Source organism: Sturnus vulgaris, chromosome 29 (genome assembly GCF_052056855.1).
Source record: "Sturnus vulgaris isolate bStuVul1 chromosome 29, bStuVul1.hap1, whole genome shotgun sequence".
NCBI classification, from domain to species: domain Eukaryota; kingdom Metazoa; phylum Chordata; class Aves; order Passeriformes; family Sturnidae; genus Sturnus; species Sturnus vulgaris.
The window spans coordinates 6576333-6704410 of record NC_142271.1 but is presented as its reverse complement, the minus strand read 5'-3'; the positions used below and the strand labels follow the sequence as shown (position 1 = coordinate 6704410).

The following is a 128078-nucleotide window of genomic DNA, read 5'->3' as shown; positions in this document are numbered from 1 at the left end:
TAAAAAAAAAAAAAAAGCACCTTCAAAATAGCCTGTAGGGGAGTTTTAGAAAACTACCGATGAAACAGAGGAAAATCATTGCTAAATTAAACCTGAATCAGGCTACTTGTACTTAAAGCAATCAGGCAGACGGATGAACAGTCACATAAATGAGCAGTGGGCTGTGACCACAGCAAGGTCCAGAGAGAAGTGCAAGTTGCTGGGGGTGGTGAGGAAGACAACAAGTCCCACACCCTAGAGACAGGCTTTGACGTGCCTAGAAACTTCCCCCCGCTTTCCTGCTCTCCAAATTCAGGCCCTGACTGCGAGCACCCAACACTCGGTGACCCCGAGCTCCAGCTCTACAAGCAAGAAAGGAGGAGGGAGAAGAGGAAGGAATCCGAGTGACACCAGGGTTCAGCTCCCTCCCCTAAGGCCCAGCAAGAGAGGAAACCTTGCCCAGCTTGCCAACCTGGCACCTACGTTGGACGACTGCAATTACACAGGATGAATCTGTGCCTTTGCTCCTCTCCACACATCAAATACAAGGAAGCCATCACAACTCATTTGTTCTACAGTTACTCCGTGTACAACACCAGCAGCTCTAAAAATAACTGCTGCTCACATCATCTGACAGGGGAATTCATTTAAAGCAAGAAAACATGAAGGAAAAAGGATTCATTATAATATAAGCGACTATTTTTGGCAGGGTCTGGAAACAGAAATGCACCTGCAGCTCTCACAAAACCGGGCAGGAACAGAATGTGAAATCCAAAAACGAGCCTTCAGTTACATGGCACTGTGCAGAAAAGTAAGTCCTTACCATCTATTCTTAGCAGCCTTTCTGCTGACGGAACTGCCCAACTTCCTGTTCCTGCTTTCCCTTCAGAGAAAATGCAAAGGACTGAAGTGGAAAGTGGACACAGGAACAAGTCAAGCAGTCCATGTTCCCACCTGGCAAAAGAATCCAAAACCATCAGAAAAACGGCACATTTTGAGCAGCTTTCGGTTGAGACATTCATTGCTGGGAGACCAAGTGAACCTGCCTTTAATCCCTTGCAAGGATCAAGGGCCACTAAACCCTAATTCAGTCACTGTACTGGATTTTTTTCTTGGCAGGACAGTCTGCTTGCATTTTATTCCTTATTCCTAGGGGTAAATCTCTACCCCTCCTTAGGTAACTAAAGGATGTCCTCTTTGAATAAGGTGCTAAAAACAGCAGCCTCTGGTGTCTGGTGGACTTCGAGCTGACCAGCTTTTTCTCAAAAGTCAAATAACTAATTTAAATATGCGGAGGGGGATGCTAATTTTCAAGACAAAAAGTCCTCCTTGCATCAAAGCTGGGATCAGACAATAACAGAGAGGACTACTCTGCAGGGCCAGAGGAAACCGGAGAAGACTTATGAAAGGCTAGAGTGCTGAAGTACAGATTAAAGAAACACTGATAAAAAGTAAAAATCCAAAGTAATATCTTCTTGATCAATGTCAAGACCTTTGCAGCACCAACTGCACTGATTTATTACAGTATCAGAATTCATTCAGCCTCGGGGGGGTGCGTAAACACGACAGACATTTTCTTTGCTCTTTCATCAACTGCTGCAGTGAAGTCCGTTCACAGCATTGATTTCTGTCAAATATTTCGTTACTAGCCGGTTATCTGACAGCAAATTTCAACAAGAGGCACAGGAAAGGAGACTGGTGACCACACAATCCTGCAGCAAAGGTAACTGCTTCCAGAAAAAATCGTACGATCCTGAAATTTCAGGCCAGTGGGATAGAGTGAATATCCTGATATTTCAATTCCAAAGCTTACCTTAATGTCTCGAGCTCCGGGGCTTGGAGGGGGGGGTCGGTTCGGAAGGGCCGCCTCCGGAGGAGGGGATCCCGGGGGGAGTCAGGGGCCCGGGAGGGGGGCGAGGCGGAGGGAGAGGAAAAAGAGGAAGATGAGGAGGAGGAAGAAGGGGGAGAGGGTTTGAGAGGAGGGGAAGCCCAAATCCGTGCTGTGTGCGGAGCTCCGACAGCACGCTGCAGCCCGCAGCTCACTGTGAGCACGGGCAGAGGAGGCGATTTCTGGGCATTCAATCACCCTGAGGCGGGCCCGGCACCGCCCCTGCAGCACCGTCCCCGGCACAGCTCGGTACCGCTCCGGGATCACCCGGCCCCGCCCGGTCCCCGTCCCCGGGAGCTCCGTGCCCCGCCTCGCCAAGCCCCGGCTCCGCCCCGAGCCTGCCCGGGCTGCGCCGGGACCATCGCTGGCGGCCCCGCCCCTCTTCCCCGGGCCGAAGCGGGCTGAAGGAGATGTCCGCACGATTGGAAACGCCGCCGAAAATCGCACCCGTGGGATCGGTGTCGGCGTCGTGCGCAGGCATCCCACTAGAGCGAGCGGGCTCCTTGCTGTGCCACCCTCCTTTTGCAGCCAGAGTTAGAAGGTCGGGGAGCGACACCCGAGCCGCCATCTTGGGAGAGGCAGGCGCGCAGTACCGCGCTCTGCCCACAGGGTGGCGCTTGGGAGACAGGCAAGGGATGGAATCAAGGAGTGTCCCAATCCTTGAGAAAATCCCCCTGAATGAACGCCCCAAAAAACCCCGACCAGAACTGACAAACCTCCTGCCTCTGTATGAGTGCAAAGGGTGTGCAAGGAGTGTGCAAATAGTGTGCATTAGCAATCGATCGGCAGGCATGGCAATCGACCGCCGATCTAATCGATCGGCAGGCATTGGCAATCGATCGCCGAGCTAATCGATCGGCAGGCATTGGCAATCGATCGCCGATCTAATCGATCGGCAGGCATTGGCAATCGATCGCCGATCTAATCGATCGGCAGGCGCGATCAATCGATCGCCGATCTAATCGATCGGCAGGCATTAGCAATCGAACGCCGATCTAATCGATCGGCAGGCGCGATCAATCGATCGCCGATCTAATCGATCGGCAGGCATTGGCAATCGATCGCCGATCTAATCGATCGGCAGGCATTGGCAATCGATCGCCGATCTAATCGATCGGCAGGCGCGATCAATCGATCGCCGATCTAATCGATCGGCAGGCATTAGCAATCGAACGCCGATCTAATCGATCGGCAGGCGCGATCAATCGATCGCCGATCTAATCGATCGGCAGGCATTAGCAATCGAACGCCGATCTAATCGATCGGGCAGGCGCGATCAATCGATCGCCGATCTAATCGATCGGCAGGCGCGATCAATCGATCGCCGATATAATCGATCGGTAGTTGTGATCAATTGATCGCCGATCTAATCCATAGGCACGCATTAGCTATCGATCGCCGATCTGATTTTTCCCGCCATTTTTCATGGATTTTTTCCCCCATTTCTTACTGATTTTTCCCCAATTTTTCATGCATTTTTTCCCGCAATTTTCGTGGATTTTTTCCCATATTTTCCCCATTTCTCACTGATTTTTTTCCCCCATTTCTCAATGATTTGTTTCCCCAATTTATCAAAGATTTTTTTCCCCATTTCACCATGATGTTTCCCCCATTTCTCACTGATTTTTTCCCCCATTTCTCACTGATTTTTTCCCCCCATTTTTCCATGGATATTTCCCGATTTTTCCCCCCATTGCTCACTGATTTTTGCCCCCATTTCTCTCTGAATTTTCCCCCATTTTCCATTCATTTTTCCCCCATTAATCACTGATTTTTTCCCCCATTTCTCTCTGAATTTTTCCTTCCATTTTTCATGCATTTTTCCGCCCATTAATCACTGATTTTCTCCCCATTTATCACTGATTATTGCCCCCATTTTTCACTTATTTTTTCCCCACAGCATCGGCCACCACAGCACGAGCGACAACAGCTCACTCTGTTCCTGCCATTGCCCATGGATTGTTTCCCTGTTTTCCATGGATTTTTTCCCCATTTCTCACTGATTCCCCCCCCCCCCCCCCCCCCCATTTCTCACTGAATATTCCCCCATTTTTCATCGACTTTTCCCCCATTTCTCACTGATTTTTTCCCCATTTCTCAATTATTTTTTCCCCCACTTTTCCCCGTTTCTCACTGATTTATTCCCCCATTTTTCATGGATTTTTTTCCCCCATTTCTCACTGATTTTTTTCCCCATTTTTCAAAGATTCCCCCCGTTTTTCACTGATTTTTCTCCATTTCTCACTGATTTTCCCACCATTTTTCATGTGGTTTTTTCCATTTCTCACTGATGTTTTACCCCATTCTTATTACCATTCTCATAGCTCTATTTTATATTTATACATATTCTTATATTTGCATTATTTCTGTTATACACTAGATTTTTCATAGATATTTGCTACTTATATTTCATTATATTTTACATGTATACCAATCTATTTCTATTCTTTATATTTTATTTTTATATTAGCTATAAAAACCGTGCCTCTACCCAAATAAAAAGCATTTAAACATTCCTTTTAGACTATATTTAGGTATTTTTTATGGTTCTGTTTTTCATGCATTCTACACCCACCCCTCCCTCTCAATGTTCTGGCACCCACCATGACCCCCCCCCCCCCCCCCCCCCCCACGCCCGACTCACCTGCTCCTCCAGCGCAGCCCGGCTCCCTTTCCCAGGGACCTTGGGGTGCCCCAAACCACGTCGGAGCCCCCAGTCTCCACACCCTCCCCCTCCGTAGGGAACGGGAATGGGATGGGGAGCACACAGGACAAGAAAGGAACACAAAAGACACACTGGACAGAGAGAAGAAAAGGGCTGGAAGCTGGATATGAGGATGAAAGTGGAGCAGCAACAAACCTCAGGACTCTTGACTAGAGAGTGTGGCTGCTGAACGTCTCAAAAAAAAACCCCAGCTCCAACACAACATGCTGTGCTCACGGCTCGGCCTGGGACTCATCAGTGAACATCTCTCTCTTGCCAGGGCCATAAAGCCCCCGAGAAAACACGAGGTGAGGTTGATGTGCTCCGGCTTTGCTCCTGCTCAGCCCTAACCCCAGCCCCTGCTGCCAGCGAGCACCCTGATCTCTGAACCTCTTCTCAGCTTGTTTGTACGCTTCCAAATTCCTTCCTCTTCTTCAAGCTTCATCTGTTTCCTGGCATTGGGAGAATGACAAGTGTTTAGCACAGCGCAATGAATACAACAGTCTCATTTTCAGAAGACACAACTGAACGAGAACCGACAGCAGCACTGCTTCGAGACAATCTGTGCACACGTTTCCCTTCCAGCAATCTGAGTGTTCTTTTGTGTCACGCCTGAAATCCTGAAATGGTTTTTTGAGAAAAATTATCCATAACTAGAAAACAATCAAACCAAATAAATAGAACCCCTATGATATAATAACAGCCCATATACTACAACACTCCAATTCTAATATTAATAAGAAAACAGAAATTAGCTACACAGCATTACCTCAAACAAACACTACATACTGGCAAGAATCAAAGCCACCACAAAATAATTCAAAAACTACCCTATGCCGTATGCTACAGGCTAGAACGCCATCGCAAACCTTATCAAGGTATCCTTTAAAAACAACGCCCCACCAAAAACAAAAACAACACAAAACGCCATTCAAGAACTCCCTTATCAACACCTGAATGAAAAAACATGGCATTAGATAAATAGACCATAGCCCTTATCATACACCATCTACAAACAAAATAAAGCTATACCATACATCCTCGAAAACCACCTTCAAAGCACGACATTAGAAAAAAAAAACTTTCCAGAATTAAAAGCTGTATCTAACAAAAGCCGTCTGATAAAATTAACAACCAAGCCCCCACCATCAGAGCTGCCCCTACTAAACTCCCCATCGTACATATGAAAAATCAGTTTTAAAAACCTACTTCAATTCATTCTGCCTCAAATACAAAGCCATCCAGAAAGTTACCTTCACTCAAAAACAAAAGCGCACGTAGTAAATAACATTAAAAATAAATCAGCACACTACACACCACAAGCATAAAATATTGAATTAAAACCAAAAATACCCCTATTCATTAAAGAGCCCAGCCGCAAGCTATATTTAACTTCGTGCAAACGTACACATATCATTAAAATAGATTTCTTTCAGAATACAACTGATGATCTAAAATAGTAAAATGTCCGAGAACGATATTATAATAGGATATCCTCGATCATCCTCCCGCAAATTCTCTCCACTGTATTGTCAGACACACACCAGAAAAAAAAATCCAGTTTTTACTTTTTTCAGCTAACTTCTCATTTATTAGCTGAGAGGAATGTTGAATTTGTCTTTACAAATGAGCTGTGGATCAGCCTGTAGATAAGGCTAGCACTGAGAGATAAAAGAAACAATGGATGGATTCACTGATTGATGAATGGAAAGAGATATTTGCCTTTACAAACAAACTGCAGGGCTGCTGATAAATGAAATGGATATCGAAAGATGAAAGAAGCAACGGGGGGAAACTATGAATTCAATAAGAATTAAAAATTAAAAGGGAGGGTTATACATTAGAGGGGAATTTCAGGTATCAGGCGTTCCGGGAAGTCTGTGCCTCTCAAGTACCTCAGCCAATGGGAAAAGAGAGAGGGAAATGCGGCCGGGAAAATAGGATAAAAAGGAGGCTGCGTCCTCCAAAAATTTGAGAGATCCCAGGGGAATGTCCCATGGCCTCTCCCTTTATTCGAATAAAGCAAAAAGGACTCCTCTGTTTCCTTTTTGGACATAAACCGCTGGTGTTTGTGGATTAATTTTCCTGACATTTAGCAACATATTGTTAAAAAAAAAAAAAAAAAAAAAAAAAAAAAAAGTGATCCAGAAGAGGGCAACATTGACAGCCATTCAAGACAGGATGAACAAATGCTTTCACATTGACAGAGGATGCTGCGATGTTCTGAGAACAGAAGATAGAATAAAATAAAGGAAGGTGATGTTACAAGACAGAAAAGGGTAAAATAAAAGGAGTACCTGAGACTGGGGGGCGGGGGGGAAGAAAATGGGGAAATATTAATTGCTACACACTAGGTACAAATGCTTTTTACAAGTAATTTATGAGAAGCAAGCTAAAAGCGTCTTACTGCTGCTAGTGATATCATGCTCCAAGCTCTGCTAATAATTCCTATTTCTAGCAATAGTTAAATTGAACTCACTACATTCCAACTATTTTTCTGCTTGTTTAGATGGCAGATCCGTTTGGAACACACCCTCGTATAGCAAATTCTATGCCCAGGTAGGGACCTCTCAGTTCTTCCATAAAACATTTTCTTCTGCATTATGGCAAGCCTTTGTTTTAGCTTGACAGCTTTCTTGAAACTTAAATTTACGCATGTATCCAAAGACATTTGCAATTCCAGAAATTGGTAGGCACATAATATGGAAAGTAAATAACATTCTCGAGAGGGAGTTGCTTTGTTACTGAGGGGATGAAAAGCAAGGCTAGAGCTAGTAGAACTACCCAAGAAATTGGACTTAACGCAGCTTTTACAAGGCTCAAAGTAGCCATACCGAGATGTTTGAGCTAAAAGCCCCAGTTACCAGACTTACAGGCCTAATAGTTATCACCACACCACATTCCCTGGTTGCAGTATTTTTAACAGCAGTGCAGAACGCTACTGAAAATTATTTTTAGGTTGAATTGTTCTCTCCCCTCACTGCCTGTGTAGCTGTTAGAGGCTTCCAGGAGGCTGGGGAAGCAGACTGCTGGTTTCACTTCCAGACACGTCACTTCCATGGTCTGCTGGAGGGCACTTTGAAGCCCGTGTCCTTTTCTTGCTCTATTGTATTTGACAACTTTCCTCCCCCACGTCTGTTTTTTAGCGGGCAGCATTTTTGGAGGGCCAGTCAAAGACCTCAGGCTCCGAGAGAATTCGTCTGCTTTGCTCTGTTTATGTGTGCAACAGATGGGAGCAGCAACTAAGTCAAGTAGTAACTTCTGAGCTGCCCAGTTATCAGTAAACCAAAATATTCTTTTGTGACTCTCGCCAGACGAACATATCATCCTATCCGAGTCACACACTGCCCCTCTGGCATTTTCCAGTCAGACAAAGAATTCCTGGCCCCTTCCTTGCATGAACCTCAGCTCTCCACCTTGTTCCAGAAAGAGTTCTAGATCCAAGGCCCAGTGAGCCGGCTACCCTTTGCTGCCCTGAGCAGTATGGAAACAGCCAAGCCCCAGCCCTGCAGCCCTGCCTAACTCGCCTTTGCCTCCCAAACCTGAACCTTTTCCTTGGCTGTGGCATCCTCACTCGTGCAATCCTGAAGACAAAAATCTGATTTGGCAGGTGAGGCCGTTTCTAACGCAAAAGCTTCACCAAGGTTTCTCTTCCAACTTCAGCCTTAAACAGTCCTGTCCTCCTCAGACAGCCCCCACCTCCAGCCTTTAGCTGTAAATACTTACTGTTTTATAGCTAATGCTTGCCACCCCTCAAAATTAAGTCTTTTGATATGCATTTACATCCCTCCCTAACCATGTCCTCATCACCCTTCCCAAACTCAGCCTCATCTCCTGGCCTAGAACCTCTCCCTAGGTGAGGGACTGTCCTCGGGTAGGAGTGCTGACAGACCTGTGCATGAGCCCAGCTGCATAGCCCGTGCTAATCCCAGCCCAGCTCTAGCCTTTAAACCCACTGGGGCTTTGGTACTGGAGGCCCAGTTACAGTAACCCCTGTGGCCGTTCCGCTTCCAGGCCATCTGTGAGTTGTGATCCCCCACCCTACACCACTTTGGTGAGAAATGCATTCCTTTCTTACAATAAAGTTTTCATTTTATGTCTAAATTAAAGCATTCCGAGAAAACGTGTAGCAATTCTATCAAGACAGACATGACAGGCACCAACATTAGTCTTTCATTACACACTTTTCATGCCTTCTCTCCACAGATTTCTTTGAGGCAACTCTGTCTCCTTTTCTCACAGGCAGCTCCACACAGCCCCGACTCCTCCTCTCCTCTGTACGACTGGCTAAACCCCAGCCTGTCCCTTCCCCAGCCACCTGAGCCTGTCTGTCCCACACACAGCATCCTCTCACCTTGTCCATCCCTTGCACGGCCACGTGTCCCTTCCTCCTCGCAGCACAGCAGGCTCCAGCCCACACTGCAGCAGGCTCTGCACCTCCAGCTGGAGCTGTGCTTAGTGAAACTGGCAGCCAGCTGACCCACGCTTTTATAACAACCAGCCTCACTGGGCAGGCAAGGCTGTTTCCACTCCTTGCTAATCAGTACAGCTGTAACTCGTTGGCAACTAGTGCCTTCTGCACTATCCTTACAAACTATTCTCCTACAGAAATGGACCGGAATTCCGGGGGGATTTTCCGGGGATTCCGGGGGGATTTTCTCGGGAATTCCGGGGGGATTTTGTCGGGGATTCCGGGGGGATTTTATCGGGGATTCCTGGGGGATATTCCCGGGGATTCCGGGGGGATTTTATCGGGGATTCTGGGCATATTTTCTCGCGGATTCCGGGGGGATTTTCTCAGGGATTCCGGGGAGATTTTATCGGGGATTCCGGGGGGATTTTTCCCGGGAAATCCGGGGGGATTTTCCCCGCGATTCCAGGGGGATTTTCCAGGGGATTCCGGGCATATTTTCTCGGGGATTCCTGGGGGATTTTCCAAGGGATTCCATGGGGATTATCCAGGGGATTCCAGGGGGATTTTATCGGGGATACCTGGGGGATTTTCCAGGGGATTCCTGGGGGATTTTCCCGGGGATTCCGGGGGGATTTTCACTGGGATTCCGGGGCGATTTTCTCAGGGAATTCCGGGAGGATTTTCAGGAGTATTCCGGGGGGATTTTCCCGAGTATTCCGGGGGGATTTTTTCGGGGAGTCCGGGGGGATTTTCCCGGGGATTCCGAGGGGATATTCCCGGGGAATTCCGGGGGGATTTTCTCCGGGATTCCGGGGGGATTTTCCAGGGGTTTCAGCGAGGAATTTCCCGGGGAATTCCCGGTGGATTTTCCAGGGGATTCCGGGTGGATTTTCTCGGGGATTCCGGGGGGATTTTCCCGAGTATTCCGGGGGGAATTTTTCGGGGAGTCCGGAGGGATTTTCCCGGGGTATCCGGGGTGATTTTACGAGGAATTCCGGGGGGATTTTCCCGAGTGTTCCGGGGGGATTTCCTCGGGGATTACGGGATGATTTTCTCGGGCAATTCCGGGGGATGTTCTCGGGTATTCCGGGGCCATTATCTCGGTGATTCCGGGGAGATTTTCTCGGGGATTCCGAGATTATTTTCCCGGGGAATTCATGGGGATTTTCCCGGGGATTCCGGGGGGATATTCGCGGGGATTCCGGGGGATTTTCTCGGAGATTCCGGGGGGGGGATTTTCATGGGGATTCCGGGGTATTTTCTCCTGGATTCCGGGGAATTTTCCGTGGATTCCTGGGGGATTTTGCCGAGTATTTCGGGAGAATTTTCTCGGGGATTCCGGGGTGATTTTCCTGGGAAATTCCGGGGGATTTTCTCGGGGATTCCCGGGGGATTTTCCCGAGTATTCCGGGGGATTTTTTCGGGGAGTCCGGAGGGATTTTCCCGGGGATTCCAGGGGGATTTTACGAGGAATTCCGGGGGATTTTCTCGGGGATTCCGGGGTGATTTTCCCGGGAAATTCCGGGGGATTTTCTCGGGGATTCCGGGGGGATTTTCCCGAGTATTCCGGGGGGATTTTTTCGGGGAGTCCGGAGGGATTTTCCCGGGGATTCCAGGGGGATTTTACGAGGAATTCCGGGGGATTTTCCCGGGGATTCCGGGGGGATATTCCCGCGGAATTCCGGGGGATTTTCCCGGGGATTCCGGGGGGATTTTCTCGGCGATACCGGGGGGATATTCTCGGGGATTCCGGGATGATTTTCCCGGGGAATTCCAGGGGATTATTCCGGCGATTCCGGGGGGATTTTCTCGGGGATTCCGGGGGGATTTTCCAGGAGATGCCGGGGGGATTATCCCGGGGAATTCTAGGGGATTTTCTCGGGGATTCCGGGGGGATTTTCCCGGGAATTCCGGGGGGATTTTCCAGGGGATTTCGTGGGGATTATGCCGGGGAGTCTGGGGCTATTTTCGCGGGGATTCCGGGAGGTTTTTCTCGGGGATTCCGGGGAGATTTTCCCGCGGAATTCCGGGGGGATTTTCTCGGGGAGTCCGGGGAGATTTGCCCGGGGATTCCGGGGGGATTTTCCGGGGGATTTTCTCGGGGATTCCGGCTGGATTTTCCAGGGGATTCCGGGCATATTTTCTCGGGGATTCCGGGGGGATTATCCCGGGGATTCCGGGGGGATTTTCCCGGGGTTTCCGGGGCGATTTCCTCGGGGATTCCGGAGGGATTTTCCCAGGGAATTCCTGGAAGAATTTCTCGGGTTTTCCGGGGCGATTTTCCCGGGGAATCCGGGGGGATTTTCTCGGGGATTCCGGGGGGATTTTCCCGAGTATTCCGGGGGGATTTTCACGTGGATTCCGGGGGGATTTTCTCGAGGATTTCGGGAGGATTTTGTCGGGGATTTCCGGGGGATTTTCTCGTGGATTCCGGGGGGATTTTCCCGAGTATTTCGGGGGGGGGTTTCTCGGGGATTCCGTGGGGATTTCCCCGGGGATTCCGGGGGGATTTTCCCGAGTATTCCGGGAGGATTTTGTCGGGGATTTCCGGGGGATTTTCTCGTGGATTCCGGGACGATTTTCCCGAGGAATTCCGGGGGGATTTTCTCGGGGATTCCGGGGGGATTTTCCCGGGGAATTCCGGGGGGATTTTCCCGGGGATTCCGGGGGGATTTTCCAGGGGATTCCGGGGGGATTTTCTCGGGGATTCCGGGGGGATTTTCTGGGGATTCTGGGGGAATTTTCCAGGGGATTCGGGGCCGATTTTCGCGGGGATTCTGGGGGGATTTTCCCTGGGATTGCGGGGGGATTTTCCCTGGTAATTCCAGGGGATTTTCCCGGGGATCTCGGGGTGAGTATCCCGGGGATTCGGGGGGCATTTTCCGGGGATTCCGGGGGGATTTTGTCGGGGATTCCGGGGGGATTTTCCAGGGGATTCCGGGCATATTTTCCCGAGTATTACGGGCGAATTTTCTCGGGGATTCCGGGGAGATTTTCTTGGGGATTCCGGGGGGGCTTTCACGGGGATTTCTGGGGGATTTTCGCCTGGATTCCGGGGGGATTTTCTCGCGGATTCCGGGGGGATTTTCCCGGGGATTCCGGGAGGAATTTCTCGGGGAGTCCGGGGGGATTTTCCAGGGGAACTCCGGGGGATTTTCTCGGGGATTCCGGGGGGATTTTCCATCGGACTCCGGGTTGATTTTCCCGGGGACTCCGGGGGATTTTCTCGGGGATTCCGGGGGGATTTTCCCGGGGATTTTCTCTCGGATTTTTTTCCCCAATTTTTCAAGCATTTTTTCCCGCAATTTTCGTGGATTTTTCCCAAATTTTCCCCATTTCTCACTGATTTTTTTCCCCATTTCTCAATGATTTTTGCCCCAATTTATCAAAGATTTTTTTCCCCATTTCTCACTGATGTTTTTCCCCATTTTCCCCCCATTTCTCACTGATTTTTATCCCCCATTTTTCAATGATTTTTCCCCATTTCTCTCTGATTTTTTCCCCATTTCACCATGATGTTTTCCCCATTTCTCACTGATTTTTCCGTTGATTTTTCATGGATTTTTCCACCCATTTTTCGTGGATTTTTTTCCCCATTTTTCCCCATTTCTCACTGATTTTTTCCCCCATTTATCACTCCTTTTTCCCCATTTTTCCCCATTTCTCACTGATTTTTTCCGCCATTTTTCATGGATGTTTCCCCCAATTTTCATGGATATTTCCTGATTTTCCCCCCCATTTCTCACTGATATTTGCCCCCATTTCTCTCTGAATTATTCCCCCCATTTTTCATGCATTTTCCCGCCCATTAATCACTGATTTTTTCCCCATTTCTCACCGACTTTTCCCCCCATTTCTCACTGATTTTTATCCCCCACTTCTGACTGATTTTTCCCAATTTTTCGTTGATCTTTTTCCCCATTCCTCACCGATTTTTCCCCCATTTCTCTCTGATTTTTCCATCATTTTTCATGGTTTTTCCCCCCCATTTCTCACTGATTTTACCCCATTTCTCACTGATTTTTTTAATGTTTGTATTTCTATTTCTATTTATGTTTATATTTATATTTATTGTTATTGTCTTGCATGTTTATGTTTATGTTTATGTTTATGTTTATGTTTATGTCTATATCTATGCAGGTTTACGTTTGTGCATGTTTATGTCTATGTTTATATTTATGCATCTTTATTTTTATGCCGGCGAACGCGGGCAGGCGTTTTATGTAGACGCCTATCCGCCGGGGTCCTAGAGAACCCGCCATCTTGAGCGTGTCCGCACTCTCAAAATGGCGGCTCGGGCGGCACCCCGCCTGACCTTCCCAAAATGGCGGCAGAAAGGGCGGGAAAAAATCAGGACCCCGGTGTGTAGGCATAAGATGCCTGATTAAATGGCCGACGCCGATCCGCTCGCCGCCAATTTTCCCGGACGTTTCAGAGCGTGCCGACAACGGTCGCGCGGTCCGCGGTGCCGCGGGCGTGAGGGCGCCGGCGGGCGCGGGCAGGCGTTTTATGTAGACGCCTATCCGCCGGGGGTCCTAGAGAGGCCGCCATCTTGAGCGTGTCCGCACTCTCAAAATGGCGGCTCGGGCGGCACCCCGCCTGACCTTCCCAAAATGGCGGCAGAAAGGGCGGGAAAAAATCAGGACCCCGGTGTGTAGGCATAAGATGCCTGATTACATCGCCGACGCCGATCCGCTCGCCGCCAATTTTCCCGGACGTTTCAGAGCGTGCCGACAACGGCCGCGCGGTCCGCGGTGCCGCGGGCGTGAGGGCGCCGGCGGGCGCGGGCAGGCGTTTTATGTAGACGCCTATCCGCCGGGGTCCTAGAGAGGCCGCCATCTTGAGCGTGTCCGCACTCTCAAAATGGCGGCTCGGGCGGCACCCCGCCTGACCTTCCCAAAATGGCGGCAGAAAGGGCGGGAAAAAATCAGGACCCCGGTGTGTAGGCATAAGATGCCTGATTACATCGCCGACGCCGATCCGCTCGCCGCCAATTTTCCCGGATATTTCAGAGTGTGCCGACAACGGCCGCGCGGTCCGCGGTGCCGCGGGCGTGAGGGCGCCGGCGGGCGCGGGCAGGCGTTTTATGTAAACGCCTATCCGCCGGGGTCCTAGAGAGGCCGCCATCTTGAGCGTGTCCGCACTCTCAAAATGGCGGCTCGGGCGGCACCCCGCCTGACCTTCCCAAAATGGCGGCAGAAAGGGCGGGAAAAAATCAGGACCCCGGTGTGTAGGCATAAGATGCCTGATTAAATCGCCGACGCCGATCCACTCGCCGCCAATTTTCCCGGACGTGTCAGAGTGTGCCGACAACGGCCGCGCGGTCCGCGGTGCCGCGGGCGTGAGGGCGCCGGCGGGTGCGGGCAGGCGTTTTATGTAGACGCCTATCCGCCGGGGTCCTAGAGAGGCCGCCATCTTGAGCGCTGCCGCAGGGCTGGGTCCCGGCCCGCGGGCCCTTCCGCCATCCTGAGAGGGGCACGGTGCAGTACCCGCCCGTGTCCACACGGCGGCAGCACTGCCGCCCAACTCAGCCCGGCACTGCCGCCCTGTCAGGGACAGACAGAGAAGGGAGAGAGTTCCAAGCACCAGAGTCCCCACCCGTCATAAAATCCTCTCAATGAACGCCCCAAAAAAACCCCGACCCAAACTAAAAATGCCCTGCCTCTGACCAAATGAAAAAAAAACCCCTTTTATATATAGAAATCATCTATTTTTTAATATTTAATTTATAGTCATAATCTAGACATATTTCATATATTCAATTTAATTGCTATTCTATTTATCATATATACAATATTATTTTATTATTCATTATATACATAGATTTATATTACTAATGTTATTTCTATTTTATCTATATTTGTAGGTTCATAGTTTTTAATATTATTTCTTTAAAAGCTCTGCCTCTAACCAAATAGAAACAAAAAACTCGATTATTTTAAATTCTATTTGAATATATTTTTCTATTTAGTTTTCATATTTATATCTGTAGATTTATATGTCTATATTGTGTATCCTATATTTATATACTATTTAATGTAGTTTTTACTAGTATATTAATATACTATATGCTATTTACATTCTATTATAACATACTATTTAATATAACATATTAAAATCGATAAATTATTTCTATTACATACTACATACATGTATTTTATATTTATATTTATTTCTATAGATTTATACTTACATATATATATGCATATATAGTTATAATAATTTTATGTCAGTATCTATTTTTGCATATTTGTATATTTTTGCCTATATTATTTATATTCTTTATTAAAAACCCTCCTCTAACCAAATAAAAAACAATAAAAAATTCCTTTTAAAGTCTAAATATTTATATATTTCTATTTTCATAACAAAATATAATGTAATGTAATATATTTATATATTGGTTTCTTATATTTGCTTCTATATTTTTATTCTTTATCTTTTCTTTTCTATTTACAGTATCTATAAAAAAACCCTACCTCTATCCAAACACAAACCAATAAAACATTCCTTTTAGACTATATTTAGCTGTTTTTTAAGGTTCTGTTTTTCATGCATTCTACACCCACCCCTCCCTCTCAATGTTCTGGCACCCACCATGACCCCCCCCCATGCCCGACTCACCTGCTCCTCCAGCGCAGCCCGGCTCCCTTTCCCAGGGACCTTGGGGTGCCCCAAACCACGTCGGAGCCCCCCTCAGCCTTTTTTCCTCACCCCAAAGAAGGCACAGAACGACTCCAACTGCCCTGGACAGCAGCAGGGCACTTGACTGCAACCCCTCCCATGTGTCCATCCCACAGAAAGTGACTCTGCTGACACCAGAAAAGGGAGGGCAGTCCCCACAAGGGTTGAAGTTCCTCCCCAGCCCTGCAGACACAGGGGACAAGGGGCAGAAAGGAGGAGGGGCAGCAGAGAGGACAAGGGAAGAAAATCAACATCAAGGTGCACGATGAAATGGAACCCCCCCTAAAAAAAAAAAAAGAAGAAGAAAAATGAAAACGAAAAACAACCAAAAAACGAAAAGAAACCCCTGGCATGCTGGATGGGCAGCACAAGAGGGAGGGATTAAAAATGAACAGGGACAGTGTCCTGGTTTTGGGCAAATTTGGGGGAAAACCTCCAGAAGGAGCCCCCAGACAGCAAACCCCACGACTCCTCCCCCCCACCCCACCGGGTTCGGGAAGAATTTCCTCGGAGAAGAGTGGGAGAAAAAAACCTCTTTATTTAACAAGCAAGACACTCCCCAGCACAGGGAAAAAAGACAACGCCAGCTGACAAAAAACTCTTTCACCGTTCTGAAGGGATGACGAGTTCAGTCTCTCTGGCGAGTGGTCGCTCAGTTATCAGTCTCTGGCGCTTGGGAATGGCTGCTGCAGGTGACAGAGTGTAGACTCCCGGTGTTTCTTGGGGTTTCCCAGGTCCCCGTCCGGAACAGGTTCAGATGGTATCCAGGAGAGGGAGGGGACGGGGTGGAAGAGAAAACAGTCCAGGGAAAAAGTTGGACTGCCTAGCTGAACTAACTAATGAGAAAAAAGCAAGGGCAAAGCGAAGGAAAGAAAAAGAGGCAGAAGCAAGCAAGCAGGCAAGCAAGCAGGCAAGCAGGCAAGCAAGCAAGCAGGCAAGCAAGCAAACCGAGCTAAAACCTCTCCTAAACATAGACCATGGGGGAGGTGAGCCGGCTGATAACAAGACAAAACAAAGCTTCACTCTCAGAGTCAGTCCTGGAAGCACAGGACATAATACCAAACATAATCAGGACACATGATTGGAGATAGAAACACCATAACATCACCCTAGGACAGACAGTGACCGGGACACAAGGATCCCACGGGAAACAACGGCACAGGGAGCACCACAGAGGCACAGAGAAGGACGGAGAAAAGACAGAGAGTGCCAAACACACAGCAAGGACTGAGGGGTACCATGACAAAGAGGGAACCCAGGAGCCAGAGAGGAAGCGAGCACAGCCCGTGCGGGGCGGGCAAAGACGGGCAAGGAGCAGCACAGGCACGGAGACAGAGAGGCACGGCCAGCAGGACAGAGGCTCACCAGGAGAGGGGCACAGGAAGGGAGGAGCACCGGGCAGCGCTCCTTTAGGACAAGAATATTCACACACACAAGCAATTCCCTCATTTGCACCTCATTCTTATTTCACACCCCCCCCCCCCCCCCCCCCCCCCAATAAAAAATTCAGCTCATAGCACAGGCAGCTCTGGCTTTTCCCTGCACAGTATTTCTACCAAGGCCCTGGGCACAGCACACGGTAGCGAGTCACCTGAATCAATCCTGATTTACATTTCAAAGCTTCTCCTTCTGGCACTGCACCTTCTCAGACCCGGGCTGCCATGTTCCACTCCCCTCATGGCCACATTCAAGAACAACTGTTGCCATTCTGCAGAGAATTCCCAATACGGCTCACGTATTATCAGTGGGCAGAAAACTCTTTGGGCTTCAGTTCCACCTCTCACCTGTTCCACGTGGAGGGAGGACAGGCATTTGTCACACATCACAGCAGCAGTGATGGATCAAGGTTTTTTTTTTTTGATTGAATAAAAGGGTAAGAAAAAACAAACCAGGTCTCATACAAATGTCTTGAAACACCATTAAAGCTTTTTAAACCCAAGGAGACCATCGTGATTCCTGACTTCAGTCTTCTATCCATACTGGTTTTGGCATCATGAAATCAATCAGAGTCTTTTAAGAAATACTAAATCATCATGACTAAACCCCGGGCTCCTGGTCATTTGCACTTACAGCCCCTTGTAGGAAGCTCTCCAGCCTTTTTTTCCCATCCTACGTTGGACAGAGGATGGCTGTGAACCGCACGCCTCCGCACAAACAGTCCTGCCGGTTCCTCAAAAAGTTTAAAATGCCTGTGATAAAAATGATAGAAAGTAATACTGCCTCTCAGACTGTGCAAGAAATGGGAAGTTGGACTTTCAATGTCCCACTGAGAGATGCCGAATAAAAGCTTCCCCATGAGCTCGCACAGAGTAGTAACATTTCTTGGACGAAACTAAACTAAGATTTTTTTTTTGACCAAACAAGATAGGTCTGTATGAGAACAGCTCAGGAGGCTTTCAGGGCTCGCAGTGATGCTGGCAGAGCACAGAACGTTAAAGATGAAGTCTTAACTCCCTGAATTAATGCCCTGTGGTAGCCAAATCTTTTTGCAAAGACACATAAGACTTGCTTCTCCTTGTTTCCGAGTTCCCAAGCCGTCCTGTAATTCGTCACCTGCACTAGTGCAGACCAATCTGCCGTGGGCAAGGAACAGATCCGGCTCCTGAGCTCCAAGCCACGTGTCCCCGATGGAAACCCAAGTCAGGAATACAAAAACACCTGTGGAAGAAAGACGAGAGAAAAATCAGAAGACACAGATATTCTTCTATTCCCACACAGAAATACCGAGCCAAGCTGTTTACCTCTGGGACTCTGTTTTCAAACAGCTCCCCAACTCTGTTCCTAGATGGAAAACGTGGAGTGGCTTTGCCCATGCAAAGCCAATGAGCCTCCTCACAAGAAGGAACAAACCAGTTTCCTGCTAAATCAGACACCTGGAAATCTCACCTGTCACATGCTGTCATGGACCAGCAAGAGGGATCAGCATCCAGGCCCACGTGGACTTGTTCATTCCTGGCTTCTAATGCAGCAGGGACAACAGCACTGAAGGGAAATGATCACGTCTTCATTTAAAGAGAACCCAACTTCTTCATCAAAGCCATCACTGTCCTCGAGCAGGACATCCACCATATCCAGGACATCTAATAAGTGAAGAAAAACATCAAAGCAAGAATCCAGACTAACAGGAAAAACAACAGACGTAGAATGCAACACTCCAGGAATACAAGGCATCTTTTTAATTCTTTTTAATTAAAAAAAAAAAATTAAAAAAAAGGATGAAAGCCACATTTGTCACACAATACAACGTTAAGTGCAACCCCTAAATTACAGCTGAACCTTCACTCTGCCTTTCAATGCTGCTGTCCAGCACGGAGCAGCTGTGGCTGCTCCTGGATCCCTGGATGTGTCCAAAGCCAGGCTGGACACTGGGGCTTGGAGCAGCCCGGGCTACTGAAAGGTGTCCCTGTTCATGGCAGGGCTGGAACTGGATGAGATTTAAGGAGCCTTGCCGGCCAAACCATTCTGGGATTCCATGACTCTGTCAACAGTCCCAGGCAGAAGGGCTAGATTTCCATTTGAGTTCAAAAACGCTGCTGCAAGAGCATGAAGAGAGATTTCAAATACCGTTCAAGTGGCACAGCCACGGCAGAAATTACTTTCAGAGGTAAAGCGGCAACTTGGCAATTCCACTTCGACTTCTGATACCAAGAACACGTGGAGAGCTGAATCCTGGAGGGCCCTTACTTAACAGGATTGCCAGAGTTATCCATCCCCAGTTTGCTGATTAGGGCTAGAAAGTGTATCCCCAAGTCATGGAGTTGGGATGTTGACAGGTTACCACATACCATCAATGTGAGAGACGGGGATGCTGATGTTATCAGAGTCCTGTTTAAACAGAGCCACCTGGAGCGTGCTGGCTGCCTGAACCAGGTCTGCTGCCTTGTCAGTGTAGGGACAGGGGTTGGTCACCAGCTTCAGCAGGATCTGTCAGCAAAGGTGGGGAGAAAGGTAAGTGCACCTGCTGGCTGGCAAGTGCAGGGGAACCACACGGTACTGAGAACGACCACGTGCTGAAAGCTGGGCAGCTTTTATGAGGACAACTTCCATAGCACTTCTGCAGGATTCTGTCTACAGTTCCTGCTCTACAGGCCACACTGATGGAAAAACAAAAACCCACCACAACTTGGCACCTAGATTGCGACCACACACCGAGTACCTGGGCAGACCACAGCGGAGGCAAAGCACTGGGCATTCAACATCCTGAAGAGTAAACAGCAAGTGTCACCTTTCCTTGTCAAGGACCACCATCTACTGAGCTCTGATAATGTCGGCACCTAAAGAGGAGATCAAAGCTACCCACACCTACACCACTCTACCCTTACACCAACAATGCTGTAATAACAGCTGATCTTTTTGGATTTCATTTTCCTACAAATCATTTGGCTGCCCTCCCACTGAACACAAGAAGGATGCCACCTCCGTATAAAGAATCCCAAACAAGGCTTTTCTCAGAATTCATTCGCTGGTCTTTGACAGGTTTCTCAACAATAGCAACAAGACCTCCAGTTTCCACTAACACTATTCTTTGCATTTTTTTATCCAGCTGATTTGAACACCGTTACCTTTTCCAAAAACTGAATCACTGCTTCCTTCTGGTCTTCTTTTGTATTATCCAAGTGCTCCAGCCAAATTGAAAGCTCCTTCCACGTGTACTCAAAAGCTCCACTGTCACGTAAAACCTGTCCAGGAAACAAAGGAGGAGGTGTGTAAATAAACCTCAAAACACCTAAAATACAAAACCCCGAGGGATGCAGATCTTTTTCTATAGTTACCTTCATGCTTCCTTCTTTTAGGAACGAAAAGAAGAGCAGGTTGATGAGGAGTCGTATCTGCCGCTCTCCTCACCCTCAGTTCAAGAGGCTCATTGGGGGACTTCAGCTGCATAGTGGACAATAAAAATCCTACTTCTGTAATTTTTGGAAAGCAGGTTATACTGCTTTCAGAGGGCCGTACAGCTTTCTATCATCACAGGCAGTTAAAAAAAAAAAAAAAAAGCACCTTCAAAATAGCCTGTAGGGGAGTTTTAGAAAACTACCGATGAAACAGAGGAAAATCATTGCTAAATTAAACCTGAATCAGGCTACTTGTACTTAAAGCAATCAGGCAGACGGATGAACAGTCACATAAATGAGCAGTGGGCTGTGACCACAGCAAGGTCCAGAGAGAAGTGCAAGTTGCTGGGGGTGGTGAGGAAGACCAACAAGTCCCACACCCTAGAGACAGGCTTTGACGTGCCTAGAAACTTCCCCCCGCTTTCCTGCTCTCCAAATTCAGGCCCTGACTGCGAGCACCCAAACTCGGTGACCCCGAGCTCCAGCTCTACAAGCAAGAAAGGAGGAGGGAGAAGAGGAAGGAATCCGAGTGACACCAGGGTTCAGCTCCCTCCCCCTAAGGCCCAGCAAGAGAGGAAACCTTGCCCAGCTTGCCAACCCTGGCACCTACGTTGGACGACTGCAATTACACAGGATGAATCTGTGCCTTTGCTCCTCTCCACACATCAAATACAAGGAAGCCATCACAACTCATTTGTTCTACAGTTACTCCGTGTACAACACCAGCAGCTCTAAAAATAACTGCTGCTCACATCAATCTGACAGGGGAATTCATTTAAAGCAAGAAAACATGAAGGAAAAAGGATTCATTATAATATAAGCGACTATTTTTGGCAGGGTCTGGAAACAGAAATGCACCTGCAGCTCTCACAAAACCGGGCAGGAACAGAATGTGAAATCCAAAAACGAGCCTTCAGTTACATGGCACTGTGCAGAAAAGTAAGTCCTTACCATCTATTCTTAGCAGCCTTTCTGCTGACGGAACTGCCCCAACTTCCCTGTTCCTGCTTTCCCTTCAGAGAAAATGCAAAGGACTGAAGTGGAAAGTGGACACAGGAACAAGTCAAGCAGTCCATGTTCCCACCTGGCAAAAGAATCCAAAACCATCAGAAAAACGGCACATTTTGAGCAGCTTTCGGTTGAGACATTCATTGCTGGGAGACCAAGTGAACCTGCCTTTAATCCCTTGCAAGGATCAAGGGCCACTAAACCCTAATTCAGTCACTGTAACTGGATTTTTTTCTTGGCAGGACAGTCTGCTTGCATTTATTCCTTATTCCTAGGGGTAAATCTCTACCCCTCCTTAGGTAACTAAAGGATGTCCTCTTTGAATAAGGTGCTAAAAACAGCAGCCTCTGGTGTCTGGTGGACTTCGAGCTGACCAGCTTTTTCTCAAAAGTCAAATAACTAATTTAAATATGCGGAGGGGGATGCTAATTTTCAAGACAAAAAGTCCTCCTTGCATCAAAGCTGGGATCAGACAATAACAGAGAGGACTACTCTGCAGGGCCAGAGGAAACCGGAGAAGACTTATGAAAGGCTAGAGTGCTGAAGTACAGATTAAAGAAACACTGATAAAAAGTAAAAATCCAAAGTAATATCTTCTTGATCAATGTCAAGACCTTTGCAGGCACCAACTGCACTGATTTATTACAGTATCAGAATTCATTCAGCCTCGGGGGGGTGCGTAAACACGACAGACATTTTCTTTGCTCTTTCATCAACTGCTGCAGTGAAGTCCGTTCACAGCATTGATTTCTGTCAAATATTTCGTTACTAGCCGGTTATCTGACAGCAAATTTCAACAAGAGGCACAGGAAAGGAGACTGGTGACCACACAATCCTGCAGCAAAGGTAACTGCTTCCAGAAAAAATCGTACGATCCTGAAATTTCAGGCCAGTGGGATAGAGTGAATATCCTGATATTTCAATTCCAAAGCTTACCTTAATGGTCTCGAGCTCCGGGGCTTGGAGGGGGGGTCGGTTCGGAAGGGCCGCCTCCGGAGGAGGGGATCCCGGGGGGAGTCAGGGGCCCGGGGAGGGGGGCGAGGCGGAGGGAGAGGAAAAAGAGGAAGATGAGGAGGAGGAAGAAGGGGGAGAGGGTTTGAGAGGAGGGGAAGCCCAAATCCGTGCTGTGTGCGGAGCTCCGACAGCACGCTGCAGCCCGCAGCTCACTGTGAGCACGGGGCAGAGGAGGCGATTTCTGGGCATTCAATCACCCTGAGGCGGGCCCGGCACCGCCCCTGCAGCACCGTCCCCGGCACAGCTCGGTACCGCTCCGGGATCACCCGGCCCCGCCCGGTCCCGTCCCCGGGAGCTCCGTGCCCCGCCTCGCCAAGCCCCGGCTCCGCCCCGAGCCTGCCCGGGCTGCGCCGGGACCATCGCTGGCGGCCCCGCCCCTCTTCCCCGGGCCGAAGCGGGCTGAAGGAGATGTCCGCACGATTGGAAACGCCGCCGAAAATCGCACCCGTGGGATCGGTGTCGGCGTCGTGCGCAGGCATCCCACTAGAGCGAGCGGGCTCCTTGCTGTGCCACCCTCCTTTTGCAGCCAGAGTTAGAAGGTCGGGGAGCGACACCCGAGCCGCCATCTTGGGAGAGGCAGGCGCGCAGTACCGCGCTCTGCCCACAGGGTGGCGCTTGGGAGACAGGCAAGGGATGGAATCAAGGAGTGTCCCAATCCTTGAGGAAATCCCCCTGAATGAACGCCCCAAAAAACCCCGACCAGAACTGACAAACCTCCTGCCTCTGTATGAGTGCAAAGGGTGTGCAAGGAGTGTGCAAATAGTGTGCATTAGCAATCGATCGGCAGGCATTGGCAATCGACCGCCGATCTAATCGATCGGCAGGCATTGGCAATCGATCGCCGAGCTAATCGATCGGCAGGCATTGGCAATCGATCGCCGATCTAATCGATCGGCAGGCATTAGCAATCGATCGCCGATCTAATCGATCGGCAGGCATTGGCAATCGATCGCCGATCTAATCGATCGGCAGGCGCGATCAATCGATCGCCGATCTAATCGATCGGCAGGCATTGGCAATCGATCGCCGATCTAATCGATCGGCAGGCGCGATCAATCGATCGCCGATCTAATCGATCGGCAGGCATTGGCAAACGATCGCCGATATAATCGATCGGCAGGCGCGATCAATCGATCGCCGATCTAATCGATCGGCAGGCATTAGCAATCGAACGCCGATATAATCGATCGGCAGGCATTGGCAATCGAACGCCGATCTAATCGATCGGCAGGCGCGATCAATCGATCGCCGATCTAATCGATCGGCAGGCATTGGCAATCGATCGCCGATCTAATCGATCGGCAGGCGCGATCAATCGATCGCCGATCTAATCGATCGGCAGGCATTAGCAATCGAACGCCGATCTAATCGATCGGCAGGCGCGATCCATCGATCGCCGATATAATCGATCGGCAGGCATTAGCAATCGAACGCCGATCTAATCGATCGGCAGGCGCGATCAATCGATCGCCGATCTAATCGATCGGCAGGCGCGATCAATCGATCGCCGATATAATCGATCGGTAGTTGTGATCAATTGATCGCCGATCTAATCCATAGGCACGCATTAGCTATCGATCGCCGATCTGATTTTTCCCGCCATTTTTCATGGATTTTTTCCCCCATTTCTTACTGATTTTTCCCCAATTTTTCATGCATTTTTTCCCGCAATTTTCGTGGATTTTTTCCCATATTTTCCCCATTTCTCACTGATTTTTTTCCCCCATTTCTCAATGATTTGTTTCCCCAATTTATCAAAGATTTTTTTTCCCCATTTCACCATGATGTTTCCCCCATTTCTCACTGATTTTTTCCCCCATTTCTCACTGATTTTTTCCCCCCATTTTTCCATGGATATTTCCCGATTTTTCCCCCCATTGCTCACTGATTTTTGCCCCCATTTCTCTCTGAATTTTCCCCCCATTTTCCATTCATTTTTCCCCCCATTAATCACTGATTTTTTCCCCCATTTCTCTCTGAATTTTTCCTTCCATTTTTCATGCATTTTTCCGCCCATTAATCACTGATTTTCTCCCCATTTATCACTGATTATTGCCCCCATTTTTCACTTATTTTTTCCCCACAGCATCGGCCACCACAGCACGAGCGACAACAGCTCACTCTGTTCCTGCCATTGCCCATGGATTGTTTCCCTGTTTTCCATGGATTTTTTCCCCATTTCTCACTGATTCCCCCCCCCCCCCCCCCCCATTTCTCACTGAATATTCCCCCATTTTTCATCGACTTTTCCCCCATTTCTCACTGATTTTTTCCCCATTTCTCAATTATTTTTTCCCCCACTTTTCCCCGTTTCTCACTGATTTATTCCCCCATTTTTCATGGATTTTTTTTCCCCCATTTCTCACTGATTTTTTTCCCCATTTTTCAAAGATTCCCCCCCGTTTTTCACTGATTTTTCTCCATTTCTCACTGATTTTCCCACCATTTTTCATGTGGTTTTTTTCCATTTCTCACTGATGTTTTACCCCATTCTTATTACCATTCTCATAGCTCTATTTTATATTTATACATATTCTTATATTTGCATTATTTCTGTTATACACTAGATTTTTCATAGATATTTGCTACTTATATTTCATTATATTTTACATGTATACCAATCTATTTCTATTCTTTATATTTTATTTTTATATTAGCTATAAAAACCGTGCCTCTACCCAAATAAAAAGCATTTAAACATTCCTTTTAGACTATATTTAGGTATTTTTTATGGTTCTGTTTTTCATGCATTCTACACCCACCCCTCCCTCTCAATGTTCTGGCACCCACCATGACCCCCCCCCCCCCCCCCCCCCACGCCCGACTCACCTGCTCCTCCAGCGCAGCCCGGCTCCCTTTCCCAGGGACCTTGGGGTGCCCCAAACCACGTCGGAGCCCCCAGTCTCCACACCCTCCCCCTCCGTAGGGAACGGGAATGGGATGGGGAGCACACAGGACAAGAAAGGAACACAAAAGACACACTGGACAGAGAGAAGAAAAGGGCTGGAAGCTGGATATGAGGATGAAAGTGGAGCAGCAACAAACCTCAGGACTCTTGACTAGAGAGTGTGGCTGCTGAACGTCTCAAAAAAAAACCCCAGCTCCAACACAACATGCTGTGCTCACGGCTCGGCCTGGGACTCATCAGTGAACATCTCTCTCTTGCCAGGGCCATAAAGCCCCCGAGAAAACACGAGGTGAGGTTGATGTGCTCCGGCTTTGCTCCTGCTCAGCCCTAACCCCAGCCCCTGCTGCCAGCGAGCACCCTGATCTCTGAACCTCTTCTCAGCTTGTTTGTACGCTTCCAAATTCCTTCCTCTTTCTTCAAGCTTCATCTGTTTCCTGGCATTGGGAGAATGACAAGTGTTTAGCACAGCGCAATGAATACAACAGTCTCATTTTCAGAAGACACAACTGAACGAGAACCGACAGCAGCACTGCTTCGAGACAATCTGGGCACACGTTTCCCTTCCAGCAATCTGAGTGTTCTTTTGTGTCACGCCTGAAATCCTGAAAATGGTTTTTTGAGAAAAATTATCCATAACTAGAAAACAATCAAACCAAATAAATAGAACCCCTATGATATAATAACAGCCCATATACTACAACACTCCAATTCTAATATTAATAAGAAAACAGAAATTAGCTACACAGCATTACCTCAAACAAACACTACATACTGGCAAGAATCAAAGCCACCACAAAATAATTCAAAAACTACCCTATGCCGTATGCTACAGGCTAGAACGCCATCGGCAAACCTTATCAAGGTATCCTTTAAAAACAACGCCCCACCAAAAACAAAAACAACACAAAACGCCATTCAAGAACTCCCTTATCAACACCTGAATGAAAAAACATGGCATTAGATAAATAGACCATAGCCCTTATCATACACCATCTACAAACAAAATAAAGCTATACCATACATCCTCGAAAACCACCTTCAAAGCACGACATTAGAAAAAAAAAACTTTCCAGAATTAAAAGCTGTATCTAACAAAAGCCGTCTGATAAAATTAACAACCAAGCCCCCACCATCAGAGCTGCCCCTACTAAACTCCCCATCGTACATATGAAAAATCAGTTTTAAAAACCTACTTCAATTCATTCTGCCTCAAATACAAAGCCATCCAGAAAGTTACCTTCACTCAAAAACAAAAGCGCACGTAGTAAATAACATTAAAAAATAAATCAGCACACTACACACCACAAGCATAAAATATTGAATTAAAACCAAAAATACCCCTATTCATTAAAGAGCCCAGCCGCAAGCTATATTTAACTTCGTGCAAACGTACACATATCATTAAAATAGATTTCTTTCAGAATACAACTGATGATCTAAAATAGTAAAATGTCCGAGAACGATATTATAATAGGATATCCTCGATCATCCTCCCGCAAATTCTCTCCACTGTATTGTCAGACACACACCAGAAAAAAAATCCAGTTTTTACTTTTTTCAGCTAACTTCTCATTTATTAGCTGAGAGGAATGTTGAATTTGTCTTTACAAATGAGCTGTGGATCAGCCTGTAGATAAGGCTAGCACTGAGAGATAAAAGAAACAATGGGATGGATTCCACTGATTGATGAATGGAAAGAGATAGTTGCCTTTACAAACAAACTGCAGGGGTGCTGATAAATGAAATTGGATATCGAAAGATGAAAGAAGCAACGGGGGGAAACTATGAATTCAATAAGAATTAAAAATTAAAAGGGAGGGTTATACATTAGAGGGGAATTTCAGGTATCAGGCGTTCCGGGAAGTCTGTGCCTCTCAAGTACCTCAGCCAATGGGAAAAGAGAGAGGGAAATGCGGCCGGGAAAATAGGATAAAAAGGAGGCTGCGTCCTCCAAAAATTTGAGAGATCCCAGGGGAATGTCCCATGGCCTCTCCCTTTATTCGAATAAAGCAAAAAGGACTCCTCTGTTTCCTTTTTGGACATAAACCGCTGGTGTTTGTGGATTAATTTTCCTGACATTTAGCAACATATTGTTAAAAAAAAAAAAAAAAAAAAAAAAAAAAAAGTGATCCAGAAGAGGGCAACATTGACAGCCATTCCAAGACAGGATGAACAAATGCTTTCACATTGACAGAGGATGCTGCGATGTTCTGAGAACAGAAGATAGAATAAAATAAAGGAAGGTGATGTTACAAGACAGAAAAGGGTAAAATAAAAGGAGTACCTGAGACTGGGGGGCGGGGGGGAAGAAAATGGGGAAATATTAATTGCTACACACTAGGTACAAATGCTTTTTACAAGTAATTTATGAGAAGCAAGCTAAAAGCGTCTTACTGCTGCTAGTGATATCATGCTCCAAGCTCTGCTAATAATTCCTATTTCTAGCAATAGTTAAATTGAACTCACTACATTCCAACTATTTTTCTGCTTGTTTAGATGGCAGATCCGTTTGGAACACACCCTCGTATAGCAAATTCTATGCCCAGGTAGGGACCTCTCAGTTCTTCCATAAAACATTTTCTTCTGCATTATGGCAAGCCTTTGTTTTAGCTTGACAGCTTTCTTGAAACTTAAATTTACGCATGTATCCAAAGACATTTGCAATTCCAGAAATTGGTAGGCACATAATATGGAAAGTAAATAACATTCTCGAGAGGGAGTTGCTTTGTTACTGAGGGGATGAAAAGCAAGGCTAGAGCTAGTAGAACTACCCAAGAAATTGGACTTAACGCAGCTTTTACAAGGCTCAAAGTAGCCATACCGAGATGTTTGAGCTAAAAGCCCCAGTTACCAGACTTACAGGCCTAATAGTTATCACCACACCACATTCCCTGGTTGCAGTATTTTTAACAGCAGTGCAGAACGCTACTGAAAATTATTTTTAGGTTGAATTGTTCTCTCCCCTCACTGCCTGTGTAGCTGTTAGAGGCTTCCAGGAGGCTGGGGAAGCAGACTGCTGGTTTCACTTCCAGACACGTCACTTCCATGGTCTGCTGGAGGGCACTTTGAAGCCCGTGTCCTTTTCTTGCTCTATTGTATTTGACAACTTTCCTCCCCCACGTCTGTTTTTTAGCGGGCAGCATTTTTGGAGGGCCAGTCAAAGACCTCAGGCTCCGAGAGAATTCGTCTGCTTTGCTCTGTTTATGTGTGCAACAGATGGGAGCAGCAACTAAGTCAAGTAGTAACTTCTGAGCTGCCCAGTTATCAGTAAACCAAAATATTCTTTTGTGACTCTCGCCAGACGAACATATCATCCTATCCGAGTCACACACTGCCCCTCTGGCATTTTCCAGTCAGACAAAGAATTCCTGGCCCCTTCCTTGCATGAACCTCAGCTCTCCACCTTGTTCCAGAAAGAGTTCTAGATCCAAGGCCCAGTGAGCCAGCTACCCTTTGCTGCCCTGAGCAGTATGGAAACAGCCAAGCCCCAGCCCTGCAGCCCTGCCTAACTCGCCTTTGCCTCCCAAACCTGAACCTTTTCCTTGGCTGTGGCATCCTCACTCGTGCAATCCTGAAGACAAAAATCTGATTTGGCAGGTGAGGCCGTTTCTAACGCAAAAGCTTCACCAAGGTTTCTCTTCCAACTTCAGCCTTAAACAGTCCTGTCCTCCTCAGACAGCCCCCACCTCCAGCCTTTAGCTGTAAATACTTACTGTTTTATAGCTAATGCTTGCCACCCCTCAAAATTAAGTCTTTTGATATGCATTTACATCCCTCCCTAACCATGTCCTCATCACCCTTCCCAAACTCAGCCTCATCTCCAGGCCTAGAACCTCTCCCTAGGTGAGGGACTGTCCTCGGGTAGGAGTGCTGACAGACCTGTGCATGAGCCCAGCTGCATAGCCCGTGCTAATCCCAGCCCAGCTCTAGCCTTTAAACCCACTGGGGCTTTGGTACTGGAGGCCCAGTTACAGTAACCCCTGTGGCCGTTCCGCTTCCAGGCCATCTGTGAGTTGTGATCCCCCACCCTACACCACTTTGGTGAGAAATGCATTCCTTTCTTACAATAAAGTTTTCATTTTATGTCTAAATTAAAGCATTCCGAGAAAACGTGTAGCAATTCTATCAAGACAGACATGACAGGCACCAACATTAGTCTTTCATTACACACTTTTCATGCCTTCTCTCCACAGATTTCTTTGAGGCAACTCTGTCTCCTTTTCTCACAGGCAGCTCCACACAGCCCCGACTCCTCCTCTCCTCTGTACGACTGGCTAAACCCCAGCCTGTCCCTTCCCCAGCCACCTGAGCCTGTCTGTCCCACACACAGCATCCTCTCACCTTGTCCATCCCTTGCACGGCCACGTGTCCCTTCCTCCTCGCAGCACAGCCAGCAGGCTCCAGCCCACACTGCAGCAGGCTCTGCACCTCCAGCTGGAGCTGTGCTTAGTGAAACTGGCAGCCAGCTGACCCACGCTTTTATAACAACCAGCCTCACTGGGCAGGCAAGGCTGTTTCCACTCCTTGCTAATCAGTACAGCTGTAACTCGTTGGCAACTAGTGCCTTCTGCACTATCCTTACAAACTATTCTCCTACAGAAATGGACCGGAATTCCGGGGGGATTTTCCGGGGATTCCGGGGGGATTTTCTCGGGAATTCCGGGGGGATTTTGTCGGGGATTCCGGGGGGATTTTATCGGGGATTCCTGGGGGATATTCCCGGGGATTCCGGGGGGATTTTATCGGGGATTCTGGGCATATTTTCTCGCGGATTCCGGGGGGATTTTCTCAGGGATTCCGGGGAGATTTTATCGGGGATTCCGGGGGGATTTTTCCCGGGAAATCCGGGGGGATTTTCCCCGCGATTCCAGGGGGATTTTCCAGGGGATTCCGGGCATATTTTCTCGGGGATTCCTGGGGGATTTTCCAAGGGATTCCATGGGGATTATCCAGGGGATTCCAGGGGGATTTTATCGGGGATACCTGGGGGATTTTCCAGGGGATTCCTGGGGGATTTTCCCGGGGATTCCGGGGGGATTTTCACTGGGATTCCGGGGCGATTTTCTCAGGGAATTCCGGGAGGATTTTCAGGAGTATTCCGGGGGGATTTTCCCGAGTATTCCGGGGGGATTTTTTCGGGGAGTCCGGGGGGATTTTCCCGGGGATTCCGAGGGGATATTCCCGGGGAATTCCGGGGGGATTTTCTCCGGGATTCCGGGGGGATTTTCCAGGGGTTTCAGCGAGGAATTTCCCGGGGAATTCCCGGTGGATTTTCCAGGGGATTCCGGGTGGATTTTCTCGGGGATTCCGGGGGGATTTTCCCGAGTATTCCGGGGGGAATTTTTCGGGGAGTCCGGAGGGATTTTCCCGGGGTATCCGGGGTGATTTTACGAGGAATTCCGGGGGGATTTTCCCGAGTGTTCCGGGGGGATTTCCTCGGGGATTACGGGATGATTTTCTCGGGCAATTCCGGGGGATGTTCTCGGGTATTCCGGGGCCATTATCTCGGTGATTCCGGGGAGATTTTCTCGGGGATTCCGAGATTATTTTCCCGGGGAATTCATGGGGATTTTCCCGGGGATTCCGGGGGGATATTCGCGGGGATTCCGGGGGATTTTCTCGGAGATTCCGGGGGGGGGATTTTCATGGGGATTCCGGGGTATTTTCTCCTGGATTCCGGGGAATTTTCCGTGGATTCCTGGGGGATTTTGCCGAGTATTTCGGGAGAATTTTCTCGGGGATTCCGGGGTGATTTTCCTGGGAAATTCCGGGGGATTTTCTCGGGGATTCCCGGGGGATTTTCCCGAGTATTCCGGGGGATTTTTTCGGGGAGTCCGGAGGGATTTTCCCGGGGATTCCAGGGGGATTTTACGAGGAATTCCGGGGGATTTTCTCGGGGATTCCGGGGTGATTTTCCCGGGAAATTCCGGGGGATTTTCTCGGGGATTCCGGGGGGATTTTCCCGAGTATTCCGGGGGGATTTTTTCGGGGAGTCCGGAGGGATTTTCCCGGGGATTCCAGGGGGATTTTACGAGGAATTCCGGGGGATTTTCCCGGGGATTCCGGGGGGATATTCCCGCGGAATTCCGGGGGATTTTCCCGGGGATTCCGGGGGGATTTTCTCGGCGATACCGGGGGGATATTCTCGGGGATTCCGGGATGATTTTCCCGGGGAATTCCAGGGGATTATTCCGGCGATTCCGGGGGGATTTTCTCGGGGATTCCGGGGGGATTTTCCAGGAGATGCCGGGGGGATTATCCCGGGGAATTCTAGGGGATTTTCTCGGGGATTCCGGGGGGATTTTCCCGGGAATTCCGGGGGGATTTTCCAGGGGATTTCGTGGGGATTATGCCGGGGAGTCTGGGGCTATTTTCGCGGGGATTCCGGGAGGTTTTTCTCGGGGATTCCGGGGAGATTTTCCCGCGGAATTCCGGGGGGATTTTCTCGGGGAGTCCGGGGAGATTTGCCCGGGGATTCCGGGGGGATTTTCCGGGGGATTTTCTCGGGGATTCCGGCTGGATTTTCCAGGGGATTCCGGGCATATTTTCTCGGGGATTCCGGGGGGATTATCCCGGGGATTCCGGGGGGATTTTCCCGGGGTTTCCGGGGCGATTTCCTCGGGGATTCCGGAGGGATTTTCCCAGGGAATTCCTGGAAGAATTTCTCGGGTTTTCCGGGGCGATTTTCCCGGGGAATCCGGGGGGATTTTCTCGGGGATTCCGGGGGGATTTTCCCGAGTATTCCGGGGGGATTTTCACGTGGATTCCGGGGGGATTTTCTCGAGGATTTCGGGAGGATTTTGTCGGGGATTTCCGGGGGATTTTCTCGTGGATTCCGGGGGGATTTTCCCGAGTATTTCGGGGGGGGGTTTCTCGGGGATTCCGTGGGGATTTCCCCGGGGATTCCGGGGGGATTTTCCCGAGTATTCCGGGAGGATTTTGTCGGGGATTTCCGGGGGATTTTCTCGTGGATTCCGGGACGATTTTCCCGAGGAATTCCGGGGGGATTTTCTCGGGGATTCCGGGGGGATTTTCCCGGGGAATTCCGGGGGGATTTTCCCGGGGATTCCGGGGGGATTTTCCAGGGGATTCCGGGGGGATTTTCTCGGGGATTCCGGGGGGATTTTCTGGGGATTCTGGGGGAATTTTCCAGGGGATTCGGGGCCGATTTTCGCGGGGATTCTGGGGGGATTTTCCCTGGGATTGCGGGGGGATTTTCCCTGGTAATTCCAGGGGATTTTCCCGGGGATCTCGGGGTGAGTATCCCGGGGATTCGGGGGGCATTTTCCGGGGATTCCGGGGGGATTTTGTCGGGGATTCCGGGGGGATTTTCCAGGGGATTCCGGGCATATTTTCCCGAGTATTACGGGCGAATTTTCTCGGGGATTCCGGGGAGATTTTCTTGGGGATTCCGGGGGGGCTTTCACGGGGATTTCTGGGGGATTTTCGCCTGGATTCCGGGGGGATTTTCTCGCGGATTCCGGGGGGATTTTCCCGGGGATTCCGGGAGGAATTTCTCGGGGAGTCCGGGGGGATTTTCCAGGGGAACTCCGGGGGATTTTCTCGGGGATTCCGGGGGGATTTTCCATCGGACTCCGGGTTGATTTTCCCGGGGACTCCGGGGGATTTTCTCGGGGATTCCGGGGGGATTTTCCCGGGGATTTTCTCTCGGATTTTTTTCCCCAATTTTTCAAGCATTTTTTCCCGCAATTTTCGTGGATTTTTCCCAAATTTTCCCCATTTCTCACTGATTTTTTTCCCCATTTCTCAATGATTTTTGCCCCAATTTATCAAAGATTTTTTTCCCCATTTCTCACTGATGTTTTTCCCCATTTTCCCCCCATTTCTCACTGATTTTTATCCCCCATTTTTCAATGATTTTTCCCCATTTCTCTCTGATTTTTTCCCCATTTCACCATGATGTTTTCCCCATTTCTCACTGATTTTTCCGTTGATTTTTCATGGATTTTTCCACCCATTTTTCGTGGATTTTTTTCCCCATTTTTCCCCATTTCTCACTGATTTTTTCCCCCATTTATCACTCCTTTTTCCCCATTTTTCCCCATTTCTCACTGATTTTTTCCGCCATTTTTCATGGATGTTTCCCCCAATTTTCATGGATATTTCCTGATTTTCCCCCCCATTTCTCACTGATATTTGCCCCCATTTCTCTCTGAATTATTCCCCCCATTTTTCATGCATTTTCCCGCCCATTAATCACTGATTTTTTCCCCATTTCTCACCGACTTTTCCCCCCATTTCTCACTGATTTTTATCCCCCACTTCTGACTGATTTTTCCCAATTTTTCGTTGATCTTTTTCCCCATTCCTCACCGATTTTTCCCCCATTTCTCTCTGATTTTTCCATCATTTTTCATGGTTTTTCCCCCCCATTTCTCACTGATTTTACCCCATTTCTCACTGATTTTTTTAATGTTTGTATTTCTATTTCTATTTATGTTTATATTTATATTTATTGTTATTGTCTTGCATGTTTATGTTTATGTTTATGTTTATGTTTATGTTTATGTCTATATCTATGCAGGTTTACGTTTGTGCATGTTTATGTCTATGTTTATATTTATGCATCTTTATTTTTATGCCGGCGAACGCGGGCAGGCGTTTTATGTAGACGCCTATCCGCCGGGGTCCTAGAGAACCCGCCATCTTGAGCGTGTCCGCACTCTCAAAATGGCGGCTCGGGCGGCACCCCGCCTGACCTTCCCAAAATGGCGGCAGAAAGGGCGGGAAAAAATCAGGACCCCGGTGTGTAGGCATAAGATGCCTGATTAAATGGCCGACGCCGATCCGCTCGCCGCCAATTTTCCCGGACGTTTCAGAGCGTGCCGACAACGGCCGCGCGGTCCGCGGTGCCGCGGGCGTGAGGGCGCCGGCGGGCGCGGGCAGGCGTTTTATGTAAACGCCTATCCGCCGGGGTCCTAGAGAGGCCGCCATCTTGAGCGTGTCCGCACTCTCAAAATGGCGGCTCGGGCGGCACCCCGCCTGACCTTCCCAAAATGGCGGCAGAAAGGGCGGGAAAAAATCAGGACCCCGGTGTGTAGGCATAAGATGCCTGATTACATCGCCGACGCCGATCCGCTCGCCGCCAATTTTCCCGGATATTTCAGAGCGTGCCGACAACGGCCGCGCGGTCCGCGGTGCCGCGGGCGTGAGGGCGCCGGCGGGCGCGGGCAGGCGTTTTATGTAGACGCCTATCCGCCGGGGTCCTAGAGAACCCGCCATCTTGAGCGTGTCCGCACTCTCAAAATGGCGGCTCGGGCGGCACCCCGCCTGACCTTCCCAAAATGGCGGCAGAAAGGGCGGGAAAAAATCAGGACCCCGGTGTGTAGGCATAAGATGCCTGATTAAATCGCCGACGCCGATCCACTCGCCGCCAATTTTCCCGGACGTGTCAGAGTGTGCCGACAACGGCCGCGCGGTCCGCGGTGCCGCGGGCGTGAGGGCGCCGGCGGGCGCGGGCAGGCGTTTTATGTAAACGCCTATCCGCCGGGGTCCTAGAGAGGCCGCCATCTTGAGCGCTGCCGCAGGGCTGGGTCCCGGCCCGCGGGCCCTTCCGCCATCCTGAGAGGGGCACGGTGCAGTACCCGCCCGTGTCCACACGGCGGCAGCACTGCCGCCCAACTCAGCCCGGCACTGCCGCCCTGTCAGGGACAGACAGAGAAGGGAGAGAGTTCCAAGCACCAGAGTCCCCACCCGTCATAAAATCCTCTCAATGAACGCCCCAAAAAAACCCCGACCCAAACTAAAAATGCCCTGCCTCTGACCAAATGAAAAAAAAACCCCTTTTATATATAGAAATCATCTATTTTTTAATATTTAATTTATAGTCATAATCTAGACATATTTCATATATTCAATTTAATTGCTATTCTATTTATCATATATACAATATTATTTTATTATTCATTATATACATAGATTTATATTACTAATGTTATTTCTATTTTATCTATATCCATCTATATTTGTAGGTTCATAGTTTTTAATATTATTTCTTTAAAAGCTCTGCCTCTAACCAAATAGAAACAAAAAACTCGATTATTTTAAATTCTATTTGAATATATTTTTCTATTTAGTTTTCATATTTATATCTGTAGATTTATATGTCTATATTGTGTATCCTATATTTATATACTATTTAATGTAGTTTTTACTAGTATATTAATATACTATATGCTATTTACATTCTATTATAACATACTATTTAATATAACATATTAAAATCGATAAATTATTTCTATTACATACTACATACATGTATTTTATATTTATATTTATTTCTATAGATTTATACTTACATATATATATGCATATATAGTTATAATAATTTTATGTCAGTATCTATTTTTGCATATTTGTATATTTTTGCCTATATTATTTATATTCTTTATTAAAAACCCTCCTCTAACCAAATAAAAAACAATAAAAAATTCCTTTTAAAGTCTAAATATTTATATATTTCTATTTTCATAACAAAATATAATGTAATGTAATATATTTATATATTGGTTTCTTATATTTGCTTCTATATTTTTATTCTTTATCTTTTCTTTTCTATTTACAGTATCTATAAAAAAACCCTACCTCTATCCAAACACAAACCAATAAAACATTCCTTTTAGACTATATTTAGCTGTTTTTTAAGGTTCTGTTTTTCATGCATTCTACACCCACCCCTCCCTCTCAATGTTCTGGCACCCACCATGACCCCCCCCCATGCCCGACTCACCTGCTCCTCCAGCGCAGCCCGGCTCCCTTTCCCAGGGACCTTGGGGTGCCCCAAACCACGTCGGAGCCCCCCTCAGCCTTTTTTCCTCACCCCAAAGAAGGCACAGAACGACTCCAACTGCCCTGGACAGCAGCAGGGCACTTGACTGCAACCCCTCCCATGTGTCCATCCCACAGAAAGTGACTCTGCTGACACCAGAAAAGGGAGGGCAGTCCCCACAAGGGTTGAAGTTCCTCCCCAGCCCTGCAGACACAGGGGACAAGGGGCAGAAAGGAGGAGGGGCAGCAGAGAGGACAAGGGAAGAAAATCAACATCAAGGTGCACGATGAAATGGAACCCCCCCTAAAAAAAAAAAAAGAAGAAGAAAAATGAAAACGAAAAACAACCAAAAAACGAAAAGAAACCCCTGGCATGCTGGATGGGCAGCACAAGAGGGAGGGATTAAAAATGAACAGGGACAGTGTCCTGGTTTTGGGCAAATTTGGGGGAAAACCTCCAGAAGGAGCCCCCAGACAGCAAACCCCACGACTCCTCCCCCCCACCCCACCGGGTTCGGGAAGAATTTCCTCGGAGAAGAGTGGGAGAAAAAAACCTCTTTATTTAACAAGCAAGACACTCCCCAGCACAGGGAAAAAAGACAACGCCAGCTGACAAAAAACTCTTTCACCGTTCTGAAGGGATGACGAGTTCAGTCTCTCTGGCGAGTGGTCGCTCAGTTATCAGTCTCTGGCGCTTGGGAATGGCTGCTGCAGGTGACAGAGTGTAGACTCCCGGTGTTTCTTGGGGTTTCCCAGGTCCCCGTCCGGAACAGGTTCAGATGGTATCCAGGAGAGGGAGGGGACGGGGTGGAAGAGAAAACAGTCCAGGGAAAAAGTTGGACTGCCTAGCTGAACTAACTAATGAGAAAAAAGCAAGGGCAAAGCGAAGGAAAGAAAAAGAGGCAGAAGCAAGCAAGCAGGCAAGCAAGCAGGCAAGCAGGCAAGCAAGCAAGCAGGCAAGCAAGCAAACCGAGCTAAAACCTCTCCTAAACATAGACCATGGGGGAGGTGAGCCGGCTGATAACAAGACAAAACAAAGCTTCACTCTCAGAGTCAGTCCTGGAAGCACAGGACATAATACCAAACATAATCAGGACACATGATTGGAGATAGAAACACCATAACATCACCCTAGGACAGACAGTGACCGGGACACAAGGATCCCACGGGAAACAACGGCACAGGGAGCACCACAGAGGCACAGAGAAGGACGGAGAAAAGACAGAGAGTGCCAAACACACAGCAAGGACTGAGGGGTACCATGACAAAGAGGGAACCCAGGAGCCAGAGAGGAAGCGAGCACAGCCCGTGCGGGGCGGGCAAAGACGGGCAAGGAGCAGCACAGGCACGGAGACAGAGAGGCACGGCCAGCAGGACAGAGGCTCACCAGGAGAGGGGCACAGGAAGGGAGGAGCACCGGGCAGCGCTCCTTTAGGACAAGAATATTCACACACACAAGCAATTCCCTCATTTGCACCTCATTCTTATTTCACACCCCCCCCCCCCCCCCCCCCCCCCAATAAAAAATTCAGCTCATAGCACAGGCAGCTCTGGCTTTTCCCTGCACAGTATTTCTACCAAGGCCCTGGGCACAGCACACGGTAGCGAGTCACCTGAATCAATCCTGATTTACATTTCAAAGCTTCTCCTTCTGGCACTGCACCTTCTCAGACCCGGGCTGCCATGTTCCACTCCCCTCATGGCCACATTCAAGAACAACTGTTGCCATTCTGCAGAGAATTCCCAATACGGCTCACGTATTATCAGTGGGCAGAAAACTCTTTGGGCTTCAGTTCCACCTCTCACCTGTTCCACGTGGAGGGAGGACAGGCATTTGTCACACATCACAGCAGCAGTGATGGATCAAGGTTTTTTTTTTTTGATTGAATAAAAGGGTAAGAAAAAACAAACCAGGTCTCATACAAATGTCTTGAAACACCATTAAAGCTTTTTAAACCCAAGGAGACCATCGTGATTCCTGACTTCAGTCTTCTATCCATACTGGTTTTGGCATCATGAAATCAATCAGAGTCTTTTAAGAAATACTAAATCATCATGACTAAACCCCGGGCTCCTGGTCATTTGCACTTACAGCCCCTTGTAGGAAGCTCTCCAGCCTTTTTTTCCCATCCTACGTTGGACAGAGGATGGCTGTGAACCGCACGCCTCCGCACAAACAGTCCTGCCGGTTCCTCAAAAAGTTTAAAATGCCTGTGATAAAAATGATAGAAAGTAATACTGCCTCTCAGACTGTGCAAGAAATGGGAAGTTGGACTTTCAATGTCCCACTGAGAGATGCCGAATAAAAGCTTCCCCATGAGCTCGCACAGAGTAGTAACATTTCTTGGACGAAACTAAACTAAGATTTTTTTTTTGACCAAACAAGATAGGTCTGTATGAGAACAGCTCAGGAGGCTTTCAGGGCTCGCAGTGATGCTGGCAGAGCACAGAACGTTAAAGATGAAGTCTTAACTCCCTGAATTAATGCCCTGTGGTAGCCAAATCTTTTTGCAAAGACACATAAGACTTGCTTCTCCTTGTTTCCGAGTTCCCAAGCCGTCCTGTAATTCGTCACCTGCACTAGTGCAGACCAATCTGCCGTGGGCAAGGAACAGATCCGGCTCCTGAGCTCCAAGCCACGTGTCCCCGATGGAAACCCAAGTCAGGAATACAAAAACACCTGTGGAAGAAAGACGAGAGAAAAATCAGAAGACACAGATATTCTTCTATTCCCACACAGAAATACCGAGCCAAGCTGTTTACCTCTGGGACTCTGTTTTCAAACAGCTCCCCAACTCTGTTCCTAGATGGAAAACGTGGAGTGGCTTTGCCCATGCAAAGCCAATGAGCCTCCTCACAAGAAGGAACAAACCAGTTTCCTGCTAAATCAGACACCTGGAAATCTCACCTGTCACATGCTGTCATGGACCAGCAAGAGGGATCAGCATCCAGGCCCACGTGGACTTGTTCATTCCTGGCTTCTAATGCAGCAGGGACAACAGCACTGAAGGGAAATGATCACGTCTTCATTTAAAGAGAACCCAACTTCTTCATCAAAGCCATCACTGTCCTCGAGCAGGACATCCACCATATCCAGGACATCTAATAAGTGAAGAAAAACATCAAAGCAAGAATCCAGACTAACAGGAAAAACAACAGACGTAGAATGCAACACTCCAGGAATACAAGGCATCTTTTTAATTCTTTTTAATTAAAAAAAAAAAATTAAAAAAAAGGATGAAAGCCACATTTGTCACACAATACAACGTTAAGTGCAACCCCTAAATTACAGCTGAACCTTCACTCTGCCTTTCAATGCTGCTGTCCAGCACGGAGCAGCTGTGGCTGCTCCTGGATCCCTGGATGTGTCCAAAGCCAGGCTGGACACTGGGGCTTGGAGCAGCCCGGGCTACTGAAAGGTGTCCCTGTTCATGGCAGGGCTGGAACTGGATGAGATTTAAGGAGCCTTGCCGGCCAAACCATTCTGGGATTCCATGACTCTGTCAACAGTCCCAGGCAGAAGGGCTAGATTTCCATTTGAGTTCAAAAACGCTGCTGCAAGAGCATGAAGAGAGATTTCAAATACCGTTCAAGTGGCACAGCCACGGCAGAAATTACTTTCAGAGGTAAAGCGGCAACTTGGCAATTCCACTTCGACTTCTGATACCAAGAACACGTGGAGAGCTGAATCCTGGAGGGCCCTTACTTAACAGGATTGCCAGAGTTATCCATCCCCAGTTTGCTGATTAGGGCTAGAAAGTGTATCCCCAAGTCATGGAGTTGGGATGTTGACAGGTTACCACATACCATCAATGTGAGAGACGGGGATGCTGATGTTATCAGAGTCCTGTTTAAACAGAGCCACCTGGAGCGTGCTGGCTGCCTGAACCAGGTCTGCTGCCTTGTCAGTGTAGGGACAGGGGTTGGTCACCAGCTTCAGCAGGATCTGTCAGCAAAGGTGGGGAGAAAGGTAAGTGCACCTGCTGGCTGGCAAGTGCAGGGGAACCACACGGTACTGAGAACGACCACGTGCTGAAAGCTGGGCAGCTTTTATGAGGACAACTTCCATAGCACTTCTGCAGGATTCTGTCTACAGTTCCTGCTCTACAGGCCACACTGATGGAAAAACAAAAACCCACCACAACTTGGCACCTAGATTGCGACCACACACCGAGTACCTGGGCAGACCACAGCGGAGGCAAAGCACTGGGCATTCAACATCCTGAAGAGTAAACAGCAAGTGTCACCTTTCCTTGTCAAGGACCACCATCTACTGAGCTCTGATAATGTCGGCACCTAAAGAGGAGATCAAAGCTACCCACACCTACACCACTCTACCCTTACACCAACAATGCTGTAATAACAGCTGATCTTTTTGGATTTCATTTTCCTACAAATCATTTGGCTGCCCTCCCACTGAACACAAGAAGGATGCCACCTCCGTATAAAGAATCCCAAACAAGGCTTTTCTCAGAATTCATTCGCTGGTCTTTGACAGGTTTCTCAACAATAGCAACAAGACCTCCAGTTTCCACTAACACTATTCTTTGCATTTTTTTATCCAGCTGATTTGAACACCGTTACCTTTTCCAAAAACTGAATCACTGCTTCCTTCTGGTCTTCTTTTGTATTATCCAAGTGCTCCAGCCAAATTGAAAGCTCCTTCCACGTGTACTCAAAAGCTCCACTGTCACGTAAAACCTGTCCAGGAAACAAAGGAGGAGGTGTGTAAATAAACCTCAAAACACCTAAAATACAAAACCCCGAGGGATGCAGATCTTTTTCTATAGTTACCTTCATGCTTCCTTCTTTTAGGAACGAAAAGAAGAGCAGGTTGATGAGGAGTCGTATCTGCCGCTCTCCTCACCCTCAGTTCAAGAGGCTCATTGGGGGACTTCAGCTGCATAGTGGACAATAAAAATCCTACTTCTGTAATTTTTGGAAAGCAGGTTATACTGCTTTCAGAGGGCCGTACAGCTTTCTATCATCACAGGCAGTTAAAAAAAAAAAAAAAAAGCACCTTCAAAATAGCCTGTAGGGGAGTTTTAGAAAACTACCGATGAAACAGAGGAAAATCATTGCTAAATTAAACCTGAATCAGGCTACTTGTACTTAAAGCAATCAGGCAGACGGATGAACAGTCACATAAATGAGCAGTGGGCTGTGACCACAGCAAGGTCCAGAGAGAAGTGCAAGTTGCTGGGGGTGGTGAGGAAGACCAACAAGTCCCACACCCTAGAGACAGGCTTTGACGTGCCTAGAAACTTCCCCCCGCTTTCCTGCTCTCCAAATTCAGGCCCTGACTGCGAGCACCCAAACTCGGTGACCCCGAGCTCCAGCTCTACAAGCAAGAAAGGAGGAGGGAGAAGAGGAAGGAATCCGAGTGACACCAGGGTTCAGCTCCCTCCCCCTAAGGCCCAGCAAGAGAGGAAACCTTGCCCAGCTTGCCAACCCTGGCACCTACGTTGGACGACTGCAATTACACAGGATGAATCTGTGCCTTTGCTCCTCTCCACACATCAAATACAAGGAAGCCATCACAACTCATTTGTTCTACAGTTACTCCGTGTACAACACCAGCAGCTCTAAAAATAACTGCTGCTCACATCAATCTGACAGGGGAATTCATTTAAAGCAAGAAAACATGAAGGAAAAAGGATTCATTATAATATAAGCGACTATTTTTGGCAGGGTCTGGAAACAGAAATGCACCTGCAGCTCTCACAAAACCGGGCAGGAACAGAATGTGAAATCCAAAAACGAGCCTTCAGTTACATGGCACTGTGCAGAAAAGTAAGTCCTTACCATCTATTCTTAGCAGCCTTTCTGCTGACGGAACTGCCCCAACTTCCCTGTTCCTGCTTTCCCTTCAGAGAAAATGCAAAGGACTGAAGTGGAAAGTGGACACAGGAACAAGTCAAGCAGTCCATGTTCCCACCTGGCAAAAGAATCCAAAACCATCAGAAAAACGGCACATTTTGAGCAGCTTTCGGTTGAGACATTCATTGCTGGGAGACCAAGTGAACCTGCCTTTAATCCCTTGCAAGGATCAAGGGCCACTAAACCCTAATTCAGTCACTGTAACTGGATTTTTTTCTTGGCAGGACAGTCTGCTTGCATTTATTCCTTATTCCTAGGGGTAAATCTCTACCCCTCCTTAGGTAACTAAAGGATGTCCTCTTTGAATAAGGTGCTAAAAACAGCAGCCTCTGGTGTCTGGTGGACTTCGAGCTGACCAGCTTTTTCTCAAAAGTCAAATAACTAATTTAAATATGCGGAGGGGGATGCTAATTTTCAAGACAAAAAGTCCTCCTTGCATCAAAGCTGGGATCAGACAATAACAGAGAGGACTACTCTGCAGGGCCAGAGGAAACCGGAGAAGACTTATGAAAGGCTAGAGTGCTGAAGTACAGATTAAAGAAACACTGATAAAAAGTAAAAATCCAAAGTAATATCTTCTTGATCAATGTCAAGACCTTTGCAGGCACCAACTGCACTGATTTATTACAGTATCAGAATTCATTCAGCCTCGGGGGGGTGCGTAAACACGACAGACATTTTCTTTGCTCTTTCATCAACTGCTGCAGTGAAGTCCGTTCACAGCATTGATTTCTGTCAAATATTTCGTTACTAGCCGGTTATCTGACAGCAAATTTCAACAAGAGGCACAGGAAAGGAGACTGGTGACCACACAATCCTGCAGCAAAGGTAACTGCTTCCAGAAAAAATCGTACGATCCTGAAATTTCAGGCCAGTGGGATAGAGTGAATATCCTGATATTTCAATTCCAAAGCTTACCTTAATGGTCTCGAGCTCCGGGGCTTGGAGGGGGGGTCGGTTCGGAAGGGCCGCCTCCGGAGGAGGGGATCCCGGGGGGAGTCAGGGGCCCGGGGAGGGGGGCGAGGCGGAGGGAGAGGAAAAAGAGGAAGATGAGGAGGAGGAAGAAGGGGGAGAGGGTTTGAGAGGAGGGGAAGCCCAAATCCGTGCTGTGTGCGGAGCTCCGACAGCACGCTGCAGCCCGCAGCTCACTGTGAGCACGGGGCAGAGGAGGCGATTTCTGGGCATTCAATCACCCTGAGGCGGGCCCGGCACCGCCCCTGCAGCACCGTCCCCGGCACAGCTCGGTACCGCTCCGGGATCACCCGGCCCCGCCCGGTCCCGTCCCCGGGAGCTCCGTGCCCCGCCTCGCCAAGCCCCGGCTCCGCCCCGAGCCTGCCCGGGCTGCGCCGGGACCATCGCTGGCGGCCCCGCCCCTCTTCCCCGGGCCGAAGCGGGCTGAAGGAGATGTCCGCACGATTGGAAACGCCGCCGAAAATCGCACCCGTGGGATCGGTGTCGGCGTCGTGCGCAGGCATCCCACTAGAGCGAGCGGGCTCCTTGCTGTGCCACCCTCCTTTTGCAGCCAGAGTTAGAAGGTCGGGGGCGCGACACCCGAGCCGCCATCTTGGGAGAGGCAGGCGCGCAGTACCGCGCTCTGCCCACAGGGTGGCGCTTGGGAGACAGGCAAGGGATGGAATCAAGGAGTGTCCCAATCCTTGAGGAAATCCCCCGGAATGAACGCCCCAAAAAACCCCGACCAGAACTGACAAACCTCCTGCCTCTGTATGAGTGCAAAGGGTGTGCAAGGAGTGTGCAAATAGTGTGCATTAGCAATCGATCGGCAGGCATTAGCAATCGATTGCCGATATAATCGATCGGCAGGCATTAGCAATCGATCGCCGATCTAATCGATCGGCAGGCGCGATCAATCGATCGCCGATACAATCGATCGACAGGCATGAGCAATCGATCGCCGATCTAATCGATCGGCAGGCATGAGCAATCGATCGCCGATCTAATCGATCGGCAGGCATGAGCAATCGATCGCCGATATAATCGATCGGCAGGCATTAGCAATCGATCGCCGATATAATCGATCGGCAGGCGCGATCAATCGATCGCCGATATAATCGATCGGCAGGCATTAGCAATCGATTGCCGAGCTAATCGATCGGCAGACATGACCAATCGATCACCGAGCTGGTCGATCGGCAGTCGCGATCAATCGATCACCAAGCTAATCGATCAGCACGCATTAGCTATCGATCGCCGATCTGTTTTCCGCCATTTTTCTTGGTTTTTTTTCCCCCATTTCTCACTGATTTTCCCCTCGGTTTCTCACTGATTTTTTCGCCATTTTCCCCCATTTCTCACTGATTTTTCCCCCATTTTTCATGGATTTTCCCCCCAATTTTCATGGATTTTTTCACTATTTCCCCCCCCCCTTTCTCACTGATTTTTTCCCTCATTTTTCATGGATTTTCCCTCCATTTCTCACTGCTTTTTCCCCCACTTTTCATGGACTTTTCCCCCCATTTTTATTTTATTCTCCCCCGTACTACCATCCCATTTCCCCCAAGTTCCCCTTTTCCCCCCCATTTTTATTTTATTCCCCCCATACTCCCCTCATCCCATTTCCCCCAAATTCCCTTTTTTCCCCCATTTTTATTTCCCCCCACATATTTATTTATATTTTATATATTTATATTTGCATATATTTAGATATGCATATATATTTATAATTTTATGTCTGTATATATTTAAACCCGTGAGCTGGCAGAACACTGGTCATAGGCATGTCCACTGGAGAAGAGAACCAGAAGTGTAGGCAGAAAGAAAAGAAATTATAGCAACCTTTCATTACAAATTTTAAATGGATTCTCAGTGTGTGTATGTATCAGTTGTTTTCCTTCTGCTTTATTGTTCTACAACATCCAGAATGGCCTGGCCTCGTCAGAGATGTCATCCCATGGCATGCACAGAAAAAATTGGAGTAATGGGGCTGAATCCTTGCAGCTAGCACTGAAACCGGTAGGAACTGGTGTGGGATCCTAAACACTAAAGCCATATGAGAGCTGCAGCTGGAACTAATTGTTTACAGCTATTTTCTATACAAGGAAAAGTTGTGAGATGTAAAAGGGGATGACAATTTTATATAGAAAAATGTACAAATAAACCTACGGGACAAGTACTTCATCGGTGCACTATTTTGACGGGACTTAATGATTTTTATACCAGCTTCAGTGAACATCTGGTTTTTGAACTGGGAATCAAAGACCTCCAATACTAAATTGCATTTATTTTCCAGAAAAGTGGCATGTTTGTGGGTAAAACCTCGATTGCACCCCTGAAAGCCAACTGAGAACCTGCTTTAGACAGTGCAGAACCAACAGGCCATCAACTGGAGTCTGGTTTTAATAGCTATATAAAAAATAATGAACGATTTACAGGTCTCTCTCTAGTCAGAACCTAGAAGTCTGTAGAAAGGTGCTGTACAATATATAAACATTTACACCCAGTACATCCATACACTGCGTAGCATTCCAAGGCCACATGGCTAAGTCTGATACAGGAAGTACAGATACAAGGTCTCTGGAAGGAAAAGTCACACACAGGTAAGACATTATCAGGTCACATGAACATATAGAAAAATAGAGAGGAGTTGATGTCAGGGAAATTATTTCAGTGAGGCTAATTCATCTGGAATTGAAGGACTGGGTTTGTCGCTGTACTCAGTGGTCAGGGCGAGTGCACACAGCTCAACATAAACCAACCTCTGGGGAAGAACACAGGGCAGTATCTACACAGGCTACTTCAGAGTATTAAATATTTCACAGTCGTATTCCACCCAGGGAGTATTTGTACGTGTTACCCTACACAGCAAACCCAGAGTCAGTGGCTCACCCAGTGTCAAGCAGGTGAGCACAGTTCAGAGCTGCTTTAAAAGCCTTTTGAATTCCCAAAGTCTTTGTTTAAAAGCTGTTTGAGCAGTCAGCTGTACTTGTGAAGAATTCCACTCAGAACTGCCTCACTGTGCTTTGTTAGCCTTTAAAAACATTTTATATTTCAAAGCCAAAACCAGATATTCACTTGCAAAGAGTAAATCCTGCTTGTATTTTAAGTTAGTAAAGCTCAATCATTTACTCTTCTTTCTCCAGCAAACTGGACCAAGGGCCTCCTTTTACCACTTTTCTGCATTCATGAAAAATCTCAGATATCAGGAAATAATCACTAAAACTGTGAATAAAATAAAACTCCTGTTTCTGTTGTTCTTACAGCCGTAGGACTGATATGTCAGTAGGTTCTGGTGGTAACATCTCTCAGCCCAAACCACAGATGGTGTTTCTCCTGTATGCTGTTTGTCATTAACACTCCTTGATCGCATATTCATAGTATATAGGGGAGAGTTCTAAAATATACAGGCAAGACCTTCACTGAAAAAGCTGCTCTGCCAGCTGAGTCCATCCTAAGGTCAGTTCTTGCCTCTACAGAGGGGAAAAAAACCCAATTCCTAACTAGCATTAAATAATTAAAGATGGGACTTCAGTATCAGTTCCCCATCGAGGCTGAGGGTATCATGGTGCCACGAGTTAAACCAAAGGAATTGTGCTATTTCACAGAACCCAGAATTTTCCTTCCTCTCACAGATGTTTGCAACCCAAATCTCTGTGAATCAAGGAGCTAAAACGATTTTGCTGTGTCAGAAAAAGCAAAATTGCCTAATTTTGTCAAGTACCATATTTAGCTACAGGGTTTGGTATTAGTTATTAAAATTCCAGGAAATGTAGGAACTGAGCAGCATCAGCAGCTCACCTGCTGCCCTGGAACTGACAGAACAAACTTGCCTGTGTTCTCCCTGACCCAGAAAGAACATGTGGGTTTCCTGATGTAAACGTGCAACATGCTCTAGAGAAAACACCCACTTCAGCCCAAACCTGCCTTGTGTGTGACTGGAATCCAGGTGCGTAGGATTAGATTGACTGAATACAGTAGATAGCTTGGCACAAGAACAGGAAGTGAGCCAGGATCACATTGGCAATAGAGGCATTAAATAACTTTGTTCAGAGTTCACAATTCTCGGGGAAGCTGCAGCAGACGTGGCCTGTGAAGGGACACGGGGACAGCAGCTCATGGAAGGGTTTCACTGAAGCAATCTGAAAGGTCCTTCATGGAGCTTAGATAATTTAAGAACAAATCAAATACTTTCCCCCCTCTAACCAGTTACTGAGTAGGGGGGGGGAAAAAGACAACTGTGTGAGAAGAACCAATGCTTTAAATTACCCTTACTGGAAAATTGATCAAAATATGTTCTAAAAAATAGTGTCTGTCAGTCAGTCACACCCGTTTTCCAGGCACCCCCACTTCTGGGGTGCCCTTACAGTCACTGGGGACCCTCCAAGGCCCTGGAGTTATCACTGTTTTCCTTACTGAAGAATTCCTCTCAGGCTGGGAAGTTCCATCTTTGGTTTCATTGGGCAGCTCCACGTGTCTCTCTCCATGGTGTCTGTTCAGCCTAAAAGCTTCCCCTGTTTCCACTCTCTTTTGTTTCTCCATGGAAAGCAGTGGGATATTGGAAAGGCTGGAGGTTTTGAATCTGCTGGGACCTGCGTCTTCAGAGCTGGACTTGGTTAATAAATCATCCTCAGAGGCATTTCTCCTGGAGTCCCTGAAGGGAAGGTTATTCCCACCAAATGCAGGGTAATGTTGGTCTGCAGAGCACCCTTCTGTCTTTCCTGGGGTCTTCTGCTTCATCTCTTTCCTTGTGACTTCTGGTTTACCATTCCCACCTTTCAACTGCTCAACAGTTACTTTATCACCACAGGATGTTCTACCTTGGATCCTTCCCACTGTTTCTGCGCTTCCTGGCTTGCCAAGATGCATCTGGGGACTTTCTGACCTTCCTCGATTTCCACTGGAAGACTCCTTGTTGTCACTGTTCTTCATCCCTATTTCTTTCATTGTACTCTTGCTCTTGGAACTGTCAGAATTATGTGAGAGATTGTTTTTCTCACGATCCCCTTTCCTGGGGCTGTGGAATCCCATGTGAGGGTATCGTTCAGCAGCCCCCGACTTTGCTGGACTGGCAGATCTGCCCCTTCTGATCTCTGCTTCTGAACTACCTCTAGTGATTCCAAACCCAGGACTCGAGGGACATTCCCATCTCTTCTTTGCTCTCTGGGGAGAAGACTGAGGCTTCCTCTCACACTGGTTTTCAGTTAAAGTGCTTATCTTGTCAGGCACAGTGTTCTCTGCTTGTTCCAATTTCTCAGACAGCTGAACTCTGGTTAAAGCTTCTCCTGGTACTGCTAAATAACACACTTCAGATGGGGAAGCAGAATGGGAAGATGAAGATAATAATGGTGACTGTTCTTCATATACTACATTTGATGAAGCAGGATTGTGGCTATCCCAATCACCTGGAAGCAAATGGCAAGAGATTTGATTAAATACACAAAAAGTGATCAGCAGTACTGAGTTCAATTCAAAACACATTACAGAGTGGCATATTTTCAAAGCTTTATTTAGCCAGATTTCTGTATTGTGTTGTTCTACCACAACCTTGAGGATGTGATTTTGGAAAAAAAATCTAGTGCTCAGAATGCTTGATCCCTGCAGGACTGACACAGTCTTGAATCAAAACAATTTTAGAGCCTACACAGCAAAAATTCAAATTACAAAGTCCCTGACCTACGTTGTTTAATAAAACCAAATGAACTAGAACTGTTATGCTTAAAGAAATCTGAAACAGTGAAAAGTTGGGGTTATTCATAGCTTTGCACTTTAAAAATAGGAAGAGATGAAACAAGACATGCAGATTTACCAAGTCTTTAAGGAAAAACCAAAAAAAGCACTGAAAGCCCTTAATGTTGCTCAGGTTTCACGTAGGGACACAGACTGGAAGGAGCCAAACCTGAAGGAGGAAGAGAAAAAGCCCAGAAGTACATACCAAAAAAAAAAAAAAAAAAAAAAAAAAAAATCACAGAGTACAGCAAGCAAGATTTCAATCAGAAATGTGGGATTAACAGCAAGGCAAAAGGAAGTAAATCCTTCCCCACTCCACCTCTTCCTTCACCTCATCCCAGGCTCCACTCTAGACAGGCCTGAACATGTTCCAGAGGTTCCCTGTTGTCTGATTTGGTTTCTCCCTCAAGTTCAGGGAATTTCTTTGACCAGCAGGGCCAGGAGTGATGCTCAGGACCCTTTTCTAGTTCTCGGAAGGAAAGAAATTGAGACAGTTCTGAGCAGATTTTACCCGTTGAGTGAATGCCAGTAAGTGACAGAATACACAAAGTATTTGACAGCTCAAACTGTGTGTTTGGGATTTTGAAAGGATAAACTCGGAGTTGGTCACTGACTGAAAAACTCCTTATCAGAAAAAGTGACCCTACAACTTAGGAAGTTTAAACATCAGCACCTTGGTGTCAGCATCACAGGTTATAAAGACTGAAATGCAATTGCAATGAATTTGCAATCTTGGGATTGAGTCAGACCCAAAGTCATCAGTTCTGAGCTCAGTTGAATCAAACTGAATCTCTTTGGAGAGTAAAGTTGTCCCTTTCCTGCTTCCTGAAGTTTTGGCTTTGAAAAACAAAGCGTTTCATCATTTAGAAGGCTAAAACCAGAAGTAAATATGTACAGAAACAAACTTTTAACAATATTGTAGCACAGAGAATTTTCGTCAAAATTAAAAGGCAATTAGGGTTAATTAGCATATTTTTATAGAAAAACTTGATTAGCCTGAACAGAGCCGAAAAACTAATTAGAAATATGGAATAATTTCAGATTGCACAATACTACTACGTACTAGTCATGCGTTAATTTTACCCCAAATAGTTCTTGTATTTGAAAATAGATATTTTAATTTTCAATTTTTATATTTTGATTTTTAATGTAATTCAATAACGAATGCACAGCTGCCACAAAGGCAACTGACAACTATTGCATCAGAACAAGCAGCAGAATCTCCTTATCCTACTTCCTTGCCTTGCGCCCTCAACACAAAAAAGCCCTTGAGAAAACGTACTGTGATCTGGTATCAGTCCAGTCCCTGGTCTCAGGAGCAGCAAAACTTTATTTCCTCCAGACTGAATCAGCTCAATGGCTCGTGTGTGAGTGATTCCTTGGGTAGGTTCTCCATTAATTTCCACAATTTGGTCACCAACCTGAGGAAAAAAGAGCACCAGATTAGTCCTTGGCAATCTCTGACACTGTGAACTGGTTTTTAATTTAGAAAGAAAAAATAAGAGGCAGATGTTTCTGTTTTCCTTCTCATGCTAAAATCCAGTGGGCATTAGTGACACTGTTCCTAATGGATGGCAAGCAGCATTGTGACCCCAGCGTCAGGGGGTTCAGAGGTGCACAGAGGAAAAGATTCCAGAGATCTTAACCACATCTTTTATTTATTTACAAGTAATCAAGCTTGAATGTATGCAGAACGTGCTTGAATGTATTTTCATTCTGGATGACGATGTGGAAGTAGCGCATGGATCAACCACATCACACCTGTCTGAGGTCACCCTATCCAGGGGAGGACACAGCACCTTCCCTACACCCACTGCGGAGCTGAACACCACACAAACGGGTTTGATGCAGGGAAAGAAATTGTAATTTCAGGTTGGAGATATCACTAGTGAGGTCTCAGAGCCAGTAAACAACTCTCACAGGTACCAGGCAGGTAATTTCAGCTTGCGCTAACTTCCCTGGCTGCTGGAAAGGCGCTGGAATAGCATATCCCAAAAAGAGCTCTCTATTAGGGGAAATTGGAAAGAGAAATGAGAAAAGAGAGGGGGAGCCTATCTGGCACTGTACACAGGAGCCAACAGATGTCACTGATGTGTAACATTAGCAGCTTAAAGAGGCTTCCTGGGCTTTGTTGAAGTCACTCTGTTAAAGAAGGTCACTGCTGGCTCCTCACGGACAGGCAGGGACAGGGACACATCAGGACAGCTCAGCTAGCTGGATGAGGAATTCCATCTCACATTGCTAAAGTACATCCAGAAAGCAGTACCACACGGATGACAAGAAATGAAAAGTGTGAATAACCTCAGGCTGGGCAAGCTCAGCCCATCTGTGCTCTGGGCTGGGCTGGGGATTTGGCACATGCCAACACCGTGAGAGGATTAGTGTCAAGGATAGACCCCCAAGGATCATCCAGTCCAACTCCTGGCTCTGCACAGCACACCCCAACAATCCCATCCTGTGCCTGAAAGTGTTGTCCAAACACTCTTTGAGCTGTGGCAGCCTTGGGGTTATGACCATTCCCTGGGTAGGTAGCCTGTTCCACTGCGTGACCACCCTCAGAGGGAAGAGCCTTTTCCCGATATCCAACCTAACTCTCCCCTGACACAGCTCCAGCCGTTTCCCCAGGGCCTGCCACTGCCCCTCACGAGGAAGCTGCAGACCCCGGTGAGGTCTGGCCTTCTGTTCCTCTTCTCTGGACTGAACAATTTTTTGCTTGTTTTGGCTGCAAGGGACGGCATCTCATGGGCACCTGGCTCACCTCCACGCTCCAGCCTCTGAAAATCCAACTCAGGGCAGTAGCCGCATGGCCTCACCTACCATCATTACTTCTGTTGTACCCTTGTACTTTGCTTTTATTACAATACTTGAGAGTGAATTCCTTAAACAAAGGCAACATAGCATTTAGGGGAAAATCAGGATTGCATCTCCAGAAACGGCACAGAACAGCAGCAGCGCAATGTACACACAAACATTCCTTAAAAATTAACTGACTTGGACAGTGATTCTCCTCCCAGTTCTCTGGTCCACTGTGCCATCTCTTGTTGGGGCTTCTAAAATACCCCTGAGTAGCTGCTGCTCATGCCCAGGGCTGCTACTGCAAACCTAGCAAGGCAGACAATTTCTTTTGGGCAGCTAGAGCTGTTCATGGATCTCTCTTCCAAAAGCCCATGGCCACAGGGATAGCTGGAAGAAGGGGAGAGGCCCAGATGATGTTCTGGGACCCTGTGCTTGTGAAAACCCATGTTTGTTGCCACCCTGGGTAAATTAATGGATCAACTGCATCAACAAATTGATTAGAGAAGCCAAACTCACATGGACTCTCCCATCCTTGACTGCTGGCCCATCCTCAGCCAGACGGAGGATGAATAAGCCCATGTTGTATTCTTTTCCTCCTCGGAGGCTGAATCCAAATCCTCGAGGGCCCCTTTCCAACTCCACTGGGAAACAGCCAGGACTCTGTGCAGGAAATTGGAGGGGGGGGAAGAGATGAGGACCTGTAGGCAGATTTAACCTTCTGTTTTTTTGTTGAAAAAATTTCAGTATTTCTGTATTTTGAGCATTTAAACAGCATTCATCTCAACTCTGGGGTGACTCAGGGTAATGGTTTTAACCTAAGTCTAAACATTCAGAACATCTTTCCTTCAAAGTCTGAGATAGGCACAAAATTCTTGAAGAAACTTTGCCAAAGGGTCTGTAGTTGCTCCATTACAAGCATTTTCTGTTTCTTTCATAACTAACATGAGTGTTCAACTACCCTAAGGAGATAGTCACATTTAAAACATGAGCAAAAACATTCTGTGAGACACTTCAGGATGTTTTTATACACAACTGTTCTACCTGTCCAACAGAGAAATGTTTTAACATTCTGTTTTTGAGAACTCTGTGGCAATGCCACTAGAGTGCCTTGATAGATGATGTATTCCCTATGTCTCCACACCCTCTGGATGATTTTTTGTACCTGGGAATGACGGCTGCCAGCACCTGAAGCAGCATCCAACTGTGCCACGTGCTTGTGCTCGGGCCAGGACAGCCGGTAACTACAAGAAACTTCTTTTCCAGCTTCACCTTCTGTAGCTCCCCTACGGGAAGGTGACAGGATGTGGATGTTACCTTCACATTAATCCCTCTGGCCAAGCTTTTCCCACCATTCCCAGCACATTTTCCCAACCTGTCAGGGTTGATCGGTGCCAATCCCAGTGGTCGGTGCTGTGGGGCTGGGCTCTGCCTGGCTGAGTTTGTTCCTGATGGAGGACCACGTTGCTCTAAAATTCAAACAAAATCAACAGTCACAACTTCACAAATTCACAGCTAGGACAATGGTCACCAACAGTGCTGGGGCTACTGCTCCCAAGGAACCGCTGCTCATGTGGGCACAACAGAGAGAAGAGTTTCCAGCTCAGAAAAACAAGTACAGCTCATTAATTCCATGGAATAAATTCCTAAGAATTTTATTCTTTATTTTTATTCTTTTACTCTGCTTTTCCTCAGGAAACATCAACACAATTGTATGGATTCCGACATGAACTGAAGGGTTTTAGCCTGTTTGCAACTTGGTAAGTGCCGGGGGGGGATCAGGGTTGATCAGATTCACTAAGTTGGTTCAGATATTCAATATAATAAAATTTTAGAAGATATGAAGAACAATGTCTATTTGAGAAATACTCCTCTGTAAAGGTAAGGGAATGAGGATCTGCAGGAGAAATGGGGATTTGGAGGTGAAAGCCCCATCAGATAAAGGGAAATTGCCAACTCATTTAAGGCACAACAGCGTTTTCCACTGCTCAGCTCCAGGCAAGGTGAGGAACCGGTCCCACAGCCACAGTGCAGGGAGGAGTTCACTGGTAGGCAATCAAGAGGAATTTTAAAGTGTTTTGCTTTCTCCCAAAAGCTAAGTAAAAAAAAAAAGGTTTCAATAAAACCACTTAAAGTAACTTCCTATTATTTTCCCCTCCATGGAAAATACTGTTAGTGTGCACTTTACAATAAATCCAGTGCATTTCTGGAAAAAGCCCCATGTTTCAGGATACAAAAATGGCACTCTCACTTAAGAATAAAGAACAACAATCTATGCAAAAAGCTTCCTCTTAGCTAGAACCTGAATGGCAAGCAGTGGCCTAAGATGGACTTTTGTGCTGAAATATAAACTAATAATTCCTTTTCCCTGAAAGGGTTAAAAAAAAATCATTCCCAGCACCAAAACTAGAGCTGTTCCAGTCCCATTAGGTGCAGCACATTACTTCATTTCTTAATTAAGAACAAAAAAATCCACTAAAATACAAAAAGTGCTCAAGAATGTTAAGGGAAATTTAAAGCATATTACACAGAATTTCTCTGGTATGTGAAACCTCCCAAGCCCTCCACAGAACTGCTTGGTGCTGTTCCCATAATATGCCTTAAAGAGGTTTTTCTCTAGAGAAAAAATGTCAACTTTTACTCCTGGTTTATCCTCACATTTTTAATTTAGAAGCATAGGCAAGAAAAACGCCATCTGTTTGTAAAAATCCTGCAGCCCTCTCTGCAGCCTCCTCTCATGTGTTCCCAGCTAATACATGACAAAAGCTGACAGGCTCCTGCTTTGGTGAAAAATGTTAAAGAATCGCTTCTGGCGCATGAAGGGAATTCATTTATTCCCATGAAAAGCAAAGATCACAGGTCTATGAAAGCCTGGGAGGAGGGAAGGGGACCAGGCAAAGGTTTTGTTGCCACTTTAAGAGGACAAAGCTGGGGAACAGCAAACTCTATCAAGGCTTCTGCCTTGTGAGGCTCAACAGGTTCCAGCAAAAAGGGCATTTTGTGCTTTTGGAGCTGTATCCTGGATTTTCCTGGGCGTGAGCCACCCCCGAGAGGCTCAGCTCTCTTCCTGAGTGCCTGAAGCCCTGACTCGCCCACATCTATGCTGGATTCCCCCACTACACAGGGTTCTACTGTGAGCTAAACTCTATTTCTTCAGCTACATCAAGGGGAATTTTCAAGTGGAGATATTTTCCCACTCCAGTGGAACTGGTTCTGCTTCTTTCTCTTTCATTGTCACAGAATTCTTTACATCTGAAACATGCCAACTCCAGCTCCTCTGAGCCACAGATTTTTTCTGACTGATCTTCACTCTGGTTTTACCAGCTGCTATTGAGAGGTTCTTTCCTCTTTGTTGAGTCTCCCCAGGTTCTGGTTTTATCTCCGTATTTCAGCTCCAGCTCTGTAATTGAGGCAGTAGGAAAGGTTTTTACACAAAGTCCATGTACGGTCATGCATAAATAATGGGTAGAAATATGATATTCAGAGAACCTATTTTGAAAACAAGTGGAAGGTGTTCCTGTCCATGGCAGCCCAACGGGCTTTCAGATCTTTCCAGTCCAAACCAGTCTGGATTTGGTGACTAAAAGCTGCAGAGAAAACAGGTCTAATTCAGCCAACTCAAATTTCAGTTGCTTTATAAACATCACCCATGGCAACTGCTTTGAAATGTGTCCCTTCAAACTGGAATGAACCAGATTTGATAAAAATAAAAATCTTAATAGAAAAATAACAACTTATAGAGGTCTCTCTATTTCAAGCATTAACAAAATGGAACATTAAGTCTTTGAAATTCTGTGTTACAGGCTGAGATGGCATGTTAAATATTTGCAATGAATGTGAAATTAGAGAATCGTGTGCTGGCTTTATTCACAGCCTGGCTCTAGGTATTTCTTATTTAAAAGGTGAAGAAAGGCAACTTTCTGTCAAAATAATGATAGGGAATTTAATTAAATCCATAAGTAACATTCAAGAAAAACGCAGGGTGGGAAAACAGTCTTTCTCTCCAAGTTACTGGATTTTATATACTTACATTTTTTGTTTAGAAACAATACCACAGTTTATGCAGTGTTATGGGAGCTATCATTAAGTCAGTCTCTGAAGATGGGACTTTGCAGTCCCTAGGACTCGCTTTGCTCAGGTGACACAGCAAGTTTTGCAGGTGCAAGATTGGCAGGAAAACTCTGTCAAGAGTTTTTTCCCATGTGGTGGGATGTGATCCTTTTCCAAAGGGGAGCTTTGGCAGACAAAACTGCAGCATGTTTCTGCTGCAGGGATGCCACATTAGGGAGTTTGCGTGTTTTAACACGGGAGAAAGCAAAAACTCCAGGTTTAAATGGAGAGAACTTGAAAAGAAGGAGTCCCTGTGGCCTTAGAGCAGGGACAGAGCATCCTGGCAGCACTGGCCTCATTGGGAACAGAGCTCTGGTAGCACCTGCAGTAGCAGGGGCCAGGCCCTGAGCCAGGGTGAGAAGATTTTCTCACTAAGCATCATCCTGTGGCTGCTGCAGCCCCTTGAGGAGGGGTAATTTCTCTTTGGCTGGAGAATACATGATCTGGACAGGACATTTCTATGTCAGCAGCACTTTCTCTCTCTCACACATGAGGATTTACCTCTTCATTGCTTTGTTAATCCTTCTAGGCAGCACCCTCTCTCTGTCCCACCTGCCTTCAGCACTGCTTCAGCACAGAGCAAACACATGAGCTTCCAACTTATTCAACTTCCCGGAGCTGATGCTCCCACGGGTCCCACCTAACTCAGGATATTCTAGGATTCACTCTCCTTCATTTCCAAACATCTTCAAATACTCCATTTACGCCAATGATGTTCAGCAGTGATAAATACTCAACTCTGATAGTGTGGTGGCACCTTCCTTACCTTCCTCAGCCACCACCGTGAGGGTCACCACATTGCCTGCATCCTTGATGAGCTGCACGATGCTGTCATGGGAGAGCTCCACGATGGACTGGCTGTTTACTGCTGAGATTCTATCGCCCACCTTCAGTTTCCCACACTGGTCAGCCGGGCTTCCCTCGATAACCCGCCCGATCTTGTGAGGAATCACTAGGAAACAGGAACAGGCACAACACTGTAAGTATTCACAGAATTATGGAATATCCTGAGCAGGAAGGGATCCACAAGGATCAAAGTCCAACTCCTGGCCCTGCACAGGGCAGCCTCAAGAATCCTACCATGTGCACATCAGATAAGCATCACATAGACTCAGAATTACAAAATATGCGGAGTTGGAGGGACCCACAAGGATTATCAACTCCTGGCACTGCAGAGGACATCCCAAAATCCAAACAAATCTCACCCTGTGCCTGAAGAGCACTGTCCAAACACTCCTTGAGCTCTGGCAACCTCGGGCCTGTGACCACTTCCCTGAGGAGCCTGTTCAGTGCCCCACCACCCTCTGGGGGAAGAACCTTTTCCTAATATTCAACCTAGCAACCTGGTACAGCTCCAGCCATTTCCTTGGTCCTGTCACTGGTCATTACAGACCAGAGATCAGTATTCATCTCTCCTTTCCTGCTCCAAAGGGTGGCACTGCTTGTACAGGACAAACCTGCTATGAGGAATGTGAGTGAACAGAGATGCCAACCCAACAGCATGGCCTTGTCACATACAGGGTGTTGCGCCTGAAGTAAAACATAGAAAGGAAATGGGTCACATCTGCAAAGGGATGAGTGAGAACGTGTGGCCCTGGAGCACACCAGAACAGTTGTTTTACTATATATAATGCAGTTTTCCATTTCATGCATCAGCCCTGACAGACAGCGTGGGCTCATAGACAGTTACAGCCATTCACTGTAATGCAGAGATTCAGATGCACGGGCAAACTCTCCCTACTTGCAAACAAAAATTAACCCTTAAACACACTTTAAAAATATATCAAACTTCTCCTGCCAGGGATTGATTCAGTCAGGTGCAGTCTGAGCAGGGAGACTGTGCAAGGCCAGCAGCGTGCTACATCAGCTCTGCACAGACCTGACCACTTTTCCTGGTCTCCGAGATGAACATGCACTTGTAATAATTGTCTCAAAGTTCTTCCAGCTCTCCTGGCTCGATTCCCTCAGTTCACCCCAGAGCGACACCATGCCCTGCACTCCTCCCGAAGCCAAAGCTATGGGGCCAGAACAGACAGAATGGAGAAAAGAAGAAATGTTATGAGAAGTAAAAGGGAAAAAGCCTGATTTCAGTTCCTTTCCCAGAGACAAGCACAGAGGCAGAACTAGAGACAACTATGCCTGAGCTGTGCCCATATCTCACAACTGCAATACCAGACCAGGCTACATTTTCATATTGATGATCTTTCTAGACAAACACACTCAATGACAGCAACATTTTCATTGCTTTTCACCAAATACCGTAGACTCTACTTCCTCAGATCCCAAAATAAGAATTTTTACCTGATTAGATAATATAAAGGCAAGGTTGAAGCTATGCTTCCATTAAAATGACAATGAATTAATGGAACACCACTACGGCCTGACCAACATCTACATCTGAAATGCCACCCTGTGACAAGTCCACACTCTTGGGTATGGGTTGTGTGGGATATAAATTCCCTTTTCCCCACTTATGTCACAGTTGGGTGAACAGAAGCATAAATATGAAGCAAGACAGACCAAGACTCAACTGGCTGGGCTGTGCCAGTGTGAGTGAATGCTGACTATGAGGGACACACCAGTACTGCACAGGAGGAGATATCCCTGGAGAAACCCCATCGAGGCCAGGCAGGGGCAGGACCACCAGGATATGGCACTTACCTCCAGGAGGAGGTTTGTTCTTGGAGGTGAGGATGACGAAGCCAAATCCTTCGTTCTCCTTCCTCTGCAGACGGACGTCGTAGACCTCTGGGCATGGCTGGTTAGCAAAGTCAACCCGGTTCAGCCGGGGAGAGCCGTTTTGTGTCAGGACAGGCTGTGGCTCCTCCTCCTCTGCCTGCTTTTCACCTTGCAGGGATTAGACAAAAAACAAATAAGGAACAAATCACACCAAGCAACTTCAGCACAACCATGAAGTTCAGGTGTCAGTGCCAGCATGAGGTGGCAGCAGCAGCAGTTGCTAATCAGAGCAGGGGGCTCTTGTCAGCTGTAAATCCCACCCCAGCTTTGTCATTCATGGAGTCACAGACTAGTCTTTTCTAAAACTGCAGCATCTCAAGATCCTGCCCTGAAACAGCTCTTGTGTGAATACAGTTAATCTTGCTACACACTGATGGCAGAAGACTTGAGAATACAGCATATGGAAGGTGCTCCTGCCCATGGCAGGGTATGAGACAAAATGAGCTTTAAGGTCCCTTCCAACCCAAACCATTCTGGGATGTCAAGAAAACAGAATGTGTTGTTATGCAATTTCCATAGCACTAATGGCTGTTCTAACTACTACCTGCAAGAAGGTTTGAAGAAATCACCCCTGCACCATCAGTTTCAGAGCCTTACCTGTGCGAGCAGCACAAGCTAGCAAGCAACAGAGTCCAAGCTTATTAAATTCTGCTTTTCTCCATTTAAGAGTTATAGCTGACCCTCCTCAATCTCAGGCTGCTCAGCCCCAGTGCAGTAATTAAGTTCCAGAGCAGCTTCAGTGGATTTGATTACAAAGCCTATGTGCTCCTTCTGGACAAGCAGACACCTACCACTGAAGAAGATCTTCCTCCGGACAGTGAGCAGCACCTGCCCATTCCGTGCGGCACTGGTCATTAAATCCAGAACTTGCTTGTGTGACTTCCCTTTCACAGGGACTCCATCGATGCACATCAGCTCATCTGCTGCACGCAGCCTCCCGTCCTTTTCTGCTGCTCCCAATGGGATTATGGCTCCAATATAAATCTGTGAGCAGAGTCCACGGGTTTGAAAAGGGACATGAATTCATCAGAACACACAGTGCTTGGAATCCAGGTGAATCTGTGCAGAGGAGGTCTTTTGGGAAGACTCTTCTTAAAGATTACCTCACTGTCCAGCTCTAGCAGAAATGCAGCCAGCAAGTGTACTCTGCACAAGCCCATCTAGTCAAGACAACCTGGGGTTGTTCACTAAATACTTCAAAAATCTTTAATCCATATTTTTGTCACTTTTTGTCTCTTGAGCATGTTTTTCAGTTTATTAAAAAGCTTGGCTTTTGAAATGAGCATATGTCATTTACTTATTATATATATGATTTCCTAGACATTAATGACACAAAAGTCTCTGACATTCATTCTACGTTACTTTTTCTACCAAGACCAAGGAAGAAATAAAAGCTTTTGAACAAACTCAAGTTTAGTTCTGAAAAGTTGCTTATAGACAGTTCCACACTTCAAGTTGCTTCAGTTCTCAGCTTTTGGTAATTAGATAATGAATTCAAATATCATCAGTTCTGCCTACCCCCACCTCAGAAAGTGTTACTAAATATAATACAGAAAAGAACACCACACTCTATTTCATATGCTAGAATCAGTTTCAGATTAAATGGAAGATTAAGGGCAACTACAGCTAGTACTGCTGGAGGTTAAGCAATAGTGGGCAGCTCATCAGTACACAGCACTTTAAGACACCAGCTCCACACTTCCTAACAGCTATGGGTGTTATGGAAACCAAACACCACAAATGCTATAAAGTGCAACAGAAGTAACATTCTCTGGCTTTGCTCTTTACTTTAAATACATGTTAGGGAGGAAGAAAAAAGAAAAAAAAAAAAAAAAAAAAAAAGCTTGCACTGGATCACAGCTGGGAATGGAAAAACTGAATTCGTTCACTGTAATCAAAAAACAATCTGTGCAGATCTATTCCAAAAGCTTTTCCTCTCCACTTAACAGCTTAAAGAAAGGTCCCCGAATATAGTGTATATAGTACAAGTCTTAGTGCTTCTTCCCAGAGAGAAATTTATGCAAATTTGAAAATAGAGGGAAGTCTCCTAAAACCTGCCCTTGGAGAACAGACCATCCAGGGATGTCTGCACTGGCATTTGCCCAGTTGCCTCCAACTCAATGCATGCTTAAAAATCCAGTGGGAGAAGCAGGAAATAAAAGGGGTGTGTCACCATCTCAAACCTCGTTTCACTGGGCTGCAAGAAAAGGAACAGCCTAATGAAATTTCGGTAGAAGGAGCAACCGCTTTCTTCCACTCAGCTGCTTCCCAGGATGCGTTGCTGTGCACAGCACACCAATCACTGAATCTTGGCACATCCTGTGCCAAGGCCACCACTGGGATCAGGTGACAATGGGCAAAGGCTGGAGACCAGCATGGCCCTTCCGAGGGCTCCTAGACACAGCAACAGCTGTAGAAACACCACCAGTGTTCTCAGGCCGACAAAAAACTGTGGCTAAGGATGGGCTCAGTAGTGGGAAGGGCACAGAACCTTGGAGACTGGAGCCCGCAAAGAGGGAAAAAATAAAGGTAGGACTAAATTACTGATCTCTGAAAGGCAGGTAGCGAATTGATCACTTTTGCCATCACTGAACTGCCTGGATGGGATGATGGGAAATGAGGATGACAGAGTAAAATCATTCCAACAGCAATACTGTGAGATAACTGTGAGCAGCTTCACTTACAGGCTGATCTGGTCCGTCCCCACCAAGCACTCGGAAACCAAAGCCTGAATCTTGTTTTCTCAGGAAAACATCTAAATCTCTTGTGTTTGGAGCTAAGAAAAAAAACAGTATTTTAAAACATGGAGGGGCTATCTTGGATTATTGAAGGATTATGCTTTGGTGGTACACTCTGACTCTTCTAGAAACAAAACACTAGTAACCAGAAATACAGTGATATTCTCTTTTCAAAATGGTATAATTAATTTTCAAAGCAGAAATCACAACTACATCTCTGCAGTAGACCAGGATAAAAGCCAGTCTGTGACACAACTCAGAATTACTTTTATAAGCAGATTTGCTCCAGTTTACTTCACAACCATGCTTGAGATTATTTCTGCAATTAACAGTTTTACTGAAAATATGGTTGAAACATATTTTTTATTTTTCTGATTCCTGTTTGAATTATGCATTACTTGAAATGTTTTATCCGGAGCAGGTTAACAAACAGCAACAAAGTTTCAGTAGTTTTACTGCACATACAACAAAAGAAAAAATTCCTTCATAATTGAGTATTTTCAAGTTGAAGATGATGTACTTACGTTTGTCCTCATAAATTGTCTTAGACTTCAGGTAGACTTCAGAAGGGTCCAGTTTAGGAGAGCCTGGTCGCATAGCAAAGGGCGGGAAGGGCATTGGCTGCGGAATGGTATCGCTGACAGCTTCCAAACTCCCTGAACTGTCCTGCTTGTCCTTCTGAAACAGCCCGCAGACACAAAATCCATATAAATAAAGGCATGACTATACTTGTGCAAAGACAATGAACACCATGCAGAAGAAAAACACAGGAAGAAAGAAACAACATTACAGCTTTTCCAGTGGATGTGTCTGACCAGAGTCCTGAAGTCTTCCTCACTGGTACATGAATTTCTACTGGAGACTAGGCTCGGAAAGGGTTTGAAGTGACTGATGCTCAGAGAGGAGTAAAGCTGGGCAGATGCTGGTGGTTACTGACACATGGGATGAAGTGGGGCATAATGGACCAATCACACTTGGAGAAGACACTGAACCCTTGTCAGGCACCTGCCAGGCTCTGGACCACAGTCCAGCACCATTGGCACACACTGCTCCACAGGCACTGCCTCCCGTCCTCTGCCAAGCTCCTCCTCACAAGCACCAGAGGTGCTCCCAGCATGAGCTGTTTGCTGGAGCAATATACAAACAGGACAGGAGGACACACCTGGGTAGTGTGAGGTATTAACAACTCACTATTTGCCTTTTCATGAACTGATAGCTGCAACACTCCTGTTCATGAGGCAAGAACACCAAACGTCCTTGTGGTCTCTCATCTAAACTCTCAGTCAATTATGCACTAAAATAAATCTCAATACTTCTCCTGGGCTGAAACCCAGCCTGGAAAACTGGCACGTCGCAGTGCATGCTGAACCACAGCAGGAGCAGAACAGACGTAGATCTGTCTTTTCACCAAGAGCAGAAGAAACCGCCCAGAGTCAATGAGCAGTTTGACACTTCTTGTATCTTTATAAACACAAGAACTCGCCCTTTTTAAGTGAATTATTTTGCCACACTGCTTAATGTCACTGAGCATCGAGCCCTCTCTGGGCTGTTGCTCCTGTACATGTGCTGGAATAGAATGCCAGTCTCCAAGTCCAAACTATTTTTAGCACATTGCCAAGGGATCCATGCTGACAGGGCTAGGGCCCTCCAATTGCAGGGATTTCTGCTGATTTATTCAGTGTGGGCACCTCGATGCTTGCAGGGAACAGAATCTGAAGATCTTAGTAAGCACAGTTGTCTTTGGGCACGCTGAGCATGTGCACTTGTGTTATCCCACTGCTGGGATACAACTAAAGTTGCACTCAAACAGCAGGATAAAGATAGAAAGAGAAGTTACAGCTATGTTCTGGTAATGGGGTTTTACTAAATTGCCCTGATTTGTTCTGTACAAGAAGCATTTTTAAAGAAGTATCTGTGTTTGACCTGCCTAATTTACAACAGAAACCATCATAATAAACATAAGTGTTAATATCAGCATTATTAAATCAGAGGTTGTTTTATTAAGACCAAGGATTCTTTACTGAGCTAATATATACTAAAGATGCCCTGACAGATCAAACTTCCAAGAGCAATGAGTATTGAGCAAGGAATGTACATCTCCATAGAGACTTGCTGAAAATATGGATCCAAAGATAAGCATTTCCAGAAAGCAGCATTAACCAGTCCATTAATTCTATGTGAGGATTGAGAAGAATCAGAAGATCATAAACTTCCTTTAGAAATCCCATTTGACTTTAATAATTAGCAACAAAAAAACCAGATATTGTATTTTAATGGGTACTCTGACAGCAGCTACTTTGACAAAGAATTCATGCCTACCAAGCAGATGTGGTTTTGCTAAACCATCTTGCAGGTAGGCTATCACAGGGACTAAAATCCAGAGGAAAAGAGATTACAAAGCAAATCAGAAACCAAGTTAAATACATCACTAATACTCACTCCTTTGGCAGCTTTAGTAGGTGAAGGTGGACCTGAAGAAAATAGAAAGTAATTTTAATAGCAGGTTACAGAAAGTTTCAACAACATTACAGCAATATAATCAGCTGCTCCTGGGGTGAAAATAATAGTGGCTGACTCACTGTGTTTTTAAAAGGCAAAGTGACCAAAACCATCACTTTAGAGAAATCTCAATTAGAATTGAAAGCTGTACAACACTGAAAAATATCTATTTATCTTTTTGCTAGAAACTGGTCAACCAAGTCACCCCTCAGTTTAAGGAATTTCACTTGCCACCAAGAAATCTAATTATTTCCTTAGCTAATTAAGGAATAGTAGCATTTATACAGAAAAACATCTGAAGATTTTTGCAAATGCCAGTGGCTGAAGTCAGGATTACAATAAAGCCTGAAGGGACACTGAGAGGGCATGAGCCGCTTCATAATCCATTCAGATGCAGTTTCCTTTGAAAGATATGGACTATCTACTACAGCTTCTGGGAAGAAGATGCATTCTGGTTTGTGACTGAGAATCAAAGAAGAGGTATGGACATGCAAAGAAAAAATCAGAATTTCTTCTGCTATTCCCAGTGATCAGCCGCACCTCTTTGTTAATGCTTCTTCCAATCTCCTGCAATCCCCTGTGCATTACAGATACAGTTACTGGAATACATTTGGAGAACCTCACAAACTCAGTCCATCATGTGCTTTCCATTATACTGGAGACTACGTGTTTGCTTTAGCACTCCCCAGAGACTTGGAAGAGATAGTGTATGAACATATCACCATATAATTTTTGAAGGGAAAAAACCCAAAGAAAAACCTAACTAAAACCCCAAACAAAACCACAGTAACATGCTCTCACCCTTACTAGTCAAGGGTATAAATCAAACTTAGAACATAATGGCTCAGAGATATAATGAGCTGCTGCTTAGCTGTCAAGACTGGACACAATTTAGACATCATACTAAAATAGGACTTTGAAAAGCTTATAACCAATGTGGCAACTGCAATTTTGTCTGTACCTCCTCTTAAGACAAGCAGGGGCACCTCTGCTCCCACTGGAAACTGCTTGAGCACCTCCACCACCTGCAAGTGCGTCAAGTTCTGCACATTCTGATGGCAAATCTCCTTGATGACATCCCCTTTCTGTAGGCCTTGGCACCACTGGCTGTCCAAAATCATCTTCACCTTCTGGCCTGTGGGACTGTCTGCAATGGCAAACCCAAAGCCTTTAGGCCCTTTGACCAGAGGGATGGTGACCAGCTCTGGCTGAGAGCCTCCTGAGGAGGCAAAGGAGACCCTCTGCTCCGCTGAATCCACGGAAGGGCCATTCAGGCGACCGTTGACCAACACTTGCCCGTTCTGGTCCAACACAACTGTTCCTGCTACTAAATCTTGGCTAGACACGGAAGCATCTCCCTTGGCCACCGGCGGGCCATTAATGACAGGCGTGGCTGTCACAATATCCACCACGGGGTCTTCACTGTCGTCAGGAAGAGGGTACCCACGACACAAAGTCATGTTCACATACTGACTGATGGGAATGAGCTGAAACATCTGGACAACATCTGCATGGGTATAGCCAAGGACACAACTTTCATTTATGTCCACGATGACATCACCTGTTACAAAAGAAAGTTCGCCAGTGTCAAAAAGAGAAGTGAAACCTTCAACAAAAGTCTACCTTGAGGAAATCACAGTGCTGTCATCAAAGTAGTAACTAGTGTCTATGATACTACCTCATGGCTAATATTGCCAAAAAGCATAAAGGATTTCCTCTTTGCATTTATTCTATTTCATCTCAGGACACAGTGTGCTAAATATACAAAGTTTAATCTGCAGCAGATTTAAAAATGGTACTGTACAGCCATGGGAGATGAAGCAGAGCACGCACACTACAGCAAGCAGATGTCTTCTACTTTATTTCATATTGCACAGCACCCTAAACCTGATGCAGAATAGATCGGGTTTTTTGGCTCTGCGTTTATTTTAGGACGGGCTGAACTTAAAGCTAGGATTGCACACACACACATACTCCATACTCTTATACTGCTGCCACACATAGCTAGAAAACACTTTCAAAATGAAGTGATGTGGGCTTCAGATCCCAACACTTTGTTTTGTGTTTTCATCATTTTGATGTGAAACTTTGCATGCGTGCTACAATATGCCCTGCAAACTGTCCTATCCCTTTAGTTCCGAGGCATCAGTAAAACAGGATCTCTCTTATTCCATGAACTACAGTCAGAATAGCTGCACATCTTTTCACTCCAACAGTTCTGCAGGATTGTTTTCGTTTTTGCAGAGGTGGAAAATGAACCACATACAAACAAGTTCAAACAATACATCAGCAAGAAAACAGGAAATTGTTCCATTTAGTAAGTAAATAATATTAATCATTCAAAGTATGAATTATTTTACTCATTTGAAGAGTAAGAGCTTATGTTATACATAAAGAAGCATTTTGCCCTTTCTAATACGCAAACCAGAGGTTATAGTAAGGTTATAGGTAACTTAATTATACATGTAATAACCATGAAAAAACGTGCAAGCCTTCATGGATTGCAGGAACCCTCATCCCTCTTCTCTCCTCATTTGTCCAGCTCACACGACTTGGCTTCCTCATTCCTGCTGTGGGTTTTTTGCAGTTTTAATAATCAGTGTCATGGTTTATGGCAGCAACAAGGCAAAACAAACCAGGATTCAAACACAGTATTTTTACTTTACTTACAGGAAGGGAAACCATTCTATGAATAAACATGAAGACAAGTGTCTTTGCTAAAGGAGATGTACTGAAACCTTCACAAGTGCCCTTAAAGTCGATTTTTATCTAGAATGTTGCTTCTTTTCCTTTTCAATCACTGCTCTGCACAGATCTTTCACAAATCTGAAAAAATTTAATTTAATGAGGATGTAGATGGAGTCATCCAACCTCCTGCACCTCAAGTTATATTCTCCAAAGTACCCCAGGAAATGGAAGTTAACAGAAATGATACTTGACCCGGAGCAATTCTTCCATCTTGTGCAGCAGGTCCATCTTTTAACACATTCTTCACCTGGAGAAACTCATCAGGTCTGTCCCCTCCAATGATTGTGAAGCCAAATCCCATGGTACTTTTTTTCAGGGATGTCCTTATAAGTGCTCCAGTAAGCTGGGATGGATCTCGAGTGAAGACAGACGTCCCTGGTCCTTTGGAATTATGGAATACATGGACAGGAAAACAGGAAACCAGAGTTAGTTCCAGTAAGTTTTTCCTCTATTTTTAAGGGATCACAAAGGTTAATGACTTGTTTATTGTTGGTCAGCTTCTGAAGTACTCTTAAGGGATAAGGTAAATGGACAGGAAAGTGCTACACTCATTTTCCAGCTGAATTCAGTGAACAGAAAAGAGGTTTTTTTGAACAGATTGCAACAGAGCTGTATGCAAACCTCCCACCTCGAATTCCCAATTTTAATCCTTGAACACCAAGCTTAAAATACATCAAAAGCATAAAAACTCCAGGTGTGATTTTTACCTGCACTTCCAGATGGCTCTTCTAACCCTCCATATTTTCCAAATCTGCTTATGACAACCAGCTTCAGAACAATCAAAATTATTTAAAGGCAGTCTTCGTGCCTCAGTTCAATTTTAACAGGAAAAAATCCTTCCAAAAACCCCAAAGATCCCAGGGGCCAACACTGTAATGGCTAGCAAAAAGACAGGGCTGATGCCTTGATGAATTCCAGAATTGGGTTTTTATAATGCATACTTGCAGCTAAAGATATATGTGACAAAGAACACAATATTCAGTGATACCTGATTTGGAAGGGCCAGCATCAGTCTGTCCTAGCTGTTTTTTCCTTTTGGCTTCCAATACTGGATTTTCAAACTGAGTTTTCTGGTTAATATGACTGCAGGCATACAAAAGGTAGGTCAGGATTTCAACAGAAAACATTCTGACTATTTCCCAAAAGCAACAACCCTCTACAAACACTATATTTTATTATGTCAGATGAGTGCTCTGGAGAAATGAACAAAAAACTCTCATAACCAATACTGAAAGTGTGGTTGTTCTTTCAGCAGCTTACTTACTTTGAGGCAAATAAAATTTAACTTCCTTTAATCACTAGGTAGACTTGTAATAGTTTAGAACTGAGCAAACATGCTTTTTCTCTTGACCCATCTACCTACAGTGTTTACAAACTCAGGCATCACTTTTTTCCTAGTAGATGCTAGAGAAGTACAGCAGAGGAGGGGAAAACCAACAGATTTGAGCATAATTCAAATACCTTGGCTTTGCAAAGTGAAAAATGTTTGCTGTTCTCTGCACCTACAGTTTCAACTCCATCATTTTTCTTCTCCATGGTTAAGGAGAGATTTAATTTCCTCTGGCCTGAAGGAGATTCAAAAGAGCTCTTACAGCAGTTTAGTGGTTATTGGCTTGGCTCTTTAGAGACAGTGATGATCCACATGTTATTTTTGCTCTTTTAAAGTTATCAGGTGCCACTCTTAAGTCAAGTGACTACGTTTTTGTTAAGCTAAGAAAACTGACATCAGCTCATTTCCATCTATAAATTATTTTGGTTGCAACTTGCTTTCCTTCCTTGAATGAAAAACATTTCACTGAGTCTTTAAGGTCACACTGTGGATTTTCCCACATGCCAGTGCTACCAGAAGTTTGCGCCATGAGTTTGTGACCCCAGAACTGTTTCTGCTGAATATATTTCATAGTTTCACAGAATCACAGAATGGTTTGGGCTGGAAGGAACCATAAAGCCCATCCAGTTCTACCCCCAGCCATGAGCAGGGAGGGATACCTTCTACTAGACCAGGTTGCTCCAAGCCCTCTCCAACCTGGCCTTTCAATGCATTACAACCTCTACTCACTGGATATCGAGCACTTCAGAATTTTATGCTCAACTTTTAAGTATGCCAAATCAGTAATTAGCACTTACTCAACGTAATATGTCCCATACTGAGGGTCTTCTATTTTCTCCCATCCATAAGGAAGTTCTGCAATCAGAAAGACCAAGTTCTCCATTACAGGGGAAAACTATCCTCAAATATCAGAGTTTTCCTCAAAGAACACCTAGACTCATGAAAAATATGAAGAAAATACAGGTCCCGTTTTCTTCCTTGACGAAAGGTATCAGCCTTTTCCAGGGAATCTGAAGCCCTGTAACTCTTAACTCTTTCTTCCAGTAAGTAATGAGCCTTGCATTCAATGAAATCACACCACTTTAAATATATAATAAACTTTAAAGCTTATCTGTATTGAAAATTACATTCAAAAGGCTCCTTTTCATGGCAAATCCAGCATCTGGTAAGACGGTGCCAGCAGCTCATGACTGACTGAAGGTAATAAGCAATTACCACAGAGGTCAGCTTATCAAGTTTATTGTTTTAGTTATCTTGACTATGGAAATTTAAATATTAGAATAATGAATGTAGTCGGTTAGCCAGACATCTTAAGGATAAATTTGCCCTGCAATCTTCTTTGAGGCTGCCCTAAGTTTGACAATAACAGAAATTTCCCTAGCATATGACAGCATGCTACCAATTACTAATACCAACCAGCATTGCTCCACAGAGCCTGACTAAAGACCCAGTGGGTCTATTCATTTTTGTTCATTTGTATATCCTGCATCTCTGTTAAAGTGCTCTTTTTATCCTGTGGTGAGCTGCACATATGTTTAATAAGCAGCAATATGCAGCCATTGCTCCAACTGGCTTCATTACAGATACATGGCTATTAGCCTGGGCAATTTTGGAGGATGACAGGTTGTTCTGAGCCTTCTTCAGCTTTTGGAACATGTCAGGCTTTTGTTACCTGATACACTCTTTTCTAGCAGAGTAAATTGCTCAGCTGTGTAGAAATGGTTGCAGGAATCGCCTGGAGGCTACTGACCTGGAAGTCTTGAAGGAATTTAAATTAGTCAGATTGTTCCCTTAGCTTCTGCATTCAAATACTATGTCACATGCAATAATTATTATTAACAATATGTTTTTTGCCATACCTTCTTTGTTATTTCTATATTCTGTTATTTATGGACCTTCTGCTTCTGCCATATTCCACCTATACAAGAGTTTCCAGTGAGACCATCATTCAAATGCAGCTTTCCCCTTGAGAATGACACTTACTAGAACAAAACATCTCATATTCTGGTCAGGAATGCAGAGAAACCTTCCATGCAGCCAGATTCTACTACTCCAGGGGAAATACACTGTGGAATTCCCCAGTCTTATGTAAATTCCTATTGCCATCAAACAGGGGGCACTCAGCACTACACTGCCAGCTCCAGAGTCACATCTACCAGGGAGAAGCTGCTACCACAGAAGTAATGGATTGTATCCAGCTGGAATAAACTCATACATTTATCAGTGACAGGTGACAAATGCATTCTGAACATCTCACCTCCATCTTCACAATCCTCAGGAGCTTTGGCCTTCTTACAGAGCCGGGGATCAAGCCATGTGGTTGTCTTCGTGTTGTGACTGTGGAGCAGAACATGCCAGTAAGAGAACTCCCTCACAATGAAGAAACTTTGCTTCAAGTATTTACTACTGTAGGAGAGTGTAGACTTCAGATGATACAACCTTTATTTGTTCCTCAGTCATACAAAAAAAATCTAAAAAGAAAAGGCACCAGCACACTGGAGGCTCTCCAGGGCACATGGGAAGTGTTACAGGCACAGATTCTCTTCCCAGCCCAGGAAAGCTCATATGAGAACAGCAGCTGTTTCTATCTGATAGGAAAAACATATTTTTAGCCTCCTCATATGCTTAACTCTCAGGAAGGTTTCTGTTGCATTTTTGCCTCAGAACTCATGAGGCAGTTTTACATGTGCACACATGAGCTACTTTCCTATCCTGGACTTTCATTTGTATTTTGGACATCCACTCCCAGCCAAGGAACACAAGCAGAGAAGAGAAAAAAAAAAAAAGGTCACAAATTTCAGAGAAATTTGACATAGAGAAGGTTTCTATGTTATATTTCACTTAGTAACACCTAGCCAGCTTTGCATTTGTGAGATACAAAACTTAGAACAAACAAACTGACTTTGCAGGTGGAACCATAAGGTTTTCCTGCATGATGGCAATTGTACCGAGCGTGCAACATTGAGGACTATGAGTAAGGAATGTAACAGTAGGAATATATTAAATTTCATACAGAAATAGAAGCAGCAAGAGCAGAAGAGAGGTGAGAGCAGCTTTCCACACTGCAGCCACCAGCAGTTCTCTCCTCCAAGGAGCAATTTACTCACTCGATGAAGTAGATCATGCCAGTGTCCGTGTAGGCCATTTCCCAGTTCTTGGGTAGTGGTTCCAGGGTCTCATCCCTTGACAAATAATTTCTGAAGTCCATGTTGCTGCTTGTCTGGTTGTAGCTGGGAACAGCTTTCATCCAGTCTGGAGAATCTGAATGTTTTTCTTTGTTTTCTGCAGTTGTTCAGGGAAAGTGTTGGTCAGATGCTTATGTTGTTTCTCACAAAGAACCACCCTCTTAATCTGGCTATGAGTGGATGTCAAACACGTCCCTGTGTGTGATGTGCATTTTTTTCACTTTTTTTTTCAGCTGTGAACTTTGAAAAGTTGACATGAAAACACTGAACTCTGCTCTTCCCCTGCCAAACAGAATTAACCTCGTATTATGTGTCTCAGCCTACTTTGAAAAATCAACACTGGCAGAAATCCAAGTTGACTACGCTCTGTTGCCATTTCTACACAGAGAATAGTGTTTGTAATGTCATAAAACGACCCAAAAAATCCTACTAATATTCCTCAAAGAATCAGAAGGAAATGTGGAGAAGACTCAAACTTCCATTAAAAAAAAACAACACCTTCCTACAAGCCACAACTAGAAAAAAGATCCCGAAAATTCTTGGGGGAATCTTTCAATAGAAGCGCCTGCCCTTCAGAATCAAGGTTATGCTTGATACCCTCTGTGACATGATGCAACCTCCACCCAACCACTAGCCTGACCATTGGCCCCTCTGTGGTGTTGCCAGGCCTGAAGATGACAAGATTACGTCAGGTCCGGTCAGTATAACTCCATCCTAAACAGTTACACAGAGGATCAGCTGCAAATGCAATGTGACAGTTCCTCTCCACCATCAATCCCCCCACCTCCAGATAACTAACCATAATAGCAAAAGGAAAAGGGCATCCTGCCCATCCCAGAAATGTCCTGCTGGACACCACTCCAGCCTCAACACACTTGGTTGGCTTTATTTCTCTCCACAAGCTCTCCCTCGGGTGGTTTCAGGTCGTGTGATAGTTCCCTTATGCAAAATTATCTGAAAATTTTACAGTATGAGCCAACGTTGCCCTTTAAACCAATCACTTCCCTAGAATCTCCTGTGTACAAATTCAGTAATTGCCTCAAAATTCAACAGCAACATTTGCAGGGTATGAATTCTATTCTGTGAAGGATTCTGTTACTTGAAGAGTGGACAAATTTTTCCTTCCCGCTCGTGCAACTGGCCCACATCCAGCACCACATATTCTTGACCAAGCAGTGCATTTTATGATGCAATTGCACATCTGGCTGGGAGAACAGCTGGTTCTTTTTAAAAGGTCATCTCAAAATCAAGTAGAGGCACCAGCCTGAATAGAAACTGTCTTCATACTTCACCAAAACTAAGGAAGCACAAATGTTATTTGTATAGTCCTTATCCATTCATACAATACTCCAGGGAATTTCTCCCTTTGTCAACCAACCTATCCCTCCGCTGCCATTAACTGCTTCCTTTTCCTCCTCTTCCTCCTCTTCAGGGAGAGAACTTTCCATCCTTTGCATTTTGCTGACAGATGTGGTTCTTTTCCTCTGTGATTCAGTATCAAAATCATTGTCAAAAAGAACTTGATCCACTGGATCAGGCTGAAAGGGGCTGGGCTCTGCTGGAGGCTTTGGAGTACCATAAAAATTACCTGAAAATGAGACAGAAATCAGGATCACTGAAGCACTGACACAGGTGACGGCACTCCAAGTGGCTGTTATCAGTTTAGTGCCCACACAAACATATTTTGGTGAAAATTTAAAGCCTCAAAGAAGACATCAGCACTCCCAAAACCCAATCAACAGTCAAAACCTATTTATTCATACACTGACTTCTTGCCAATGCAGCACTAGTTGTCAGAAAACAAGAAGTTAACTGAAAACTTTTCCTGCAGTAAGTTTTCTAAAGAAAAAGATGGATTTTTTAACTTTGCCTGGAATTCACTAGCACTCCATAGAAGGGACTTAGGGAGCAGCCTTACAGGAGCAAAACAGTGAAAATCAATTATTCTTACCCTATATACTAATTAACAGCACAACAGAAATACTCAAGTCAAAAAGCAAATTCATTTTGTGCAGAAACAAAGTATTTATTTCCATAAAACCATAAAAGTTTATTTTTAACACTTGCAATTTTCTACTGACAATACACTTGCAAAACAAAGATGTTGATATGGCTTCATCTAAAAATTATTCTTACTTCAGAAAAAGGAAGAGATTTTTCCTTTAATATTTTAATCTAAAGCACAAAGGAATCATCTGCTGTTTTCTGGAAAAGAATTTCAGCAATTGACCTCTCTCTTGACTGCTCATATGATTTTTATTAGGGAACTGAGCACAAAGCAAGGAAGCTTCCCAGAATTCCTGCTGGGGTAACTTTTGGTGCCTGGATATGGTTTTGACCATGTAAATAAAATAAGAAAGAAAAGCTTTCTGCAAATATCAAGCAAAGGCAAGGCTCAGAGAGGGAACAGGCAGATAAAGTGCAGCTCAGGAATTAAAAGAAAGTATTAGTTTAGCCTAAATTTGCTTAGGATATTTCGACAGACAGGACTATATTAATAGATAGTGTGGGATACGGAAAACAAGAGGTAAAGAGCCTTTCACAGGATTGTCTACTTTTTACATCTTCTTTTATTTTTTCACCATATTTAACAAACCCAACTTTCCTACAGATTTGGACAATCTGGCGTAGTGCTGTTCAATTTTTCATTGAAAAATTATTTTGTTTCCCTGCTGGGTCAGAATTTCTCTTGCCTTCTGTCCTTTTGATGCACACCTGAGAGGAGAACATGGCTCTGTTCTCTGAGGTTTACACAAAATTGACTAAATTCTCTTAAATTTGTGCCAGGCACAGACAAACCTTTTCAGAATGCTTCCCAGAAATGCAACAATGAAAATAATATGATGGGATTAAGAACGGTTGAAAGCACAATCTGTGGTTTTCCAGAAAGCTTTACAACAAGACTGCTTCTCCTCTTCACATTAATCCAAAAACAGACTAACTGTTGTCTCTCTATCACTGTCATGACCATCGAGTGAGCGGAAAAACGGGTACCACAAGGAGCTACACTCGGACTAAGATCCTGGACACAAGTACCGGGTCCTTATTCCCACTCCATTAAACATCACCAACATACCATCATATGTTCCACTTTCTAGCAAGGCTCCACTTTCTTCCAGCTCCTTAAACTGCTCAACAGGAATGAAATTATAGTCTACCCCAGGGACCTCCCCATCTCTGGGAGCCCTTGTAGTGCCTGCAAAGACAGAGAAAACACTCTTGTAAGATACTTAAATGCTCCCGGTTAACAAATGCTGCCTGCTGTACAGTTCAGCAAAAAACAATGCATTTTCAAATCTTTATACAAAGATGATGTCACTTCAGTAAGAGTTAAAACAACTGGTGAGCAAGTAAAGAATAATGTATAAAAACTGAGCCAGTAACTTACATAGGAACGACAGTTCTGGTATTGGGGACGAATAAGAGAAGAAGCTGGGTGAGGTGGTAATTAAGAGAGAATTCTTTCTTATGGTCTTATGAACCAAAAACAACTTTTGTGGCAGCTAACGACACCTGAGCCAGGCAATCTCAGTCTAGGATTCTGGGAACATTGGGAGCTGTGATGTTTTATTTAAAGGGTACTGCATCTTTCCCTATTTCCACCGGCACCAAGTCTCTAATTTGCAATGAGGTCATCATGACTAAGCATATTTGATTTTTGGGCCACCAAATCCATAATTAGGCACAACATTTATTTTTTAACCTACAATTCAGAGTGTAATTGAGCAACACTCCAACCCCTGGCTGTAGGTAAACTTTATCAGTAAATTGCTGTGTTAATGCAGAGGTTCTCAAAGTGTTTTGTCTATGAAAATAGGCCTCCCATAGTTAAAACAGCTTAATTAAAGCTCTCCTGAAAGGACTGCACTGATTCATTACTATTCATTACTGCCTACAACCTAATAGCATTTCAAAGGCATATATCATTTTTTCAGGCAGCAGTATTAACAGCAGCTAGAAAATAAAAGCTAATAATAGTGAAATGCAGTTGAAGAAAGCCACAAACTCTTGGGTGTGCTCAGAGAGAAGAGAGCAGAATTCCTGTAGATACGAAAACGTTACTTGACAAAGTAAGTTTTTAGTGCAATGAATATTTAAACAGTCAGTAATGAGCCTTTTTAATCAGTCTTCTCAGGACTAGCAAACAGCTTGACTGTACATTCTGCCACTGCCACGCCTTCTGCACCCAACCCCTCCTCCCACTCTCCTTCCATCTGCCTGCTCTGCCTAATGCACTTGACACTCAAGGTCTCAGTTTGCTCTTTGTGAAGAAAAAAACCCTAACACGTTGACAAAAATCAGGACAATTTTGCACTGCTTGATCATGTGGAGAAAGATTTTTTTATTGTGGTGGCTGGGGTCATTCTAACAACAACTACTGATGAACTGTGAAGAGCAACACACAGATACTACTGAAACAATCTGAACTTAGAATTCTCAAGTTTTTGCTGTTTTTCAGTCCATACTGGCTGTACCAATTAATAGCAACTTCAGATTTGAAACGACTCCAGCAAAGCCAGAAGTCTCTGCTGCAAGATAAAACTCTAAACCAGATTAAGAGAGAAGGCATTTCAAGCTCACAAATGATGTGGGAGTTAGCAGGAATAGATCAAATGAGACTGATCTTTACATACTTACAAGGGATGGTTCTCAAATAGAGATTGTCTCTGATCACTTGCTGGAGTTTGTGGTCTATCGAGCCCTTCTGGAACTGAAGGCTCAGGTAGTGGCGCAAGTCCTTGTTGATGACTTTTCCTTAAAAAGAAAAGAGAATAAATTAGAATAACTTGTAAAGCAGGATCTCACAACAAGAACTGTGTTTCACTGCTACAGAAATTTCAGAAAAAGCAAGCAGTTAGAAGAGTTGGGTTGTTTTAAATACAACAACCTTGATGGAAAATACCATTTTGTGCTATCAAAACACAGAATCCCAGAATATGTCAGAAAGGAACATTAAAGCTCATCTTGTTTCACCCCCTGCCAGGGACACCTTCCACTGTCCCAGGTTGCTCCAAGCCCGATCCAACCTGGCCTTGAAGGCTGCCAGGGATGGGACAGCCACAGCTTCTCTGGGCACCCTGTGCCAGGGCTTCATCACCCTCACAGGGAAGAATTTCTTCTGGCACAATGATTTGAAGCAGAGCTGACTAACACCCATCCCCACTCATCTCCCGAACAAGACAGTGACAATATTCTGGAATTGTTTGAAAATTAATATAAAGTACTAAAATACTAAACCTATTACCAAAATTCAAAGTCTCTATAGACAAGAAACTATTTCACTGTATTTTGAAATAGCTTCCATTCAATTTACACCTACTCACCAGTCATCTGAGTTCAATATTTTGTCACATGGGAAATTGCATTCTTCAAATTATAAAAAGAAAATATTTCCTTCTTAAAAACATTGCATAATAGAAGGGAGTTGGTTTTTTTTACAATTACTCCTTTGCAATACCTCTGTCAAGCATCATTAGTGAATCTGTCACATCACTGGAGAACCACGGCCCCTTCAGCATACAAATAACTGAGCTCTTGTATTACTGCCTCATCCTTCACACAGGAGGGTACAAACCAGTCTTTTGTACTCTGTCAGCCTCCCAGAAAGCACATAAAATAGGGTTCAGTGACCGTGGTAAATTTAAGTTACGTACCACAGCAGAACACTCAGGGCTTCAGGGAAAAAGCTTAACCTTTGTCTCCAAACCTAGAGCAGGAGATGGGCAGCAGCAGATGGATGCTGGTGTGGTACAACAGCAGGGAAAAGGCTAGAACAGACGACTGCTCCTGTTAAATTACATTACCAATAGGTTATGAAATGCATAAACCAGCCCCAGAAGCATTTTTGACAGGAGTCTTTGAAGCCTTTGTGAGCTCAAAGCTGCTGAGGAGCCCACCTCAAACAGGTCACAGACCCTACAGCAGTCCTCATACAAGGCCCACTCACCTACATCTTCAACCAATCACTGTACTTACATATATGTCAAATTTGGAAAAAGTCCCAAACCATCAAAACCCTCCCATCATCAACCAAGTTTTCCCAACTATATGTCACTTCTGCAAAGCTGGCTGCATGTTTTGATGGTGGCAAGTTCATACTTTCCCTTCCCTTTTAGGCAAGGTGAGGGCATTTCACACCTTGTTCTCAGCTCTCAAACATGACTTCAGCAACCATGGCTCACTCTCTGCATTCTCTTCCCTCCAAACAAAACCATGCCACAAAGAATATTTCAAAGTGGAACCAAGATTACCTACTGGCCCTTCAGAGGGGTGAGTGATGTCCACATATGTGATGCCCACATACAAAAGCACCTTAAACCCTCAAGCAAGGACAGAAGAAGCCAAGCACATGCTCCGAACAGGTAGCACATCCTGTGCCGAACATGAGCCCTGAGCTCCAAATGAAGTTAACTTCTCACCTGCCTTAACACTGTTATTTATTTAAAAATTACTTCCAAACACATAAAAAGCATTTTGCAGTATTGAGACAACACCTCAGCACTGTCCTTGTGGCTATCCAGCAGTTACACTAGCAATAGCAATTCCCACTAATGCAGTTCTCCACCCAACCCCTTCCCAGGAATGCACAGCAACTCTGCAGCCCCCACCTCAATTCCCTATTTACCAGCATGAACTGTTCCTTATAAAACTTTGGATTTGCTTCCTGCAGCATAATGAGCAAAACATATCATGGAATATGGAAACAAATGGAGTAATCTCCAGCAAGAAAAGTATTTTCCATTTGTTACTATAAATTACTTTATTCTTTGTAGACAAGATAGTTCCTCAACATTAACAAAAATGTTTTTCTGCTAAAATGGTCCTGACATCTCTTTGCCAAAGCCAGATTTGCACTTCAGCAATCCCAGCATATTTCACTTAGGCAGATCAATACTTCTATTTCACTGAGACAGACGAGTCTGTTCATCAGCTACTTTCAGAGAACTGCATGTTGGAAAAAAAGGCAATATGTGAGAATCTGCTCTGGATGTAGAATAAAAAACTTCATTTACTCACTGATCTTTCCCTCTTAATGTTTCAACTTTTAAAAGCTTATAAACCCTTTTCAATAAACATCAACTCAGTTTAAAGACAAAATAAAGGCAAGGCTGCCACTAAGGATATGCTGATATTGAGGGGTTAATCTTAATATTAAAAGCTTAGAGACTGGACCATACTCTGAGACCAAGATGACAGGATTTCCTGGGGAAAACAGAGGAAAGTCAAACAAAATAGTGGGCAGAGGAAAAATCACAGAAATTCACATAGAGAATGGTGTGCCTTAGAAAGCAGAAAAACAAAGTAATACCAAAGATGCCTTAGGCAACCTCTGGCAAAAGCCAGATTGTTTTCCCTCCAGGAGCTGTACATGCTTCTTTTATATGGTTTCACACAGGCTTTTAGGAAAATCGCATGTATTGGCCTCTCCAAAATGACCAGATAAATGTTGCGCTGGTGTTTGTTGTGCTGCTGAGCTACCTCTAAAGGATAACACAGGCAACACAAAGACCAGTCAAGAGGAATAATACACCTTATACAACATAAACAGCCACAAGCATCTTGCTTTCAGTTTTAATTTACCTTAACCAAAAATAACTGTTTAGATGAGGATATGCACACTGAAGCTGGGGAAGGAGAATAAAGTGATTGCAGGAAAAAAAAAGGCTCAAGTGCCACTGCAGTAAAACACAGTGCTGTGAATTAGGAGGCAAATAGGAGTCATGGGTATCATGAAAATGGGGGTGGTGGCTCTTACAAACTGCACTGGTGAAGTGGCCTTTACTGTTGTACCTGAACAGGACAAAACCCAGCTATTTATATATCCAACGTGTCATGGAAATACTCAAGAATACATGTTGCAGTTACAAACAGGAGCATCTCCATGGTCTCCTCTGGACTTGCTCCAGCGGCTCCACATCTTTCTGATGTTGGTTCCCAGAGCTGGAGGAAGCTTTGCAGGTGGAGTCTCACCTGAGCAGGGCAGAATCCCCCCCTCCCCTGCTGCCCACGCTGTGGTATCAGATCAGCCAAAGACTCGGGGGTGGGGTACGACGGGGATTGGGGGTAGGGTTGGTTTTTGGGTCCCAGGGCATGTAGCCAGGGCATGTCCAGCCTCCCATCCACCAAAAAGCAGCCCCCACAATCCAAGGGCTGGGCAGGGAGAAGCTCTCCCGGCCCAGCCTGCAGTGATCTGCCGCCACCTTCTGGCACCTTCCTCCTGATCCCCTGAATTTCACAGGCTGAAAATTGCAGATACTACATACCGCCACGCAATTTTGTTTTCTCACTTGGAACAAAGCAGAGAAATGTAACCAGAGTATCATCATGTACATTCAGAATTCCACACATTTGAACAGAATCCCGGAGTGTCTAACGGCTCCACTCAGCTGTATGTGTTACATAAGCTGTGATTGCAAAAGGCCATCAACGATGAAAATTCCAGTGAAACACACATTAAGAGCATCAAGCATCAAGCCGTTCAAAGAAATGTTCAGCTTCACAAATCAGGGATGCAGTCTTGGGAAACCCAAGTTAGAATTAGCACATAACACATTATTATATTCCCCAGCAACTATTAACATAGGATAAATTCACACAAGTTCCAGATCTGAACATGTGCGTTCAGAAAGCACAATGATTTCCAAGCACACAAGAGAATCGCTGTATTCATGAAACGTGGAGAGGCTGGAAGAGCCCAGTGGTGATGCAGCTGTCAGTACCTGCTGTCCTTCACCTGCAAGTACTTCAATGTGACCTGGCAAATACACACCTATGATCTCAGCACAAGGAGAAGGTGGGAGGTTCAAATTATTACAATCAATATAGAAAACAGACTAGATAATTTTGAGAATGTCCAACCCAGTCAGCAGGTGCTTCCTCTAGCTTGTGAGCTAGAAACACAGATGAATGGATTCCTGTGCAGAAGCCTGCTTTTCCTTCAGAGAAGGGAGCCCACAGCCCTGGGATTTCTGAGGAGGAAGGCTGAGACTAGCAGCACTGCCTGGCAGCTCATGGCTCACGCTCAACACCTCCCTGTCTCCCTTCCAGGTAATGAATGCAGCAGTCTAAGTTGAGACTCTGCCTGTGGAAGAGAGTTCCCTAAGAAAATCCAGGCTGCTTTGGGAGGTGAGATGACAACCATGCCTGGATCAGTGACCCATCCGGGAAAAGAGAACCTGGTCACATTATGGACTCAGGGTAACTTCTGCTCATTTCCTGAAAAACTGCAGCTTCTTCAAAAATGCAGGCAAACTCCCTGTCAGGTGAAGCACTACATCTCAAAGCTCTTTGCAGCCACAATAATCCATTAAATAAAACTACTACTTTACTATCTGAAACATGAGAAATATTAGACAGGGTTACACTGAAAGGCTTGTTTAGTCATAGTTTGCTACATGTCATCCAATAAATTCTTGGTAATACAGTCCAATTTACAGAAATTATGGTAGAGACAAGCCTTACAGTATTAATAAATCATTTCCCAGAGTGCTCAAAATACTGACAGGGTATTTACAGTAGTAGTGAAAGAAATGAAAACCCATGTATGCAGATTTAAGAAATAAGGTTACCACAAACTCCATTACAAAATGTACATCCTAGCTGACTTTGGGGATTTTCTTACTTTTGTAAGTAACACAAAATTGACTCCAGAACCACCAATAACTACGAATTTTGACTTTTTAAGCCTCCAGATTCAGATCACTCATTACTAAAAACTAAGAGGTGTTCACCATCAGCCTTCACAGGATAATGCCTTCAGATCCTCAGTCAAGGTGGTGACTGATTCAGAGACAAAGTTTCTCATTCCACATTCGTGAATATCCCAGCATTCTGTGCTGTGATGTTTCCTTGAAATCTTACAGGGTTGGAAAGATTCTCCCAATAAACCAGGCCACTGTAAATAAACTAGTGGAAAACGAATATGACTGTTTGCTCATGAAATTCCATCATTAAAGCATTTCAAGTTCTGAAGTTAACTAAAATATCCTTTGGAAGGCACATCCCCAAAATATATTTGAGAAACACAAAAAGGACTGGCAAATCATGCATTATTTATTCCAAAATATACTTGGAGCTGAGAGGGACAACATGTGAAATGTAAACAGTGGGAGCTTGGATGCAATCATCCTGGATTTTAGTTCTGCCTGTATAGAAATGACAAAGTCAGCTGTAACAGAGGGCTCTAGAGTGTGAGTATCTATGGCTGGGTTCCTGATCTGCCATGAAAAAAACAAACAAACAAACAAAAAAAAAACTAGCTAGAGCTGTCAGTGCCATTTAGACAGTGTATTAAAATAACACTTGGTACCCAGTTAACATTTGCCATTGTTCACAGATGTACCAGAACCACTGAAGCTTGGAAGTGAAAAATAAGCCTGGAGTGTAGGACAAGGGCAAATGGCTTCCCACTGCCAGAGAGAAGGAATTCTTCCCCATGAGGCCCTGGCATGGGTTCTCCAGAGAAGCTGTGGCTGCCCTGTCCCCGAAAGTGTTCAAGGCCAGGTTAGACTGGGCGTGGAGCAACCTGGTCTAGTGGAAAGTGTCCCTGCCTATGTAATGAGACGATCCTTGAGGTCCCTTTCAACCTGAACCATTCTGGGATTCTGTGATCCAGCATTGTGAAACCAAGAGGTTTTTAACCTTTTACCACCTCTCCTGAGCTCACTTCCCTGCCAGCTCCAGAGTATCTATGGGCAGGGTGGGGGGGGGACACTCCCCTGCACCTGCAGAGGGCAGCTCTGGTCTCAGCACAGCCAACAACAAAGAGCTTTTTTTTTTTAAAAGCACAAGCACTCAGCTCACATGCCAGAACACATTCTGAGCAGGGAGAGCATCAGTAGAGCTCCAGGCAGATGCCTGCCCCTTCTCTTCCATCTGCTCCTGGGACATGGCCATGTCTCCACAGGGCATCCCCAGCCAGCACATGGCAGGGCAGGGTTATGCACTACTTCGGAACTAAGGACAAAGTAGGAAATTGAGACCAGCTGCATTTGGAAACCCGTATGTAGGGCAGCAGTACTACTCAGTTACACGGTGCTAGCATGGTCTCTACTTTTCTTCTCTGTATCTTGTTACATCTGTAGACATTCTCAGCTTGTGGATGATTTCCACAGAAAGGCAGCAAAAGGCCCTGCACTGGCAGCAAAAAAACTTGCATAGCCTAATGAATTGCCTATAACCTTAAGGATTTTTTTAAATGAAAATTCTTTTGAGTAAAGTAGTTCAAACTTTCAGACTCCAGCTTCACACACACAAGTATCAGGTATGATTACAGTAATACATTGCATGCACACAAAAATCCATTAACCATGGGTATACAGTCAGAAGAATTACCAGTGATCAGGGTTTACTCTGATAATGCCAAGTATTTTAATACTCCTTTATTAAATAGGAGAACAGCAAGGCTCAAAGTTCTGTGCAGCTGTTTCCGATAGAAGATCGGACACTGGAGGAGATATAAGCAGAACTCAAGTAGTTTAAAATAATGAATGGGTTTCAAATAAAATGCAAACATAACCATTTCCTTCAATCTAACAGTGGGGAAGAAAAATGGAAAATAACTTTACAAAAGAGAAGTTCAACATTTTTTATTACATATGGAGACTTTCTTCTCTTTAATTTGGTATTTTCTTGAGAAGTGAAAAAACACTGAACAGATTAACAATGTTTTGCCTATTTATAAAGATTTGCTATATTTTCAAAAATGGGGTAAACTGGTCCATGATTTCCATTTCAAGTCAGATGTGTTGACAGTGATGGTAAAGAACAAGAATCCAGATAAACTGTACCCTGTGAGCCTCTGCCACTGTCAGGTTTGAGACAGAGAAAATGGTTTACACGGATGCCTGGAAAAATCAGTGAGCCCAGCCCGGGAGCTTAAAACACCTCACAAAAACCAAATGTGATTTGCAAGATCTAATGATGACTCTCTAAGTGAGAAAGGGGCACAAAGCACAAGAGGAAACAGGCTTTTGACAGCACAACTGCAGATGAACCAAATACACTGACCAGAATAGAATATTGTTAAGGCTGGAAAAGAGTTCTAAGGTCATCAAGTCTGACCATCAACCAGCACCCACTATGTTCATCACTAAACCATGTCCTCAAGTGTCACATCCACATGCTCCTTAGAACACTTCCAGGGATAGTAACTCCATCACTTCCCTGGGCAGCCTGTTCCAAAGCTTTACAACCCTTCCCATGAAAAAAAAATCCCAACACCTAGTCTACACCCCGCCCCCGGTGTAACCTGAGGCCATTTCCTGTTCATGATCTAGTCAAACCACCAGGCAAGTGATGGAGCTGCCGTGGTGCGGCAACACACCAATGGGTTCAAACACGTTAAAAGGATGTTACAACACTCTAAAGGGTCAAAACAACAATCAGAATTTGTAATACACAAACACGTTTTAAAAAATTAAAATACAAAATTTTTTAGCACTTCATTAAAACTTCTTAATTATGCACTCAAGGCCTTGCTGAGTTTTAATCACTGTGCAGCTCAATACACTACAAAGACTATTCTGGGTAAGTAGTATTTGTCACTGCAACACTTGAACTGTGAAGTCGAGTACAGATGCTTACAGCCACGAAATAAGAGTCCTCTGTAGCTATCACAGGTTACAATAATACATAAATCATTTAATCTGCTCTTAATTGGTGGAGCACCAAAACAAAGACAAGTAACCTGAACAATGGAGATGATTTTCCTAAGGCTAACTATGGCTTGTTTTCCCCAATTTATAAATAATTTTCCATTAATTCCCTTAAATTTACAATGTGAGGTTTTAATTTATTCACACTAGAGAAAATGTTTTACTGAGACAGCAAATAAACCCATTTATTCTAGAAAGCACAATTAACATATCCAACTGAACAAAATGTTACTTGAATCCCCAGACTATTCTAATATTAATGCTTCCCTTTGGAAATCTCCAGCTTATGTGCAAATTTAAACTTACTGACATTTAATATTATCCCATGTCACACCGCAACAAGGGACTGCACACAGGGCACCTGTGCAGGTTAACCTGTCATAGTGTTTAGCAGAAGCTGCCAATCCTTCAGTTTGTCCAGAGAGTGCATCACATTTCAGATGTGACGTGTGTCTAACATACCATATCTCATTGCTTAAGCAGTGTGCAGCTCTACAGAATGACACATTTCAATCATATCCCCAAAGAAAAATGTCCTTGCAGCTGCTCTCTGTTATACAAGCCATTTAATCTACTTGGAACTTGGCACTGCTTTCCCAACAGGAGGGTACATGTTCACAAGCCAAGACCTTTTTTTTTTGAGTGTTCAGATCAGAATAGAATTTATGCAAATCACAGGCAGTTTTATTTTTAGCCTGCTTTCCATAGGAAGCAAGATATGCAATTATACTCTGCATAATTTCTAGGCCCACTAACCTATTTCAGTCTGGAGTTGGGTAGGGCAGGAGTCTGACAAAGATACTCTATCGACAAAGATGCTGCATGCCTGATCTCCTGGAGCAGACAAACTTCTGGGGTGACCATCCACCATGGAAAACAGAAAATGTTCCCAGCAGAGGTGTCCTCTAACTGTGTCAGTGAGCAGCAGTGTGTGGACCTCGGTAGCTGGACTTATAAACTATTTTACACAACAGCAAACTGTCCTTTCAATACCAGCCCCATCCTGAACATCCCTGCTTTGCACTGCCTGCAAGTATAACACCTCTTTAACAGGTCATTCCCATACAGAAATGTCACCCAAGGGCTTTTTAGTGGCTCCTCAATGCCACTTTCCCATGAGACCCCCACCAAGGTCCCATCAGCACACAGAACCCCTGAGCACAAAGAGTAAAGGAGCAATTCCTGCTTCGACAAAGATGAGTCATCGTGCAACTTTTTTGAAGGAATTAGAGCTTCCAGAAACCCACTTGTCAAGGAGCCTGGGAAATCCCAGCACTGCTGCAGGGTGGGCTGCAGCATTCCCAAGCGATAGCTAATGCTTCAGATTGCGCTGCTGTGACTCACCACACTCCAGAGGACTCTCAGGAACCTGGAATCACCAAGATCTACGTGCCAGGTCAGCACTCCTCTGATCAAACCCATAGAGGTGCTGTGTCACAGTGGTATTGAATAGAGACATCTCATAGTGTATTTGGAAAACAACCCCCTCACAGTGCTCACTGCAAAACATGAGCAGTCAGTGAAATCACTGGAACTCCAGATGTGCACCAACTATGACTAATGTCAGCCCCTGACTCACAAAGTTCACAGGGCAATTCTACACCGAGGGATGCTTTACTCAGTCTGCTGCAACAACCAAGGACCAGGGCCACAGCAGTGTGCAGCACAGCATCCCAGAAAGAGCAGAGATGTTGATCCACGTCGATCTGTCACACCTATGAATCCCTCTGGTGTCACTGAATGAACTCCAACTCTATTATAACCCAGTTTTGCAGGCAAGTTTCTGTTTACAATCTTTATCACAGGCTGTTGTTGAAGTAATCAAATAAGAGAAGACCATTTCCCTACAAGCTTAGTTAATCGTCACATATTATTAAAAATGAAAGGATAGCTATCTAGTTGCACAAGATATCTATTATTTCACCACTATTCATTTAATAAGATTTATTTTTAGTTATGGAACCTAGGATTTTCAATGAACTATGAAAGAGTGTTTTCTCCAAGGAGCACACATGTGAGGAGCTGGATGCCAGCAGAGAGGAAATGCTCAGCTGCTTTCTACTGAAGTACAAGCATGCTGGACTTGCTCAGGCAGCACTGGCACATCCCATCACAGCCCTTCCCCGCAGGAACCCAGGTCACAGCAGACAACCTGGAACAAATGCACCGGAGGTGCTGACTGATGAGCTCCAAAGCATCTCTGGGAGTAGTGCAGGATCCCACTGACAGCCACAGCTCGCTCAAAGAGCTGCCAGAGGTGCTCACCTCACTGTTTGGCACAGTAATTGGAATTTCTAACAAACCCAGCCGGCTGAGGCTGACTTGACTCCTCCTCATTACTGACGCAGCATTTAAGCTGGAAATCCATGCACCTCCCTACTACCATTTTGCAGGAAAACATGTCTAAAAACAGTTCTAAAATCAGCTTGACTGACCTTGGTGTGACTTACTGCAATACAGTCAGCTCCTCAGGAACACAAGGTGGTCGAACTGATGCTGCCAACGTTTAATGTTCAGAATTTTTTTTTCCCCCCCAAATTAATATTATTATTTCCCCATGCTGTGTTTACTGTTTTATGTATGCCTCTGCCTGCCAAGGAATTGTTAGCTAATCACCATTCATTTTGTTAGCACACAGCTGGGTATCTGGTCTTGCAACATCTGTTTCTCAGCATTTCTTCGTTTTTCTTACCTATCTGTATTTAGCAACAGAAGTATCTCAACTGAGGACATCAGTATGTGGAAAATGAAGCTGGTAATCAACAGCAATTACAACACAAACCTTCAGATTAATAACTAACTCACAGAATCATGGGATATCCTGAGCCAGAAGGGACCAACAAGGATCGCAAAGTCCAACTCCTGGCCATGCACACAGCCACCCCAATATAACAGCAGTATGATGATCTTCTTTCATGAAACACTTCTGCAATAAAGTGTTCAGAACACCTGCATTCAAGAGACTGGCAGATTAAAAATGGGCAAATAACCTATTCATTAAAAGGATACATTTTATTTTCATAATTAGAATTTATTCAACATTAGAAGAAAACTTGCTCCTTAAGTGGTCAGTTGTATAGCGGATTCAGTTCTAGCTGGCACATATTAGTATTTCCTCACCTATGGATAGGTTGTTCCACATGGGGCAGCCAACAGCTCTATTTCCAATTATTTTTAACTTCAGAGCAAACTTATTCTACTACTCTATACAATAAACTAGAACTAGTCAAAGCAGAGAGAAAGAACACGGGCAATAAGTCCACAGTAACTTCATTTTCTCTCTTATGATTTCCAGCATAAGCCATGTAAAAACACACTTCAAAAGCCTAAACTATCTGATTTTAGAAAATCCTGCAGGGCTGTACTAGGGGGACAAATGGCACATTCATTCGTGGCCAGCTTCAAAGATACCTACTAGCCCTTCTCCAAGTGCAATAAATGACAAAATAAACATTTCAGCAGTGAACAAGAATCAAAGTCTAGAGAACAGGGCAGCAAACAACTGCTCCCCAGCAGTTATCTGTGACAACTGTCTGGCTGCTAAGCCATTAAATTCAGTGATTAACTTGCACCAGTTGCCTTCAGTTTCAATTAAGACTGCCCAGTGAACTGCTGGAGTCACCATCCCTAGAGGTGTTTAAAAAACTTGTTGATTTAGCACTTGAGGACATAGTTTAGTGGTGCTGTTTGATGGCTGGACTTGGTGACCTTAAAGGTCTTTTCCAACCTTAACAATTCCGTGATTCTATAACTTAATATTTGCCCAACAAAGTTTGGCACAAGGTGAATGTTGTAAGCAAAATAATAATGTTGTCTAGGTCATGAGACAGAAAGAGTCCTCAGTTACAGTAACAGAATTTTCAATGCATTTGGAGCTATCAGACTGCAGTGCATTCCACTCGGGAAACTCACCAGCCAGATTCTTATGGAGCTGCCTGCAAAGGCTGGAGTCATTTATATTTGCTTAAAGAGCTCACTAAATTCAAGACTGACACAGAAATGGAATATTTGTAAGAAAGTACTTCAAATAAAGAGACAGCTTTGAAGGCGAAGCCAAATCCAATTTCTGTTCACAATTCACAATCAACCAGAAGGCAGCTATGGCTGTGCACCCCAATAGTAACACCCAAACTAACAGCGCACAGTTTGTTCCTGTATTTATTGCACAATTCCTTTTCTATAAACCTTGTCTGACCGTATAGGTCCTGCAGTAATCTCTCTGAAATGCTCCCTAGAGCACAGAGCTTGTTACCCACACTAGATGGTTCTTGCCTAAAACACTCCCTTTTCTCCTCATTTTCAGGACACATATGAACATGAAGGTAAGTGTTTTAAAAGGTTATATTTTGGTCTGAATATCACCATATGATATATATCAATTGACCAATATAATAAAACATTCAGCTAGGTGATGAAAAACACACCCTGCACCTACGAGTGTAAGAATTACATCAGGCAAATCTGACAGCAGGCACCGGTCCTAACCTCATTCATCATCTCACAAAATTGTGATTGGAATGTAGTCTAGATCCTTCCCAATTTTACTCTTCATATCCAGTCAGAATCAGGCAGCAATTGCATAGCGAGCACTTGATTGTTATTAAATAAATCCATTACATTCCCAAATTCATTGTTCAGACCCCACTGGCAGCTCTACAGCAACAGCAAAGAAAAGGAACCAGACATCTTGCTGTTCAAATAAACCATGGGATGAAACAGATTACCTTGTCTTTACCTGCCAGTTTAAATTCTTACTAAGAGACTAATGGGGCTTTCCCAGAGGCACCGTCAGAGTAACCAGGTAAAGCCAAGGCTGTGCTGTATGCACAGCATTTTCTCACCTGCCCAGCACAGTGGGCACCCAAAAGGTTTATGGTGCCAGGAGGGTGTGACTGGAGAGGGCCAACTGCATAATTTGTTACTCTAAAAAATACCAGTGCAAGTCTGGCATGCAGGTTAAGAATAGCCTTTGCACAGCAAAATTCCAAATATCCTCTGCTTCTCAGCATAATCTGCTGCAGCACTGAGGTCCAGCTAAGTTTGCAGGCATTGCTCAAATTTCCTGTGTTTGAACCAGATGCACATTGTTACTTCAAAAAGCAGATTTTATTTTTATCTCCACTTATTCATTAAATAAGGAAAGCCTTGCACTTTGCATTTAGACTTTGAGAAAAGCCTTGCATTCTGCATTTAATACTTAAGACTGCCAGATAACAACAAATGCTGAATCTTTTCAGATCACTGCAGTCTGAAGTGAGCACCCAGTGCTCATGTCCCAGTTTCAATTCTTCAGATAACACAGAAAGTTCTGTCAAAGAACTGGGTGTTTTTTTTAAAACACTGCTTTTCTCTTTGCCATTTCCTTAATATCCAACATCTCTGCAGCCCTACATCAGGAAGAGCACTAGACCTCTTAAGAACATAGTTCAAATAGAAAAAAAACCCAAATGTATTTGCCAAATGGCAATAAATAAGGACTTCAGAACAAATTTTATGCCACCTAAAGGTAATTCAATAAAGCAGAAAGTGATTCATGTCATTTTTCTTTTTGCTGCATTTCACTCGCTGTAAGAAACAGCTCACAGAAAGAACTTCCTCATGTAAAAAGCTTTTTTACTATTCCTACAGCTTGACACTTCACATTACAGACTGCGTTTTGATGTCTGTACTATTTTTAGTACACTTTTCACTGAGAGAACAATTGGTAGTTCTGAATACCTTGGAACTTCCCTGTGGACACACTACCCGCACGCGTGTACAAATACAGACTGATAAAAAGGTTCACGAAGACCCCAAAGATCCCGTCCTCCACTGCCCCTGAATGGTGGCCAATGTCTGATAAAAATAACTCCATTTTAAGTAGTGTCCCACACCACAGTTTAAATAGTGGCTCATCTACACAACAGTTTTCATGCTCATTCCAGGTTCCCCCCGTCTGCAAAGGCCAGAGAAAGTAAATAACCTCCTGCTTTCCTACCAGACCTGGCTACTACAGCCTTCCTACCTACACCTGTCTCACCTGTATTTTGTTAACAGAATTTGTGCTGACTATTGCAAAATCTATTCAAGCTATGCAAATCACAGTATGGTAACCGAGTTTTCCAGTATCTACAGAGTTTCAATTCTCCATATTTCCGATAAGGAATTGCCAGAATAACACATTCCTCCAATGCTTCTTTAGAAGGCAACTGCCAGCTCCAGTGTCAGACAGCTAACAGCTGGAAATGAAGAGCTGTGAAAAAAATTTAAGTTTTAAAAAACGTGCTAAGAACATTGTTTCAACAGTAAAAATACCTCTGATTTACAAATCGTTGTAGCTTCAGGTTCAAACCACAACTTGAGTTTAAATAAACCCAGAGCAGACCCTGAACCCACCAGATCTGTCCAGCATCCACCAATAGGGAGACACCAAAGGCCAACCTGAGCTGTGGCCACAGGGCATCTCACTTGCTCTCTGGGCTGCTCTGAGAGGGAAGTTCAAGGTTATTTCCAACTCAAGACACCCAAACCTGCACATCAGCTTCCAGGTGATGTTATTTCTGCACTCCTGTTGGCAGTAAGGAGCGTCCCTGGAGCACAAAACCAGTTGTCACCATGCTCTCAACACCTTCTGTGAGGTATTTACTATAGTAGAAATACTAACATGAAATATTTAAATGAATTAGGCCATTCAGCCACCCGAACAAAGTGACAGTGAAGCGCTCCCAGTGTAGTACCTTACGGCTGAGCAAACATATGTAACTTTTCTGCTTTTTCCACTATAAACCCAAACTTCATTTTGAATCTGGACACTTTAAAGGAGTTAAAAGACATCTTTGGCTGTGGAAGACCCACATATTCTGAAATATTTTGCGGAACAGAAAAATATACCACACAGTACAGCGTAAGCAGTCTCTCCACTGCATTTGTTTGCTATTCTGATGAACATTACAAGTCCCACCCTAATTAATTCCTTTAGGTACTAGTAGCTTCTCCTAATGAGCATTAATTAAATTCTTCCAGCATCTCTACCTTCACCACAGAAAAGTAATTACTCACTGCTGCCTTACAGAGAGGGAAATAAAATCCACAGGATTAGTTTTTTTATACTGAGTAAGTAGGGCAGAGAGGAAAGCCTGCAATTTAGAGTCAAGTTGTATAGTCCATAATTCCACAACATGACCAATACTTCAGGCCCTGGATTGAGTAAAACTGTTTTCCTGCTGCCTGCAAATAAAGCCACTAAATAGCATTTAATAATAGTACCCAGATCTGTCAAGGACATAACTATTTGCCTTTTTCAAAATGTATAAGAGGACACAGCACAAGCTATTACCTCAGCTGTTCTGCACGGTTTAACCCCCAGCTGAACACACCCATCCACAGTTCACACCTTATCTAGCAGGGAATATATAGAACTAAAATATTTTCAAAATATATGGCATATTATTGCCATGTAAAAGAAAAAGTACGGGCATAACTGGCATCTGAATATGTCAGATCTTCGATGGCATCCACAGTATCAAGTAGTTTTCACAAACAAGTCCTCCCTGCACTAAAGCATTTCCAATGTAATCTCACTGCAAAGAAGATTAGTGAAATTACTGAGAGATAACAGTTGCAGCAAGAGAGGCAAAAATACTTCCCTGGCACTTTTGGTCAGCTGATTTTTGAGGAATTCTTTAGACCAATAAAGGCTGAAACAAGCCATTAAACATAATTCCCAGGGCTCCGCCTCTCTTTTACATAACAGGATTCTGAAATTCCTCCCCTAGCCCCCTCAAGTACATGCATTAGGAGGAAATAATTTCCACAAACCTAAAACTTTAGGGCTTAGTTATTTCCTGATAGTTCTGTGGTTTTAGAGGAAATAAGCTGGATGTTAATCCTCTTGCATCTAATGAATAGTACCAGCACACTCTGCTGCTTTTTGCTGCAACAAGGTCATGGCAAACTGGTGTATAACCAAAGCAAAGCTGCATCTCCAGGCAATGAAACCTCAAAGAAGGGGATGACTTAAATGGTTTGGGTGTTATTGTTGTCTATTCAGGAAAAAATTATGTCAAAATAATTTTTAAATCCATAGAATTAAAATAATAGAAAAATTTCATAGATTTCTCATAGAAATCACTTAGTACAGGAGGGAAGTACTTAATCAGCATATCAATTACACCAAGTTCAAATTATTTATCAACGGATTTATGCTTCGGTTTTTGATAATGTCAGCAAAAGAAGAAGTAAGTTACATACCTGGACCTCTATACTCAGCTGTGGGACAAAGCTGGTAAGCAAAACCAGCTGCACAAACACCAGAAATGTATGACACAGCACATGGCCCTTGCTTCTGCTTCAGTTACACTTTTGCTGTGATCTTCCCAAAACTCCTGCAGGGAAAACAGGCATTTCTGCTTTGTGTTTCAATTAATTTTTAAGAGAGGGATTTTCCTGCCCAGACTCACTAAGTTTTTACACCGAACATCCCTTCCCTGCTACATGTTGCTACATGTCCAGAACCCACAGTGCACATCCAAAACACCACACGTGTTTTTTCCTAAAGTTTGACTAAACTACAACTACTGAAGAGACACAATACTTTTAAAGAGGTTACTAAACTAAACAGCAAACCACCCAGTCATCTAAAGATCACAGCATAGAATCCCAAAAGTGTTTGGGTCAGAAGGGACCTTAGAATCTTCAGATATGGAAAATGCATTTCCAGATTCCAAAACCCAGAACACTTCTGGTATTTATATAGCACCCCCAATCCATATTCAGTCACCAGCTGCCAGGCTGATTGCATTTATTACCAAAGGTAATAATGAAACAGCACTGAAGTAGATCACAGAATCACCATTCAAGTGCACCATGACGTCATAGAGCTACAATTAAAAAACACCCAAAGCTTTCCTTTTTTTTTTCTTTTACAAGTAACTGAAGAGACATCACAATTCAGAGCTTAAATGATTTCACTTTTTAACTGTATCTAAGGAAAATAACTTACAATGGATCAAGGTATACAAACTACACTATTCAGCAAGTGAAGAGCGATACAGGATGGATGATAAACACACTAGTGATTTTCAATTTGAAGAAGTTGCATTCAACTGAGAGCAATCACCAATTCATTAAAAAATTACAAGCTTGAGAACCATACATATTGAAAAGCAGCTCTAAGCAAGCTTTTTTAAATGTAGCCCTGAGAACACACTTTAAAAGCTTCCTGTCAGTTACAACTAACAAGCTGGCTGTGCTTTGCAAGCAGAATCACATTTCCACATAAAACCATTATTTTAACAGGTTGCATAAGCACAGTGATATAAGCCTGAACAAAAGATTGCTGTGATTGTGTTTCATATTGCAAGCTGCACAAGGACTAATGATAGAACATGGCTGTGTGTAACTGCTTGTATGTGCACCTTAAACAACTGGGGATAGCTTTACACAGGTTTTACAACCCCCTTGACACCATTAGCAGCACCTTTACTGTGTTCTTGACCCTTCCTAAGATACTACCCTTTCCACCTAAAGTACTTGCTCCTGCTTTTAAAGCTGATCAGATTGGAAGCCATAGTATCCAGCTTCTGCTGAAATAGCACCTGGGAGATCTCACTGCTATCATGACCCACAGAGGGCCTCAAAAAGATCAATTTAACACAAATTCAAACATCAATTAACAACCGAGATGACAAATTACTAAGAATCCTGATTTTTGTGATGATGTAACAGATCAACCCAAGCCTGCAATCTTCCTATTGCATTTTTCCTCTCACTTTCTGTTCAGCAGAACTACATAAGGAATTTACTCGCAAATACTAAGAGTACTTTTCTGAATTCAAATCTAGTATTCTCAAGAATATGGTTGCTTTGAAGAAGAAAATTGCTCCCGTTCAGGAAACAAGAAGCAATCTAACGAACAGTCCATGAATGCAACAATATTTCTTAAAAGGAAACATTGTGAATTAAAAACAAGAACAAGAAGAATGAATTTGAAGATCTTAAAACAGAGTAACAATGAAAACTAGAGTAATTTTTCCACCTGTCAATTTGAATGTTCAAGCCTTGTCACATTTTAAGATTTTTTTTTATTTTTTTTTAAGATTTGCAGCTGGGAAATAACTTGATGCAGATGCTTCAATAATAAAGAAGCACAGTGCACAGCAAGTTATATGAGCATTACTTGTTTACTTCAGGAAGTTTCCAAAAAGACAGTTTACTTTCAAAGCATCGGTTTTATCAAAGCAAAATGAAACTTCTCTTAAAAAATTAAGGATACTGTATCTTCTGAGATCAGACCAGCCATTTTCCACAACTGACTAGCATTCCATGAAAGCCAGCCAAGAACTGAAGAGTCATACCTGGACAAAAATCATTGACATGAAATCTGATGTTGAAATCATGCCTTTAGTAAAGGTTCATCTTTATTTCATTCTTGGCTTCATTCACGGATAAAACCCTCCTGCCATTGCAGAGTAGCAGCAAAATCACTCCTCTGAGATTTTAAGCAAGACCTCTGCTGGCACGGACACCTAAGGTTGGTGGGGGCTTAGTAAAAACTGAACATAAGCATATATGGAAGAATTTCAATCAAAACTGTCTACCTGCACAAGGAAAGTTCTTTCCAGGAATATTTGGAATAAAAGTGCTTGATTGTACAGTCCCAGTGAAAATGTGACTTCCTTAAAAGAGGGGACCCAAAGAGGTGGGTTTGGAAAACACAGACAGCACAACCTGCCCTGCCACCAGGTCCAGATAAATGCACTATCCTACAGGGTCTCTCCTGAGAGACATCAAGGATCAAAACAGGGAAGAAAATGGCTCTCCTGAAGGGAACAAAAAAGTACAAATTAGTTGCAAAAGCCACATGAGGCTTCCTTATCATCTGATATGACCACACCAAGAATCATTAGAGGGCATTTCTGGCGCAATCCATTACCACAGCACTCATCGCAGTACAATTTAAACAAGGAAGTATGTGAAAGGATAAGGCAATAAGGTCTATGTCAAGAGTACATTTATATGAAGAGGAATATTAGAAGCAAGATTATAAATTACATTAACATCCTAATACCCAGTGGTATTAGTGCTTAACAGTCCTCTGCATCCATACATTTAAGGTGCAAGCTTTTTGTGCAAGGCAGCTCCCAAACTAACACAGGACAGTTTTAGAGAAACAACGGCCTTCAGCAGAAAGCATTTCCCTTTCGGTTTTCTTTTTCAAGACAGCATCACTCGATGAAACTGGGATACATCCATTCATTACAGCAGACCTGTATGCTCTGGGCTTTTCGTAGCATGGTCAAATGACTCAACCTTTCCTCTGCAGTCCAGAATGGGTCAGTTCCCCATTAACTCTCAAGCAGGGAGGGAAGTTTTCCACAGTAGCACACAGTAGCCTCTACCCAACACCCATCAAAGGCTGTGGGACCTGAGTCGGATGCGCGGCTCCTCAGGCTTCCTGAGTAACACATTTCTCTCTTCCATCGTGGAGCTGAACCACTGCCAGCTTCCACAGAAACACACAGTAATGCCTCTCCTTTGAGAGGCAAAATTATCCTAGTGTATGTACTCTGATCTCTGTTTCAACATGGCATCTTTAGAATTCATCTGATTTTGTGAAAACCACCAGGGAGTGTGGCTCACCCTCCTCTCTGCCTTAACTGCTAAACATACACATTTTTACCCCCACATGGAGGCTTTGTGCCTACCTCAAGCACAAGAGGAAATGTAAATGAACCTCAGATCCTTGCCTTCAAATATTGTGTCTCAAGTGCTGAACCCTGCTCTGAGTCACTGGATTTGTCGCCATCTTCATTCATTCTGCTTCAGAGGAGGGACCCCCTATCATGCATAAACCGAGTCATAACATTCCCATTAACTCCTGCTGGTAACAGAGGCATTAGGGATTCATCATAGTCACGTGAAAAAATGGATCCAGCAATAAGTTGTCTTCTTGCAAGCTTATATTACATTTTGATCTGGAAAGCTCTTTGGGAAGGTAAGGCCAGAGACTCACAAAAAATTCGTTTGGTATGAGTACATCCACCTGTCAATCCTCTCATCCTCTGCACTAATGTTCCATAATTCATATAAAGCAATAGATCTGAGGCACTTAGAGGTGTCACATCACAAAATCGCGGACAATGGTTGAGCACACGTAGAGCAACAACACACATCAGCTTTGGATTGGGGTGTATTGAACCTATTGGAAACTGCACAAAGGACTGGAAGATCACATCGGTTCTGTCAGTATAAGCTGGGATGTCCTCCACACGTTCCACTGGAAAAAAACAAACAAAAAAATCAAAGTACAAACGGACACTCACCAGAGGCCAGGCAACCCTGACTGGAGACACAGAATAAATGCCCCAGCCAGAGGGAGAGCTCCAGCCACGAGTGAACGTCGATTCTGAAACAAATCTGTAGGAAATGATGGTTTAACAGCTTCAGGAGCACTGAAAAAAAAAAAGTTAGTCCAAAGAAGACTTCAATCTTTTACATCTTGCTGCATTTATTGATTAAAGATCAGTTTTGACACAATGGAGTCATTTGCTCCAAAACCAAGGGACCAAACTATGTGCTCTGGAAACATTGCTCAAGTGGAAGAGCTATAAGACTCTGCCCATTTCCTCCCACATCCTCCTTATAGTGGCCATAAAATGATACTAATTGCCATAGAGTAACTGTATTCATCAAAACTCCTTAATCTGGAGAACACTTTCCTTCCTACATGGTATCTGGCAACTCAGCCTGCAGAAAGAGGAACTTGTAGATATCAGTAGTTTTTCTTACTATAAGTTTGCAGTCTAGTTTTGATGTATTTTGGTTACCATGCTGCTATGAAGAAAGAAAGCATTCAGGGTTGTACTGGGAGTATTTTAGCAATCTCATTTGCACATACACACATCTTTCTGCCTAATTCTGAATCGTCATAGAATCACCACCCTAAAACGGTCTGTGTCAGAAGGGACCTTAAAGGCCATCCAGCTTCAATCTCCCCACCATGAGTGGCAATGCCACACCTAGCTCAGGTTGCTCAGGACCCTTGAATATGCATGCAACCACAGATTTTATGCAATCACAGACTGGTTTGGGTTGGAAGGGACCTTCAAAACCATCAAAGTTCTATGCCTAAACCACATTTCTCCAAGTTTTGTCCAACCTGGCCTTGAACACTTCCAGGGATGGGATAGCCACAGTGTCTCTGGACAACTTGTCTCAGTGCCTCACCAGCTTCACAGAAAATAATTTTTGCCCCAATATCTCTAATCTAAATCTACTCTCTTCCAGTTTGAATCCCTTCCCTTTTGTCCTATCACTACTTGTGCTTCCAAAAATATCTTGTAGGTTCCTTTCAGGTACTGGAAGGTAGGTACCTAGAGAGGATGAACTTAGCACTCAAATACCATGGATATGACTAGAACATTTTATTTCACTAATGGAAATAGAAGACCTTGCAGAAGCACTAGTCTGTTACAAGGCTAATGCCCTAATCCAAGTAACACCAGATAGGGAAGGTCCTTGAGCACACAGCAGCAGTTGTTTGAATGCATGTAAGCAGGCAATTAGCTGAAAACCAGTACTTCCCAAGCACGGATAAAATACAAATGGACTCATTAGGATGAGGTAGCCCCTGGCAGCTTGCATGCACATCCATACAAATATCCCGCTGCACAAGCTGCCCTAGCTCTCTGTATAGCTGCTTTGCTAATCTAATCAAGATGATAATAATGAACTACATACAAACAGAGGTATGATGATAACCTCAAAGTTCATCTAGAATTGAAGTTTTATTTAGTTTTTTACTTAGACAGCTTAGATCCCAGCACCAGTCTCAAGTGCTGCTGGCAGAGTACTCAACACTGGCCTTCCACAGACTATGCTGAGTCAATCCCTATTGATACTGGACCTGTGGATTTTCTGGCTAGTCTGCACACACCTGAGACACGATGCTCAGCCCTGGTACATTGGTCTTGTTCTCCCTCCTCAGCTAATCAGGATGGACATTAGGAAGAAACTCTTCACAGAACAGGTGATTGGGCATTGGAATGGGCTGCCCAAGGAGCTGGTGGAGTCACCGTCCCTGGAGGTGTTTAAGAAAAGACTGGATGTGGCACTTAGTGCGATGGCATTGGTTGACAAGATGGTGTTAGGTCATAGGTTGGACTTGATGATCTCAAAGATCTTATCCAACCTAGATGATTTTGTGTTTCTGTAGTAAAGACAGAACAAGAATGGGAAGGACAAATTTCTTCATCAACAAAATGGTCCATCATTTGTGATGTGCAGTTAACAGATGGCATTCAAATTAACATTCATATTCTCCAAGTGTCTTATCAAACAAGCCTAAACAAGCATCTTGAAATTTCCATTTTCAATTTTCTATGAGTTTGCAGGAAGTATCACAGAGAGATGTTACTGCTGTCAACTAAAGCTGTGACTGCCTTTAATGAGGGACTGACTATATTATGACTTATGACTATTATGACTGAAATAAAGCAGTCCAGATCCTGCTGTTCAAGGCCACCAGGTCACCTGCACAGACTTCACCTGAGAGATGGAGCGCCAAACTCGCCCTTCTAAAATGCAGAGGCAGACTGTGAGCATCAAAACCTTACAAGCATCCTACAATTCGCATTCAAGGAGACAAATTCTTTGCTGTCAACCTCTGACACTGGATCCCCTCAGACTTCTGTTCCAATAGCACCCAAGCCTGAAGGGCCATGGGGCACACAAAGGTCTGCTGGCAGAGCGCTCCATGCCTTTCAAATGATGGTTTGAGTTTTGACTGGGGAAAATCATGAAACACAGGATCTTGAAATGCAGTGACACAATTACATGTCTTTGAGACTTCAGATGTATTATGAGCCTACCAGGGACCACCAGCTCCTGGCCCTCACTCCCTTCATCTCAACCATCCACATGGTCCCACACACCTTCCCAAATGCCTCGCAAAACTTGGCAAGTTTGGATGGCTCTGGATCAAAAGGGAAGTCAAATTCAAAGTCATAGGTCTTCACAGAGAATTCCTTGTCAACAACTTTCCTAAGTATATATACACCCTGACTGGAAAACTGCCACTGAGCAGCTGTGGCAGCCTTGCAAAAAAAACCCCAAAACCCAGTATGTTTTAGAGTACTATATTTAAGGACACTAAATCTAACAGAGAAAAATACTACAAAAAATCAACTCATGTGGTACACATGTTCCAGTATGGGAAAAATTACTGAATCGGAAGATTCACTTTGATCTGTTCCAAAAGGGACATAAAATCAGCACAAAAATCCTCCTTTTCTTTGTACAACTCACCCGTGTTGGGTTTACAAGCTCTGAATGACTATGCTACGCAGCACAGGTCCTTACAAGACTCCAGCAGCAGTTTTCTTCTGTTGAAAAAACCATTCCTCTGTTTTAACCAGTTACTAAGCCACAGGAGAATTCTGCTCTCGTGTTTTGGCAGCTACACTGCCAAACCATGCTCATTCAGCAAGTCTCATCCAAGTCAGTGATACCTTACTGAAAGCCTACTTGAAAATCCATCTCACCAAAATACTCAGATTTGATTAAACCAACCAGTGAAAGCAGCCCACTCTCCTCATTAAGTGGTATTGGTTCACATGCCAAATATTCTCCTTCTTAACTCAAATTTTAATCAACTTGCTGGAATCACCAGCCAGCCTCTGTTAATCTTCTGGACCCTTTTCCCATCAGTACTCTATATTCCCCACTCCTATGCCTTCTACATCACCCAGAACTTAAGGAACAGCTAACACACTACTGTTAATACTTGATATCTGGAAGTCCTCATGAACATCACCTGGGTCTTGCCATTTTCTACTGTTCCTTGCAGCAATTTTTTCTAAATCTTTTCTGCTAGTTTTGACAGTTGGACATCTCTGTTATAGAAATTCCCAGCACAGGAATATCCTTATTTCCCTCTATAGTAAACACAAGAAATACCTTTGAACTATAGTGTCATCTTCCACAAGCCTTCTCTTTTTTAAAAGAGAGATTATTTTCTATTTTAAACAATTTGGCCCTCTTTTTAAAATCCTCTTAGTTCACATCTAACTTACAGCTGTTTGCTCTTTTCTATTTTCTCCCTTCAGAAAGGATTTGCAATTTTGTAAATCAAGACCTCTTTCAAAACCTACCAGGCTTCTGTAGGTGCTTTTTAAGATGTGTCTCTGTTTCATTTTTTTGATTGTTGTTTTAATTTAGCAAGTTATACGAATCAGGACCAACAGCACAGTCTCCATATGAAAGATGACTTTACATTAGTGGTCAAACAAGGAAAACCCGACTTAAAATGTGTTACATGAAGTCAAATAGCACTCAGCAGTTACAAAAGAACAAGGCAAGGGTTCTTTTCAAAGAAGCTCTGTGAAAAATACTGTAGACCCCAATCATAGAAGTACTGCTATCCAATGGGATTCAGAGAAAAATGTTTTTTCCCAAGACATCTTCTTACAAGGCAGCAGGCTCACATCTGGGTTGCCTGACTGTGAAAGCAGTAGGTACCTCTGGAGCTCATGAATTAACTCCTGCGGCTGCAAGTGCCACTATTCAGCATTCATCTGATATTTAACAGGCACGTCAATAAATATGATTTTACCACAAGCATTAATTAATTGAAGCGCACTCAAGAATAATACAAATCTATGGAAAAAAGAACAGTCGAAACTTGTTCTCAGGGTTTTTGTCTTTGCCAAATGGGAAACCAACAGGATGGAGCGATGGCACTCCGGTGCTCCATCCCGGCCATTCCTCACCCACCCTCGAACCTATGCAAGCAGCGGATTATATAAACGCCACGGAAAACACCTCCTGCACCTCCGAGAGGAGGACGCGGGCACCGGACCCTCCGGGGGCCATTGAGTCACCCGGAGCCCCGCGAGGGTCACACCCGCACAAACACCGCATCGCAGCGGCTCGAAGCCGAGCATTCCGGGCGGGGAGCGGACCCTCGGGAGAGGCCACCGGGACGGGCCGGGGGAGCGAGCACCGCCGTCCCGGAGCCGCCTCGAGACTGCGGGACCGCCTCTCCCCCTCCGTCACCCCCCTCGGCAGTGGCGCCTTCCCGAACCCGCGGAAACTTTCCCAGCGCGGCGCCCGCACCGCGGTTTCCCCCCGGTTGCCTCCGGGCGCCGCTTCCCGCCGCGGCCCTCTCGCCGCCCCGCAGGGCGCCGGCGCGGCTGGGCCTACGCGCGGCCGGCTGGGCGGCGGCGGGAGGGCCTGGGTCCAGCTCGGCGGCGGAGGGCGCTTACCTGGGCGCACGGTCTTGAGGCGCACGGGCTCCCTGAAGTGCCGCACCACGGCTAGCGTGTCGCGGTGCGTGAGGCCGCTCACCGGGGTACCATTCACCTCCAGCAGCACGTCCCCCGGCGCCGGCGCCTTGCCCGAGAGCAGCGCGGGACCCGGCGCGCCCTCGCCGCCCGCGGGCAGACGGCCCGCCAGGTATGGGAACTCGCCGCGCTCGGCGCCACCGCGCAGCAGATCGGGGTCGGGGCCCGCTGGGCCGCCCCAGGACACCACGCACTCCTGCACCTTGCTCAGCCAGTGCCGCTTCTTCCGCAGCGTCTTGGACATGCCGCAACACGGGGCGACGCTACCCACCCCGCGCTGCCGCCGCTGCCGCCGCTCCCGCCCCAGCCGCGGCTGCCGCCCGACTGCCGCCCCCCCGGCGCCGCTCCAGCCCCGCCTCGCTGGCCCCACCCCTCCAGGCCCCGCCCTTCCCGTCTCCTCCGCGCCCTGCCTGCCTCACTGGCCGCGCCCCTCCTGTCCTGCCACGCCCCCGCTGCGCCCTCGACGCGCCCTTGGCGCGGAGCTGCCGGTCACCGGCGGCGCGGCTGCCGGGCCAGGCGCAGCCGGGGCGTGTCGGTGACTTGGACCCGGCCCCGCCAGGACCACCCCTAAGAGCCGCGGCGCGTTCCGGATGTGGCTCCCTCGCCCGGAAAGAGCCCTTCAGGCAGTGCCCGCCTAGGCCGGGGTGTCCCCTCTGCTGGGAGCCTCCCGGCGCGCGCCCGTTGCAGCAGGGTCCCCTCTCAGCCAGGGCTTGTGTTTTGGAGGATCTCTCCTCAGTCAGTGCCCATGCCAGGCAGGGTTTCCTGTCAGCCAGCAACTCTATCAGGATCTCTCCTCAGCCAGGGCCTTCACTCAGCTGAGTGCCCTCAGTCAGCTCCCACCTAAGGAAGAGTTTACCTTCAGTCAGGATCACCCCTTAGCCAGGAGCCCCTCTTGGCAGCTGGGTTTGAGATGGGTGTGAGAGCTGAGTTGGGGTGTCCATGATGCACTCTCATGTTTGCACTTAGTGCCTGCACAACCAGACAGGCAGAGACACCATTCCCGTGTATTCCCATCATTCCCATAGCTACTGCCCCTGGAACCAGTTGGTTCAGAGCAGCTTGAGCACCTCAGGCGAAAGCAGAGGCCGGAACAGTGGGTACAATTTAGATATAAACATGCAGATACGTTTTCAACTGGAAAACACCAATCCAATGGGTTTTCTCTTCACATGAGCCTATTTATTTAGCTTTAGTTTATTTAACATGGATCTCAGCATAGCAATTAACTCATGCCGCGTGCAGATTACAAGCCAGGTATTTTGCCATGCACATGGCAGCATTTGGAAGCACAGAGCAGCTGCCGAACAAGGGAAACACTAAAAAGTGTGAGCCATAGGAAAGTTCATTCAAAATCAATGTCACTGCCATAAAAGCTGGTAATTAATCCTTTGAAACCTTTCTGGTTCAAATTGCAAATTTCACTGCCCAGTCCTCAAGTTTTTTTCACTTAATCAGAGGCTGAATTTCCACTGCAAATCTCTTCTGGTGTCCACAATGTTTTAGGAATGTCTTGAAGGCTCGAGCTGTGCCCAGTGGGCTGCAGTCCTTAAGGAGCAGCAAGGCTGCAAAAAAACCTGAGTCCTGAGGAGGTACAACCTTGCCACTGTTTGCAAATGAAGAGGTATGACTCAAATACTACTTTCCCTTCTGTGGGAGGAAGTGAAGAAGCCGGTGCCTGCAGAGCCTAAAGAATGTTTGCTGAGTTGTAAAACAATGGATTTTTGTTCCCATTGCTCTGTCTCTGTGTTCATTCACCTCAGTCTGGACAACTCGGTGTGTTAGAAGTATCAGATTTCAACACAATTTTGCAACAGTAAATAGCAGCAAGTGAAACCACTAAGAAATTTTCTCATAACAAAAACCAGTAACTCCTGCAACCGGGAATTTTCCAGTTCTTAGAGACTTTTCTGACATTAAGGCCTGTTAGTCTATGACTTTTACCAAAAGAAAAGCAAGAATGCTTCCAAAGAAGTCAGAAGAACACCAATCTTAAAATAAAATTATGCTTGCTGGGGTAAAACAATGTAATCCAAACTTGTGTGGGGACATTAATCAAATGCTTCTGATACGTCTGAGGTGTAATGCCTCTGGCACTCATGGGGTTGCAACAAGCATAGGTTCAGCTCATCATATTCGCTGCTATTTGACGCACATTGGGCCGCCTGCCAACAGGCACAGAAAAAATTGCCGAAGATAAATTTTCTTTCACACTTGAAGAATGGAAGCAAGAAGGCTGAAAGCTTTGTGGTACTTGTGAACTGGACATTAAAAGGGACAGAGTCACATTGTTTGAAATCAGCCTTCAATTTTTCACATGGAAATTGTGACATCAGGCATGAGCTGTGATTTACGAGCTGCTGACAGTAGCTTTTGCCAGATATTCCAGAGAATGCACAGAGTCCTGTGTAGACAGTGTGAACATCTCAAGGAAGAGTTGAGTGTCCTTTTGGCTCCAGAGTTGGAAGTTTGTCCATCTCCCTAAGCAGACTCCTCACCTTAGGAAAATGCAGCTCAGTCTTTTCACTGGCCAAGACTTCAAACCTCGGATTGAAATACCCACTGCGTTTACACACCTGAAATGGGAGGCTGCCCCAAAAATGTTGAGATGTGCCAGTTAATAACACTGGTAAAAAAAACAACTCATGAAACTGCTGTTCTGCAATGAAAGTGCTGTTGTCTTTAACAGTATGCTTCCATATAAACTTAAAAGCCAAAACAAGATGCCAAATCATTGCAAATTTTATTATGCCAGTAAGATGGACAAGTTCATTGTACATTACATGAACCATAATCCTCTTTTGGAGCTGCACGTCTACCTGCTAGTCTCATTGTATTCTGAGAGAGAAAAAAGTTCTGCTGAATGTATCTTCTCTGCATCACTTGCCAATCCCTCATCTCCTCTTCAGCACTTGGCGTGTGGATGCTCTGGCACCACAGACTAATCCAGATGTGTGGCACTGCTCTCAGATAATGACCACAGCCTGTGGGGCTCCTTGAAGCCCTGCCCTGGCATCCCCACTGTCACTTCTGCTGGACTGAACACTGCTGGAGGTTGGGGCAGGCCCCCTAGGTCACATGGTGCTTTTGGGATAGCCCACCCCTCACAGCACATCTCACCCCACGGGACCTGCTCTACTGTTCTCCATGAACAAACTTTGAAACACGTACAGGCTGTTTGGGAACTGGCTGGTAGTTTTAATCCATTTGTCCTGCTTTCATTCCTTGTTCCAGATTACTCATCACAGATCCCACACACATGAAGTGTCTGCATAGCCTTGGATATGATAAGAAGGGAGCATGCCCTGCACTCCCACCAGTGCCGACCTTCCAAGGGCTGAGGAATCACTAATGTTTGGAGCTCTCAGTGAGCTAAAAGGGGCCATCATAGAAATATCAGAGCTCCAGCATCCCTGGTTCATCACCCATCACACTGTGGCAGCTGCCATTCCACTCTGCTGTTGGCGTCAGCACATGCAGAATGCCACAAGAATAGGGTGATAAGCTCTGCCACATCAGAATGAAGGACATAAACTGCTTTAAGGCAGCACAGCTTTTGGTAGGAAAGGAAGCAAAGTTTGTTTATCACACTGCCAAAGTTCAAAGGCAATCAAAACAGCAAAAACATGTCAAAGTGCTGTTTAATTAGAGCATGAAGACACACTTTCTCAGGGTGATTAGAAAAGGAATTGTGGTGTTGTGTTTGAACTCCTCTGAAGTCCTTTTCTACTTGCTCAGTGCCACCATGCGAATCTTGGCGTGACGTGTAGGTCAGCAGTCCTGTGCTTACAGGGAAGAGATCCCTACAGAGGCAAAATACAACATGCACAAACACAAAATAAGAACATCTTCATCTTCAGCAAGGATGACATGAAAGCCAGTTGCACTGATACAGAGCAGGCATTTGTTTATGCAGAAGGGTGTTATTTCCTATTTTCCTAATGACTGGGCACACAGGAGCTCTGACTGTCTCACAGCACCACTATGTGACCACAATGTTGTTACAGCTTTTGGGAGAACCAAAAAGTGATGGTTAACTCCACTGCATTAACTGAAACCAAGAACAGTTGCCAGGAAGCAGCAGTGGGCACAGTGTTCTTCCCTAACAGAGCCCTCATCTCAAACATGGGGTAACAAATTATTCAGGAAGCTCCATGCCTCTGAGGAAGCACAAACAAATCACAATTGAATAAGAGTGGTTCAAAGCCAGACACTTGCTGTTCTGTTGACAGACATATCCAGGAATATCTACTTGAAAATTGTGTGAGTCTAAGATACATTTATCTGAAGGCAAACTTTTAAACATGTCGTAAATTAACTTGTACAGGAGGAGAAGCTGCCATGGAACCAGGCCTTACCAGGGAATTTTGTGAAGCTTAGAGAATAAACCCAAACCTCAAGAGAAGTCTTTGTCACCCTGGGCTGACTAATCCCTGGTGTCTGCACTCCTCACCTGGGAATGGAGAACGTATCAACCTAGCAGGCTGTAGATGGGGATCAATGCATACTTCACTGATGCAGAGCTGCACTATAAGTCTGCCTCTATTTCGTAAACACATCAGCAGAGCAGGCAAATGGGAGGCAGTACCAGCAGGAATAGCATCCACACAGTAGTATGTCCTTCTTTGCTGCTCTTTCACAAATAAATAAACATTCTTGAGCAATGCAGAACTACTGATCATTGCATACAATTCTATCAGAGAATCATAGAGTATGATCATCCAGTCCAATTCCTGGCCCTGCACAGGACAGCCCCAAAATCCTACCATGTGCCTGAGAGTGTTGTCCAAACACTCCTTATCTGCTCATGGCAGCCTTTTGACCATGACAGCTGCCCTGCCCTGGGAAGCCTTTTTAGTGCCTCCCTCTGGAGAAAAGAACCATTTCCCAATATCCAGCTTAAACCTCCTCTGACAAAGCTCCATGTTGTTCCATAAGTACTACACTCACCAGAGAACAGAGATCAATGTTGAACATCTCCTCAGTAAGCCTGTAAACAACGAGAGTGCTGGGCTAGGAATTTTAGATGTTTCAACCAAGATTTTACAGTAAATCAGACAATAAATATAGATCCTCTGTATGCCTCAATTTTCCAACTACATGTTCAGCTGTGTATTCAACACCATTTTGCACCTGAAACAACACAAATCCTTTTAAACTAACACTCATGAAATGAAAGACACCTCTCTTGAAGGAAGCTCTGTTACCATGTGACAGAGAATATGGAAAAAAAACTGACACAAAATGGTTTGTTTGTTTGTTTGACAGAAGCAACTGACAACAGATTAAAAGCTTGGGCAAAAGATGAGTCTGCTCCTGACCTGTGTTGTACTGCTTTGTACAATGACAGCAGTGTTCAGTTATCCTCAAGCTGGAAAAAAAAACAAAACAAACAAAAAAAAAAAACAACAAAAAAAACCACAAAAGAAAAAAGTAGGAGGAGGAGAGCAAAATCAAGGCACTGCTGAAACAGGGGGAATAACTTCCAAGAGCAGGTGTCACGCAGGGTTGTACAGGACATACAGTCATATACTCTCAAGCACTTTTCATCCTATTTGCTCTTTCCTCTGTGCCTCCGCCACAAGAGTCAAAACCTCCAGAATAAATTTTAAAAGTAACTACAGAGATTGCTCCACATGTGCCTGCTCCAAGTACTGTTGGATGCTGCGGTAGAGCTAATGAGATGAACTAAGAGGACTTGTCAATGTGAATAAAGAAGCAGCCTAAGCAAATACCCCTCCGCTACTTGCTCTGGGACACAGATGATGTGATCAAGCCGATGCCAATGAATGCAAAGAGGGGATAAAGGCCCAGTCAAACACTGAGTGGAGAGTCACGTGGTTGTACAGAATTACAGCAGTGGGTTTGAAGTCTACATATTGGATTTAGAGCCTAAAAGTAGTAATGAAGTGCTTAAGTCTAGATCTAGAGCTTAATGCTTTGAAGAATAAACAAGGCTGGAGAAAAGGAGTAAAATGCATGGTTGAGAGAGGCAAGCAGGACTGAGGTATTTGGGAAGTGAGGACCGAGCATGACAAGACCAGGGGACTGTTGGCAGGGAGCTGCAGTGGCAAAGCCACTGCTACTGAATTACAGAATCACAGATCACAGAATGGGTCAGGTTGGAAGGGACCACAGTGGTCCTCTCTGCTTCATCAGGGTCATGCCAGATGACATGGCGCAGGATTGTATACAGACCACTCATTATCTCCAGTGAGAGAGACTCCACACCCTCTCTGGGCAATCTGTTCTGGTGCTGCATCACTCACATATAAAGAAGTTATTCTTCATATTCAGGTGGAACTTCCTGTGCATCAGTTTCTGCCCATTGCCTCTTGTTCTATTGCTGGGCACCACCAAGCAGAGCCTGGTCCACCTTCTTGGCAGATGTCCGTTAAACATTTACAGACACAGATGAGGTCCCCTTTGTCACCCCTTCTCAAGGATGAATAGACCTGGCTCCCTCAGCCTTTCCTCATGAGAGAGATGCTTCAGTCTCTTGATCAACTTTGTAGAGCTAAATTTAATGACTGGGAATGGTCTGTGCTGGGATAAAACCCTGGCTAATGGGTGTCTCAGGCCAACTCTACTCTGCATGTGGGACCAACTGGCAAAGTAAGCTATTCATCCATTTATGAAGAATGACAGAAGCTGTTGGTTTGGTGATGTTTTACCATTTTTACCATCCATTCAGACATTTCTCCCCACTTGGGTGTGTTTCTGATCATCATCCACTAAAATCCTTTGCTTGACCTTCTCCTTGCTGTCAGCCTTCTTCACCAGCAGTGAGTTAACATCTGTAAGCAGTTCATCTCTGTCAATGGTTTTACATCCTTTAATAGGATCTGAAATATCTGTAGCAGCCTTGTCAAGTTTTCTAACCCTTTTCACAGGGATTTGGGATACCTGGCACTGTCCAAAAGCCTGTCCCAGTCTTTATCTCGTAAAAGTAATCCCCAGGTTCTCTCTCATTCCTGCTCCTTTGCAGCAGTCACTTTCTCTCTCTTCACTGAATATCAGCCGCTTGAGCAGCTGGGGAAACAAGGAGAACCAGTCAAAGCTCATAGAGCAACACTACCAGTCCTTTGTGTTTGTGCACAAACTTCTCTGGAGAACGCAAAAGGAGAATCTGTTTTTTTGAGAGTTGATGCCAGTCATCACCTCCCAGCCTGAGTCCTGCACATGAAGTCAGAGCTTGTCTTTCACAGACATCTTGAAAGATCTGAGTGGACTGGACTGGAACCAGTGACAGAGGACTGAGGCATTGTCCTGCCCTCTCCAGTTCCACCAGCCCTACTGACAGAGGAGAGGGGGGGTCTGAGCTGCAACAACACACTAACAATTCTCTTGACTTCTGGAAAAGAGGATGAAAGAGGACAGTGGAATGTTAGGAAGTTAGGACGTGAAAACCAAGTCTCCTTCCCCCCCGCCCCCTGCATTTGGAGGGAGCACTAGGGTTACCTGTGTGTGCATCAGCCTTCTCCTGGGATCGCTCCCTGGTGTTCCAGGTGTGATTTCAGACTGACACAGCCAACCTTTCTTTGACTGCTATTGGCATCCCTTACTTTGTCACTTTGTCAGTCTTCCAACTTCTTGAACCTTCCAGAAAGCCTCATTTGAGCAGATCAGCCTTGCCCGGTTGAAGGATGACTGTCTTTGTTATTCTGAGCAACAACTCATGCAGATCTGGTTACATTACTTGTACAAATCTATATGATTAATACACTCCTTGTCTTTCCCTGATTAGTATTGAAGCAGCAGCATGCGAGGGTTTGAAGGTTTGCACAGACTTAGTTAGAAAAGACTGTCCCCATTCTTCTTTTTGAACGTTAATGATGTAGCTAGAGTCTCAGTAGATCTGTCATAAAAGATATTATCAAAGGAACCAAGATAAGTGCAGAATTGTTTGCTGTTTGGGAAATCCAGACACATCACAGAAAGCAATAATAACACAAAATAACTTTGATAGAAGTTTTACAGAGAGCATTTTTTACAGACCCAGCTGTAATTATAGCTCATATTGAATAAGCTGCTTACAAAGGCTTTAAGTTAATGTACATTTTAGTTCAAGTAGTAGAATAACGCACTCTGACAGAAAGAAAAGTTCACCTCAAGGCAGAGGTCACCCAGCTGTGGATACAATACAGGCAGAACTTTGGAAAAAATTGGGGTTCAGAGTTACCTTGGGTTGGGGCTGTATGTGGCAGCTCACCTTCCACAGCATTCTTGCTGAGAGGTGCCACGGCTGAGAATCCATGGAGAAATAAATAGTTGTCTTCCCACTTCACTGTGCCCAGTTCTGGATTGGGTTCCTCCCTTTCACCATGGTTTTCAGAACACTGCAGAAGCAGTCTCAGAGCCAGAGCTTATGTACCAATGTCACTGCTCCTCTGAGAACACTGGTGAGGCACCTTTATGTCATTTTTTGGGCTTTTTTTCCCTCCCGTATCAGTCAGACAAAAATCCTCCCACTAGTTATGACATCCATAATTCCGGAGCTCCTGTCCTATTATAATTCAGTTGTTAAATGATTGCACTAAAAAAAAGGAAAAAAGTTGGTTTTTTAGATTCTTTTTTCTCCTGGTAGTGTTTGTACAGCAACACGTGTCACTGTAGGCAAAACCTGATTAATATTGTTGGGTTTTGTTAATAAGTTATCAGCAAAGGACAGTTTGGAAGTAAATGGGGTCTAATAGAAGCTTCATAGGTTTACCATTATATTCCATCATTATCATTTAGAGGTAGCTTCTTTTGTAGTCATTAATGAATAATGACAAGATGATAATCTTCAAAGCTGCCTATTCCAGCACCAACCTTTCTTCTGACTTATAATTAAGATGTCAAAGTTAATTTCCCTCTCACAAAGCAAGGACTTTTATTTCTTTGCTGATGCATCTGTTTTACAGATATCACTACTCAACTCCCACTGCTGGGCTGAACCTCACTGAAGGATGAGGGGAGGGAGTACACAGTGTTTCAGCTTTCACTGTCAGCCCTCAAAAACAGTTTGGCAAAATGAAAAGAGCATGCCCTGTTGCTAGATGGCTCCTGTGGATTTGGACATTATCTGTTATTGACATAAGGGTCAAAAATCATATAATCATGAAATCATTTAGGTCAGAAAAAACTTTTATGACCGTCAAGTCCAACCATTAATCCAGGACTTCCAAGGCCACCACTAATCCTTGTCCACAAGTGCCAAAATCTACACATCTTTTCAAACCCTCCAAGGATGGTTACTCCACCACTGACCTGGGCAGCCTGTTCCAATGATGGACAACCCTTTCAGTGAAGAAATTTTACCTAGTGTCTCATAAACCTCTCCTGGTGCAACTTGAGGCCGTTTCCTCTCATACTGCTGCTTTACTTGGAAGAAAAGAGAACTTTTTAGATTGGAAAATACTTTTGAGATCCTTGAGTCAAATGTCAGGATCTTTCACTGGTCTCCAGAATATGGTGTGATGCTTTTCATTTTTAGGTGAATGAAATAAGATCTCTGAGGCAAAGCTGTGCTCCCTGCATGTCAGACATACCAAAATGCTTCCATACAGCAGCCTTTTGATATGTCTGACACTTGGACTCACGCTCGGCCTGCCTAAGTGTCATCCTCAAGAACACCCTCGACCCTTTAAACATTAATGTGCTCTTGCTTCTTCTCATGTATTTTTATTACTAACAGGTTTCCCAGCTGATAACACAGCAGTGAATACATTATTCAGCCTGGATTGCTGACGTTAATGCTGGCTGTCTCCATTACAGCAACATCCTCCAGCACTTCTAAGTGGGGATCCCAAGATTCATCTGAGCGTCCTGGCAGAACATGGCTGATGCTGCAGGGCTTAATGGTGAGGGGCAGAGGGACGGGACCACAGCCAGGGATTTCTGTCCAGACTCCACTCAGCACTGGAGTGCAAGCTCCTCCAGTCCTCTGTGAGCCCCAGGAGAGGAAGGAAGAGCTTCTTGGAGGAGGAGAAGCTTCTGGGGTCTGAAGTGCCACTTGTGCTTCTTCTATTACTTTACAGAGCTGCTGCCACTGTGCCACATCACTTTCCCTCTTCTCCCATGTGAACTATGAACTGAACAATTACCCCTGCATTGCACAGGGGGGCTGTGAGCCTTAATTAATTTGTGGGTTTCTGTTCTTTGTGCTCTCAAAAGGCAGTGTGTTTAATTCCTTCATTACTTCACAGTTAATAGCATTGTTTATTTGACTCAGGGTAGTCCCCACCAAGCCTGTGAGATGGTGGGTTCCCAATTCCACGTGATAGGCTGGGCAGGCACAGACTCCCTGTGCTCCCAAACTAACTAAAACAGGCAACAATTGGGTTAGGTATTAGGAAGTAGTTCTTCTCTGCGAGGGTGCTGAGGCCCTGGCACAAGTTGCCCAGATAAGTTGTGGCTGCCTCATCTCTGGAAATGTCCAAGGCCAGACTGTACATGGCTTGGAACAACCTGGGATAGTGGTAGAGGTTCCTGCCCATGGAAGGGGATTTAGAATGAGATGAACTTTTAGGTCCCTTCCAACTCAAACCATTCTAAGAGTCTGTAATCACCCCCAGGGGGCCTGGGGAGTCCCTCCCTAGGTGGGTTTGTGTCTGTGCATAGCTGTAGGTCGGGGAAAGGACACAGGAACATGGCCATACCTGCATGCACTGTTATCCATGTAGAAGAGCAATCTGTGTTCAATGAGTGGGGTGGTACAAGGGGAAGCTGAATTGCAAGCAGCCTTCATGTCCAGCTGCTTACAGAGACCAAGCAAGATAAAAAATTAAGCAGACCATTAAGCCGCACTCCAGTGAATTAACATTTGTCTGTCTCGCTTACGCTGCAGGATTTCAAAATTCCTTTGAAGTTTGCATATTAGAAAATCACTTTCCAAGCCACATAACTTTGAGGAACAGCTGACTAATCCTTTAGGATTTAATGAGGTTAACTAACATGCACAATTTTGTAGGGAGCTATCATTTGTATTTTGGTAGCAAACATGAAAAATATTGACAGTAAGTAATGTTCTGTAAAGAGCCATAAAGGGACCATGGCATCATTTTGGTAACTTTTGTAGAAGCTTCAATTTTCTTCATAGTACACGGGTTGGACTTCTGATCTTGTTCAATTATAACAATTAATAGTTAACAGAACCGTTTGCTTTGAACTCTCACTGAAGTCAATAGGATTACACTTTTCTGTTCTCCAGGTTCACTTATGGTTTTGTAGTTCTGCTGTGACTCTTCAGGAACCCCTTCCATGGACTAGCAGAACATCAGCAGTGTTTTCCAGCAGCTGGGGCTGGTGCCAGGGGGCACCCAGCATTGGTCAAGCACTGAAGCCACATCTCACTGTTTGCCCAGCAGAGTCTAACTATGTCCCTGGCAAGGTCTAGCACTGAGCCCTCCCCCAGCTGAGTTCCTGGAATAACTGTAGAATAGAATAATAGAATCATTAAATTTGGAAAAGACCTCCAAGATCATCGAGTCCAGCCTTCTCCATTTGAGAGGCTGTTTGTGGAGTACTTGTGCCTCAGGTTCCTCAAGACTGAATGAAGAACTTAATTTGGTATTTACAGAACACCAAAGTTGCACATAACAAGCTGACACATAAATTCATTAGGATGCAAATGCAGCGACCAGAATGTAGGCTACTCAGTTACTTTAGCAAGAACACGTAATTAACTTCAGGTTCATGTTGAGTGCTGCCTGGTGCCATGAAGCAGGATCCAAGGATTGGCTTGCATGTGTAAACACAGCAGTGAGGTTTTTCCCACTGCACAGGCTCTGGCTGAGAGATGCAGACTGATGGAAAACAGCAGTGGCTGGATTAGTGGGAGACAAGCCCAAGTGAGACAAGAGGAGCAGAGCACCTTGTCCACCACCTAGCAGCCCAGCTGACAGAGCTGGAGCCTCTAGAGATGTGAGCTCAGTGCATCAAAACTCATTGGGTATTATTGTTGCTGCGCTGTTGCTGCTTTATGATTAAGCAGCATGAATAGTAATGAGTTCTTATGTCTTCTTTGGAAAGATCTGCCTGTTATGACTTATAGATCATAGTGGTGCTGTGAGAAAATAAAACTATGTCAAATTGTTTGCCTGTTGCTTGTTGTTAACTCTCTTCTTGAGTTCATGGGAGCCTGGACACTACTCTGGAGAAGAAGTTTCCTCAGCATCTCTTCCACTTGTGAATTATTTCATGGGTAGCTTTGTCCTAGTAATGAGTGGAAAATTCAGTGTGCAATTAATGTCTCTGTCACCCTTGGGCCTTCACAATCCTTGTCAAAATATACATTACACCAGAAAAAATTCCATACAGAGCAGCAGGCAGAGAGGTGGCTGTTCAGGGGCTGTGCATGGAGAGAAGGAAGAGAAAAAAGGCAGGAAATCTTTCAGGATTTACTGTATACATAAAGCAGGAGAGCATCATGGGCGTGACTGGCACAACAGGACCCGGGAGCTGTGGCACAGAATCCTGCATGGTGCTGAGCAACTAGGCCTGGGAAAGGAGTCCCTGCCCATGGCAAGGGTGAGGGAATGAGCTTTAAGGACCCTTCCAATCCAAACCATTTCATGATTCTATGAAGTTAATTTTGTTAATTGCTGTCCCTCATTCCCAGGGCAGTGCCACGGGGTGCATGAGTTTCATGTCCCTGGTCCTGTTCCATTGTTTTACGAGGAAGCTTCTGCAAAGAAGCTGATCTTCAAAGCTGATCTGTAAACAGCCTGATCTTCCCACAACTCATTTCCAACTGGAATTTAACAGACCCCCCCCATCTGCCAAATGATTAATAAGAACCTTTACATGTAACACTCAGTTTGCTAGGCAGAGCTACAAACAGAGCCTAAATAGCAGCTGATTTAGGGAACAAAGTCGGGAGGCAATGCTGCCATATGTCCAGCTCGTGGGTGGGATGAACCACCCAGCCTCGTATACTCAGGCTCCCACAAACCATACCTACTGCCAGGCTTAAAGCCACCACCAAGAGCTTTCCCCTGTGGCAGTGAAGGGAAGGCTCTGAAGGATTACAGATAGTGCCTTATTACAGCAAAGTAATGCAGCTCTGTTTTTCACTATCTCCACTCTGTGGGGAAAGCCCAATGTGGTGAAGCTGGTGGCACAGCAAGGACAGGGCCAGCACCGGCAGCTGTGTCTTTCCCAGGAACAGCAGAGCCAGACATTCTCACAGACTTCCCAGGCCAGCCTGGGAACTGGCTTGCACCAAACCGGGACAGGAGCCCGTGAGCCAGCTTGCCAACAACTGGAATGAGGCTGGCAGAGACAGGAGTACCCCAGGGCTTGCGGCACCTTTGCACAGAGGATCCATGGGCTGCTCCAAGCTCTTTACACATCACTAACTCATGTATTTCCCTGCTGTGTAATTCATACCTTTTTAGCAGAAGATAAAAACTTTGTAATTGTTAATATGCAAGTGTTTATTAATGTGAGTCTGCCAGACAGCCCTTGGATTTGGGAGGAGCTCTTGAGAAAGAGCCAAAGTCAGTCCTCTGAAAGCAGATTTTTTTTTGAAAGCTCAGAGGCTCGTGGGTACCAGTCTCCAAGCAATTCACCAATGGCTGCAAAGCTGCTGCTTCATCCTGGTTCCCCTGAAGAACTTGGAGCATCAAAGAAGCAGAAATAAGTAAATAAATAGATAATTTCCTTTACACAAGACGGGTTGCTGGATATGCTGTATCGTTCATGTCTCTCTCCTGCACAGAGCTGTCAACCAAGCACAGAAAGGTGATAAGAGCATTTGTTCCCACAAGGAACATGGAGAGGATGAAAAACAAGTTTTCTGTTGTGTTCTATGCAAGTTTGTTTATAATGCCTGTGACTATTTTTAAGCCTGAGAGATGAAGGGCTGCCAGCGGCAGCCAGCTCTTGAGAGAAGGTGCATTGTGTTCTGGAGCACTGTCAGGAGAACCAGAGCAGACACTTGTTACCCAGCAGCCAGCACGGGGACATCAGTGACGCCTCCTCCCCATCCCTGTCCTTGGCAGGAGCCTGGCTGCAGGCGCTGTCCTGGCAGGTGGCACCGTGCACCTGCTACTGAGGTGACCAACATTCACAGGGACAACATCACTGCAAAAAACCTTCCCAAAGACATGGCTGGGAGGAGCAAGATCTGCTGTTGCTGCTGCCTGTTCTTAAAAAACACGGCTGGCAGTATGGAGACCTGGGCAGGAAGAAGACACAGGCGGGATGGAGGCACAGATAGAACGGAGGCACAAGGAGGCAGGAGTACCCTGTACCTGCTGGAGCAGGGAAGGATAGCTGCCTGTGAGGCTGCCCCAGGGCCAGGGATGGAGAGCAAAGCAGAGAACACGTGAGATACTCAGCTCCCTTGGCAGGCTGAGCAGCCAGCCCCTTACAACCTCTCACCCCACTGCAGGCACACAAGGAACTCCTGGATGCTGACAGCAGCTATTTTGAACAGGCAGCTGTTCACAGTGAAGTGAGAAATTATTTCCCAGAGTCAGAATCTCTCTCTTGAGTGTTTTGGAGAGATCTGAGGCCACCCAAACTCATGCTGTAGAGTATCATGGACACTGGAACAGGCTCCCCAGGGAAGCGGTCACAGCCCGAAGCCTGACAGAACTCAAGGAGCATTTGGACAATGCTCTCAGGCAGATGGTGGGATTTTGGGGTTGTCCTGTGCAGGGCCAGGAGTCAAACTTGATGATTCTTGTGGATCCCTTCCAGTTCAGTATTGTATGATTCCAGGACCACTGCAGTGCCTCGACCAAGCTATAGCTCTGTGAAGACCCTCCCCATGGCAATCCCAGCCACCACCAACACAGCTCTGCCTGGCTTCCCTGAGGAGCTACTCTGGCATTTCCTGCCAGAATGTGTTCATCAAACTGAAAGGGATTAAAAAAAGAAATGAGTATCATAAATACCCTAAACAAGTCAGATCTATATAGCATGCTGTCAATATAGATAACGTTACGTAAATAGTAAGTTCAGAACTTTCACCTGTAAATTAAAAGATCTTACTGAAATGTATGTTGATTACAAGGAAAATGTCTTTGTTCTAATTATCTTAATTATGGGCTTTTAATGTCAAGAATCTGCAGAAATAAAAAAACTCATAGACGGCAGCATGTAACAGCAGTAGCTGCATCTGCTGGCACTTGAACTGGGCAGCTTGGACCGAGCTCCATTCATCATCCATATTTGTACAGCTCCCACCCCTGGCTACTGACCATGGGGGGGGAGAGTGGTTGCTTAGGAGTGGGGAGAGCAGGAAACTGGGCTGGTGCATTTGTAATTAGCTAATTAGTTTAATTAGTTGGTTAATTTCTCTTTGTTTTGACCTACCTGGAAAGGGCACAGCTGTGACTGCTGCATTCCTGAAGGAGAGGAGACGAGCTCTGAGGAAGGCCCATCATCTGCGCCCCTTCCACCAATGAGGCCGGTGCTTGGGGCAGCAGATCCCACAGCCAGACGGTCCAAGCAGCTGCCTCCTGCAGCATGTGCCCCCTCACAGGGCACTGAGCTCAGTCCATGGGCACTGGGACATTAGGCAGGGCCAGTTTCCAAGCAAAGGAGCAATGCTGGTCTCTGCTTCTCAGCGGACAGGCAGCAATTCCCACTCTGCAATGACACGTGGAGAAGGAGAATTGCATTTTCTCTGGTTTACCACTAGCAATTGCATTCCGCCCTTTGGGCTCCTGCTTCCACTCCCATTGCCTGTGCATGAAAAACTAATGAATTTATGCTGATTACTCATCTGTGCTCTGTCTCCTACTATTATTTTATTCTCATTTTAGGTCCTTGTCTTTCTTCACACTCTTTTAGCTTCAGTTAATGGTTTCATCCCTTCTAAGTGAGGTTCTGTGCTGCTCACAGCCTCTTTCTTATCTCTGAGAATACTAAAAGGAATGCTGGATGCCCCAGAGACATCTTGGAGAGATGGGATGGATCTCACTGAGAATACTGCCTGGCTGATTAGTGGACAAAACTCCAGCAATGGAAGACCGTGCTGAGGATGATGCCTGTGGGCCATCCTCAGCAGCATGGCTGCCTTATCCTCCCGTGCCAGGACACAGCAGCTGGGAGATGCTGATGGATGCCATGGGGGATCTAGGCACAGGCAGCAAGTGGAGCCCCACACATATGGAGACACAAAATGGACTTCATTCTCATAGGAAGCAAGCAGCCACACGAGCAAAGGTGGAGGAGCTGGGGCAACACCTCCACATCCCCCAGTGCACCTGTGAGCACAAGGGGGCTGTCAGCTCCTTCCATAACCTATGATGGTGCTGGTATGCCTTCTGCAAAGCAAAAACTAAAAACGGATCAGAACCAAGTTTTATTTATTTCCACATTTATGCAGGCATGACAGCTTTTGCTCTCCAGCAAAACATGAAGTTGTGCCCAAACAATTGCAATGGTACAATTTCTGATTGAATTCCTGGTCTCATGGCTGCAGATTATGAGACTCCACTTCTTTTCCAGCATTTGCTGGGTAACCTGCTCTCCTGCCCCAGCTTAGGTTCATTCTTGAATTACCAAAAGTACTGAACATAATGCAGAAGAGCTCAGCACTGCCTGTTTGCTCTCAGCCGAACAGGGACATTTTTTTTCCTGGTGAGTATTTCAGCAGAGCAGGAAATCACACATGCAAAATGTTAAGGATAATAACAATAAAACAAAACACTAACCAATGCAAAAAACCCCAACCAAAACACACTGCATTGAAAAAAAGTCCAACACTCATAGCCTGGGGAGCCATTCAGTTTGTCCTCAACATGACTAAAGTCAAAGTGTCTGAAATATCACAGAGGATTTTTACATTTCCTTTCATAAGTAAAGCTAGAAGTAATTTTTTATTATCATGGAATCATAGAATTATTTGGGTTGGAAGGGACTTAAAGGCTCATCTTGTTTCACCCCCTGCCATGAGCAGGGGCACCTTCCACTAGACCTAGTTGCTCCAAGCCCCATCCAGCCTTCATTACCTTCATTACCACCTTTTGCACAAAAATGTATTTTAAGTGAAGAGGTGAGAAAATGGAATCGCATTCCCTTGTTTTTGGAGGAATTGATTTAAACAACAGCTAAAGCCCTGATGTGCTCTACTGGTGAGCAGAAGAGCAAAATCATAGACGTTTATAATGGTTTGAACTGGATAGGACCTAAAGGCTCATCCAGTCCTATACCCCTGTCATGGCCAGGGACACCTTTCACTAGACCTAGTTGCTTCAAGCCCCATCCAACCTGGTCTTGAATGCTTCCAGGGAAGGGGCAGCCACAGCTGCTCTGGGCCATCTGTGCCAGGGCCTCAGCACCCTCACAGACAAGAATCCCTTCCCAAAATCCCATCTAACCCTGCCCTCTGGCAGTGGGAAGCCATTCCCCCTTGTCCCAAGTCCCTCTCCAGCTCTCTTGGAGCCCCTTTAGGTGCTGGAAGGGGGTCTAAGGTCGCCCTTTTTTCCTCCAGGCTGAACACCTTCAGCTGTCCCAGCCTGGATCCACAGATGAGGGGCTCCAGCCCTTGGAGCATCTCCATGGTCTCCTCTGGACTTGCTCCAGCGGCTCCACATCTTTCTGATGTTGGTTCCCAGAGCTGGAGGAAGCTTTGCAGGTGGAGTCTCACCTGAGCAGGGCAGAATCCTCCCCTCCCCTGCTGCTCACGCTGTGCAATCAGCCCACCACTCGGGGGAAGTTTCTGGGTCCCAGCACATGTGGCTGGTGCATGTCCAGCTCTCACTCACCTGCACCCCCAGGTCCTTTTCTCCAGGGCTATTCCATGATATTTTGCAGTGACACTCATTGGGATGGTGTGCCATTGGATTGTCCTGCCTGATCCTCAGCACGCTGTGTGCTCAACTGTCCCACTGCCTTTAGAAATGCCCCTGGAGAGGGTCTCTGGTATGCTCCCATCCTTGCAACCCATTTTGGAGAAAATCAGTGAGCTGAAGGGCAGACTGGCAGGCAGATTTAGGTTGTTTTTCTTTTCTAGCTGGACGTATGGATACAGGAAATCTTTAGAGACCTTGAGAAGGAAACGTACGTCCCTTTAAATTGCTAAACTGATGGCGTGGCTAAGAATAGCTTCTGAAGGGAGAAGGAAAATTAATTACATGTGACATTCAGCACCTTTTCTTACTGTGCAATAGTCTTGAAATTTAAAAAGCAAAAAATCAAGGTGTGTGCAGGCGAAGGGGAATGGCCAGTCACGCTGAGGACATTTGGAGGAGTGTGTTATTATGTAAAGCAAACTGGGAAAAGGTTAGCAAATACCACTGCTTCCCTGGGGAGCCCTTCTCTTGCTGGAGTCGTTAGTGCACTGACAGAATAACAGATCCTCTCTGCTAATTCTCTAGGTCATATGCAAATTAAGACAGAAATCTGATCTGCTATCAATCTACATTAGGCACAGGAGTCCAGCTCACCTGTCCAGCAGCCACTGGTTTACAGAAAGTTTAAGGCTGGAGTATCAAAGTCTTGTCATTAAACTGAGCCCATTTTCCTCTCAGCTCAGGCAGGCTGGGCATGGAGCTCTGGGACAGGGCTGCACGATTCTGGCACCCCTTGGGTGAGAGCATGGCACAGGGAGAGCAATTCCCCAGAGAGTGCCCCAGGACTTCCACCAGTGCTTCATCCCATCAAGGAAATCCATGGCCATGGTGTTGCAGCTATGCTCCATGTCCAGTTGCAGTTTCACTGGGAGGGCTTGGACTCACCTAGGAGTCTTGATGCCAGCTCACAGTAGTGCAGCTTCCAATTTGGAAAGGGATGGACCAGGGAAGTTTTGCTCATGGAAGGTTGGAAACTCATTCCCTAGGCAGGAAGGGGTGAATGAGGGCAGGAGGAAGCAGAATTTTTGCTAGAAGCAGCCCAAGTATCTCCCAGCATGAACAGAAAGAGCTTTTGATAACCTCAGTATAAAATGCTCGGTGAGATTGAAACAACCCACTCCCAGGGAGGATTAAGCCCAGGTCTGGAGTTGCTCCCTCCATGGACACACCACTCTGTGGATGAGTACCCTGGACATGGCAAGTGCTGTGAGAATGGTCTTCTCTGCCAGGGCCATTCCACGGGTGCAGAGACATTTAGACTTCCCTCAGAGGGTGGTTGAGCACTGGAACAGGGTCTCTAGGGAATGGTCACGGCTCCAAGGCTGCAAGAGCTCAAGAAGCATTTGGACAATGCTCTCAGGCACAGGATGGATTTTGGGGTTCTCTTGAGCAAGGTCAGGAGCTGATCCCTGCAACTCCCTTCCAGCTCAGGATATTCAGGATATGCTTCCATGATTTCAAACACAAATGGTGCTTGCTAAACCTCCAGAGTCACATTTGCAGTGAACAAAAACACCCACCTGCACACAGCACAGCATTTCAAATCCTGCCTTTAATCTCAGGTTCCAGTAAAAACCTTCTCCCTATCCAATTACTTGTCTTACAATTGACATCGAAATATTAAATTCCTAAGAACTAAAGCACTTTGAAAGTATTACCTACTTTTAAAGCAGGCAAGATTTATAGTGGAAGCATTTACTTTCTAGTCCTTAACATTATCAGAGTCACTGATGCCTCATCAGCAGCTCCATAAATGAGACCCCCAAACACAATGCCTGGTTGCCATTTGCTGGGCACTGTTTGCTGGCTGAGCTCTGCAGCTGCTGGCACTGTGGGCTCGCTGCTGCAGGCCACAGCATCCAGAAAACAGCTCAAATGAAAACTGGGGAATCTTTGCACTGGAGCAAGCACCAGGCTTCTGGCAGCAGCAGCAGTGGCAATGGTGCCCCTGGTCCCCCTCTCTACCTGGTCCCAGCCCTCCTCATAAATTGCTGCACTAACCTACATGGAGAGGCATTAACTTTCACTCCTGAAACAAGGTGCAATTAGTTGGGCATAAAAGATCATCAAGTGATGCTAATTACCCTCTAAAAGATGAATAGAATTAAGCCAGAGACGCAGAAAATTACCTTTGTGGGAGATGTGCTGCAGAGTTTAACTGAACAAGAACAGTAGCTGGATTGGCAATGAAGAATTTGTCTTTTAACACCAGTTCACAAGCACCTTGACTATCACGTTTTGTTTGCTCCTGGAAATCATCCAGAGTTTTAATTAACCACTAACTCTTCCCTACACATTCAGCCGTGGTCAAGGAGCCCATTGTACTGGTTTCACATCCCTCCCGCAGGCTCCTGTCTCAAGGCACTTTGTTGACCAGTAATTGCTTCTGATAGCACATAATTCATCACCAACCAACTCTGCTCCTTGCAGCCTGCCCGAAAATCATAGAATCACAGGACGGTTTGCGTTGGAAGCACCTTCAAGCTCATCCCATTTCACTCCCTGCCTTGAGAAAGGACAACTTCCACTAGACTAGCTTGTTCCAAACCCTGTCCAATTTGGCCTTGAGTGCTTCCAGGGATGGGGCAGCCACAGCTTCTCTGAGCAGCCTGTGCCACTGCCTGTTCCAGAGATGGGCAGCAGCCTTCCTGGGAAGTCACAGTTCCTGCAGCTTTGCCACCAAAGGAAGCTCCAGCTCCAGCCCCACCCCTGAGGTGTTTGCATTAGTACTGCTCTGTGACAATGCTCCTGCTTTGCAGAAGGTCCCAGGTCCCCACCAGATGTGATGGTGACAGGACTCACAAAACAAACTGGGATCTGTCCCAGGTTTACTCCCCTGCAGCCCTGAGGAAACCTGTTCACCAGGATGTGCTCCAGCTGCTATGCAGTCCAAGTGCTTTCTGACTCCAAATCCTTCCCTAGCACAGGTCTCTTCTCTGGCTGCTGCACCCAAAGAAACCTGAAACGTCTTTGGAGGAGCCAGAACCCAAACAGGACAACTTTGTGGCTCCGTATGGCTAGCACGTGTACAGGGATGTGCCACGAGCAGTCAGTGAAAGCCCTCAGCACAAGTGATTTTCAAGACTGATCAAGCACGCTGAGTCGAAGTTCTCACCCTTCAGATCGCAGCACTGAGCTCAGGGCTGCACCCAGGCCAGATCACCCCCCCAGCACAGCCCACTCAGGACTGGACTTATCCATAAAATGCTGGAGGTAACAGGGAGTTCTATCCAGTGCAAAGCCACGTGTATCTGAGACCTCCAGGAGTTTCTGCCCCACTTGTTCCAGACAGGTAGGAAGTACACAGTACTGTGCAGCTTCTGAAACTTTTAATAGTAATTAACAATCTTTTCTACTCAAGTCTTGGTGGTAAGGGGTTAGGAAAAGCTGTCTGCCAGGATCTGGAGTGAGAAGACCACCAGAATGGCTCTGATGTGGCTGCAAATGCTCCTGAAATGAGAAAGATCTATCTCTCCCAAGGGCTGTTGCCTCAAGAGCTTCCTGCTTTCCCTATTGCTCTCTGAAGCTCATATATATATAACACCTTTTTGTTCTCATCAGTGCTACTCCTGGATTTATGCTTACGGGAAAAGCTTATGGAATGTGCTGGAGGAACTGAAGATTTTAAAAAGCAATTTGAGAAGCAGTGCAGGGAATGTGCTTCCAAGAACTGCAGGCACTGCTCTCCCTGCTGTGCAGGACTTGCTGTACCTGCAGCACCAGCTACTTGTTCCAGCTCTGTTCATTTACAAGATGCATTATTTACCATCCTGACATGCAGTTCATTTAAAAATCAGATTTATCAGCAAAATAGTAGAGCTTGCTGTGGTGGCTTCCAACAAGAGTGTTTTGCTGGGCTTCTGTTGACTTGGCAGTTTTCTGCCCAATTCATCACCAAAGGGCCCTAGCACAGAGCCCTCAGCCCTGTCCCAGCCTGGGGGCTCTGCTCACAGCACCACTGGGATATGGACCACCTTGGACTTTGGGCTTCTACCAGCAAGCCAAGCAGGAGGAAGCCCACACCAAGGGAATGACCTTCGTGGAAGCACAATGAACTCCATCCTGCGAAGAGCCGGGATCCACAACCGGATCCTGTTTGGGCAGCTGGATGCTGTGCTCGAGGGACCATCAGTCTGTCCTGCCCTAGAGCACCCACAAAGCAGGGTCAACATAGTTTGTCACATGTACCAGTGGTGGCAGCAGGTCCTGGTGGAGGATCCATCTCAGAATGCAGCACTGTCACCAGGGTTGCCATCCCTGTGCCCTCTGTTGGCAGATCCCTGTGTGGCTACCTGGGAGAAAGGCTAAAGGAACAGCTGAGCATTGGCCACATTCCTGTGTGGCACGGGAGGGTATAAATATGTATGGGAAGATCCAGCAGTTCCTGTAAAGCTGCAGCCCAGAATGCACCACCTGCCCTATGCCTCATGGATCTCCGAGCTGCCACTTCCCACACCTGGGAGCAGGGTCTGCCCTGCTCCTTTTGCTCTGCAGCAGTCCAGCAGTGCCTCGTCTGTTGCACAGAGCTGTGGGGGTGGGAACAGCTCATACCAGCTGAACCTCACTGCAGGAACTCTTCTGGTGCCAAGGACTTTCTAGCACATCATGGGAAGTGTCAGCCACTTTGCAAAAGTGAGACTGTTCATGGAGTGAAGTGTAACTGGACCTCCTTGGTGGCTCAAGATCCACTCGGGAAAGGGGATTCTAGTGCTCAGAGGAACAGCGTCCTTCTGTGTGCTCCCAGCCAGCACCCTCTACCCTTTTCCTCTACATCCAGCTCCTGGGACCAGTTACTCCACTGGGCCATTAGCCAGCGCTAATCTTGAGTGGGGACAAACCAAGACCCTCTGAGAGCAGCAGCAAAGCCATGGGCACAGGAGCCAGAGCCAGGGCCAGGGCCAGTCATGTTTGGGCCACATGTGGCCAAGGGGCCTATGGCCACTTTGGCACACCTAAGCCTTCACTCTACAACACGTGTGTGGACACTCACTGCTCTGAGCACTGTAGTCCCTCCTGTGCAGCCAGGTGCAGGAACATGCTGTAAACACACATAAATATTTATTGTTCAGAGAGAGAGAGTTCTTGCCATGACCCAGATTTCTTTCCCCCTGATTCCCCACCAGGACCCAAGGGGATTGAATGAAATGGGAGCTTGGATGTGGACATGCACAACTCACCTCTATCCACAGCAGCCCTCAGCCCAAATCAGCCAGGATGGCACATTTTCCCTGCCAACTGTCCCACCCTCACCGGCCTTGTCTTTCAGCCAAGGTGGACACATGCCTCCAGGTGGCACACTACTCACCTGCAATGGGGACAAGCACAAAGTGGGAAGATGGGTGCCCTGCTCCCTGTGAGGCACAGGAGGAGAAACTGGGATGCTCCAAGCAGGAACAGCCCCTTTCCTGCAGAAAGCTTCTCCTCCAGGAGAGGTGCCTTACAAAAGTCTCCCAGCGTCAGACTCACCTTGCTGCAGAATTGTTTGGTTCCTTTCCCCACCTGCTCAGGCCAGGGGCAGACTGACCTCCCTGGGAGCACCCACAGGCACCAGCAGGGCTGAGCATTGCTCCTCAGCTCCTGCTCCAGCTCACAGTGGAGTCATGTCCTCCAAAGGCAACGCTGCCTTATCAATAATAAAAGGTAATTTCGTCAGACAGAGCCAGGAGATTACTCAGCCCTTCGTGCACCTCATCTGCAGCTGACAGCATGGGAAGGACTTAAGAAGATGCAATTTGACAGTAACACAAAACAACAACAGCATTAAGGGAAGAATAATGGCAAAGGCATCTGTCAAAAACCTTATGTTCCTTAACCTGGAGCAAAAAATCAGAACAGTCAGACCCAAGCAGAGGCTGAAAGGGAGGGCAGGAGTGCAGCAAGGAGCCAGCTACCATTGGCCATGGGGCATCCCAGCCACTGTAGGATCTCAGCTTTGAGATGTGGACACAGAGAGGATGAGAGGACCCTTGTGTCACCTCAGCCAGCTCAGCAACTCGCCAGCACCATGGCCACAGAGCCCATGGAAGAGAAAAGGACCACTGTGCATGACTCAAGTAATGTTCCACATTCATCAGGGCAGAACCTGGTACCATGAGCCCACAGTGGACACAGGGCATTGGGGGGAGCCAGGCACCAGGGTCGCATTTGGCATAGCTGCTGCAGGCTGGCTGCAGAGGGGGATGGAGCCAGGCAAGATGCTGCTGCTTCAGTCTCTATGAAAACAAGCCAGAGGATGTCTGATTGTGTTAGAGAGATGAAAGGTATCCAGAGGAGCTGGGCTCCATGAGGTTATGCCAGCTCAACAACCAGGGGTCTGGAGCCCAGGAGCTCACAGCAAGGATTCAGGTGCCTGCTGCCAAGAGGGGACTACCATCCCCATGGGGACAGCTCTGGTGACACAAGCCACTGAGACATCTGTCTGGACGAGGATGGCCTGATCTTCCCCTAACAGAGGCACTGCATTTATGGGTGTTTATGTGCCCTCCACATGTAATTTGAACCCCTGCTCAGAAATTCACCAAAATTCAAGTCCCATCAATGGAGCTGCCACCGAGAGACTTGCCCAGCACAGCCAGAGCTCCCAGGTCCTCCCCAGAGAGAAGCCAAGCAGCACCTCTCCAGTCCGTGGGAATGCTGGTGTCAAGCATGTAGAGCATGGCATGACCCAGACAGGATCTCATTAAGAGTCTGTTATGCCTCGATACTTAAAATTTTAGAAATGGGGGTGTGAAAGAGAGAGCTCCCAGTGAGTGAGGATCCGATCCACTTTGGAATATGGGCTGTGTGTCATGAACCACATGAATACATGAATAAATGAATATATGAATACATCAATACGTGAGTACAAGAACCAGAATCATGACTTGAAGTGTGGTTGAGAGGGCTTGCCTGGGAGAGAGGCAGCACTGCTGGAGTGTTTCAATGAGCTATTGGGCTCTGCTGAGCGAGGGATTCCCACTAACCAGAAATGCGTCCATCCCATCCCCTTACACAGACCTTCTCCCCCAGAGAGGGTGTCCCTGACTCTCACTAAGGATCCCAGCATTGGAATGAGGGTCTGACTGAGAGCATGGTGGGTGCTGCAGGCAGACACTTAGCTTGGGGGACTAGGGGGACCCTGCATGAAGCCTGTAATCCCCATCATGAAGCCACACAGGAACAACACATCCTGCTGTCTGTCTGAGGTTCTCCCCTCCACCAGGAGCCAACAACTGTGCAAGCCCCTGTCCCCTCTGGAGCCAGGCCCCTGCAGAGCCCTATGCTCATTTCTCCCAGGCTGGATGCTCTGGCTTCCTCCAGGCACTTGGTTTAGCATAAGTCACTGTGTGGTCATGACACCCATGATACAATCCACTCACAAACATTGCAGTTGCTTTGGGCAGCCCAGCTGGTCCAGGCATGTGCTGCATTGGGAAGCAGCAGAGGGAAAACCTCTCCAGAAAGTCACTGGCAAGGCCCCAGCACCACCAAGGAGCTGCAGACCTCTGCAGCTGTGGGCAGTGCCAACAGAGGGAGGAAAAACACCACATGCAAAAATGACATCCCACTTGGAAGGGCACCGAGAACCTCTCACTGTCAGAAGCAGTGTCCCGAGGTTTTACAGCCTGGACATGGACACCAGAGCTCTGGAAGCAGAGGCTCAACCAAAACTTCTCTGGATCTGACCATGTTGAAGCATCTGAAGAATCTCCTGTGTTATGCAGGCTCCTATAGCTGCTGCCAGTCAATAAAAACCAGTGAAGCATTTGATAATGTGTGTGCCTGGACAGAGAGACAAACAGGACTTAATGAAACCTTTCTTTTAAAAATATGATTTTTAATTTAAATGCAAATTGGGTGCTGCATTAGCTGTAGGTCACTTGCACTGACACACTGCTTAATTAGCAGGGATGAGGCTCAGGAAGCAACAGCACAAATGGTTGGCCCTTTCCTGGGCATTTATTTTAATTAAAATTTTTCAGGACAGGATCAGTCCTGTTCTACATAACAGCTCCTCTCCGAGTTCAGCCAGACCTTTCCTAAGCCATGCATGCTGCCAGGGGTACTCTCAGCAGGCTGTTAGCTATTAATGGAGCAGGGCACATTTATTTCTGCATCTCAAAATCCCCTTTGGCAAATCACAAATCACAGCACTCTGCTCAATAGATGCAACTGCAGCACCCAGCATCAGGCAAATGGTGTCAGTGATAAATCTGTGCAAGGACAGCAGAGATGTTTCCAACTGCTGGGGTGAATTACATGGATAAGTCTTCAGAAGATATATTAAACCTAATGTGAAACCAAACCTTCCAAGTGATGAGCAGAGCAGTTATCCTGTGTTACATGCAAATTGTGCACAAGAGGATCTTGTTCAGAGAAGATTTGCCTTTGCCAAGAGAGATGAACTGGAACGAGAGCCCTGATCCAAGAGAAAGGATGCTCTGATCCCTGGCTGGGGCTCCTGGCATGGAGCTTTAACCCTTCCCTCAGCCCAGTTCTGCCTCGTGTGAGAGAAATCCTGATGTGAAACACCATCAGGAGATGGAGAGGACAGAGCAGAAGGAACCTGCAGCTGTGCCTGTCAGTAACCACTCAGAGTTCAATTAGTGCCGTGTCCCTCAAAGAGCAGATAAATGACAGCTCATTGGGAGAAAACAAGATAAACAGTGGCCTTAATAGCATTCCATTGCCCTCCTAATAGCAACCCCAGCCAGGGCTGCCTCTGGGCACAGCAGGGAAAAGGCCCTTGGATTAACGGCCATGCTCTGTGGTTGTTCCTTCTCTGTTACGCTGTGTTTCAATCCATTTCCATCCTGGTCAGCTCAGAGCAGATCCAGAACTAGCCAAGTCAGACACACAAAGAAGCACTGGGTGGAAGCCCAGGGCCTGGTGTGTGCCAGGTCTCCAGGGGGCTTCCCTTCCCAGGTTCCCTTTCTCCCTCAGTGCCCATAAATTGGCGGGCACAAGCTCACCCATCCTCCTTTCCTGTTGGAAATCTCATCTCCAATGCTCAGCAGGAGCTGACCACCCCTTTTCTCACCTGGGGAAGCCCAGGTGAACATTCATGGCATGTCCACATGCCCATCACTACCTGCAACAGCAGACGTCTCTGTGTGATCTCTGCCATCATCTGCTCCGTGTTGTTGGGACTTGGTGCTCCTATGCTGCCAATGTCTGGCTGGAGGCAGCTGATGCTGTCTGGGGTGGTGACCCCCCACTGCTGGTGGGCCCAGTGAGCCACTTCAGGGCCAAAGCCATAAAAACTAGTATTTGGAGTTTATTTGTACCCTGTACTCCTGTCTGCCTATGAATACGTGGGTTCATTATGAAAAAGGACCCCCTGCATCTTCCAGCTTCCTACGTGTGGGGAACAGCAATCTAGAGTTCAGGGGGCGCCCAATGCAGGTG

The 128078-nt window shown here is 45.6% G+C and overlaps 3 protein-coding genes and 1 long non-coding RNA gene across 23 annotated transcripts; all 4 read right to left on the bottom strand.

Moving 5' to 3' along the window:
• Nucleotides 1-16187: 16187 nt before the first annotated feature.
• LOC148220960 (nucleolar pre-ribosomal-associated protein 1-like) lies at nucleotides 16188-23108 on the bottom strand. 9 transcript variants are annotated; one of them, XM_088180492.1, is made up of 8 exons: nucleotides 21112-22439; nucleotides 20442-20547; nucleotides 20232-20348; nucleotides 19455-19593; nucleotides 18556-18749; nucleotides 18223-18327; nucleotides 17740-17858; nucleotides 16188-17453 (listed from the first exon to the last, which is right to left on the bottom strand). In XM_088180492.1, the coding sequence occupies exons 2-5, from the start codon at nucleotides 20445-20447 to the stop codon at nucleotides 18616-18618; spliced, it is 396 nt and encodes a 131-aa protein (XP_088036618.1). In that variant the 5' UTR covers nucleotides 20448-20547; nucleotides 21112-22439; the 3' UTR covers nucleotides 16188-17453; nucleotides 17740-17858; nucleotides 18223-18327; nucleotides 18556-18615. The 9 variants fall into 9 exon arrangements, 8 of the variants coding, with proteins under 8 accessions (XP_088036618.1, XP_088036621.1, XP_088036619.1 ...); XM_088180495.1 differs by having other exon boundaries at nucleotides 16188-17377; XM_088180493.1 differs by having other exon boundaries at nucleotides 21453-22439.
• Nucleotides 23109-36759: 13651 nt separating this feature from the next.
• Nucleotides 36760-43686, bottom strand: LOC148220959 (nucleolar pre-ribosomal-associated protein 1-like). 9 transcript variants are annotated; one of them, XM_088180484.1, is made up of 8 exons: nucleotides 41684-43011; nucleotides 41014-41119; nucleotides 40804-40920; nucleotides 40027-40165; nucleotides 39128-39321; nucleotides 38795-38899; nucleotides 38312-38430; nucleotides 36760-38025 (listed from the first exon to the last, which is right to left on the bottom strand). In XM_088180484.1, the coding sequence occupies exons 2-5, from the start codon at nucleotides 41017-41019 to the stop codon at nucleotides 39188-39190; spliced, it is 396 nt and encodes a 131-aa protein (XP_088036610.1). In that variant the 5' UTR covers nucleotides 41020-41119; nucleotides 41684-43011; the 3' UTR covers nucleotides 36760-38025; nucleotides 38312-38430; nucleotides 38795-38899; nucleotides 39128-39187. The 9 variants fall into 9 exon arrangements, 8 of the variants coding, with proteins under 8 accessions (XP_088036610.1, XP_088036613.1, XP_088036611.1 ...); XM_088180487.1 differs by having other exon boundaries at nucleotides 36760-37949; XM_088180485.1 differs by having other exon boundaries at nucleotides 42025-43011.
• Nucleotides 43687-45435: 1749 nt separating this feature from the next.
• MAGI3 (membrane associated guanylate kinase, WW and PDZ domain containing 3) lies at nucleotides 45436-101215 on the bottom strand. Of its 4 annotated transcripts, XM_014893262.2 has the most exons (22): nucleotides 100822-101215; nucleotides 75561-75677; nucleotides 73999-74118; nucleotides 72301-72510; nucleotides 70845-71019; nucleotides 69995-70074; nucleotides 68535-68592; nucleotides 67396-67490; nucleotides 66600-66788; nucleotides 64621-65220; nucleotides 63600-63631; nucleotides 61685-61838; nucleotides 61107-61198; nucleotides 59214-59406; nucleotides 58345-58530; nucleotides 56450-56635; nucleotides 52949-53042; nucleotides 52739-52859; nucleotides 52093-52236; nucleotides 50063-50201; nucleotides 48860-48949; nucleotides 45436-48455 (listed from the first exon to the last, which is right to left on the bottom strand). In XM_014893262.2, exons 1-21 carry the CDS (start codon nucleotides 101141-101143, stop codon nucleotides 48900-48902), a joined length of 3357 nt encoding a protein of 1118 aa, XP_014748748.1. In that variant the 5' UTR covers nucleotides 101144-101215; the 3' UTR covers nucleotides 45436-48455; nucleotides 48860-48899. The 4 variants fall into 4 exon arrangements, with proteins under 4 accessions (XP_014748748.1, XP_014748747.1, XP_088036603.1 ...); XM_014893261.2 differs by lacking the exon at nucleotides 48860-48949; XM_088180477.1 differs by lacking the exons at nucleotides 48860-48949; nucleotides 100822-101215 and having other exon boundaries at nucleotides 75557-75658.
• An 841-nt stretch (nucleotides 101216-102056) lies between these two features.
• Nucleotides 102057-109356, bottom strand: LOC148220958 (uncharacterized). Its single transcript, XR_015808762.1, has 3 exons — nucleotides 109079-109356; nucleotides 108358-108754; nucleotides 102057-108250 (listed from the first exon to the last, which is right to left on the bottom strand). It is a non-coding gene; the product is annotated as an uncharacterized LOC148220958 (long non-coding RNA).
• Between the last annotated feature and the right edge of the window lie 18722 nt (nucleotides 109357-128078).

Excerpts from the sequence above, each read along its gene's own strand:
- MAGI3 (XM_014893261.2), bottom strand. The coding sequence starts at position 101,143 with ATGTCCAAGACGCTGCGGAAGAAGCGGCACTGGCTGAGCAAGGTGCAG. Across the intron at positions 74,119-75,560 it reads CTATTTGAGAACCATCCCTT|GCACTACAAGGGCTCCCAGA; the intron begins GTAAGTATGTAA and ends CTGTCTTTGCAG. Across the intron at positions 56,636-58,344 it reads GAACAAACCTCCTCCTGGAG|TGATTCCTCACAAGATCGGG; the intron begins GTAAGTGCCATA and ends CCTGTTTCCTAG.
- LOC148220960 (XM_088180491.1), bottom strand. Across the intron at positions 19,594-20,231 it reads TGATTCAGTTTTTGGAAAAG|ATCCTGCTGAAGCTGGTGAC; the intron begins GTAACGGTGTTC and ends CTTTGCTGACAG. Across the intron at positions 18,750-19,454 it reads CCCCGTCTCTCACATTGATG|ATGTCCTGGATATGGTGGAT; the intron begins GTATGTGGTAAC and ends TTCACTTATTAG.
- LOC148220959 (XM_088180482.1), bottom strand. Across the intron at positions 40,166-40,803 it reads TGATTCAGTTTTTGGAAAAG|ATCCTGCTGAAGCTGGTGAC; the intron begins GTAACGGTGTTC and ends CTTTGCTGACAG. Across the intron at positions 39,322-40,026 it reads CCCCGTCTCTCACATTGATG|ATGTCCTGGATATGGTGGAT; the intron begins GTATGTGGTAAC and ends TTCACTTATTAG.